The sequence below is a fragment of the Bos javanicus genome, chromosome 7 (genome assembly GCF_032452875.1).
Source record: "Bos javanicus breed banteng chromosome 7, ARS-OSU_banteng_1.0, whole genome shotgun sequence".
Classification (NCBI taxonomy): domain Eukaryota; kingdom Metazoa; phylum Chordata; class Mammalia; order Artiodactyla; family Bovidae; genus Bos; species Bos javanicus.
Window position 1 is genome coordinate 20,297,373 of NC_083874.1, and position 119,278 is coordinate 20,416,650.

Below are 119,278 nucleotides of genomic sequence, written 5' to 3' on the forward strand. Positions count from 1 at the left end.
ATTGGAAAAGACCCTGATACTGGGAAAGGTTAAAGGCAGAAGAAGGGGACAACAGAGGATGAGATGGTTAGATAGCATCATTGATTCAATTCAATGGACATGAGTTTGAGCAAACTCTGGGAGATAGTGGAGGACAGAGGAGGCTGGTGTGCTGCAGTCCATGGGGTTGCAGACTTGGACATGACTGAGTGGCTGAACAACAACATAACCTTAAACACACACATAAACATTTTTAAGAGTGAGAAAGTTACAGTGGGAGATGCCTCTGTGCAGAAAGAGGAGAGACCAACGTGGTTTCACCAGATGCTCTTCCTGTTTTATAGCCTTAAAACACAGACCCTGGAAAGAGATCGATGCCACTGGGGTCCCAGTAGGGGACTGCACTTTTGCCCAAATCATTTGCTGCTGCCCAGGGTTGATGGAGACCTGCGGTCATGTTCTCTGATGCTCAGGGAGCCCACAGAACAGGGTCATCTTCCCAACTGTCCCCTGGGCGTCAGTGGCCTTGCCGCAGCCCTCCTCTCCTCTGCCCTTCCTTCCCCACAGCTTCCCATCACTCTCACAGCATGCAGCAAATGCCCACCAACTCCCCAGGGGCCTCTTGTGCCCCACCTCCTTCCTCTCTCCCCCTCCATCACTGCCCCACCCACACAGGCCCCCTCCTCACTGCTCCTGCAACTCGCCAGGCCTGGTCCTGCCCCAGGGCCTTTGCACGGGCTGTGCACTCTGCTTGGACCACTGTCCTGAATTTCCATATGGCTTAGTCCCTCCTGTCACCCTGATTTCACTCAAAAGCCCGCTCATATCCACCTGGGAGGTTTATTTTTACTCCAGTGGACCGCAGGCCCCAGGGTCTCTGCTTGGCAGCTGCATCTGTATGCCCAGCAGGGCACCTGGCACATGCTGGGGAAATACTGGCTGACTCCACAGTTGAATGAGACTGATCTGCAGTGGCGGGACCAGAGGGCACCTGGGGACAAGGAGGCCACAGGGAGGGGTCATGGATGGAAGCCAGGAGCGCTGAGGGCGATGCATACACCATGCCTTCCATGTGGCAATGGTTCCGTGGGTGTAACATGTGTGCACCTCTCACCGCCTAACATGCCTACGGACAGAAATACTGTTTTCACACGTGGATCTCATTTCCAGAATGCGACCTGGTGTACACCCATGTACACACACCACATACCCAGGGTGGACATGACGGGGAAACACCAGCACATACATAACGGCAGCTGTGTCTGCCTGCCGGTGTTGTTGTGGTTTTCATGTTTTTGGTTATAATGGGCACAGTTTCGTGGAAAAGGAAGAGGAAGTTAACAGCCTGTGTTGAAATAAGGGAAGGGGCTGGCTTTTCCCCTGAAACGTGGGGAGTTTTACCTGAGTTCGAGCTGGAGCCAGAGCCACCTTCCAGCCTCGGGGTAGTGGTGTGGGGGACATGAGGGTCTGAGAAGAGGCGGCAGTGACATTGACCCTGAAGATGGGAGTCACTATGAAGACTTGAGCAGCTGTGGTCAGGCCCACAGAGGTCCAGCCCCTCCTCTGGGTCCAGGGAACCCAGCCCCCTTCTCCCCTCATGTGTTCCCCACCTGGACAAGCATAGCCCCCTGACCTGCTGGGGGTACCCACTCCCAGTCTGCCTTCCCCAAAGCTGCCACCAGAGGGCGCCCGTGAGCACCTGAGTCCAAGCCCTCCTCTGCCCACAGCTCCCCCGAGGCTCCCACCTCCTGGGGTCAAGGATCTCACAGCCCTCTTTCTTGGCTGAAGCCCTGGAGTTCAAGCCACACCCCCTGTACTGCCTACCTCCCCCCCAACCCCCACCAGCTTCCTCTCCCCGTTGCACACGTCTCTGTACTCTGCTCTCTGCTCCCCAAAACCAAAGCCCCTGAGGCAGGAACCCTGACACAAAGGCACAGAACGGTGTGGACAGGCAGAAGCCAACAGGGACAGGCCCCAGATCAGGGGTCCCCCCCAGTGGAGCTCAGGAAGCAGGCAGACCCCTCGGGAGCTCCCAGGCCCAGAGCACGGAGCCCGCTGCTGGAACCCCAGTGTGGAGCTGCACCAGGCACCCCGATGACTGGCCAGGGCCTCCCCAAAGCCTGGGCTGGGGCTGGGGCTGGCCAGTGGGCTTGACCTTCATACAGCCATCACCCTTCCCCCCATATCAGGTTGAATGGTGTCCTTCCAAATTCACAACCATACAGAACTCCAGAACGTGTCCTTATGTGGAAATGGCATCTGCAGGTGGAGTGAGTTGGCACACTGGCTCGAGCAGGATGTGCCCTAAACCCAAAGACGGACGCGTGCTTATGAGACGTCAGAAGAGATGGCCACGCGACCCTGAGGCCAGGAGCCGGGGGACACACAGGACACACGCTGCCTCCAGGGCTGGGGGGTAATGGATCCCAGCTGTATTGTGGTACGCCACCCCCACCATGGTCTATCGGCTCTGAGCTGGCTGCCACCTTCATGTTGCCATGGGGCGGGTGACGGTCCCAGCTACGGGCAGGAGGCACACCGACTCTGCTCTTTATACAGACATGAGGCTCTGCCCCCAACCCTCCCCCAAGAAATGCATATGACCCTCAGGGGGTCTGTCCAGATCCTGAGGCCCCAGCCCCGACAGGACACGCGATGCTGTGGTTTGTTATGGCTTTATTTCTCATCGTCTGGCCGCATCCCACAAGCAGCCTGAGCTCCACCTAGTCAGTGGCCCTGACCATGCCCCCCGGGGAGGAAGGACACTCACTCGGCATCCCCAGCCGGTCCCTGGCTCACACATTCACACCCGGGGAAGGGTGGGCCACCAGCCCCGCATCGCCCTAGAGGGGGCCGGGCACTGGGTAAACAGTTGGGCAGACGGGCCACTGGACAAGGAGGGTCAAGGAACCTGCAGCCCCAACGGCTGCCCCTCCCAGGCCTGCCAAATAGTCACCTGTTCCCTCCAGTGGGTGGTAGGTGGCTTCGGGGGGGAGCCAGTCCCCAGCCCCTTGGAATCAGAAGGCTAGTGAGCGTTCCCTGGTGGCCAGTAGGCCCCTGGAGTCCCTCCTCCTGGACCCTGAGTCCCTCCTCCTGGACCCTGAGTCCCCAGCACTGGACAAGTCACTGATTATATTGCTAATGAATGGTTACACCTGGGTCTCCCTGAGGTCACTCCCAGCCCTGCTCGCCTCCCCCATCTCACCCCTTCCCAAGGGCTCAGGCCTGGACCTGCCCCCTACAGGTCCCAGGAAGAGCTCCCCTGTGGTCACGTCCCCTCGGGGGATATGGGGGAACATGCTCCCCCTGAATGCGACCTCCTCCTTGCAGATGAGGAAACCGAGGCCCCGGGACAGGGGCAGAGGGGCTGCCTCCGCCCCCAGGGCTCCTCAGGAGAACAGGCTGAGCAGGAGCTCCAAGGACTAGGAGAGGTGGGCGGGGCCGGGTGGGCGGGGCTCCCGGGCAGGGGACGGGGCAGAGGAACCCAGAGGCAGGGTGAGAGGGCCGACAGAGAGGGTGCCGGGTGTCCAGAGCGCCAGCTCCCCAGGGGCTTCAGGGAGTCCGGAGGCGGCCCCTTGAGCTGGCTCCCCTCAGCCAGGCTGGGGGGTGTGGAGGCGGTGCACAAGGCTGCGACGGAGGGGCTGGAACCGGAGACCTAGAGGCCCTGCGGCGCACTCTCCAGACAGGAAAGAAGGGAGAGCCCCGGGGGTGGGGGGTGGGGTGGTTGGGAAATGCGAGGGCAGCCTCAAGGTCAGAACAGAGCCAGCATGGTGGAGGGCTAGGGGTTTGGGGGGTGGCCTGGCCCGACTTCCTTGGCCTGCAACTGCCAGGTCCAGGATCAGCGTCTTGGGCGGGGGTGATGCCCAAGGCCACGCTGGGCGCGTTTCCTCTTTCCTGGCCATGGCTTATGCCCCAGGGTCATGGGGCCGACTCCAGGGTGGGGGGCTCATCCACACATTTGTCCCCGAGTCTGTGGCCTGGCCCCAGGCCTCCACCGAGCTCCTCCAGGGGAGCGCAAAGGACAAAAAAGAGAAAGAAGCCCCCAAGTCCTCAAGAGCAACACAGAAAAGCTCTGTAATTCAGAGTTTCGGCCACCGAGGGGGAGGCCCTGCCCTCCAGGTGAGGCGGGGATGGCAGCCTGGTCACTGCGTCTTGGCCTTCAGCAGTCTCTGAACTGTTTTGTATAAGAGGTCGAAGTGCTGGGGGCGGTGGGAGGACTCCAATGAGACCAGGGAAAAAGGGCCACCTGTTGGGCTCCCACAAGGACCCGCCTCCCACCGCCCCCTGCTTACCTGGACTGCCGTGTAGGCCATCCCGAGGTAGGCACCAATGCAGACGGCTAGGAGCAGGTCGAAGATGGCTGGCTTGACCCTGGGGATGGGAGGGGGCGGTGGAGGCGGTCAGCCAGCTGCTCCCAGCTGTCCCGAGGACCCAGGCCCCTGGGCGGTGACAGGGCGCTCACCTGTAGGCATTCATCACCTGCTTCAGCTGGTCGTAGAAGACAAACTCGGGGTCCCTGGCAAGAGAGCACTTGCTCAGCGGGCTCACCCTGACATCAGAGCCACCCGAAGTCCCACTAGCCCAGGAACACAGCAGCGGGGAGGACCCTGGGTATGTGTCTACAGGGGGTTGCCACTGTCTGTCCTAGGGAAGGACGTCCTTTATTCTGAACTAACATCTTTTTTATGGTTTTCTGGGCCAACAATTCTCTAAGAACAAAGTGTGGTGACTGTGGAAATTCTCTGGTCTCGTTTCTATAGAGGGAGAATGATCACAGCTGAGGACTCGCAAGCCCCAGCTCCACAGCTGTGGGTCCACTGTGACCCTCAGTTTCTTCTTCTGTTCAAGAGCTCTGTCTCCCTGGAGTGCCACAAATTGGGAGCAAGATGGAAAGCCAGTGAGTGGCACTGACCTGTCTGTGGAGGAAGAGGGGTGTCTCCTGCTGAGGGTCCCCCAACACCCTTCCTCAGTCCTCATTCATCCCAACCAGGGTACATGGGAGCATCAAACAGAAAGACAAAACCCAGGAGGCCTGCAGTGGGCAGGAGCATTCTGAGGGCAGGAGGGGGCCAGGGGTATGAGTCGCCTGAGGCCCAGGGCACAGAAGGACCACAGAGGGTGGGCAGGGGTACAGGGCTGCCAGATAAAACACGGGGCTTCAGTTCTGTGAGGACTGAAGATAGAGACGACACGGGCTTTCAGGGTAAGTGTGTCCCAGGCCACATGAGAGGTACTTATGCTGGGATAATTCGTCGTTCACCTGGAGCTCAGATTTAATAGGGCGCCTGCACTGCTCACTCATCCTGTTACATTTCGCCCTGAGTTTCCATTTGCTCTGTCTAGTTCCAGGGTGGGCAGGGAGACCCTGGAAGGGCCCTCTGCCAGCTGGGGGCAGGGGCTGCGCCTGGTCTCACCGCTTGTCGGCCTTGACGTGGTGCGGCTTGACCTCCTTCAGGTAGCGACTGAGGTAGTGCTCCAGCGTGCTGAGGAACGTGCCGTCCTTGTCCACTAGCTGGGCGGCCCGTGGCTGGGTGGTCAGCCAGTCCATCACTGAGTCCAGCTGCTCCTGCTGGATCTGCTGTGGGGACGCGGCGGTGGTCACAGGACCCCCCACACACTCCCACCACGCGCCTGAGCCCACCCACCCGCCGGCCAGGCCATTACCATCTGCTCCGTGAAGACTGGCATGTCCGGGGGTGTTCCCTGCAGAGAGAGGCGGGGCGGGGCTGAGTTCAGACCCACTGAGGGGCTCAGGGGGGCGGAGAGGGCGGCTAGAGGGTGGCCGGGGGCTCACCTTCTCTGTCAGGTTGTAGATGACGCGGGTCAGGGCCTCAGCGATGAGCCTCGTGTTTCGGGTAAGGGTTTTCGAGTCAACCCGGGACCTTCGAGGACAAGTTTTTTTAATTTATTTTTACTTTATTTATTTATTTAATTAGAGGCTAATTACTTTACAACAACATGAATCAGCCACAGCTGTACATGTGTCCCCTCCCCCGCCCCATCCTGAACTCCCCTCCCACCTCCCTTAGAGGGCAGATTTTAAAAACATACATATTTGGAAGTGACATCAATCACCCAAAACTAAAAATGATCACATATGTATCTGATGATGAAAAGACAGAAAAAACAACAGCCTTCCCAGCGGATGGTCCCCCACCCCACACCTCGGTCAGGCCCACCCACCAAGGGGCTGCCCCGGGTGCCCAGCTGAGCCCTGAGGATGCTGTGGGCCTCAGTGACCAGACGGCTCTGGGCCCGTGTGCTCCTCCAGAACCTGGGGGTATGGGGGGACTGGTCAGGACATCTGCCTCCGCCGGCTGCTGAGGGCAGAGCTGAGGTAACGCCCCATGGAGGGGCTACGGTGTCCCCCACACCCACGGCCACCCAAACCCCGGGACGGGACCCGAGCTGGCAGCAGGCTGTCCGCAGACACAGACGCGGTCACAGTGGAGCAGGGGGTCCCGAAGTCCACGGCTCTGTCCTCATAAGGAGGGAAGCCTGGACACAGGCATGGGGAGGGGACCCATGACAAGGGAGACAAGGGCAGCAGCTCAGCCACAAGCCCAGGGTCAGCAAGGGCTGAGGCCACACAGGACCGGGAGCCTCAGAGGCGACACATCCTGACCCGAGTGGGCGTGGGGTGCAGGCTGCCGTGGAGGCAGGGTGAGGTGGCGGCCGCTGGCTCTCCCAGCACCCTGCCCAATCAATTCTTCCCTCTCTTCTGCTGGCTCATGCCCTCGGTTCTGGTGCCCCCTCCTCCAGGAAGCCTGACGGGCCCCGGCTGGCTCAGTCTGATGGGGGGGGGCTCACCTCACGTCCATGATGCTGCTGCGCTGGCCGTCGCGGTGGCTCTGCAGGTGGGACAGGGTGAAGGCGGGCAGCCGGCGGACGGCGAAGCGCTCGTGTTCCCAGGCCAGCATGTCCTCGGCCAGGTTGATCTTCTTGTGCACCATGGAGAACCGCACCTCGGGGAACTGGTGGGCGGCCACCTGCGAGTGGAGCCATGAGGCTCTGCCCGGTGCCCGTGCGCCACGCCCTGGCTTCACTGGCCTCTGCAGAGGTGGCCCCTGCCGCCCCACGGATCCCCAGTCCCTCCCCAACCTCCTGCTTCTGGAGCCTGAGGATAAGCCCACCTGCCCACTGGAAACCCAACTGAGGCCCCAGGGTTCACACAGCGGGGGGCGCAGCCCTCACAGGGCGCCTACCGTCTCGAGCTCCCGCAGGAAGGCGTGCTGCAGCGTCCCCTCCCTGGGCGGCCTGGACACATGCAGGTGGAGGCTGTCACCCCGGCCCACAGTGTCCAGGCAGAGGACGAAGGCCACGTTGTCCTGGAGCAGGCTGGAATCTGAAGACAGTGAGGGCTGGTGGGCAGGGGGTGTGGGGGAGTACCGGGGTCCCGAGGCCACCCTGGCCGCGGGGGACGCTCACCTGTGTGGTCCAGGTTGTCTTCCAGCCAGCGCTTGGTGCCCTGGTAGTTAAACTTTCCTCCTCCGGAAGCAAAGAACAGGAGGTTGTACCTGGCAGGGAGGAGTGGGGCCAAAGAGTTGACAGGTGGGAGTCCAGGCTCCCAAAAAGGAGGGGTGGTCTCCCCGCTGAGTACCCAATCCCACCCTGTCCTGGCACTGATGACATCGGGGCATCCTGAGTGCTGCAGGCGCTGGACACATCCCTGGCCCCCACAAGTGAGTGCCAGGAGCCCCCTAGTCCTGACAACCACAGACATCCCAACTTCACCCAGTGTCTCCAGGGTGAGAAGGGAGGCTCCAGAGACCTCTCAGAGTGGAGAGGTGGGCCACTCAGAGTGGTCCACCCACTCAGACTGGGTGGACCAACCAGGAAACAGAAGTGATGGGAACTCAGCACCACCTCCCTGAGCAGGAGTGAAGCCAGCGGGGTGGTGAAGGACCAGGTAACTGGGCCCCGCCCCAGCTGTATCCACCTCACCACAACCACAGCAGTCCTTATAAAAGAGGCACAGCAAGTGTGGCCCTGCCAACACCTTGATCTCAATGCCCACCGCGCTCCCCCCCCCCGCCCCCCACTGGACTGTGAGCACAGTGCTTCTCAAGCCATCTGCCTGAGAGCAGGCGTGGGGCCTGGAGTGTGAAGTTTGGGGAGACCCGCTGGCTACTAGGGCCCTGCTCTCCCAGGGCACCGTGCTGTGTGGACAAGTGCCCCTGCGAGAGACCGCAGTGTCCGGCACCAAGATGGGGAGATGCTCGTCTAAGTGATGACGATTTTGCAGGGGTTTCTGTTTCTTGCATCTGGAAGCAGCCCAGCCCCTGGTGGGATTTCCGGGGAGGGGGTAGGTGAATAGACCTGGAGAGGCGGGGCCTGACTGAACCAACTCTGAGATCACGGGTCGGGCCCGCCTCCAGCCCCGGGCCCTGTCACTCACGCTGCGTGCGTGCGCTTGTAGGTGTACAGCCTGGAGAAGAGGCGGGCGAGCTCCAACAGCACCGAGATACCACTCCCGTTGGAGTCCGCACCGTGCGACAGCCACTGCAGGCAGGGACAAAGGGCACGCTCACCCCACCTCAGCATGCACCACCACCCACCTCCACCCCGGCCTGTGGCCCACTCTGAACCCCACCCCCACAATCTTACCTTAGGTCCTCGTTTCCAGTCCAGCTGGGATTGCTTCCTCTCCCCACTAACCCCCAGCTCTGCCCAAACCTGACTGATGCACCCTTGGCATGGCCCAATCCCTGCACATGTGGGAAGCTCCCCCAACCCTGCTTGCTACCCTGCAGCCTGAAGCCAGACTCCCCAGCTGGGCAGGAGGGGCATGGACATACCGGGGCCACCCCGAAGGCATCGTAGTGGGCCACGATGACAATGGTGGGCAGGTCCTCTCCACCCAGCCCAGTCAGCCGCCCCTGTAGAGACATGGATGTGAAGGGCCCCCCCATAGGAAGCAACAGCCACCCTCACCTCAGGGGGCAGGGTTCCAGGCTCTGCCGGCTACACCGTGGGCACCAGTGGACCAGTGGGCATGGTCACTTTCCAGTAAAACTTTATTTACAGAAACAGGCTGGCCAGACTCTGCTGGGGGCCAAGGTGCCAGCTGTTTCTCCACCTGGAAACCAGGCCTACCCTTCACAGGCTGAGCTCCACTGATGGAGACCCCACCCGTCCGTAAGACCCCGGCCGTAAGGACAGCACAGGAAGAGCCCAAGAGTCAGGGTCCTCTTGTGTAAACCGGCCCTCCGTCAAATCCAACGAGGAGCAGTTGGGAAGACAGCCTGTCCAGAGCACTGCCTAAGGGCATCAGGCGCTAAGGCCCTGCAGCCTTTACTCTCTGGATGGAAAGCTGCCCTGCAAGGAGACAGCGGAGACCTCCTGGTGCGGGGAGTGGGAACAAAACTGCTCAGAGCTTTTTGCTGGGGGGAGCAGTGATAAAACCCCATGTTTGCCCGTGGAGAGAATGGAAGTGGGGGAGGACTTGGGAGCTTGCTCTGGCCTGGACGCCTCCTGATGGGAGATGGGTGTCTGGATTTTTCTGCACTCTGCTTTAATTGCTGCCCTGAGCTCTCCTCTCTGCCAGCTTAGTGAATGTTCCATGAAGGGAAAGGGGTGGCCATTCCAGGAGGCAGGGGTCGGGGAAGCAGGAGGAGCTGGAGGAGCCCCACCTCCCCAGAGGCAGGGACTTGATCCCCTCACCCAAGAAGCAGCCCCTCCAGTGGGGACAGGCAGGTGCCAGGCACTTACCTCCACGCTGGTGATGAGCCAGTCGCTCACGGCCTTGCTCTGGACCCCGCTGGTGACCATCTGGAAGCCGTTGGCAGTGGCAGTGTGGAGCAGCACTGGATACAGGGCCAGGGAGGGTCAGCCTGAGCCCCGTGACTGCCCTGCAGCAGCTGGGGGGGAGGGGGGGTCCCAGACCAGAACCTGGGTCCTCGTCACCCCAGACTCTAAGCATTCAGTCTGAGTAAAAACGGGACTGTTCATATGGACAGAACACAATGTGATAACTGGACATGGGAGCAAATCTGGGCATCCAGGACAAGGGCTGGTGAAAGTCTCTGGTTCCCACACGGAGCCCATGTGCGCCCTCGCTCTGCTCTGTAGGGCCATCAGGGCCCCTTCCTAAATCACAGAGGGGTGCACACTGCCTCTGACCCAGCTTTCCAAGGATCACTTGAGCAGGGATGCCAAAACATGAGTTTCCCATCAGACAGCTCATGACCCTTCAGCCCATCCCCCAAAGTGGAGATGGTGTGAGAACCCAGAGATTCATAAAAATTAAAGTTTTGTTCTCTCCAGAATCAGGAGAGGGTGTGCCCACCTCCCACAGTGTGAGCTAATGGTCCACTTCACCTGGGGGCAGGGGCTGCCTTAAAACGCCCAGGAACTCACCCTGCCTCAAATCCTTCTGTTCTTTACACATTTTAAAACACAACTGTAGGGATTCCCTGGTGGCTCACTGGTAATGAATACACCCGCCAGTGCAAAGGACGAGGGTTCAATCCCTGGTCCGTGAAGATTCCTCCCTGCGGGTGGCGGCTGCAAGATGTGATCTGTGATGCCCGGTGCCCCCACGGTTAAGCATATGTTGGCTTGGAAAGGGGAGCCCCAGAAACAGCACAGCGCAGCCCATCCACGCACCCTCCGCCCTGCAGCAACCCTCACCAGCCCACCTTCGGCGGCGGAGGCGGAGCCCTGGGAGGCGGAGGCAGCCTGTGTCTGCTCATAGATGGACAGCAAGGCATCGTCCTCTACGGCAAAGTACACGGGAACGATGGTCTCCATGGCCAGCATCTCAGGCTCAATCTCCATGAATTGCTGCGAGAGAGGCACGCGTTCGGTTTGCGGTGTGTGTGGGCGAAGGGGACCCGGAGGGAGAGAGGGGACCCCGGGGCGAGGCAGAGCTCACCCGGATGACGTCCTGCGGCACAGCGGCCATGGTTCGCGGCAGGATGATGACCACAGCGCCGGCAGACTGGCGCAGGGCGCGCTGGTAGCGCTCATACGAGAAGTCCAGCAGCCGCACGAGCACGCAGCGCCGGCTCAGCACGTCCGCGTCGATGGTGCGCGCCTCTGTGTTGAGCACCGCGTTCCGCGTGCCTGTGGGGACGGGATCCTGAGTGGGGTTCCGGACCCCCACCGGCCTCCAGCCCGCCGCACACCCACCCCAACCCCGGGGACTCGCGGGGCCTTCCAAGAACCTTCTCCCTGGGCCAACCTCCCCTCCACACCCACATTCCTAGACCACGGCCCTAGCGGCCTTCGCTGCTCTCGCACTCGCCTCTCCGAACTACACCCCTGCTGCAGTCATCCCCCAGAAAGCGATGTCCCTGTCCACTCAGCCACCCTGTGACCACGTGCGGGCTGCCCGCTGGGCCGGGCAACGTGTCCCCACCCCACCCCGTGTCCCTGAAGCAGCTCAGGGGGCTGGTGCCCTCAACCCACCCGACAGAGGCAGCCACCCCCGCCCCCACCCCCAGGCAAGACCCCCAGCCAGAGCACTAGGACCGGAACTCAGTGGTCTTGCTCCCCCAGTCCTTCACCACTGGCTTCCCCAGGGCTCCAGGACCCGCAGGGCTGACAGGCGCCAGCTGAGCAAACCCAGCCCCCAGCCTCCTGCCCTGCCCAGATTGTTCTGAGATGCCCAGCAGTTTCCCCAGCCCCCACACCACTCCAGGGTCCAGACACCAGCAGAGGGAGCCCCCAAGCTAGGAGGCTGCACCTCCCCACCTCCAGGTTGCCAATGTCCTGGGGAAAACCCAAACCCTGCCCTCTTCAGGCCAACCCCCCGCCCCAGCCCCCAGGCAACTAGCCTGGGGTTCCAGGGGCACAAACCTTGTTCATTGCAGTGTGAACCCAGCATCACCTAGCAACTACCAGCCTAGTGCGCTCAGGACATGGAATGAATGAACAAATGCTTGGTCTCCCCAAGGCCCCTCAGGAGGGCAAGCACCAGGGTTTGTGCACCTTCTTCCACAGTCAGGGCCACACTGTAGCCTGTGGGCCATCCTGAGTGCTGTAGGGTATAGGGCAGCCTCCCTGGCCCCCACACCCTTGTTGCCAGGACCCCCCTAGACGTGGTAATCACAGACGACCTCAGACATGGCCCTGTGTCCCCTGGGAGCAGGGCCACCCAGATTTTTCTCAAGAAAGATCCAGAGAATCAGGTAGGAAGTGAGAAGCTGCCTCCTGGAGTGGACCCTGCCTTGCTCACAAGCTTATTCCAGGCAACTGACTCCTTCCCACCAGAGTGGAAGGGGCAGGTTGTAACCAGGATTGTGCAGCCAAAGTGAAAGTCGCTCAGTTGTATTTGACTCTTTTGCGACCCCATGGACTGTAGCCCACCAGGCTCCTCTGTCCATGGGATTTCCCAGGCAAGAATACTGGAGTGGGTTGCCATTTTCTCCTCCAGGGGATCTTCCCAAACCAGGGATTGAACCCAGGTCTCCTGCATCACAGGGAGATTCTTTACTGTCTGAGCCACCAGGGAAGCCCACTGTTCTAAGGCTGGTGGGTCCCCCCACACACAGAGCACCGCTGCCCTGAGAGCTGAAAGGGCAAGAAGCAGTGCAGACATTTGATGCAGCACGTGGACTCCCGTGGTTGCACTGCCTGGGTGCACGGCCCCCAGCAGCCAGCCCTCGGGGCCCTCTATCCTCCCTGGACAGAGTGGGTGGGGAGGTGGGGCTCAGGCAGGCCTCCTCAACTGCCAGGGCCACTAGCACTCAGCAGGATGCTGCCGAAACTCCAGATTCTTAGGTCAGACCTCCCAGATGACAAAGGCACACAGTCCCCAAAACGTCTCAGGCCCCTGCTGAGCTGGGATGAACAAAGCAAGCACACGAATCCTCCGACTCTGGGGGCAGATGTGGCCCCAGGGCCTCCACCCTGAGCCCCTCACAGCAAGTGTCAAGACAACAATGCAGACAAACAGGTCTGTTTCCACACAGGAGCTGGACCATGCTGCCCGGAGGATGAGGCGGCCGGGCGAGGGGACACTGGTGTCCTTGAGGGACATACCAAGCCCCACGAAGCCTCAGGCTCAGACCAGGGGCAGGGTCCCCCCCACTGCTCTGCAGGAATGCACTGGCCAGCAGGAGAAGGGTCGCTTCCTACAGCCTGTCCTGAGGGCCCGTCCGGGGGAGGGGACCAGCAGGACACAGAAGGGACAGTGTCCCAGGTGGGAAAGGGCAGGGCCGTCTTGGGGCAGGGGCCAGTGACCAAGGGGGCCGGGCTGTGCACCCCAGGCAGGGGCCTCCATGCCTCTCCCCACCCCTCTGAGCCCCCACTTCTGCTTTAGGGTGACAGGGGAGCCCCCAAGGGCCTGGTAGGAGAGGGCAGCAGAGACCTTCAGGAGCCCTTGAAACCCTGAAAAGGCGGGTGGGCCCTTCCCCTGTGCCCCACCTGTCCCAGCTGCAGCCTCCCGGGGGTGGCTCAGATGTCACCTCGGGGTGGGGACACACAGGGCCACCTGTGGAGCCTACTGTGACCCACTTTCCAGAAGGAGGATGGCCACAGAGAGGAAGAAGGGGTAAGCGCAGAGTCAGGCTAACGCCAGACCCCCAAGTGCCCCCTCAGAGGCTAAGCACCCCAAGAGCAGAGACTGCCTTGGTTGGTGCGAGGCTGAAGTCTGCAAGGCCTGTTGCCCCTGCGTCATGACGGGCTCTGGACACCTGGACAGCAAGTTGCAGGTCCCCACGGCGGGACCAGATCTGAACGGAGGTCGCAGACTTTTCAATCGAAGGCCAGTCCTCTCTCCCTGCAGTGGCACTAGTCTTACGCAGTGCAAAGCCACTGACTAGGTGTGGCGGAGTGCCAATAAAACTTTATTTACAACCAGGGGTGGAGAGCCCGTCCCGGTGCCCAGCGTGGGTGCCCACGTCCCCGCCTGCCAGAGCCGTTTCTGCAGGGGACCAAGTGGGATGGGCATGAGCGGCCCAGCCCAGGGAGGCCGGAGTCCGTTGTGGGAGGGCAGGGAGGCAGGCCACACCCAGGGCCCAGCTCACACCCCAGCTCAAAGAGCACACGCCTCTCCTGCCGATTTCTCAAGAGGTGTGGAGAGAGGACAGGAAGTTGGGAAATGAGGCTCAAAGCAAGGGCATGTGCGATGCTGGGGACACTGCAATCAGCGATGACCCAGCAGAGCAGCTCTCAGATGCTCCACCACTGGGAGGGAGCTGGGGTTCCTGCTCCACCAAACTATCCCACAGCATCTCCCCAGGCAGTGGCAGGCACCCCACATCCCTGCCAATGTGGACACTAACAGGTGGGACCAGGGTGGGGGTGCAGATGTGTAAGTCGAGATGGGTGGGTGCCCCGCCAGGCCCCTCTGTTCATCCCTGAGCCCACTCAGTGTCTGGCAAAGATGGGGGCCAGGAAGGAGGGCGTGTGGGGTGAGGGAGTCACGGGGTCAGAAAAAAGAATAGGAAGGAATCAAGGACTGGGGGCAAAGGACTCAGAGAGAGGAGGGGAGGAGGACAGGGAGAAAGTATTGAAGGTTCCGAGGGCCCACGTGGAGGACGAGGCAGACATGGCTCTGTGATCAGGGTTGGAGTGTCAAGAAGCGCCCGTCTGGGCAAGGACAGGGGGCCATATCAGCAAGCAGGCCAGCGCTGAGCAGGCAGCAGGAGACACGGGACATCCAGATTACAGCTGCCCAAGGGGCTGGGGCAGAGCTGGGTGTGCTAGGAGAGCTCGCAGCAAGGCTCCCAGTGTGAGACAGGACAAGGGTGTGAATCCCATCCCAACGGGATGGCGGAATCCTCCAGACCAGGACAGAGCCGCCAGTCACACATGGCTATTCAAAATTATGATGATGAAATGCCAAAAGTCATCCCAAAGGGCCACCTGCGACACCCCTGGCATAGACCCTCTTCCCAGGGGGATGCCAACAATACATATAAACTGACCACTCCTTAGGGGCTCCTGGCCCACCACCCCACTGGTGAGGAGCCTGGGGTCTGCAGCCAACACTGTAACCCTGAGTTCTCCCCCTTGGCACTGCTGACAATCTGGCCCAGATAATTTTCGGAGTGAGGTTGTCCCGGGCACAGTGAGGTGTGGGGCAGCACCCCTGGCTGGGCCCCACTGAATGCCAGGAGCCTGTCAATCATGACGACCCAAAGTCATCACTCAGGGACCCGTGAACTGGCAACCACTGCACTAAACAGTAATGCTACAACTCTGGGGTGAGAGGGGCCTGAGGGGGACGTCTCCAGACCCCGGGGCTCCCCAAGGACCTGGCAGCGGCAAGGGGTCCAGGGGACTCAGGTTGGCCCTAATGTTCCAACAAGAGAGGCCAGTCCAAGAGAACCAGGGCTCAGATATGAGGGGACAGGGGCACTGGGGAGGGGAAGCCCTCATGGCATGGACGGGCCTTGCTTGCCAGGGGCCTAAGACACCAAGTTGGGAGCGCAACCAGAGGCCAGAAGGTTCTGGAACACAAGATACTGCAAGGCCGGGAAGAGAGGACACTTTCGAAAGACTTTAACAGATGAGAGGGCAGGGCTGAGGAACAGAAGCTAGGCAGGATCCAGGCCTGGAGGCCTGCAATCCTGGGGAGAAGGAGCAGCAGGGGGGCTTCCAGGAAGCTGAGGGGTGGGTGCGCTCCCAAGCAGGGAGCAGGACATGGGGTCCAATGGATTTCAGGAGCCCAAAGGCAGGAGAATTTCTGAGGAACCGAATTCATTAACTGGGACTAGGGAGTAGGGAGGGCCTCCACATAGTGACAGGCTGGGGTGAGCGATCAGAGCTCTGAGCCCTAAAGCAGAGCAGAATGTGAGCACTAGATAAAGCGCACCCGGGTGCTGAAGGGCTGTGCAGGGTTGGCCAGCTTAGCCTGGAAAAACGGCGCTGAGAGGCTCCACTCCAAATCAAGGAGGCCCAAGGCGGGCGTTCTATTCCAGCTGGGGACTGGAGAGAGAGAGGGGACCCAGGAGGTCTGGAGAAGCGACAGTATGGCCTGAGGCTGGGAGGGAGTTCTGCGTTCTGGAGCAGGTAGCCCTTGTCGGGGACGGGGCCAGAGGGCTGTGGGAGGCAGGCGGTGGGTCCCCGGGACACTGGACAGAGAGAGCTAGGGGCCCAGCAGCGGTCCAGGTATCCAGGCTCGGACTTGCCTGGAGCTCCGGTAAAGGGTCTGGCAGCTCAAGTGAGGTCTGCAAGCTGGACTCCTGCTGGACGTGTGGGAGAGGCAGGTCCTGAAGCCCAGGAAGCAGAGACCGAACCGCGGGAAGGGGCATCCTGGCCGGCAAAGGCTGGGGCCCTAGGGAGGCGGGAGGCTGGGCGGGAGGTCAGGGCCCCAGCGGGGAGGCTGAGCTGGGGGAGACCAAGAGCCCAGGAGAAGAGCTGGGCCCACGGGGGAGGCCAGGGGCCCGGGTCCACGCACCGTAGGGTTGCCCCTGTAGGTCGTACTGCTGCATGCGGTACACGGTGAACTCGTGCGCCGCATCGGCGGCGGGCAGCGGCGGTGCGACGAGCAGCAGCACAGCGGGCAGGAAGACGATGAAGCCGAGAGGCAGGCACGACGCCTTCAGCATATTCTCCAGCACCTCGCCCGCTTCCTCCAGCATCCTGGCCGGCGGCGGGGCCGCGCGGGGCGGCGGCGGGGTCGGAACGGCGGTGGCGGTGGCTCCCGCGGACTCACCTCGGCATGGGTAGGCGCCGGGGTCCTGCGGGCGCCGCGCGGGACAGCCCGCGCCCGCCCCGGGGTCCTGCCGGCACTGCCGAGGGCCGCCTGTCCGCCGCGCTGCCTACTGGGAGTTGTAGTCTTCCCGGCGCGCGGAGCCACATGGGAGTTGAGGGCCCATTCTGTTACTCCCTAATAGAGAAAGCTGTGGTGGACTGTCTGGCTAAAGTTTCGCTTAAACTCCAAGTCAGAAAATACAGAGACTTTAAAACAAACTACTAGCAGTGTAACTTACTGAAACCCTGCCTTTGCTGTGGGAGAAAGGCGAGGGACGGAAGGAAGAGAGGTTGTACAGGAGGTGACCTTGCGACCCGGAAGAAAGTTAGAAATAAGGAAGAGAGGGGCGGACCTGTTGCGCTAGGACTCCTGGGAATTGTGGTCTCGAGCAAGCACAAGGGATCATGGGAGCTGAAGTCTTCCTGGCAGATGTCTGGGGAAAATCACTTAAAACTCCCAAAGAATATAGATGTTAAATTGCCTGAGGGCAAAGACTTGTGTTTGCTTTGTGCACCGATGTATTCCTCAGAACTTGACCCAAGGCCTGGCACACAAGGGGTGGGTTATATAATTTTTGGATAAATGAATGAAAGAAGAATCAAAAAATGACAGGTTCCTAAAAGGGAATGTCGCAATGGATTGTGGGACTTGTAGTCTGCAACCTGGTGTTGTGCTGCGGTTGAGGATATATTATTTATACTTAGGCTTAACTATATTTGGAGCATACTCATAGTAAAAAAGTTACTCGTTGATAATGAGAAATTCAAACTCTACTGAGTGTCTTAAATTAATATTTTCTAATCTGCCCACCCTAAGAACCCAATTGTCCCTGGGTCAGAGGCCTTAAGGGTCATCAGTAACTCATATCCTCTGTACGGATGAGAAGTCTGAGGCCACAGGGTGCGGAACATAATGGCCCTGGCCCCTAGGCTCTGGTACTGTTGCCTAAAGAGTTGAGCTCCACCTCTGTCCCAAGTGAGAGGGCAGTTGTGTTGATTAATAACATGAGTTCAAGTCCCAGCTCCTCCACTTCCCAGCTGTGTGACCTTGGGCAAGTCTCTTCACCTCTCTGAGCCTCTATTTCCTCAACTGCCTGCCGAATACGATAATAAATAATCAAACACTCTTCCCAGGCTCCTCAGGGGTGTTTGAGGATTCAGTAAGATAATTCATGTGAATGCACTTTGAAAGGATGAGGCATACATGAAGCGCTCAATAACTGCGGGTATTACGAGAATGCACCAAGCTCCTGCAGCCTTGGAGCTGCTGCATCTGCTCTTCCTGTAGAATCCTCATGGACCCCTCCTGCTTTCTCATGGGTAGTTCCTCACCGAAAATGACGTTGGACTCTTAGTTTGGTGTTTGTCACCCACGCCAAACTGTGACCTTTGTGCAAGCAGGTGCCAGATTGTTCATAGCTGCAACCCCAGTGCCCAGAATAGAGCCTGACACACAGTGTTAAGTGAATGAGTGAGTGAATAAATGAGTCATGAAAACCCTAACACACCAGCCCATCCCTCCCAGCTATGTCACCTGCTTCTGGCCATCCCCAGGTCTCTCGGGGCGGGGGGGCTGGTCCCAGGCTGGAGAAGTCAGGAGTGGCTTGGCAGGGCAGGGAGAGGGGTAAGAACTCATTCTGGCCCATGTGATCTTCATCAGCAAATATTTATTATCTGCTTTTCCATCTACCCCTGCTCCTCCCAGCCAGGCTATGAACAGGCAACACACACACACACGTACACTCACCCAGAGATAGAGCAATAAAGGGGCCTGAACCTGGCTCAGATAACGAGGCTTGGATCTTAGGGCTGCCTGTGCCACCTCCTCCCCTGAGCCTTGGTTTTTCTGTCTGTAAAATGGGGAGTTTCAACTAATCCTGCTTTGTGGAGGTGAAACCTTGGGGCAGCCCAAAGAATAACTTGGAACATTCATTCTTAGTTTTTCAAAGAGGGAAGGGACTGGTATTCATTCATTCATTCATTCAAGAGGCAGTAACGAACAGGGATCAAGAAGTCACCTGTCTGAGTCTGAATCCCAATTCTGCCTCTTCCCAGCTGTGTGAACTTGTGTGTTACCTAACCTCTCTGGGTCTCAGTTTCTCCATCTGTAACATGAAGTTAATGACAGTATCTGCCTCCTGGAGGTTTTGCAAGGATTAAATAAATTAACACACAGGTGATTAGAACAACACTGAGTGGTCTTTAAGGCTCCGTTGTTATTATTCATTTAACTATGTTACCAAAAGCAAGTTTATTCACAACCAGGACAAACCAAAACCTTGGGAGTTGGAGTAGAGAAAGGTTTGTTGCAGGCCATGCAAGTAAACCAGTGGCTTATGCCTTATAAACTCATACTCCCCAAAGGGTTTCAGCAAAGCAAGGTAAGAGAGGGATGTGGTTGATTGTTGCAGACTTCTTAGTGTTGGAATCCTTTGTTCTTGCAGCTGGCCACGAAGGACAGGATGTTCCTGTAAACCTCCAATGAGACAAATGTTATTCTCTGTTCTGCAACTTTTTACCTCTGTATGAATAGATTCAAGTGTCAGAGCCTTGAGGACAGGCTCTCCTGTATATTTCAGGCTCTAATGCAACATTCTTGTACAAAAGGTGCAGAATCAGCATGACAGGCAACAGGGCACAAAGGTGAAAGAGGAACAGATCTAATACGGAGTCAGATTTGTTCTTCCCTGTTACAAAAACACGCTTCCCAAGTGGTGCAGTGGTAAAGAATCCGCCTGCCGATGCAGGAGACATAGAAGACACAGGTTCAATCCTGGGGTCTGGAAGATCCCCTGGAGGAGGAAACGACAACCTACTCTAGTATTCTTGCCTGGAAAATTCCATGGATAGAGGAGCCTGACGGGCTGCAGTCCATGGGATCACAAAGAGTCAGACACGACTGAGCAACTGAGCACAGCGCATTACACAAACATACCTAGTTTGAGAGCCTTTATATTCCTTGCCTTATCAACATCCCAGGAGGGCAGGAGACATCAATATCTCCATTTTACAGATGAGGAAACTGAAGCCCGTGGTGCATGGCAGAGCTGGGGAACAGCAATGGGTTACAGACACCTGAGCCACCTAAGAGCAGAGGACCGCATTCATGACGGCTCCACCTCAGTTAGGGAGGTGGGGAATAAGGAGGTGAAGAGGTTTCCCTGGAAGGCATGCTGCTGGGACCAGTTACACCAGAGCTCTAGTTCATGGAGCATCTCCTATCTGCTGGGCCCTGTGCTGTGTTTGGGACACAGCAGTGACCCAAACACTGTCACTAACTCCACTCTCATGGAGCTCCAAGTCCAGGGGAGAAGGTGGATGTGTGACCAGGTGTGACTGAAGCTGTGATAGAGATGCACAGGCAGATGTGTGAGCCTGGAAGAGGGCTAAGGAAGAGGAGAAATCAGGGAGATTTCCTGGAGGAGGTGATGCTGAAGCTGAGACCTGAAGGATGCGCAGGCCACTCTAGTGGGGTTAACAAAGACAGGTGCAAAGGTCCCAGATAGGAAGGAGCAGCAAATGGTCCAGTTCAGTCAAAGCAAAGTGTGACACTCACAGGGTGGAGGGGGCCACGGGGCCAACAGGCCCAACTCACACAGGCCTGGGGTTGCAGGTCAAGAGCTTTAAGGCAGCCCGGGCTTCACTCACCCCAAATTCCACCAAGACCCCACCCACCCTGTGACTGTTCCAGATAAACACATGTGGTCAGGAATCTGGAAAATGTAAGTATCCCAGGTTATGAGTTACCCAGGGGGTGCTCTGGGAAGGGAGAACCCCCCCCCCTGCAAATGCCCAATGCAGGAGACACAGGAGACATGGGTTCATTCCCTGGGTCAGGAAGATTCCCTGGAGAAGGGAATGGCAACCCACTGCAGTATTCTTGACTGGAGAATCCCCTGGACAGAGGAACCTGGTGAGCTCTACAGTCCATGGGGTCACAAAGAGTCGGACATGACTGAGTGACTGAGCACGCAAGCACACAATCCTAGCTTATACATGCTTAGAACTTTCCCCTCCCTGTCCCATAGCACTTTCTGTGATGATGGATAGATTCTGTGTCTACATTATCCAAAATAGTAGCCACAAGCCCTCAAAATGGGGTTAGCGTGACCAAATGTCATGGGCTGAATTGTGTCTCCTCCAAAATTCATGTCTCGAAATCCTAATTCCCAACACCTCAGAAGAGGCCCTTATTTGGAAATAGGATTTTTATAGGTTATAGATTTTTATAGTTAACCTGAGTCACACTGGAATAGGGTGGCCCTAATCCAATAGGACTGGTGTCCTTATGAAAAGGGGAGGGATTGCCCTGATGGCCCAGTGGTTAAGAATCCTCCTTCCAGAGAGAGGTCGTATGTCATCGCTTACATGTGGACTCTAAAGAGAAATGATACAAATGAATTTACAAAACAGAAAGAGACTCATAAAGGACAAACTTACGGTTGCTGGTTGGGAAGAATAGGGGGAAGGGATAGTTAGGGAGTTTGGGATTGACATGTACTCACTGCTACACTTAAAATGGATAACAAACAAGGACCTACTGTATAGCACATGGAATCCTGTTCAACCTTATGTGGCAACCTGGATGGGAGGGGAGTTTGGGAGAGAATGGATACATGTAATGGATGGATACATATATGCATGGGTGAGTCTCTTCCTTGTTCAGCTGAAGCTATTGCAAAGTTGCTTGTTATTTGGTTATACCCCAATACAAAATAAAAAGTTGAAAGAATCCACCTTCTAATGCAGGGGACCTGTATTTGATCCCTGGTCAGAGAACTAAGATCTCACATGTTGCAGGACAACTAAGCCAGAAAACTAGAGAAAAGCCCTTGTGCCACAGTGAAGACCCAGAACAGCCAAGAAAAAAAAAAAAAAAAAAAAAGACTTGAGAATTTGGACACAGACGTGCAGGCAAACAGAACCCATGTGAAGATGGAGGCAGAAATGCGGCTGATGTGTCTACAAGCTGAGGGATGCAAGACTGCCAGCAAACCCCCAGGATCCACAAAAGAGGCCTCAGGGGAACCAAGCCTGCTGGCACCTTGACCTCAGACTTGCAGCCTCCAGAGTTGTGAGCAAATACATTTCTGTTATTCAAGCACCCCCTCCCCAGTCTGTGATACTTGGCCACCGAAGCTCTGAGAAATGCACCGAGAAACTGAATTTTTAAAATTCATTTTAATTTTAAGTAGCCACATGTGGCTAATGGCTACTTTATTGGACAGCACAGTCAACATGTCCATTATGCCATCCCCTATCCGGCAGGGGAGAAATGGAGGCTCAGAACAGAGCTGTCCCTTCTGGAGTGGCAGACAGGATGCTGCCCCAAGGACTTGGCAAGACATAGGCAGAAAGACCTGTGGGCGCTGTCTCAGCTGGGCGGATGGAAACAGAGAACTTCCCACTAGCCAAAAGTGGCTACATTCAGAAAGTGTCCCCCTGTAGCACTGTCTGGTACCATTGCTGAGAGTCCTGTGGAGTGCTTAAATTCTAACGCATTCAAAGTTGATTTCTTCAGTCCCATTGACCTCTTATTGAGGGCTCAGTAGCCATGTGGTAGGGAGGGTTCCCATACTGGGAAACACAGATGTAGAACATTTCCACTATCGCCGGATGTTTCTTTGACACACTGATGCCTGCTCGCCACAGCAAAAGCACTGAGCAATCACCGACAGCTCCTGCGGTGAGTTCCGTCTGCCATCAGCCCATTTTACAGATGGGGAAGGGAGAGGCAGTTAGTACTAAAGCATCTCCCTCTCTGTTGGACTCCAGGCTGAGTCCCAAAAGATGCAGAAGCCAGAGGTGGGGGGAGGAGGCTGCCCAGAACCCAAGATGAGAGATAGGGCAGGCAAAGGGGAAGTGAATGGGAAGGGGTGGGTGTCAGTGTCACCGCCCCCACTCCCCCTTCTGGTAGCCTCCCAAAGCTTACACACACCTTCAACAGAGTGGATCGGTCACACACATGTGTGTACAAGCACACACCCTCAGACAAGAGGCCTGCTACACGCAAGGATATCTGCACACCAGCGCACTCTGCTCACCGGCACAGCTTTCTCTGCCCTCAACCTCTCTATCCCTCTCTGTCTAACACACACAGATAGTCTCACCCGCACCAAACCCCTTGCCATCACAACCACACCCCCCAGCACACAGACCCATGTCGCTCCCTGGCCACTGGCCCAGCTCCAGCAGACCCACAACCCTCATGCATTCACCCTGACACCCCCTGTGAATAAAGGACCGCACCATCTCATCCCACCACTGAATTTCCCTGTTCCCAGGGCATCCACCCACTCCCCCCCAGCCCACCCCCAGAGAGGGGCTGGGACTTCCTCTGAGTCACACAGGAGCGGGGTGCACACAGCAAACCCATTGATCTCCAGTCCAGCGTGCTCTCGGTTCCAACCAGCCGTTGCCTCCCACTCCACAACAACCATAGGAAACCCACTTGGTGACAGCAGCCCCAGGAGGCTTCCGGGAGCATGGCGGGGCCCTGGGATGCAGGCCCCTGGTGGCTAACTGGTTCCTTCCTCTTCTTCAGGCCCGACTGCAGCATCCCTGCACGGGGATCGAGGCTGCTGAGCCTCCACCCCGACTGTGCCTTCAGACACTCCGCACGCTAGAGACACTGGTCAGGGGCTCCCGCATCCGGAAGCTGTGCGATCGAGAACCCCGAAAGCTGTCCCTCGGCCTCAGTGAGCTGTCGGTGTTGGAGGCTGCAGAGTGGGCCTCGACGGCCTGAGCCAGGCAGTCCCCAGGCCCTCGAAGCCCTAGCCGGAGACATGCACCGCACAGGAAGCCCACCACGGCCCGGCACACCTCCCGGCTTCGGAAGGAGTAGATGATGGGGTTGACCGCCGAGTTGAGCACGGCCAGTGCCAGGATCCAGTCCATGCCCCTCAGGTACTCCTGCGCCCAGACGTTGGAGCCGAAGATATCGGCCAGCAGCAGGCCGAAAAGCGGGCCCCAGCACACCACGAAGGCCACCAGGATCATAAGTACCGTCTTGAGCAGCCGGCGGGCCTTGCGGCGCGCCGGGGTGCTGGGCGCCTTCTGCCCATTGGCGCGCACCACTCGGAAGATGGCCCCGTAGAGCACCATGATGGTGGCCAGGATGCAAGCGAAGACCACTACGCAGAAGAGGATGTAGTCCTTGGAGTAGAGCGGGAGGAGACTGGAGCAACGTTGGAAGGCGCACACGCAGTTCCAGCCGAGCAGGGGCAGCAGGCCGAGGAGCGCCGCCAGCAGCCAGCACAGCCCGATGAAGCTGCACACGCGGCCCCGCTTGGTGGCCCCGCTCTCGGCCACCGGCCGCACCATGGTGGCGAAACGCTCGCCGGCCGTGAAGAGCAGGCTGAAGGTGGAGGCGGCCAGCGCCATGAAGAGCAGGCCCTCGCGCAGGAACCACTGGGACGGCGCCAGGCGGAAGGTGTGCGCCCCCGACAGCAGCACGTTGGCCAGGTACGCGGCGCCGGTGAGCAGGTCGCTGAGCGTGATGTTCACGAGGCAGTAGTAGACCCAGCGCCGGGAGCGCATGCGGCTGGCAATGGCCACCAGCACCAGCATGTTTTCCAGCACCACCAGGCAGCTCACGGCCACGAACAGCCCTCGAAGCACCCCCAGGCCGACCTCCTCCGCCCCGGCGCGCCCCGCCAGCCGCCCCGAGTGGTTGTAGTGCAGGACGATGAGCCGGCTGTGCCCGCCGGCCGCCAGCAGCTGGCAGGACTCGGGGTCCCCCGTCGGGGTCCCCGTGGCGTTCATTGCGGTCCCCCTCCCCGAGGGCAGACTGAGGCCCCGGGGTGGGGTGGTTCGTTCGCCCCAGGCAGGGTGGAGCCGCGAGCCTTGCCCGGCCTTGGTTTCCTGTTATTTGAAATTTCCTGTTATGTTCAAGGTACCCCCCTGGGTGGGGGTGAGGCTGAGACGGGGAGGGGCATCCAACGGTCGGCTCCCATCCTTACTCCCAGAGGGCAGGGCGCTGCGGTCACCCCCTGTCGCCCCCTTCCGGTCCTCGAAAGCCCATTGAGGGTGGGGTCCCCGCCCCGACCCCCTCACTCCCTCTAGAGGGTGGGTAACCGGTTCCTTTGTGGCACCCAGGCTGGACGACTCTCCCGCCCCCACCAACAACTCCTTGCAGGCCGGACCCACTGTTCCATCACCTGCTCCTCAATCTATCCAGGCCCGCCTGGCACATAGTAGGTGCTTAATAAGTGTGTACCCAGTGGCCGCACACACAGAAGCACTGCCAGCTCCCTCATTGGTGCAGTTGTACCCCCATTTTATCCTCACAATAGGGCCAGGACCAAACAGTTCTGAGGGGAAACTGAGGCCTGGAGAGGGGCAGTCCCTGGGAAACCCTGCAGAAGACAACACAGTGGGGAAGTGAACCCCACGCACCCACGCAGGTCTGGATGGGAGGACCCTCCTTACCCGGGTCTTCTGTTGCTTTCCAGCCCCTGAGCTGACCTTGCTAGCAGCAAAGCTGCAGGGAACCCCTACCCAGGGCGGCGCCTCACCTCTGGAGGGAGAAGGGGCTCACAGAAGTGGGGAGCTCACACCCCAACTGCTCGACCTCCCTCAGACTGACTCAGCCTGAGAAGGTGGAGGACCGAGGTGTGTGGGGACCAGGTGGGGGAGAGGAAGTGGGGGGTGACATGTGAAGTGATGCTGGGGGAGCCTGAGGGGGGAGGCACAGCCCTGGCCAGTGTCTGAGGGGAGTGGCACAGGCATCTGCGGGGCTCCCTAGCCCCCCTGAGTGGAGGATGGGCAGGACGTGGGGCTGGAGGGCAGCCCTGCAGCCCTCCCCTGAGTTCACTGTTCAGCCTGGAGCAGGACAGTTACAGGGAGGGGAGGGGGGCTGCACTGAGAGGCAGCCACATATAATCACTGGAGGTGACCAAGCAGAAACAGATCTGAGGTGGGAAGGGGATGGGAGGAGGGGCTATGCAGGCAGGTCGGGAGAGCGAGGAGGGCAAGAGCAGCGAAGTCTTTGCTCAGGTACTACCCTGTGCAGTAGGACCACCGAGCCCCAGTCCCAGCCTCACAAGGGACCCCTGACCCAGGCACACTCAGAGAGAGACACATGTATAGTCTGAGCCTGGACCCTGGACTGAACCTTGACCCCAGGCTGAATCCTGTCCTTGGTTGAGCCCATGACCATAGGCTGACTCCAGCCCTGACCCCTGACCCTTGCTGAGACTTGACCCTGAACTGAGCCCTGATTGCAAGCTAAGCCCTGATCCTATTGAACCCCAACCCTGACTAAACCCTATCCCCAGGTGAGCCCCTGACCCAGTCTGGAAGAGCAAATTGAGAACTAGACTGAAATGTTATGAGAGAGCAGGATTTGACTAAATTGAGGCCAAGCTGTCCAACTGTGGTGACCTTATGCCATGGATTACCTGCTGCTTAGGTGAAAAGCCATATGTGCATTATAACTTATTTAACCTTACAATTATCCTTATGTTACAGAAGAGCAGTCCTCCTTCAGAAATTAATCCTTAAGACACAGCTCTAACAATACCCAAGTGAATATGGAGACAATTATTAATTGTCATTTGTAAATGCAAAATATTGGAAGCAACCCACATGTCTGTATACAGGACAGAGACTGATGTACTACACTGCACTTCAGAGTGGAGTACTACACAGCCATGAAAAAGAATAAGGTCTATTTCTGTGATGGAATGGGGTGACTTCCAGGACATATTGTTAAGTTGAGGGGGAAGTACAAGAGTATAGGTAATATGTTACCTTTTGTATAATAAAGAAGAGGGAATAAAATATCCACATATCTGCTTGTTTTTGCAAAATGAAAGGTAAAGCAAAGAGCAATCAAATTGGTTACCTACAAGTGTGACTGGGACTGAAATTTAAGAAAGGAGGGGATACCATCGTTTGTATTTTCCTTTTTGTATAATTTTTAAACTGTTTATTGCTTTCTATATTCAACAAAAATTTATATCAACAACAATGGAGGACAAAAACTTTAAGATGGAATATAGAGACATCCCTGGTGATCCAGTGGTTAAGGCTCTGTACTTCCACCGCAGGGAGCATGGGTTTGATCCCTTGTTGGAGAACAAAGATCCCACAGGCATGCAGTGCAGCCAAAAAAAAAAAAAAGGGATATAAGTAGAAAACAAATGAACCGAATGATATTTCAAATGAAAACCATAACCCCAGAAATAGAAAAGAACCAGCTTATGCAACTTGTGGACACGGTACTGATTCTAAAGACAAAAGGAACTGCAAAAAATATTTTAAACTTGGTTCAGTACATTGGTGTGTTCCGGAGTGGCACAGGCATAGTGATTCTGAAACTCTCATGTATATTATGGGACTGAGCAAACTAGCAAGTGTGTTGATATTATTAAGAATCAGGTCTTTCCTGGGGGAGAAAGAAAGTGCAAAGATGAAATGGAAGAATCCCATGGGAACAGAACGAGATTAAAGTATCTGCGTGGACTTGATAGTTAAACAAAAATCTACTTCCTAACTCTGTCCACTGAGACAACCCAATAGGAATGAGTGCACCTAGCACCTAATCTTGGCTTCTAAATATCATCCTCTCAGAAAGGTGGGAAGGGGAATGCAGGACTCTTGGGAGAAATGGCAGAATCCAGGATACAAGCTATATACAAGGTGAGGCTGGAATGTCTTGGTGCATCAAAGAGTAAGGAAGGGCTCCCAGAAGGATGGGACCCATCAGAGAGATACAGGCTGGACAAATCTGGGACAATTGATTGTGAACAAATGTTGTTCAGTCACTAGATCGTGTCACCGTGAACTGAAGCATGCCAGGCTTCCCTGTCCTTCACTATCTCCCAGAATTTGCTCAAATTTGTGTCAATGGAATCAGTGATGCTATCTAACCATCTTATCCTCTGTTGCCCCCTTCTCCTCCTGCCTTCAATCTTTGCCAGCATTGGGGTCTTTTCCAATGAGCCAGCTCTTTGCATCAGGTGGCCAGAGTACTGGAGCTTCAGTTTCAGCATCAGTCCTTCCAACGAATATTCAGGGTTGATTTCCTTTCGGATGGACTGGTTTGTCCTCTGTGCAGTCCAAGGGACATTCAAGAGGCTTCTCTAGCATCACAATGGGAAAGCATCAGTGAATGATCTTAAAATCATATAGACAGAAAATAGGATGGTGGATGCAGGGGCAGGGGAGGGAGAATTCAGATTTAGTGTTTAATGAGAAGAGAGTTTCAATTTTATAAGGTGAAAAGAAAGAGTTCTGCAGATAGAATGTGGTTGTGACATTTGCAAACATTAAGAATGTGTTCATTCAGTCCTATCTCTGAAATGGATGCTCAGCATGGTTCATTTATGTTATGTTTATTTTACCACAATAAAAAACAGTTTTGAAGGGACTTCCCTGGTAGTCTAGTAGCTAGGACCCCACGCTCCCAATGCAGAGGGCCCAGGCTAGATCCTACATGCCACAACTAAGACCCAGTGCAACCAAATAAATAAATATTTTTTAAAAATTAGAAAAAATAAATGATCTTTCCATATGATCCAGCAATTCCACTCCCAGGCGTTCACTCAAAAAGAGTTAGAAAAAAATCACCATTCGATAATTATCCCAGCAGTAATGGACCCAAACAAGATTGATCAGTGGAGGGCTTCCCTGGTGGCTCAGTGGTAAAGAATCTGCCTGCTAGTACAGGAGACACCAGTTTGATCCCTGGTCCGGGAGGATCCCATATACTGAGGAGCAACTAAGCCCGGGCACCACTACTATTGAATTTGGGCTCCAGAGCCAGGGAGCCACAGCTACTGAAGCCCAAGTACCCCAGATCCTGTGCTCCACAATAAGAGAAGTCACTGCAATGAGAAGCCCAGGCACTGCAAGTAGAGAGTACCCCCACTCGCCGCAACTAGAGAAAGCCTGTGCTCAGCAACAAAGACCCAGCACAGTGAAAAATAAATTCATCAGTGGATGTTAAAATGATTGGGTGGAAGTTTGAAGGGGAGAAGTAATCTCAAAGTATGTTCCTACAGATGACTTAGCAATTACAAATGCCTTACTTAGAACCCTAGTGAATAACTTCTTAACCAAGCCATCCAGGTAAACACACTGGGAATGAGGACAAATGGTCTTTGTGGGCCTCCTGATAGGAGGCACCGAGGAGGACACATTGCCTCCTGGATATTCCTGCCAAACACAGACCACCTGCATTTGATCGTGGGAGCCATCAGACAAACCCACACTGAGGGACAAGATCGGAACAGCTATTAAGTGTGTGTGTGTGTGTGTGTGTGTGTGTGTGTGTATGCGTGCGCTAAGTCACTTCAGTCCTGTCTGACTCTTTTGCGACCCCATGGATCATAGCCCACCAGGCTCCTCTCTCCCTGGGATTTCTCAGGCAAGAATACTGGAGTGGGTTGCCATGTCCTCCTCCAGGGGATTTTCCCCACCCAGGAGTCAAACTCACATCTCCTGCATCTCCTGCATTGGAGGTAGATTCTTGACCACTGAGCCACCTGGGAAGCCTGAAAGGTATTAAGAGACAATAACAGCAACAACAAAAAGCCTGAAGCTGACTCAGAAGAAAGGAGATCACAGATACATGAAATTATGTGCAATAAGTGATCCCCAACTGAATATACCACCGGTGGAGAGTGAGGGGTGGGGAGGGGAGCATTGCTATATAAGACAATATTAAAACAACTTGTGACACTTCCATACAGGCTGTATATTAGCTACTATTATTGTATCAGTGCTAGATTTCCTGAATTTGACCATCCTGATTACTTAACAAGACGTGTTTTTTTGTTTTGTGGGTGGGTCTTTGTTTTGTTTTTCCAATGCATGAAAGTGAAAAGTGAAAGTGAAGTTGCTCAGTCGTGTCTGACTCCTAGCGACCCCATGGACTGCAGCCTACCAGGCTCCTCCATCTATGGGATTTTCTAGACAAGAGTACTGGAGTGGCTTGCCATTGCCTTCTCCGTCCTTTAGGATTAACTGGCTTGATTTCATGCATTATTTGTTTTGTTTTTGAGTCAAAGTGCATGATGTCTCCAGCTCACTGTCAAATTATTTCGAAAAGATTAAGAAAAAGAACAAAATTATTTTGTGCGTATTCTTTAGGGAATAGATTATATACTTTTAGATTATGATTATAGAGAAATGTAAAGCAAAAGGTGAACTGTGGGAAGCTCTAGCTCAGGGATGGGCAGACTTCTTCTGCAAAGAGCCAAACAGTAACTATCTTTGGTGTTGAGGGCCAGACAGTCTCTGTCACAGTGATTCTGCTGTCATGGAGAAAGCTGGCCCCCATGATGTGTAAATGAATGGGTGTGGTTATGTGCCAATAAAAATTTATTTACAAAGCAGGCTTAGAGCAGGTAGGGAGCCCTGCTGACCTAGAGGAAGCCTTTATGGGGGTTCATTATCATCATCTTGCAACTTCTGTTGGCCTGAAATATTTTCAAAGTCAAAAGATAAGTGAAGAAAATGTGGATTTCCTAACTTGCGGTCAAGTGATGGTCTCTAAATATCAAGAAGAAGCAGGGGGACTTCCCGGGTGGTCCAGTGGATAAGACTCCATGCTTATCTCAGGGAGCCCAGGCTCAATCCTTGGTCAGGGAACTGGATCCCACGTGCTGCAACTAACTAAGACCCAGTGTAGTCAAATGAACAAAATTAATATGTTAATTAAAAAAAAAAGGAAACAGGGCTCCTTGGGGAAACAACCGGATCCAAGGCTGGGGCTGTGAAGTATGAGATGATCAGAAAGCGTCTCACTATGCCAGGACTATGAGCTCTTAAGACCACTGCGTCACATCACAAGGACTTAGGGGCCAACTTGAAGAGGCTTCCATTGGCTGGAGAAGGAAAATAACAGAGACACCACCTTGCAGAAAAATGTCCATATTGTCAAAAATATAGATTTTCCAGTAGTTATGTATGGATGTGAGAGCTGGACCATAAAGAAGGCTGAGCACCAAAGAATTGATGCTTTAGAACTGTGGTGCTTTAGAAGACTCTTGAGCGTCTTGGACAGCAAGGAAATCAAACCAGTTAATCCTAAAGGACGGAGAAGGCAGTGGCAAGCCACTCCAGTACTCTTGCCCAGAAAATCCCATAGATGGAGGAGCCTGGTAGGCTGCAATCCATGGGGTCGCTAGGAGTCGGACACGACTGAGCAACTTTACTTTCACTTTTTCACTTTCATGCATTGGAAAAGGAAATGGCAACCCACTCCAGTGTTCTTGCCTGGAGAATCCCAGGGACCGGGGAGCCTGGTGGGCTGCCGTCTATGGGGTTGCACAGAGTCGGACACGACTGAAGTGACTTAACAGCAGCAGTAGCAGCAATCCTAAAGGAAATCAACTCTGAATATTCTTTGGAAGGACTGAAGCTGAATCTAAAGCTACAATCCTTTAGCCACCTGATGTGAGGAGCCGACTCATTGGAAAAGACCCTGATACTGGAAAAGATTGAGGGCAGGAGGAGAAGGGGGCAACAGAGGATGAGATGGTTGGATGGCATCACTGACTCAGTAGACATGAGTTTGAGCAAACTCTGGGAGATAGTGAAGGACAGGGAAGCCTGGTGTGTTACAGTCCATGGGGTCGCAAAGAGTCAGACATGACTGAGCGACTGAACAACAAAGGGAAGAATAAGATGTACACTGTGTAGAAACACATCTAATGTTACATCCATGAGTTCATAGTGACACAAAGGAGAAAATAAAACCCTTTGGTGATCTTTTGTGGCTATTAAGGAACTAACTCATTATTATGAAAACTGCTAAAGAAAATCAAGAATCAAGCATTAAACTTTTCTTTCCTGCACAGCTTTTATTTCTGGGTAACCAATTACTTGATAGGGGAAAGATATTTTGATCATACTACATTAAAAATTTTTAATTGTGGTGAAACACATGTGGCGTTAATTATCACTAACCATTTTTAAGTGCCCAGAGTGGCTTTAAGCACATTCACATTGTCTTGCAGCCACCACCACCATCACCTCCAGAGCTTTCTCATCTTCCCAAACAGAAACTCTGTCCCCATGAAATATTGATTCCCCCTCCTGCTCCCCCAGTCTCTGGCCCCACCATCTCCTTCTGTGGATCTGACTCCTCTAGGGTCCTCCTGTGAGTGGAATCAGTGTGTGTCCTTCTGTGTCTGGATTACTTCACTGAGCAGAGCATCCCCAAGGTTCATGCATGTTGTAGTGTGTGCAGGGTCTCCTTCCTCATTGGGGATGAATCACATTTCATTGTATGGATGGACCGTATTTGTTTAACCATCCGTCTCTCAAGGGACATTTGGATTGCTTCCTCCTCTTGGCTATTAGAAATAATGCTGCTGTGAAGATGGGTGTACAAATATCTCTTCAAGACCCTGCTTTCAGTTCTTTTGAGTGAGCTGGGTTGTTGAAAAATTCCAGGCAATAAATGCAGAAGGAATGCAAGTATTCGAAGTCACCATTTTTGCAACCCCGATTGATGTATGTAAGTGATGATCATCAGTGGCCACTAAGATTATTAGTAGAGAGAAATTTCTCATTGGGAAGTTCACAATGGATGAGTCAGACCGATGCCCCCTGAACCCACTGGTCCATTTTAATGAGAAGAGAGAGAGAGACATACACACACACACACAGAACCAACTGGCTGTTGTGTTGTTACATGTTTCATGGAGAGAGATACACGGATACACAGAGAGAGAACCAACTGGATGTTATGTGTCATCTGCTGGAGCTCACACCACCTAGAAAGTCTGTTCATGTATCTAGGCAGATCATTCGCAGGGGTTACAGGGCACAGAGGAGCCCATTGAGCCACAGCTGGAAAGCAATCCACCAGTTAGGAAGCTGAGAAACTCTACCAGACAAGTGATCTCGTTTATTCAATAAATAAATGGCACACACAAAAAAGGTTGGGTGATAGTTATTGGTGAAAAGCTTCTTAAGAGATAGAAAAACCAAGGGGATTCCCAAGTGGTGCAGTGGTAAAGAACCCACCTGCCAGTGCAGGAGATGCAAGAGACATGGGCTCGATCCCTGAGTCAGGAAGATCCCCTGAAGAAGGAAATGGCAACCCACTCCAGTGTTCTTGCCTAGAAAATTTCAAGGACAGAGGAGCCTGGCAGGCTACAGTCTGTGGGGTCCCAATGAGTCGTACATAACTGAGCAACTGAACTGAACAGCAACCAAATGCCACATGTGGGCTTTGTTTGGGTCGTGACTCAAATGAACCAACTGTGGAAAAAAAACACAGGTAGCATTTCATCATCTGTGATGAGGCATTTCCCCACCAGGGCCCCAACCGTCTGAGAGGAACCCTGCGGGACTCTTGCCCAAAATGCATGGCGTTAATCACATTGTGAGCAAACCTCAGACAAACCCAAATTGTGGGACTGTTCTACAAAATAACCAGGCAGAATTCTTTAAACAGGCCATGACAAAGGCTAAGGAACCATCAGCCAGGAAGAAGACGAAGATCAGGAGGTGCAGTGTGGAATCCTGGCCCAGACAGAGGACAGAAGAGGGAAAAACTGGCCAAATTCTATCAAGTCTAGAGGTTAGGTAATAGCAGGATGGTTGATGTGAATTCCCCGGCTTCTATAACCTGGTTTGTAGCATGTTACCTAAGAGGTTCACGTCAGAGGAAGCTGGGTGAAGGGTGTTCTGGAACTCTGCACTATTGCTGCAACTTTTCTGTAAAACTAAAATGATTACAAAATGAAAAGCTTTAGGGAATCCCTTGGTGGTCCAGTGGTTAGAACTCCGAGCTTTCACTACCAAGGGCCCTCATTCAATCCCTGGTGGGGAAACTAAGATCCCACAAGCCATACAGTGGGGCCAAAAAAAAAAAAAAAAAACAACCTTTAGAAAAGATATTTACAAGACACATGGGGAAATGTGAGTACCCAGTGGATATTAAATACACAGGGATCATTGCTAACTTTTTTAGACGTGTTCACGTTGCATTATACTTTTTCTTTTTAGAAGTGAGTTTTGTCTTTTGCTTTTTACAATTCTGATGTGCTTTTAAGCTTTATTGGTATTGTCTTTTTGCTTGTTTTTGGCAGTGCCATGAGAGGCATGTGCGATCTTACTTCCCCTGCAGGGGCTGGAACCTGAGCCCTCTGCATTGGAAGCTGGGAGTCCCTAGAAAAGTCTTTATATTCTAAAAAGATGTGAATGAAATGGTACTATATCAGGGAAAATGAAAGTAACCAAGAGGCAGATTTCTCTGGTGACTTAGACAGTAAAGAATTTGCCTGCAATGCAGGAGATGCAGGACATGAGGGTTCGATCCCTGGGTCAGGAAGATCCCTTGGAGAAGGGAATGGCAACCCACTCAGACTTTCACTTTCAAGAGGCAGAAGGGGCAGGAAGGGAGGATGGAGAGATATGCATGGAACAGGGGTGACGAACTGTCACTCGTGGGATGACGGGGTTTGTGTACTAGGTTCAAAGTCAACTTAGCCTTCAGGCTTAGGGCTCGCAGCACTTTCAGGGGTCCATGGAATGTGTTAATTTTCATTCCCTTTTAAGATCTAAAGAGGAAAATGAATAGGCTAATCATGAATACATAACAACAAACCCAGTCTGGATTTCATCCTTCTGTCTACCTTCTTCTACTTCTACTACTGTCTACCTTCTTCTACTTCTACCTACTTCTACTGAAGATTTCCTTCAGTCTACCAACAGGGTTGTAAAAAATAATTTTAAATATTGTTTTATCAAGGAAGAAGCCTATGAAAACAAAAGTGCCTCAGACTCATGAGAGTCTTAATGGCTAGTCTCCCTGCTTTGGGAGGTTTGATATTTTCCATCTTACAAAGGTTTTATTTTATTTTTAAAAAATTTATTTACTTACTTGTTTACTTATTTGGCTGGACCAGGTCTTGGTTGTGACATGTGGGATTTAGTTCCCTGACCAGGGATTGAACCCAGGCCCCATGCGTTGGAATGCAGAGTCAACCACTGAGAAGTCCCTCCATCTTAGAGAGGTTCTAAAAAGAGTTGGGTGCCTGACTCAGACAGGGAACCAAGGTCATGCTGACAGCAGGTACTCTCACTATAGGGGCTTCCCAGGTGGCGTTAGTGGTAAATAACCTGCCTGCCAATGCAGGATATGTAAGAGATGAGGGTTCAATCCCTGGGTCAGGAAGATCTCCTGGAGGAGGGCATGGCAGCCCACTCCAGTATTCTTGCCTGGAAAATCCCATGGACAGAGAAGCCTGCAGTCTACAAAGAGTCAGACACAACAGAAGTGCCTTAGCACACATGCCTGCACTCTTGCTATAATGGGCCAAAATTTTCTTCACCTCTCTGCTCCCCTGGTCAAAAAATTAAACTTCAGTCTAATCACAAGAAAAAACATTAGACAAAACAACTAAAGGACGTCTGGCCAAACACCTGCTGGGAGACGGCTGAGGTCCTAACCCAGGTATGGTATCTGGGAATACGACCTTCTTTGGAAATAGGATCATTGCAGATACAATCAAGTTAGAATGAGGTCAGGTTCATCTAATTCAGTATGACTGGTGTCTCTGTTGTTGTTCAGTCACTCAATTGTGTCTGACTCTTTGTGACCCCATGGACTGTAGCCCACCAGGCTCCTCTGTCCATGGAATTCTCCAGGCAAGAATACTGCATTGGGTTGCCATTTCCTTCTCCGGATGTCTCTGTAAGAAGAGCAAAATTGGACACAGACACACACAAGAAGAAACAGCCATGTAGGGACAGAGGCAGAGACTGGAGGGATACTGCCACAAGCCAAGGGACACACAGAGCCACCAGAAGCGGGAAGAGACAGGAAGGACCTTCCCCTGGAGCCTCAGTCTCAGACGCTGCCTCCAGAACTCTGAGAGATTACATTTCTGTGGTTTTAAGTCCCTCTGTCTGGGGTACTTCATTACTGGAGCCCTGGACAAGCCACAGAGCTGACCAGCACTCTTCAAAATGGTCAAGGTCATCAAAGACAAGGAGAGTCTGAGAAACCATCCCAGCACAGAGGACCTTAAAGAGATGCGATGACAAAATGTCATGAGGGATCCTGGATGGTGTCCCAGGACAGAAAAAGGGCATTAGGGGAAAACAGGAAATCAGAATATAGAGTAGACTTCAGTTAATAATGTTTCAATGTTTGTGTGTGTTAATCACTCGTGACCCCATGGACTGTAGCCTGCCAGGCTCCTCTGTCCATGGGATTCTCCAGGTAAGAATACTTGAGTGGCTTGCCATTCTCTTCTCTAGGGGATCTTCCTGACCGGGAGATTGAACCCATGTCTCCGGCATTGCAGGTAGATTCTTTACCATCTAAGCCACCATACCATATTAATATATTAATAATATGGGAAATCAGATGTGGTTTTATAAGGCAACTCTGTATTCACAATTTTTCTATAAACCTAAGACTATTTTTTAAAAAATAGTTAATTAAAAAAAATTAAAAAACAACAGACTTCCTTGGTGGTCCATTGGTTAAGATTCTGGGCATTCACTGCAGAGAGCACGGGTTCAATCCCTGGTTGGGGACCTAAGATCACCCACACTGCACGATGCAGGAAAAAATTTTTAAAAAGAAACCACAAAACTGTTGAATGAATAATAGAGTCTTGGCTCAGCCATCTTCAGGTGTGTAGCCTTAGTCAAATTATTCAGTTTCTCATGTGCCTCAGTTTCCTCATCTGTAAAATGGGGGCAATGAGATTTGTGCCACATGGGGCTGCCCTGAGACCAGGATATGGTGAGTAGAGTCATCATTGTCTCCATCAGAGATGGCTGGTGGCTGCTGCTGGAATTTTGGGTGAGTAGCAACAGAGGGCCCGCTAATACGACCCCATGGTCACACAGAGAGGCTAGACTTCACTTCCTGGCTTAAAGTGCACACAGTCCCGCACAGCTCTGTGTTCCGTGCCCTGCACAGCGGATGGACAAGTAGAACTTTTTCCTTCCTTTGCCATGTTGCTACCCTGTCCGGGACAGGAGACTTGCGATAGGACAGTGGGGGGTGGGGTGTTAAACAGGACGCCCCTAAGAAACCAAAGGTCTCCAGAATGTCATTTCTTTAATGTCCACCCTGCAAGGGGCCATGCAGAAGGTGAGGGAATAAATACAGAAGGTTGTAAGATGCAGTGCTCCCGGCTTCCAGCCTGGGAAGGAAGGCGGATGCCTGTGGACCTCGGTTTCCTTCATCTGCAAACCGAGGCAAGACACACTTTGAGCCAAGAGGCTCTGAAAGGGTGTCTCTTTCTCCTAAGAAAACGGAAGTCCCTGAGTTCCCCAGACCTCAGGCTGGGATGTCGGTTCCTGTCCGCTAGGGGGAGCCAGATCCCGCGTCCCCGGCATGAAGGACCACTCCCCTCATCCCGGGACTGGCACAGAAGCCCCAAAGGGTCTCTGCCTGAGAGGACATGCCTATAGGTGGGGGTCCTGAGAGAGCCCCACCCACCCAAGTCCTGGATCCCTTGCTCTTTTCACCCTTTCCTGCACCTTGTCCTCCTAAACGGCCACTGTGTTTTCTCTCCGAGGAGGTAAACTGAGTCAAGGGACAGGGGATCCAGAGGCTGTCCTGACGAGGGGCGGAGAAGGAAGGGGATAGCGACCGGCCTTCCACGCCGGCTCACTCGTGGTCCTTCCTCTACCTGGGTCTGGGGCTGGAGCGACATGGGGCATCTGGGCTAGCTGAGCGCCGGCCCACCCCGCGCCCACTGCCCGCAGGTTCCACCTGCCCCTCGCGGGTCCGAGTTCGGAGCGGCGGGCCTGGGTCAGAGCAGGTTAATCTCGTCCAGGTAGCGGGCCAGGACCGAGTCCCGTACGTCCTTGAAAACCTTGCGGATGTTCTGGGTGTCCGTGGCGCACGTGTAGTGGCTGAAGAGGCGGCGGGAGCGCGGGCCCTTCCTTCCCCCGTCGGCACCGTCCACGCAGCCGGCATACATGCGGGTGTACATGTCCAGAATGAACTTCTTGGCTGCCTCCGCGTCCTGCTTGGGGCCTGGGGACAAGGGTGGGCAGTCAGAGCACGCGGCTCGTGTGGCAGGTGAGAGTCCCTCCCTCCTGGGACCAAGGTAGACTCTGGACAACATCGGGGCTGCAGGAACCATCCGGCAGGGTGCCTGCCAGCCTCCACCATCTTTTGTGTTTCTAGCCATTCACAAGACTGAGGCCCAGCCAGTAGAATCCTCAGGGGTAGGCTCATTTGGGTCACATGGCCTGGAATGGACCAATGAGGCTGGTGTCTGAGACTGCACAGAACCGTGTTAAAGACCCTCTCTCTTAGCTGGGCTTGGAGCCTGGAGGTCCAGAGAAAGACATCCTGGGGAGATGAAAGAGAAGGGCAGGGATGGCTGCCCTGGTGAGGCACACATGGGATTTCCACCCCCTCCCCATCTCATTCATATACGTATGTGTATAAATATACGTATAAGTATGTGTATAAAGCTGATAAGAGGCTTCAGTCGTGTCGGACTCTGTGTGTGTGTGTATACATATATACATATACACACGGACACACATATATATGAAATACATATATATATATATATATATATAGAGAGAGAGAGAGAGAGAGAGAGAGAGAGAGTGAGTCAAGGGCTTCTGGAACCCCCCAAGACCCGCCTCCACTACTTACAAGATGGGTTACCTTATCTGTTAATCCACCTAATCTCTGAGAGTCTGTTTCCTCATTTGTTTAAAACAGGGATCATAACTGTCCTAGGCCTCCCTAAAGTGTTGTGAAGACTCAACACAATCATGTCGAAGGCTCAGTGTTCAATCAGAGAAGCTTTCAGGAGTCTGTACTATCATCATTCTGTCCTAAAGGCAGGTTCCCATAGTGGTTACGACCTGCCAGCTTTGGATCCAGGAAACTTGGGTGGGAATCCTGCCTCTGCCAGTCACTAGCTGTGTGACTTTTGGCAAATAACTATATCTCTCTGTGTGCTTCAGTTTCCCCATCTCTATAGTGGTGAGAGACATGAGTGCTACTGAACAGCGATTTTTAATAAGCATTTTTAACAAGTCAGTACACGAGGGTGCTTCCATCAGTGTTAGATGTATTAGCTGTTATTGGCTTATTATTATTGTCATGAATATTATTTAGTAGAGAGGAGAGAAGACCGTGAGTCAGAAGTTAACAAAGGGTGCTCCAGCCTCTGTGGCTGGCAGAAAAGGATGAGTTATGGGGGTTCCCTGCGACATGAAGGAAAACAAACCATCCTCAAAACGATCTATTTTATCCCTGTATCCAAACTCTCCAAGCCATGGTCCCACTTCCGAACTGCCCAGGGGATGCTCGGGGAAGAGGGAGAAGAGTGTCCAGGCCACCTTCCTGGAACAAGCTGACATCTGTCACCCAGACCTCAAGTCTTGTGGGTAAGATTGGGTGAGACTGGCCACACAGGCTCTGACAGACCAGTGGTCACACCTGTGGCTGCTGCTGCTGCTGCTGCTAAGACACTTCAGTCGTGTCCGACTCTGTGCGACCCCATAGACGGCAGCCCACCAGGCTCCCCTGTCCCTGGGATTCTCCAGGCAAGAACAGTGGAGTGGGTTGCCATTTCCTTCTCCAATGCATAAAAGTGAAAAGTGAAAGTGAAGTCGTGTTCGACTCTTAGATACCCCATGGACTGCAGCCTACCAGGTTCCTCCATCCATGGGATTTTCCAGGCAAGAGTACTGGAGTGGGGTGCCATTGCCTTCCCTGCACACCTGTGGTGACATCATCAAGACTTACACACCAAGCTCATGCTAAGGGTTTCACTTACTGTGGTTGATTGTGTATTAGGATGAATACACAAAACTCACAATTTGGTGATACACCAAATCCATGTCCACTCAGAATCTCAGAATATGACCTTATTTACACATAGTGGGTTTTGGACGTGCGTTTTAAGCTAAAATGAGATCACACTAGGTTAGGTCATGTCCTAAACCCAATGACTGGTGTCCTTGTAAGAAGAGAAGAAATGGGGACTTCTTTGGTGGCACAGTGAATAAGAATCTGCCTGCCGGTGCAGGGGGACATGGGTTCGATCCCTGGTCTGGGAAGATTCCACTTGCCGCAGGGCATCTAAGCCTGAGCTCTAGGGCCCATAAGCCACAACTACTGAAGCCCATGCACCTATAGCCTATGCTTCACAACGAGAGAAGCCACCACAATAAGAAGCCTGTGCACCACAACGAAGAATAGCCCCCACTCCCCACAACGAGAGAAAGCCCACATGCAGCGACAAAGACCCAGCACAGCCAAGAACAAAGAAAGAAGAGAAGAGACAACCAGAGACAGAGAGTCACGTGGTAACAGAGGTAGAGATTGGAGACATGCAACTACAAGTCACGGAATGCTAAGGATTACAGGTGACCGCCAGAAATTAGGAGGGAGGCCTGATTCAGACTTCTGGCCTCCTAAACGATGAGGGGGAAATTTCTGCTGCTTTCAGCACCCAGTGTTAAGGCTTCTGTTACCGTCTCCCCATTCAACGGAGGTGGAAGCTGAGACTCAGAGGTCTCCGGCAGAGATCAGAGATGAGTCTGGAACTCAGGTCTGTCTGACTGCACTTGGAACCCCAGTGACTCCAGGCTGAGGTGTGGCCTGAACCACTGTCTCTCTTGGGAGCTGCTTTTGGAAAGTGAAGGGTATAGAAAGTTCTAGAACCACTCACCCCGGAAACTGGGGAAGTAGGTAGCCAGGTGAGATGTGGGGATCTTCTCCTCCAGTATGTCGGTTTTGTTGAGGAAGAGGATGACGGAAGTGCTTTTGAACCAGGGCAGTTCCAGGATGGTCCCAAACAGGGCCAGACTCTCCTTCATTCGGTTCTGGGTTGGGAGGCACAGGCTGGTCATGGATCCAGATGGATGCTCGGCCTGAACAGGAGCCCTCCCCGCAGGTGGAGATGGGGCTGGCAGCCCACCATCCAGCAGCTTGAGGCTCCCCAGTTCCCGCCAGGCTGGGACTCAGGGCAGTGGGGCCGGCTGCCTGTGTATGCCCAAGATTGTTTTGTGCCTGTACGTTGGGCTAGTGTACCCCACCCCCAAACTCATGTCCACCTGGAAATTCAGAATGAGACCTGATTTGGAAATAGGGTCTTTGAAGATGTAATTAGTTAAGAATCGGTCACACTGGAGTAGGATGGGCTCTGACTCCAATGTCCTTATAAAAAGGGGAAATCAAAGGACTTCCCTGGTGGCCCAGTGGTTAAGACTCTGTGTTTACAATGCAGGGGGCAAGGGTTCCATCCCTGGTTGGGGAACTAAGATCTCACATGCCATGCAGCATAGCCAAAAAAGTTTTAAAATTATTTTTTAAAATAGGACTCAGGGAGATGGCCATGTGAAGATGGAGGCATAAATGGTGTGGTGTCTTCTCCAGTCAAGGGATCCCAAAGATTGTCAGCACACCAGAAGTTGGAAGAGCCTGGAACAGATTCTCTTTCACAGGGTCAGAAGGAAACAGCCCCACTGACACCTTGACCTCAGATTTCTGGCCTCCAGGACCATGAGACAATAAATTTCTGTTGTTTCAGTTCCACCACCCACTCCCCATGCACCAGCCCTACCTCCCAGTTTGTGGGACTTCATCACAGCAGCCCAAGCAAAGTGGGACATCATGTGTGGCTCAGTTCAAGCAAGATCTGTGTCAGAATGACCTCAAATTGATTCTATCTGACTCAGTTTGATTCTATCTGACTTAACCCGAAAGTACAAATTATAACACCTGACCCTTGGATCCTGAAACTGTCTATGTGAAACTTTAACTCTGAAAAGTGCACATGTCAGAGATAATAGTGTGCCCAACCTTCACCGTGGTCAGTCGCTTTGGTCGTGTCTGACTCTTTGTGACCCCATGGACTGTAGCCCGCCAGGCTCTTCTGTCCATGGGATCTCCCAGGCAAGGATACTGGAGTGGGTTGCCATTTCCTCCTCCAGGGGATCTTCCCGAACCAGGAATTCAACCCGCATCTCCTGCATCTCTTGCATTGCAAGTGGATTCTTTACCGCTGAGCCACTAGGGAAGCTAAATTAGGAGAAGAATTCATGAAAAGGAGAAGAATCCTGAATAAAAACAGGACATAGCCCCATTCCCACAGTATGACCCATACTCCCAGGACACACACACTGTGCTGCAGGGTGTGGGAATAGGGTGGTGTGCCTTGAAGCTTGAGTATCCAACTGTGTGTGTGTGTGTGTGTGTGTGTCCCCAGGGTCCTTGTCTCACAAATACTTGTGGATCTGTGCATTGGGGTTCAATGGTCTGGCCACAAAAGAGTGGACGGTGAAGCTCAAAGCCACGCCAGACACACAAAGACTCCCTCAAGAGTGGCGGTAGGCTTTCCTGCTCAGTTGAGGGTCCCTGGGCCAAGGAGTGAGTAAGAGGGTAGGGGAGACAGCACCCCCACATCCCCAGTGGCAGCTCACCTCCTGGTTGTTTTCCTCCAAACACTGGTCATATTCACTCAGTGAGGCCAGGTAGATGAGGGCAATCACGTTCTCAAAGCAGTGGATCCACTTCTTGCGTTCTGACTTCTGGCCCCCGACGTCCACGATCCTGCGGGGAAACCATCTCCTGTCAGAGTTCAGACCCAATCAGGGACCCTGAGACATGGCACCCCAGACCCCAGTCATGGCTGGGACATGCCACAATCAACATTAATAGCAGCAAGAATAGATGCTAGCCACCTGTGTGTGACTGCCTTTCACCCCATGGGGTAGGCATCACTATTATACCCATTTTACAGATGAGAAAACTATAAGTACAGAGAGGAGAGGGGACTATCCTGAACTTCTGTTGCACTGGGCTGCCTTCTACCCCACAGTAGAGGACAGCTGATTGGACACATCCTCAGCCTGCCCTGTTGACTGATGACCCAGGGGAAGTTGCAAAATGTCTCCAGAACTCAGTTTTCCCTTGGCTGTGTTCTGGGTGACCATGGGAGCTTCCAGCAGCCACACTGATGGACAAGAGCCATCCCCTTTGTTTGCGTCCCAGGACGAGTGTTTGCCTCCACCCCCAGACACACCACAACAAAAACCTGAGCCCTCCCGCCTTCCTGTTGTCTCTTCTAAGAAATATGGGTCGCTGATAACAAACCCTGCGTCATTTACCCGGGGATACGACCATTACTCAGGCAGCAGGCAGGAAATGCCAGAAGCCTCAGAGCAAGAAAAGACTTGCCCTGATGTACAGGAGGAGAATCCAGACTGGTGCCTGAGGCTCCTGAGTCCCAAAACCGGCCTTTCTGGTGATCCCCAGATTCCCTCAGACCCTGTGTCCAGGGTCATATGGGGGAGGCAGTGGCTTCAAATGGGGCTCCAGGGGCTGAGACAGCTGTGGGGTTCACTTACTCTCCAGCCTCCCAGCTCAGAGACTCCCTTTCCTCTGAGCCCTCACCTTTGCCTTGAGAATGGACTTAAGTTTCCCCTTCTGAAAATTCCCCTCCTCCACCCAGTCTTTCCTCTGAACTTCCCCAACCACTACTTCTACTCCTAAACTTTCACCAACTCACCCATCCACCTGTTCATCCATCCACCCACCTCCTCATTTATCCATCTTTCCACCCACCCATCTAGTCACCCATCTGTCCACATATTTACCCAACCATTCATGCATTCATCCATCTATATATCCATCTATCCACTCATACAGCCACCCATTGATCCATCTATCCACCTACCTATCCATCTATCCATTCACCAACCCAACAATCCACTCATCCATTCACTCATCCCTTCATCCATCCAACCTTCCATCCATCTATCCACTCATCTATCTACCCATCCATCCACCCATCCATTCTTCTATCTTTCCAACCATACACTCATATATACAAACTTGCACTCTGACATTCAGTTGATTATCACTAGAGAAGCGATGGCTTCCCCAATGGCTCAATAGTCAAGAATACACCTGCAATGCAGGAGACAAAGGAGACGTGGATTGAATCCCTGGATTGGAAAGATCACCTAGAGGAGGGCATGGCAACACACTCCTGTATTCTTGTCAGAAAAATCCCATGGACAGAGGAGCCTGGAGGTCTACAGTTCAGGGAGTCGCAAAGAGTTGGACACGACTGAAGCGACTGAGCACACACACTCACTCAATATCACATAATATATCAATCAGAGAAGCAGTAGAATCAGTCTCAAGCTGTAACTTCAAGGGGCTCTCCATCTAGTGGAGGAGACCCAAATGCAAACAGTAAATTATGAACCTTCTTGTTTCAAAAGCATGGAGCCAAGAGGGAGGGCCATTCAAGGAAACAAGAGGTCAACATGAGTGGGTTGAACACTGGAGGTTCTCAGGCACACCTGCACAGCTCTCTGTCACCATCTTGCTAAGGTCGTTGAAGATTCTCTAAAGGCCAATTCCAGAAGTTGCTCGTCTCTTTGACCTTTTCTTGGTCTTTGACACTGGTCATGGCTCTGCATGGACCATTCTTGGCTGCACGGGACCCCCACACTTCTCTGTCTTCCAGCTCAGGCCTGTTTGCACCCAGCCATCTCCCAGATGTCCCAGACTCCTCAGACCCAACCTGCCCCCAGATAACTCCATTGGCTTTTCTAACACCTCCCTCTCTACCACCACCACAGTGGTTTTTACCATCTACACCATCATCTTGATGGGAAACTCACAGCAAGTCATTTTTGACTGCCTGCTCTAATTCCCACACTCACCCATTCTACATCAGAAACATTTCTTGCACCATTCCATCATTTCCATGCTCGTGGCCACTGCCCAGACCTTTCCCAACCCTGTCTGCCTGAACCATGGCTCCTGCCTCCTCCTGGGTCTCCTGACGCCCAGCCTGAACCCCTCATTGATCACTAGAGGGATCACCCCCTGAGCTTCCCCAGCTCCAAATCAATCCCTCTGATCTAGCCCTGACCGCACAGTCTCTGTCTCCTCCTTCCCATCACCCCATAGCTCTAGTGAACTCCTAATCATTCTTCAATGCCCTAAGACCAATGCCTCCTCCTCCAGAAAGACTTCCCCTCCCAGAACTCTGGGGGCTATGTGTGGGCCCTTCCAGGTCCCAGTCCTGACTCCATGGGGGGATGGAGATGTCTATACCCAGCTTTGCCTCCTCCAGCCTGACAGGCCCTTTGTGGGCTGGGACAGACAACTCCTACTCAGCCCTCAGCGCTGCAGCTCCTTTGGCCCTCCTACAAGAGCTTCCAAGCTCTGTGCTCACCTCAGGTTGGTTTTCTGCACGGAGAAGCAGTACTCGTTGATCCCGGTGGTAGGCATGCGGCTGCGGAGCACGTCCTGTGCGGTAGGTATGTAGCCCTCTTCCGTGATACGGTCCAGATTTGACAAGTAGCTGTGGAACCGGAAGACCTGAGTGATGGCCTTGCAACCTCCCTTTACTTCTCAGATTTCTCCTGACCCAGGGCCCCATGAGGACCCTGCTGGGGGAGGAGAGCCCCCAGAGAGAGGCCAGCATTTCTGTGGGTCCCAGGTGGCTGAGGAGCACAGCCTGAGGCCACAGGAGCCTCAGGGAGAAGCAGCTTCACCCTCAGGGCAGTGTGTCTCTCTGGGGAGGGTGTCACCCCAGGTGTGTCACTGCCACAAGAGCAGTGATACCCTTGAGGACTAGAAGCCAGTGTTGAGCCCAGGACAACATCACCCAGAAATGGTCTCATGCCAGAAACGGTGTCACCCCAGGGCAATGTCATCCTAGAATAGTCACCTTCGAGGTGCCATCACCCCAGAAACGGTGTCACCCCAGGAGCTGTGTCACCCTAGTAACAGTGCACCCCAGGAACTGAGTCACCTGTGAGCAACGTCACCCCAGGAACACCCTCACCTGGGAGTCAAGACCACCCACAGCACCCCCGCAGTGGAAGCCGACCAGCCTTGGGGCCGCTCTGCCTGCTTGGCTCCCTGGGAATGGGTCTCCTCAGACTGTCCAGGCACAGCCTCCCGCCCCAGACTTTGGTCCTTTACCCGGCCCGCGGACCCCAGACTCACTACACAGCCGAGTCAAGCAGGTGGAACTCTCGCCGGCGCTCATAGCAGGCGCGGATGCCGGTGTCCTCCCACAGCCACTGCATGGCCACAGCGTGGCGCTTCTCGAATTTGGTCACCTTGTAGGGGTCCTGGCTCATGATCACACTGGCGTGGTGCTGGGAAGGGACGGACGGGGCGGGTCAGAGCAGCAGGACAGGGCGGCGGGGGGCGGGGCTGCCCTCCTGCCGTCTCTGCCCCCTTGGCGCGCGTGTCTGCAGGCCGCAGGGGCAGCAGGGGCGCACGCTCAAGGAGCGCCAGTTCGGGTGACCCTGCACGGGACAGCAACCTCTGCTCCATCTGTCCGCTTTTCTTTGCACCGGAAGCAGGCGCTCTTGTTTATGTTTGAATTATCTTTTTATAGAGGTAATTAAGCTACCAGGAGGTCATGAAGGTGGCCCTAGTCCGGAGTGCCCTTATAAGAAGAGATTGGGACACAAACACAACCGAAGGATGGCCATGTGAGGATACAGAGGACAGCCATCTGCAAGCTAAGGAGAGAAGACTCATAGTGAACCAACCCTGAGGCCTTAGGGGTCAGGAGCTGTGTATGCTGCTGGGGAGAACGTAAACTGGTACAGCCACTGTGGAAAACAGTTTGGAAGTTCCCCCCAAATTAAAAATAGAGCCACCAGGAATTCCCTGGCAGCCCAGTGGTTAATATTCCACACTTTTACTGCCGAGGGTCCAGATTCAATTTCTGGTCAGGGAACTAAGATCTCACAGGCTGTGTGCAGCAGCCAAAAAACTAAATAAGCAAATAATTTGTTTTTTAAACATAGAGCTACCATATGATCCAGCAATTCCACTCCTGGGTATGAAATCAGGATCTTGAAAAGATATCTGCACTTTCAGGCTCATCCCAGCGTTACTGACAGTAGCCAAGATGTGGAAAGAACCTAAATGCCCATCGATGGATGAATGAATAAGGATGTAGATATAGGGACTCCTATGCAGCCTTTAAAGAGAAGTAAATTCTGCAACAGAGGACAAGGCGGATAAACCTTGAGAACATTATTTTAAGTGAGATAAGCCAGTCATAGGACAGATCCTGCCTGATTCTACTTACACAAAGAATCTGGAAGCAGCAAGTGCACGGACACAGGGAATGGAATGGGCTGAGGGGACGGGTTGGGGGTTGATATAAATAAAGTTTCTCTTAGTCAAGGGGAACGCCTTCTAGAATTCTTTCTTTATGACATTGTATCTGCAGTTACTGATACTGTATTGTGCACTTAAAATTTGCTAAGAGAGTAGATTTCATGTGGAATGTTCTTCATACAATAAAATCTTTAAAAAGAAGGGTGGAGACTTCCCTAGTGTTCCAGTGGTTAAGACTCCCTGCTTCCAATGCAGGAGGTGCAAGTTTGATCCCTGGTCAGGGAACTAAGATCCCACACGCGGTCTGGTAAGGCCAAAAATAAAATAAAATGAAATATAAAAAGAGGGGTGATGTGACACATGGTCTGCATAGCACTGTTCCCTCAGCAGGGTGGGGCAGGGCTCAGGAACCAGTCCACCATAATAATACTTCTAGAACAAAACATATGCCCACTCAGGACTCCTACCAGGCATCATAAGGTCCGAGGGAGAGATGATTGAGCCTTGGGGGTCCACGGGGGAACCCTTGAGGTGGGGGCACATGCTGGTGCTGAAATTGAAACTGTTTAGCCTCTCAGCCCTGTCCAGCTCTTTGCAACCCCATGGACTGTAACTCACCAGGCGCCTTTGGCTGTGGGATTTCCCAGGCAAGAATACTGGAGTGGGTTGCCGTGCCCTTCTCCGGGGGAATCTTCGTGACCAAGGGATCGAACCCAGGTCTCCTGCATTGCAGGCGGATTCTTTACCTACTGAGCCACCAGCTGGTGCTAAGCTGCCTTACATGCACACCAGGATCCCAAGAAACCTTGGAGGAGGCGGTTCTTAAGAACTTAGGCGATCTGAGGGGATGCGGTCCCACCTGGATGCCCTAAGGGAGCCCCCTCCCCACAGGGCTCACCTTGCTCTCGGGCCAGCTGAAGGGGATCTGTAGCCGTTCCATAGCTTCGATCATGCTCCTCATGGATATGAAGATGTTCTGGTAGACTAGGGGCCGGAAGTTCTTGCGGTCCTCCTCCGAGTAGCCCGCCCCATGGATGATACGCATCTGTTTGATAAACGTGCTCTTTCCACTCTCCCCGGGACCTGGGGAAACGGCCACCATGGTCAGCTCAGCCCCCGGGGGGCTCCCGCCACCTGGCACCCGCCACCCCTGGGCAATGGGGCTCACATCCCGGCTCCATGACCCTGGGTGAGCACCTTCACGGCCCTGGTGTTTGTGTCTCCACCTGTAAAACGTGGTTTGCTGGGTGGCGTGAGGGTTAAACTGGTTCATGAAAACGTAGTCCTGGAGGGTCAACAAACCACTGGCCCTCAGACAAACCTTGTCAGTGCCTGTTTTTGTTTCATTTTTGTTTGATTTGATTTGATTTTCTGTTTCATGATTATTATTTATTTGGCTATGTTGGGTCTTCTTGGCAGCATGGCGGATCTAGTTCCCCGACCAGAAGTCAAACTGAGGTCCCCTACATTGTGAGGTTGATGTCTTACCCACTAGACTCCCCTGGGGAAGTCCCTGTTTTTGGTGTTGTTTGCATTTTGTTTTTGGCTGAGCTGCATGGCTTGTGGGATCTCAGTTCCCCAACCAAGGATTGAACCAGGCCCTCGACAGTCAAAGTGTGGAGTCCTAACCACTGGACCTCCAGGGAATTCCTGACAGCCACCTGTTTTTGCGTGGCCAGCAAATTGTTACAGTGTGCATGGTTTTTACATTTCTAATTATTTTCACGATTACAATTTTTACAGTTTTTAAATGGTTAGTTTTTGCATTTTTTACATGGCTGAGAGGAATCTAGACGCTGTTTGATGACACCTGAAAATTACATGAAATTCAGGTTTCAGAGTCAGTAAATAAAGTTCTGGGCTTCCCTGGTAGCTCAGCTGGTAAAGAATCCACTTGAAATTCAGGAGACCCCGTTTGACTTCTGGGTAGGGAAGATCCCCTGGAGAAGGGATAGGCTACCCATTCCAGTATTCATGAGCTTTCCTGGTGGCTCAGATGGTAAAGAATCCTCCTGCATTGCGGGAGACCTGGGTTTGATCCCTGGGTCAGGAAGATGCCCCCGGAGAAGGGCATGGCAACCCACTCCAGTATTCTTGCCTGGAGAATCCCCATGGACAGAGAAGCCTGGTGCGTTACGGTCCATGGGGTCTCAAAGAGTTGAACACGACTAAGCACAGCAAATAAAGTTTTAATTGGCACATGGCCACACCTGGTTGTATATAAATTATCTACAGCTGGTTTCTTGGGACAGCAGCACAGTTGAGCAGTCAGAGACCCTCCAGCTTGCAAAGCTGGAAAGATTTACTGTGCCGTGCTGTTTAGTCACTAAGTCTTGTCTCTTTAGAGACCCCATGGACTGTGGCTCATCACGTTCCTCTGTCCATGGGATTCTCCCAGCAAGAATACTGGAGCCGGTTGCCATTTCCTTCTCTAAAGGATCCTCCTGACCCAGGGATTGAAGCCAAGTCTCCCACATGGCAGGAAGATTCTTTACCACTGAGCCACCTGGGAAGCCCAAAACGATTTTATATCTGGCCCTTTACAGAAAAAGTCTGTGGACCCCTGGCTTAGAATGCACTTTGATATAGTAAGAGTTACATTCCTGTTCACTACTATTAGCAGTAGTAGTCTTTACCATAATTATAATTACTGTTATCATTATTTGCTATAATTATTTCAGGTAGAGAAAGTTTTATGAAGGAAATACAACAGGATAAATAGAGTGATTAAGTGACTACTGCTAAGTGCATGGAACACTTCTCAGTGGAGGTAACATTGGGGTTGAGATCTGAAGGCTGAGAAGGTTGCTCCCATGTCAAGGTGTGGGGAAAGGGAGCACCAGGCAGCGGACAGAGCATGTGCAAAGACCCTGTGGCAGGACGGTGCCTGATGTGTTTGACAAACAGATGGGAGATTCGTGTGGCTGGAGCAGAGTGAGCAAGGGGGAGGGAGGAGGGGAGGGCAGGGAGGGGATGGGGCTGGTCATGCAGAGGCTTGTGGGCTACAGGAGAACTTGGGCTTTTACCCTCAGGGAGGTGGAAGCCTGGAAGGCTGTGGGCAGAGGAGGGGCAGGGCCTGACGCAGGTGCTCACAGGTGCTCTCTGGTTACTACAGGGAGGGTTTCCCACCAGCCAGATGGTTCAGGCTGACCCAGGTGGCCAAGTGGAGTGAGACCGAAGGGGACATTCACATGAGATACTTGGGAGACAGAACCCACACAACCTCACAGTGAAACAGAGTGGGATGAGGCTCCTTGCAGGCTCATCTACAGAATTTCCAGGGCCAAGTGCAGGATGAACCCTCAGGGCCCTTCTGAGTGCAGGGTTGCATGGCCCAAAAGCCAGGAGTGGGTCTGTGATATTAACACTAGAACCTTCCAGAGCCCAGGACCAGGAGCTCAAAGAGAAAGGCCTGGCTCGCTGCTCTCTGAGCCCCAGTATCTCCCTCTTGGAGCCTCTGTTTTCTCATCTGGGAAATGGGCTTGACAGCCAGGTGAGAGGTACATGGCCAGGAGGCCTCCTCCCACACCTCCATCACCCTGCCAGCCCCTGGGGGACCCTGGCGTGGGGTCCCTCCAAGGGCGGGGGACACTCGTGCAGGAGGAACTGAGACCAGCTGCAGAAAGGGAAGGGGTAGCCTGGCTGGAGCCAGAAAGAGGAACCGGGAGCAGTGGGAACATAGTGGGGAGGAGGCAGGGAGTGTGGGAAGTGGCGGAAGAGAGAGTGATCCCCCGTATCACCCATGGCGGGGCCCAGTCCCTCCCTGCCCCCGCACATTTGAGTGCAGTGAGGGCTGGGCTGGTGACACTACTGCACTTGAGATCCAAGAAGAAGAGTCACTTTTCTGTTACCCCAAAGGACATTCATGGGGAGACTGGAAACACTGGTGGGACGTGATGGAGACAAGACTGTATCACATGCGTCAGCCGCTCATCATCGTCCTGGGGGTCTTTGCCTTTTAGTGGGACCCAAACCCACAGAAGTATTTGGAGGATAAACAGGTGAAAAGTAATTATCCTCCAATTAAAAATAAATAAAAATTTAAAAAACGATCAGGGCTGAAACTGTACTCACAAATGGATCAAAAAACAATGAATATATCCGTATTAAATATATAAATGTATAGCAAAGTGGGACTTCTCTGGTGGTCCAATGGCTAAGACTCTGCACTCATAATGCAGGGGTCCTGGGTTCAATCCCTGGTCAGGGAACTAGATCCCACATGCCGAAACTAAATAATCTGATACTGCAACTAAAGATTCTATATGCTGCAACTAAGACCCAGAGCAGCCAAATAAATAAATATTTTTAAATGCAATTGCATTTAAAAAAATAAATATATAGCAAGTAAGCTATAGACATACATCATGTAAATTACAAATATATACACACACATATATATAGTGTATATGTGTATGTGTATGGAGAGGGAATAAAGGGCATGAGATAAAATATTAACATTTTCAGGAGAATCCAGTACAACTTTTCTGAAACTCTGAAAGCATTTCAAAATGTAAAGTTAAGAAAGTGGGGGGAAAACCCCTCAAATGCCAGGTGAGATACTGCATTGGAGGCTGAAATGAGAAAAGGGTATTTGTGGAAAAACCAGTGATATCTAAAGTTTGGAGTTGAGTTCACAGAAACTTAAGGGTACAGTTCCCACGTTAATATCTCAGCTATGACAGCCCAGGGCACTTATGTAAGAAGTCATCATAGAGGAAGCTGTTCAGAAGTTGGGAATTCTCTGTGCAGTCTTTGCCACGTTTTTGTCCATTGAAAGTGATTCCAAAATAAAAAGTTTCCAGGACTTTCCTGGTGGTCCGGTGGTTAAGATTCTGTGCTTCCAATGCAGGGGGCATGGGTTCGATCCCTGGATGAAGAACTAAGATCCCGCATGCCATGCAGCATGGCCAACGATTAAATAAGTTAAATGTTTACTATAAACAAATTAACAACAAACAGACACCACCCCTTCAGTCAGGAGCCACCTGTCTCAGATTCTGAAATTCCTTGGGTTTCAGGACAGAGATACATCAAACTCACTAAATATTCCTGCAGTGGGATATCTGACTATCACAGTCGGTGAGATAAACCCACAACCTCACCTCCCACTGGGAAACCTGGAGAGGTGGGCTGGTCTCTGCTTTTTAACAGCTCTATTTATTTGGCATATCACGTGGCATGTGGGACTTAGTTCTCCAACCAGGCATTGACCCTACTTCCCCTGCAATGGAAGCGAGGAGTCCTAACCACTGTACTACCTGGGTAGTCTGGTGGGGGGGTCCATGCCCCAGCTCCCCCAAGCCCACAAGAACAATGGCCCTTGGCTCCACTTTTCAGGTGGAAGAACTGAGTCCCAGATTGGTGGGGTCCTGCAGTTGGTGAGTGGCCAGATTGGGACTAAAACACAGTTTTGAGTCCAGAGTTCTTGGGCTCTTTCATGATCATTCTGGGAAATTCCCCAGGTGCTGCATGAATCATTGTCATCATTCGTGTCTTCCCAGCAACAAAGATTTAAGTCTTAGCATCTGCCAAGCCCTGAGCCCAGGTCCTCTCTGACTGACCTTGGTGGATCCTCACAAACATTCCCGCTGTGTTCCCATTCACAGTGGAGACATGGGGGCTCAGAGAGGTGCAGTGACTTTCCCAAGGTCACACAGCTAATGGAGAAGCAGAGGAGTAAAAACAAACCCTTGTGGATCCTTCACCAACAAAACAGGATGTGGATGGTAGGCTGAGTCAGGCATCATCAAAATATCAGTTAATAGGATTTTTCTCCACACACTCCGAAGCTCATCGGCTTCTCTGGGTGCTGCCAAAATGGCAGTGAGACCTACGGCCGGGGACTACATTCTTTGACCTTCCTCTGGGCTGCTCCTCTGCGAGCACAAACAGAGATCTCACCAAGCAACAGTTAATTTTGTTGGGATGCACTGTTTCGTTAAAGAAAAAAAAAAAAAGCCTGGTTGCCACCCAGAACTTGGGTTTCATGACTCACGTGTGAGTCCCAACCTGAAGTCTGAAACACTTCACCTTTGCAGCCATTACTCCTAGAATCACTGAGGATTCAGGAGCCTCTCGTGGTATGGTTCAGGAAGCTCCCCAAATGACGCCGAAAGACGTAGGAGAGCTGTCTCCACCTGGCACAGCCTCGAAGCCCAGACGGGAAGTGGCCGCTTCCTCCTGGGCACGGGGGAGGAAGTGGAAATGCAGAGGCCAGGAGCTGCGCCAAGTCCCAGGCATCACAAGACACTGGGTGGCTCCTTCCATGGGAAACTGCAGCCCCCACCCCACCATCCACTCCTGGAAGACGGGGCTCCTGGGGCCAAGGGGGTCAGGCCCGGGCAGCTGGAGACCACACAGCTCAGCTTCCATGCCCAGCTCTGCCTCCAAACCGGCTGCAGACTCCAGACCCAATCCTGCCACCTCCCTGGGCCTCAGTTTCCCCATCTGACAGGGCAGTCAACAGCGTGGACTTTGGAACTGGAATTCTAGGCTCCAGTCCTGGCTCTGTGACTTTGGACAAGTTGCTTCACCTCTCTGGGCCTTGGTTTCCCCATCTGGGGATAGGAATGGTTCCCACCTCACATAGGACAGACATAGCTGGCTTCTTTATTATTATTATTATTATTATTATTATTATTGGAGGGGACACACTGCATGGCATGTAAGATCTTAGTTCCACAAAAAGGGATCAAACCTGCACTCCCTGCCATGGAAGCTTGGAGTCTTAACCACTGGACCACCAGGGAAGTCCCAGAGATGGCTACTTTAATTGTTTGCTTCAGACTCCTCCCCCTTCTCAATGTGGTGACTACTTCCTGCCAGGGACAGACCCCTGGTCCCTTGGGCTTCTTCCTCAAAAGGATCAACTATCTCCCAGAAAAAAATCAAAAACTTTTAAATTCAATTCCTGTTTTTAAGAAGGAGGGCAGGTGTGGAGGCAGCCCTTGGGGCTTGGATGGGGGTGGTTGAAACCACAGTCCAGCAGGCTGTCCACAGGGCTACATCAGTGCTTGGACATGTGAACAATCTCCCTTCTCCCCTCCCCCCTGACCACGAGCAGAAGTGGCTTCCTGATTTGGGGCTGGCTGTCCAGTAGTCAGTGGAGCAAAGGACTCTACCAGCTCTAGGAAGATACAGTATAACTCTGGGGAAAATCACCCCGGAAACTGGATTCATTCATTCATTCACTCATTTATAAAGCATGCCCTCATGACCAGGCCACTGTACTCCTGAAAAATGCTGAGGACAAAGGAGTGAATAAGATGGACATGGTCTCTACCTCTGTGTTGTTTGCTGTGTCACTGGAGAGACAGACGGTGAAAAAGGAAACAGGAAAATACCAGAGAGAGTGTCACGAAGTGAGTGCTATGAAGAAAAACTGGGCAGAGGAAGAAGGATGGGTCTGACTTTGAAGCCAGGGAAATCAGGGAAGACGTCTCTGAGGAGGTGGCACTTGAGCTGAGACCCACCGGCCAGGCAAAGGCTTGTAGGGATGCTGAGAGCCCTTGGCAGGGAGAACAGCAAGTGCAGAGGTCCTGAGGCACGGTTAGAGAAACCTGAGATGTGCAAGGAAGGATCGCTAACACTGACAAACCCCTAGCCCAACTGAGCTCCTGCTGCTGCTGCTGCTGCTGCTAAGTCACTTCAGTCGTGTCCAACTCTGTGTGACCCCATAGACGGCAGCCCACCAGGCTCCCCGTCCCTGGGATTCTCCAGGCAAGAACTCTGGAGTGGGTTGTCATTTCCTTCTCCAATGCATGAAAGTTAAAAGTGAAAGTGAAGTCGCTCAGTCGTGTCCAACTCCTAGCGACCCCCATGGACTGCAGCCCACCAGGCCTCTCCGTCCATGGGATTTTCCAGGCAAGAGTACTGGAGTGGGGTGCCATTGCCTTCTCCAAACTGAGCTCTTAGCTTCCCCAAAAGGAAGAGAAGACAAAGAATGAAAAAAGAGACATCACTACAAATCCTACAGACATGAAAGGATAACAAAGGAGTGTTAGAAAAAATTGTACACCTGTATACTTGAAAACTTCAAGGAAACAGACAAATTATTTGGAAGATACCAATAACCAGAGCTCACAAAAGAATAGCCAATGTAGCTCTATTTATTAAAAAATAGTAAATACCATATAATATATAAAAGCCTAGTTATTTCAGAAAGTGAATAGAGATAGCTATTAAAGTCTTAATTAAAACTTTCCTGTGACTTCCAAAGGAAGACTCAAAGGAATACCCTAAGATTCCACATCAGGGACCATGGGTTCGATCCCTGGCCAGAGAACTAAGAGCCCATATGCCATATAGGGCGAGGTCAAAAAACCAAAACAAAATAAAAACCCCTTCCAGGCTCAGATGGCTTCACTGGGGGGCTGTGCCCCACTTTCTCTTCTCTTTCCATCGCTGAGGGCTGCCCCTTCCCACTGAGCAGGAGAAGAGATAGGGCGGCTATCCAGATGACCAAGCCCTGCCCTTTGTCCCAGTGCAGGCAGGTGGGAATTTGGGACCTCAGGGCCTTCCCCAGCCCTCGTCCAGGGCTCAGGCATTCCCAGGAGACCCTCCAAGGTTGGGGTCCCTGGGCTTAGGCCTGTGGGGCCACACACAGGGCAAAGTGGCTGGGGGAGTGGACACATGTGGACCATAAGACGTGAGGTCTCAGAGGTCACAACTTCAGAGCCTTCCAATCCGTCACACCCGAATCACCCCAGCTCCCTCACAGGGTTTTGTTTACCTCCTCTTCTTGCTGCCGGAAATTATTTTATCTACTTGTTAGTTTACGGGCTCACGGTCTGGCTCCGTCACCAGAAGCTGAGGTCCCTAAAGTCAGGGACACACAACGCTCCATCTCCCCTGCTGTTGTACCCCACCTCTAGGAATTATGCAGTACATCTTGAATGAATGAACCGATCCATCAATTAATCAATCCATTAAAGGTGCTTGGCCATGCTTTGACCATGGGACTTGTCCTAATGAACCACCAGAACAAACCTAGGTCAAGCCCTCAGGGGGACGGAAGGGTCCTGGACTCTCCACGGTCACAGGGCTAGGCTGGAGGTCCCGGCGCTGGGCAGCTCATTCCCTTCTCATGACTCAGGAGCCCGTAGGGCAGGCTGGGCCAGCCAGGCCAGAGTCGGGCCACCCAACTGAGCCACCTCCATCCCTGCAGATGCCCAGGAGGTGGCTGGGCCAAGGGAACGGGCCCACAGCTCCCTCCCTGGGAGGAGGAACCGAGCCTCAGTTGATTCATCCTGAAAGTGGGCTCCCAGGCTGCCCCGCCCTGGGTGGCCTCCGACTCACCCAGAAGCAGCAGTTTCAGCTCCCCTCGGTCGCGCTTCTTCTGCTCCAGGAGGATCTTGTTGATTTCCTGGTCGATCCGGGCCGCCGACTTCTCGTCCTCCGTCAGACACCAGGGGCAGCAGCGCCAGGTGAGCGAGCGAGCCATGACAGGGTCTCAGCGGGCACGAGGCGGCATCGCCCCCGCCCCCGCCCTGGGAGGAACCCCAGCCCAGCCGCTCTGGGGAGGGCTCCTGGCACCGGTGGGAAGGGCCTCCCTTGTCGTGGGGGTCGCCCCCCGAGGGACCCCCTGGCTTCCCGGCCTGGGTTACCGGCTGGCCCAGCTTCTCTAGGCCTGTGTGCCAGCCCCGGGGTGGAGGAGGAGAAAAGATGCTGGCTCAGGGCTCCCCGCCCATCCTCAGACCTGCCTGGCCCGGCCCGACAGGTTGACGGCAGAAGAGCTCAGAGATGAGGTGGGCGCCTCGGGGGAGGGCGGGCCGGGGAGGAAAGGCCAGCCGCCTGGGTGCACGCTGGGCCTCCTTCCTCATTCTGGAGAAGGGGTGGACCCAGTTCTCCGTCCTCCCTGAGCCTCTGACGCCCTCCCTGGCCCACGCCCCTCTTCCCTTCCTCTGGGCCAATTAGACGCAATCCTCAGAATACCTGTCACCATCTTTAATATTTATTTTTTTTTATAACTTTTTGGCCATCCTGAGAAACATGTGGAATTTTAGTTCCCCCACCAAGGATCAAACCAGCGCCCCCTGCATTAGAAGCCTGGCATCTTAACCACTGGACTGCTAAGGGAAGTCCCCCATCCTGATATTTTTTTTAAAAGAACATCCAAGGCCCAGGGGCACATACTGCTTTAAGCACTTCTGTGTATTACGGGAGGTGGGTTTCATGCAGACAGCGCCCCAAGTTCATTCCAGCCCCCTGCACAGATGGGGACATGGAGGCACAACCAGGCCTGACTCCTGGGGGAGGCTGTCCCACCCGTGGGGCCCCAGGGTTTCAATGCAGAATCGGCAGCTTTAGAGCCAGGGCCATTCATTCTCCCTGCAAACTTGTATGCGGTGCCTCCTATGTGGCAGGCAGTCTACGCAAAGATGGGACTGAAACGTCAAACGCCCCCCTACCTCCCTGTGGGATACCCTTGACAGACAAAGAAATATCCTAAATATATGTATATCCAAGCCTATCAGATGGTGATAAAGTGTGTGTGAGAGGAAAATAAAGCCCAGGGAGGGGATGGGAGATGTAGCGGGGCTCATCTGTGGCTTGAAACGTGGGGCAGGGGGAGCCAAAGAAGGTTACTCTGACGAGAGGACCTTTGGGACCAGGACGAGAAACTGGACAGGGAGCCTGGCCATAGAATCTCAGGAGTGGAAGCTGCTCCCAAAAAAGCCAAGAAGTCACCATGCCCAGGTCTCCAGAAGTAGAGGGGGACCAGAGGGTGAATTGTGGCTGGTCCCCCACTGATTGCCTCCAATCCAGTAAGAACTTTGCTGTGTTTGGGAGCAGAACGCTCTGGGAGAGGTTCTAGACACTTCTAGAAAGTTCCCAAACACCCCTCTCCCCAGAGAAACACAGAATCCTGCAGCCTCCGGGCCCCTCCCAAAGGTGCTGGTGAGACCCAGAGAGGGTGTGTGTTGCACTTGGGACACACAGCCGCAACCGTCTCCCTCTACCACGCCCTAGCCGCGACCGGTGTGGTTTTCTTGCTGTTGATTCATAACGACTGGCAGATGGGAAGTTCGATAGGGGCCCCCTTGGGTCACTGGGGCCCGGCAGGCGCTGCCCTGCCCACCCCTGTTCCCGCCCCCGGACCGGATGGCCGTGGGGAGGGGATGCTCCCCGGGGCCCCGAGGTCTGGGTAACTTCCCGCTCCCAGGCAGGTGAAGAAAAACAGAAATAAGTCTGGGCCGTGCAGAGCTGGGTGGAGAGAACAGAGATGACCAGCTTGGCAAAATTGAGAAGCCAGGCTGAGTCACGGGATGGAGAGCAGATGGTGGGGCGAGGCGGGGAGTCCCTGGGGCCACCCGGCTGACTATTTCCCAAAGGATACCGGGCCTTCAGCACGTGACATGGGGCTAGCGCGGTAGGCACTGATCTGATGCCTTCCTTGGCTCCCGCTGACCTGAGAAAAAACAAGCAGTGCCTTGGTTCCTTTTGCTCCAGGGCCCAGACTCTGTGAATTTCTCTAGCCTCACAGCAAATCTTCTCAGTTCCCCAAACAGGAAAGGGTTGCTTCCTCCCTTCCAGCCGGGACGCCTGTCACCTATTAGTTGATGCAGGAAAAACAGGGTGAGCTCTATGCATACACACAAATATGGACTTCCCTGGTGGTTCAGTGGTTAAGACTCCACATTTCCAAAGCAGAGAATGGTGGGTTTTGGACCCCGGTTAGGGAACTAAGATACCACGGGGCTGCCAAATAATATTAATATAAATAATAATAATTCTTTAAATGCAAACACACATGGAAAACACAGAAAACATCAACATATATTAATCTAATTATTTCTTGTGAAACCAACACCCATGTGATCCCCACCCCGGCCAAGATTCAGGGTGTCATCAGCCCCACGAGGGCCCCCACATGCTCTTTCAAACATGAACAACCTCCCACCCCCTCCTCTGGCCAGGTAATCAGCACTACAGCGATTTCTATGGTACTTCTGTGTTTGGGGGGTACCTTTTGGTTACAAGATTTATTTTGTTTTTCATTTTTTCAATTTATGTGGCTTGGTAGGCACTTTCTTTGGTGCAGGGTTCTAAGTTTTAACAAATGTACAGTTGACAGAACATGGTTCTGCTACCTGAAGAACCTCCTCCAGATACTGCTTTGTAGCCAGACCCTCACCCAAGCCCTCACCCCTGGAAACCGTGGATCTGCTTTTTTGTTGCTATGGTTTTTTGAACCTTTCAATTTATTTTTATTTATTTGGCTGTACCAGGGTCATAGTTACAGAATGTGGGATCTACTCCCCTGACCAGGGATCAAACCCAGGCCCCCTGCATTGGGAGCGCATCTTAGCCATTGGACCACCAGGGAAGTCCCCGTTTTTGTAAAAATCTTTTTGAGAATGTCATACAAACAGAAACATACATTGTGTAGCTTTTGAGATTAGCTTCTTTCACTTAGCATCTGAGACCTGTCCATGCCTTTGGCTGTGTCAGGAGCCCCTCCCTTTGGACTGTCCAGTACTGTTCCTTTGCGTGGGCTCATCACCCTTTATCCATTCACCTGTACAGGGCCATCTGAGTTGCTCCCAGTTCAGGGCGATAATGAACAGTGTTGCTATAAACATATTATATAAATATCATCAGTGTTTATTTCTCTAGGATAAATTCTTAGAAGCAGGCTGCTTGAGTTACAGGGTAATTGTACATGTAACTTTGTAAGAAATGGCTGGTTTTCCAACGTGGCTATGCTGTTTTTCATCCCCACCGCCAACACCTGAGAGTTCCTGTTTTTCCACATCTTCATCAGCACTGGGTATTGTCCTATTTTTTTTTTTTTTAATTTTAGCCATTCTAAGATGCTTTATTTTCTTGGACTCCAAAATTACTGCAGATAGTGACTGCAGCCACAAAATTAAAAGACCCTTGCTCCTTGGAAGAAAAGCTATGACCAACCTCAACAGCATATTAAAAAGCAGAGATATTACTTTGCCAACAAAGGTCCATATAGTCAAAGCTATGGTTTTTCCACTAGTCATGTATGGATGTGAGAGTTGGACCATAAAGAAAGCTGAATGCCAAAGAATTGATGCTTTTGAGCTGTGTGTGGTGTTGGAGTAGACTCTTGAGAGTCTCCCTGCGAGGAGATCAAACCAGTCAATCCTAAAGGAAATCAATCCTGAGTATTCATTAGAAGTATTGACGCTGAAACTGAAGCTCCAATATTTTGGCCACCTGATGCGAAGAGCCGACTCATTAGAAAAGACCTTGATGCTGGGAAAGATTGAAGGCAGGAGGAGAAGGGGAAGACAGAGGATCAGATGGTTGAATGGCATCACCGATTCAATGGACCTGAGTTTGAGGAAGCTCTGGGAGACCGTGAAGAACAGGGAAGCCTGGCATGCTGAAGTCCACAGAGTCACGAAGAGTCGGACACGACTGAGCAACTGAACAACAGCAAAGATGCATGTAATGGTACCTCATTGTGGATTTTAATCTGTGTCTCCCTGATCAGCTAACAATGTTGCACATCTTTGCATGTATTCATGTACCGTCCATGAATCTTTTTTGGTGAAGCGTCTGTTCAAATATTTTGCCATTTCTTTTAGTGGGCTTTTCTCCCTATTATTATGTCTTGAGAATTCTTTATATATTCTGGATACAAGTCATTTTATGGGGTATGGGATTTGAAATTGTTTTTTTCAGCTTGTGGGTTGGCTTTTCATTCACTTAGCTGTGTCCTTGGTGCTTCACTTTGATGATGCTCAGTTTATCAGTTTTTCCCCCCTTCATAGGTCATGTGCTGTCATGAAGAACCCTTTGCCAGACCTAAGGCCACAGAGAAGTTCTCTATTGTGTGTGTGTGTGTTTAGTCGCTCAGTCGTGTCTGAAACAGGGGCCCTATTATTTCTTTTTTTTTTAATTAATTTATTTTATTTTTTAACTTTACAATATTGTATTGGTTTTGCCATATATCAACATGACTCCTCCACAGGTATACACGTGTTCCTTTATTTGTGTATTCGGCTGTGGTGGGCCTTAGCTGCGCACACTGAATCTGTTTTTAGCTGTGGCATGTGAACTCTTAGTGGTAGCACATGGAATCAGTTCCCTGACTAGGGCTTGAACCTGGGCGCCCTGCACTGGGAGCACAGAGTCTTAGCCAGTGGACCACCAGGGGAGTCCCAAAAAGTTCTCTGTTTTCTTCTAGAGTTTTATTGTTTTACATTTCACATTTAGACCTATGATCCATCTTGTGTTCCTTTTTGTTTAGGTAGAGGGTTTTTTTTAATTTGTTTTGTTTGTTTCTGCATAGGATATCCCATTTTTCCAGCACCATTTGCTGAAAAGACAGTCCTTTCTCTGTTGAACTGCCTTTGTATCTTTGTCCCAAATCATTTCACCATATTTTTGTGTCTGGTTGGTGGTATTGTTTAGATCTCTATTCTTGCTAATATCTTGTCTGCTTATTTTGCCGATCACCAAGAGATGACTGTAGAAGTTTTGAAGTGTAACTGTGACTTTCTCTGCTTTTCCTTTCAGCCATATCATATTTTGCTTCATCTATTTCATGCAGACACATTTAGGATTACTATGTCCTATTGCTGAGCTGATTGTCTTGTGATTCCCTTTTGTAATGTCCCTCTATACTTCTTTGCTTTCTTTATTTACAATCGTATTAAGCGACTCTAAAAATTGTGTTCTTTTTCTGTCATTTTTGAACATTCTGCAAATTATCTATCACTCAACACTTTGTTTGTGTCATAAATCATATGATTACCTGTGGTTGAAATTCACTAATTCTCACTTCTATAGACTATACCATTGGGTGAACATCCCATCATCCATGTATATATCCTTTTAGTCAGCATTTTCTATATATATATATATTTTTTAAAGCGAGCTATAATTGATATATAACATATGCACTTCAGCTGTACAACATAATTATTCTGCATTTGTATATATTGTGAAATGGTTACCACAGTAACTCTAGTTAGCATTCATTGGCACATGGAGTGGTTATTTTTCTTGTGATGAGAACTTTAAAAAATATATATATTTATTCATTTATTTGGCTGCACCAGGTCTTAGCTGCAGCATGTGGGATCTAGTTCCCTGACCAGGGATCAAACCTGGGCCCCCTGCATTGGGAGCTGAGAGTCTTAACCACTGGACCAGCAGGGAAGTCCTGTGATGAGAACTTTTAAGACCGACTCTCTCAGCCATTTTCAAAGTACAATACAGTTTTGTGTGGGTTTTTGGCCACCCTGTCGTGTGGCACATGGGATCTAGTTCCCAGACTAGGGACTGAACACATGCTCCCTGCATTGGGAGCTCAGAGTCTTAACCACTGGACTCCCAGGGGAGTCCCAATACAGTGTTATTAACTGTTATCACCATGCTGGGCTAGTCATCTATTCGTGTCGAGCTAAGACCTGGTGCAGCCAAATAAATGAATAAATATATATATTTTTAAAGTTCTCATCACATTTGGGGCTGTAATGAGAGGGGTGGCTGTGGCCATTGGGGTGTGCCTTTCTGAAGACCTATGTATGACTCTCTGTAAATAAATGCCCAATTGTGGACCTGCCAGCTTACACCTGGCTTACATTCCCAGATATGACTTCTCTCGCCAAAGTGCATGCACCAATGTACACCCCCGCTCCCTCTGGTGAGTTTTTCTAGATCTAAATGTATCCCACCCAAAATCTCTCCTTTCTTTTTTTTTCTAGGTGACTTTTTATTTTCATAGAATACTCTGACAAATGAATACTTTATCTCAGCATTGTTAGGTCTTTATAAAGCTATCTATTCAAATCATCATAGTGACCAATAAGAGTTTCCATTTGCTTTAAGTATCATGGAAGAATTGTAGATGTATGGGGATCAATAATACTAATAATACTGTGTACTAATAACAGAGACATTACTTTGCCAACAAAGGTCCATCTAGTCAATGCTATAGTTTTTCCAGTAGTCATGTATGGATGTGAGAGTTGGACTGTGAAGAAAGCTGAGCGCTGAAGAATTGATGCTTTTGAACTGTGGTGTTGGAGAAGACTCTTGAGAGTCCCTTGGACTTCAAGGAGATCCAAGCAGTCCATTCTAAAGGAGATCAGCCCTGGGTGTTCTTTGGAAGGAATGATGCTAAAGCTGCAACACCAGTACTTTGGCCACCTCATGCAAAGAGTTGACTCACTGGAAAAGATTCTGATGCTGGGAGGGATTGGGGGCAGGAGGAGAAGGGGACGACAGAGGATGAGATGACTGGATGGCATCACCGACTCGATGGACGTGAGTTTGAGTGAACTCTACGAGTTGGTGATGGACAGGGAGGCCTGGCGTGCTGCAATTCATGGGGTCTCAAAGAGTCGGACACGACTGAGCAACTGAACTGAACTGAACTGAATGCTATAAATGCATAGTCTCTCCTTTCTTTAGAAACAAACCACTCCCTTCAAGTGCTGTTCGTTTAATATTAAAAATGTCCTCTAGAAGTCCAGTGGTCAAGATTTTGCGTTCCAGTGGAGGGGGTGCAGGTTTGATCCTTGGCCGGGGAGCTAAGATCCTATGTGCCTCCTGGCCAAAAAACAAAAAACAGAAGCAGTATTGTAACAAATCCTATGAAGATTCTTTATTAAAAACATCTTAAAAACAAGTCCTTTTTGTTTAATGAGGATGTTCACATAGCTTCAAAGTACCTGGCGCTCCTCAGATGATGAGAGACCACAGCAGGGTCCCTCCCTGGCCATTGCGTTGGCCACACACACCCCCCAACCAGGGTTATCCCAAGCCTGGGCTACAAAGCCCCGCCCTCTCCCTTTATTAGCTGATGAATCACAGATTTGATTCCACTTCTGCGATGTATCCAGAGCAGGGTCTGCACCAGGTCCTTCTTACCCAAGTCCACCGCAGCAGGATTCACCACAGCCAAAAGAAGAAAGCACCCGAAACCCCTCCCTGGCCACCTGCGTAGGTGGGTGGTCCAAAGGTTTTCCGTCTTGAAAGCCTCCTGGTTTTGTAAGGACCCTGCGTTTTCACTTTGCTAGTGCCCGGGCCCGGGGGCACCGCCTGCCGTCAGGGCAAGGGCCCAGCTGCTCAGTTTCCCTGTTGGAACGGGGATGTGGAGAGGACATTCCCCGCAGGTGCGCGTTGGAGCCCGCAGGTGGCGGGCTGGCAGGCGCGGAAAGCCGGCGAGCGGCACCTGCCGGCGGAGGAAGGCATGACAGCCAGGTGCGCCGGCAGCGTCTGCGGGCCCCCTCTCGGCCCCCACGTCCCAAATCCCACTCCTTTCCTCTGCCTCCATCATGTCCTGCCTGGTCTAGAGAGGTCCCCTCCATCCAAGTTCCGGGTTCCGCCCTCATCCCCTCAGTCTCTCCTCCGCGCAATAGCCACCAGAGGGCGCGCCTGAGCACTAAATCAGGCCCCTCCCCTCCTCTGCCCGCAGCCCTCCAGGGTCCCACCTCCCTCGGGGTAAGAGACCAGTTCCTCCCTTGGCCCACGAGCCCCTGCACGAGCTGCCTGTGCCCTCCCTGCCTTCCCTTCCTCCTTCTGTTTCCCTCCTTACTCTGCTGCAAGCAGGCCTCCTCGCTGTTCTTCCAGCAGTCAGGCACAGTCCTGCCCCAGGGCCTTTGCACTGGGCTGTGCCTTTTGCCTGGAAAGTCCTTCACTGGGACTTCCCAGGTAGCTCCGCTGGTAAAGAATCCGCCTGCAATGCAGGAGACCCCGGTTTGATTCCTGAGTCAGGAAGTTCCCCTGAAGAAGGACATGCATCCCACTCCAGTATTCTTGCCTGGAGAATTCCCATGGACAGAGAAGACTAGAGGGTTACAGTCCATGGACTCGCAGAGTTGGACACACTGAGCAACTAAGCACAAACACAGATCCCTTCACATCTCCCAGCATATTATTCATAGGCCACCTTCTCAGAAAGGCCTTTCCTGAACAGCCTGTCTGAAGTGGCCCCTGTTGCTCCCCATGCCTCTTTTCCTGGCTGTCAGTTCACAGAGTGAGTCGTGGTGATAAACACTCTTCTCCTCCCTGTATACACAGTGCCCAGGACAGTGCCTGGCACACACAGGTCTTCTAGGCATTTCCATTCCGCTGATGAGTGAGTAAATAAAACTGGAGGACGATGTGGAGAAGTGGGAATCGGGTGAACGGCTGGTGGGAACATGAAAATAAGGTAGCTGCTGTGAAAACAGTCCGGTGGTTCCTCAAATGGTTGACTAGCATCACGGTGTGACCCAGCAGTTCCACTTCTCTTTACACCCAGTAAGATGGAAAGCCGTCTCAAAGAGGCACCTGCACACTGGTGTTCACAGAGGCATGATTCATGGCAGTCAGAGGCGGAATATGCCTAGTGTCCACCAACAGACAGATGATGGATAAACACGGTGTGGCCCACCATTGGAATGACTCAGCCTTAAAGAGGAAGGAGGTTCTGACACCTGCTACACCATGGATGAACCTGGAGGACATGATGTGCAGTGAGAGAAGCTACACACAGAAGGACAAACTCCGATTCCACTCACAGGAGATCCCTATAGACTCCATAGAAAATACGGTGGCGGGGGCTGGGGAAGAGGTGGGGAGTTATTGCTTAACAAGAAAGGAGTTTCTGTTTGAAGTGATAAAAAGGTTTTGGAGACCGTTAGTGCTGCTAGTTGCACAACATTATGAATGAAATTAATGTCACTGAATTGCACATTTAAAAATGGTGAAGAGAGGCTTCCCAGGTAGCTTGGTAGTAAAGAATCTGCCTGCCAATACAGGAGATGCAGGTTCAATCCTTGGGTCGGGAAGATCCCCTAAAGGAGGAAATGGCAACCCACTCCAGTATTCTTGCCTGGAAAATCCCATGGACAGAGGAGCCTGGTGGGCTATAGTCCATAGGCTTGCAGAGTCAAGCACACTAGGCATGCATGCACGACCTGATCTCATAACATGACCTATTGCTAATGACCCATTGGAACACAAATAAAATCTGATTTTAAAAATTGTAAAGATGGTAAGTTATATGTGTATTTACCACAATATATGTATTTTTAAAATTTTTAAAGCAAAAAAGACTGAGAGATGGGAAGGAGATTACTGGCCCAACATCTTGGTTTACACAACTGGGTTAGGGGAGGGGCACATACGTCCAAGAGCATCCGTGACAGTGAATGGCCAGCTGGGCCCAGGGAAGGAGGCACACCCCAGGCAGCCGGGCTGTGGTTCCCGAGCTGAGACCCCAACCTGAAGGTGACAAGACCCCTCCCAGCCGCACGGGAATCCAGTGACACCCTGGGGGCCTCAGGGTTCCTCTGCTGTACCTCCCCGCACCCCGCCCCCAGCCAGCAACAGAAAATAAGCCAGAGGGGGGCCACGTGTTTAGGAACAAAATTTATTCCAATTTAAAACAGAATTCATTTCAGGAGAAAGGTATGAAAAGTCAATTTCCACCAGCTTTCTCTGGATTAAGGGGTGTGGGCCCCAATGCGGACGCACTGCCTGAACATGGGCGGCTCCAGCAGCCCCCAGAGGCCGGCACTGAGCTGACCACCCGCCCCTCAGCCCGCACGGAAGATACATGCATCTCAAATGACAAAAGGTTTAAAAACAGCATCTTTATATAATATTCTTTTTTAAATAGATTAAGATTTAAATTGTCTGAAATCAGGATTGTTTAATATACAAGCAGGTGAAGTTGCCCCCGCCGGCTGCAGGGCTCCTCACGCCACTGGGGCGTTGGCACTCAGAGGGCAGTTCTGCTGGGTGATGTGACATGGGGGTGGGGGCTGGCACTCAAGGATGCGCCGCAGAGGTGAAGTTCATACTGGGGGCAAGGAGGGCCTGAAACCTGCCACCCCATTCTCCCGGCGCGGAGGTGGGGCCAAGTTGGTGGGGTGCCAGTGGGCCGGATGGGGAGGTTTGGCACTGCGGGGCCAGGCCTGCCCTGGGATATTGGCACGCTGACCTCTCGGGAAGTTAATACTCTGGGTGCACGTCGCCCACCCCGCCTCCCCCTCAAGAGCCCAATCCAGTTCCCTGTGTGATGTGGGACCGCGGGAGCCCACAGCCAGCGGCACCACCTGTCCCCCACCCCCACCCCACCCCTCGGTACACATCAGGGTTAGGGTACAAACCCCACACGTGGACACATGGCACAAAAGAGGGCCCTTCCGGTGAAGACACCAGGGTAGAACAGGCCAGGAAGTGTACCCCCACCCCACCCCGGGCCCCGCCTATCAGGAGTGCAGGGGTGGGGTGGGGGTGGGCTGCCACGGTGGGGCTGGACCAGGACCCGGCTGGGCAGAGCTGGTTTGCTTTCTCCCATCATTCATTCCTCTGCAGGGATCCAGGGCCGCCCAAGTGCTCAGGTTTAGGGCTCAGGTGTGCTGGGCAGGTGCGAGCCCCACCAGTGGGCCACTCTCCGCACCTTGGTGCAAGAAGTCAAGCACACAAAACCAACCACCGCAGCCCCTGGTCCATGCCTTTCCCCAGAAACCGACCCTCAGGCCCTCTGGGAGGCGCCTCTGTGCCTGGCCATGGCCGTGGCTGTGACCAGGCCGAGGGCCCACCTCCGGCTGCCACGAGCCCAAGGTTTTGGTTCTGGGCAATGCACAGGGCAGTGGGCACCGCCCTGATGGCCATGGACCTGCCAGGGCGACCCTCCCTCTCTCTCTGCTTCCCGGGGACAGACCTGAGAAGATTCTGAAAAAGTCCCCACCGCACCCCCACTGTTTCCGAAATGGCCACAAAATACAACAAAATAAAGAGCGACTCTGGGTCCCTGTGGGCCCCTCGGTGTTGGGATTGGCACTGGAGCCCAGGAGTGCTCCCAGGGGGAGCACAGGTGCTGGAAGCCCCCCACCCCCACCCTGACCAGAGAACCCAACGCACCTGGGCTCCCACCCCCGGGCTCCCACCAAAGGCAGGACTGCCAGAGGCCCTGGGCTGCAGTTTTGTTTCTTCAAAAAAAAAAGAAAGAAAAAAAACGGTTAGGCACTTCCCAGGGCGGGCAGCGGGGGGCGCCACCCACCCCCACTTCTTGGAGTCCGGCGCAGAAACAGGGCGACTGTGGTGAGGGTGTCAATAACTTAACACGGGAAGAAAGAGAAGCCCAGCCACTGCGTCTCCGCGGCTCCGAGATCAAGGGGAAACCGGCCGTGTCCTGTGACCCGGCGCCGCTGGTGCCGGGTCTCCTCTCTCTCTGCCTGTCTGCTGTGGGTTCTTTTTTTTTTTCTGTTTTTTTTTGTGTTTTTTTTTTTTTTTAGAAAAAAGCAAGCCACAAGTCAAGGCCAGAAAAAGGCGGCCTCTGCCACTGACAAAGACGAGAAGGTGCACGAGGTGTGTAGGAAGAGAGGTGTACGTCCCCTGATAACTGTGAAATAAAAACCATTTGTTTAAAAATATGAAACCCCGACTCGTGGGGCGACTGGCGACCGGCAGGCGGCTGGCGGGAGTCCCGGTCACACCAGGTTGTACTCCTTCAGGTTGAGCTGCAGGATGGTGTCCTTGACAGCAGCGAAGACGAAACGGATGTTCTCTGTGTCGGTGGCGCAGGTGAAGTGCGAGTAGATGATCTTGTCGCTGTCGGGGTTTAGGTCCACGAACATCTTCAGGATGAACTCCCGGGCAGCCTGCGCGTCCCGCTGGGGGCCTGGGAGGGGTGGGGCAGGGCGGGGTGAGCCGGGGTGGGGGAGGCTCTGGGAAGAGGTCCCTGTCCTGGCCTGGGGTCAGCCCCCCTCACCTAACCCCTCACTCATCACCCACCTCCTCTCCCCACCTCCCTCACTCCTGCCTCACCTCTGTGGATTCGGCCCACAGCACACCCCACACTAGGGCACGTGTCAATAACGCACCTCCAGCTACATCCCTGGCCCCCACCCCCTAGAGCCTCCTGTGCTCACCCACCACCCACCCCAGCCCACAGCCCACATTTCTGGCCCCACCCGGCCTCCTGGCTCCATAGGCAGCACCTTGGGGGACATGTCCTGGAACATCTGTGATGCTCCTTCCTTCCCTGCCACCAGCCAAGGTGGGAGTGGTGGAGCTCTGACCACTCCCCAGACCTCCAGGGATCCCCAAGGATCCCCAGGTGGGAGGTGGGGATGGTCCCAGGTCCACCTGCATCTCTAGTGCCCCCCACCTCCCAGTGCCCAAGCCTGGGGAGGCAGGGGACAAACCAGCGAGCAGTGACCGCAGGGCACCCCCTCCCACAGACACTCCCCTGGGGGACACCAAGGTCTCCCACCCTCTAGGGTCCCAGGAGGCACCCGCGAAGCTTAGCCACACTAACTGTGCTGCGGCCTCTCTACAGCCTCTGGAAGGACCCGCCCTGCGCCACAGACCAGGACACCAAGGCCCAGAGAGGGTAAGGGATGGCTGGCAGGGCGCCTCACCGTCGAACTCCGGGAAGTAGTCCACCAGGTGGGAGTGGAGGATCTTGTCCTCCAGCAGGTCCTTCTTGTTGAGGAAGAGGATGACGGATGAGTTCTGGAACCAGGGGTAGGTGACGATGGTCCGGAACAGCGCCTTGCTCTCCTCCATGCGGTTCTGCGGGGAGGGTGGTAAGTTGGCATCAGGCCCCCCAAAAGGGCCTGTGGCCCACATCCCCAGGTTCAGCACGGGCCTCACCTCGTTGTCCGATTCCACCAGCACTTGGTCGTACTCACTAAGGGCCACAAGGAACATGATGGACGTCACGTTCTCAAAGCAGTGAATCCACTTCCTCCGCTCGGACCTCTGGCCCCCCACATCCACCATCCTGCACAGCGGGGCACACAGGTTCAGTACTGGGTTGCAGAAGACACTGCCCCTGCAGCAAACCCAGCCTCCCTCAGGACAGCTGCATTGGCCAGAGCCACGAAGACCCCCTGATGGCATCGGAGTCTGTCCCTCAGTCATCTGTCACAGGCAGCAGAGACCATCAAACACTGGAATTCCTGGCCACAGCAAGAGCTAGCCCGCTACTTCTCTGCAGAGGCTCAGGGACACTGATGCTGATACCGGCGAGGTGAGGAGACGGGGACATGCTGTGACCAGTGAGAGGTCTCTCTTCCTACTTGTGAGTTTCCTAAGTTTTCTATGATGAGGAAACACTACTTTTAAAGCAGACAGTTAGAAGGACAGCGGCCTGAGAAGGTGGGGAAGGGCCAGGGAGCAGCTCCAGACAAAGGGCACAGCAGGTACGAGGTGGGGGCCAAAATGAGGCGGTGTGATGAATACCCGGGATGTGGGGTTTGGGAGGAGGCTCGCCACAGGCCCCGTCTGTGCCCTGCGGGCCTCTGCCATCCCAGACTCTATCAAAAATCTGAAAGAGACCAAAATGCTGAACTCTCACCAGAAAATGTACCCTCAGGCATGGGTGGGGTGATGCCTGCAACTTCTGAGGGCCTGAGGGAATCATCAGGGGCTCTTATGGGTGAAAAAGGGCGAAGGGGGCAGGCAGGGGGACCCGAGGCTCTCTCTCTGTCCCAGGAGCCTTAGCCTGAGCAGTAGGGTCCCAGGGGGCAGAGTTGGGTCTCCAGCCAGAGGGCACCTCAAGGTTAACCTGACTGAGTTGGCTGGCACTTCCAGATGCAGGTTAGCACCTGCCAGCAGCATTATCTCTGGGCCCCCACCTGGGGTGGGCTCGCCCAGCAGAGGGGACCCTGTGAGGCGGTGGCAGGGAGGGAGGGCTCGCAGCCAGAGCAGACTCCCCTCGCCCGGAGCCTGGGCCCTGGTTGCAGTTGTACAGCCTCATTTGGGAGCGGGGTCCCTGCAGGCATCACCATTAGGACACAGTCACCCCAGAGCAGGGCCCTGAACCCAGACACTGGCGGTGTCACCCTAAGAGGGAAATATGGGTACAGACATGGGAAGGAACCACATGATAACGACAGGGAGACAGAGCGATGTGGCTATGAGCCAGGGAATGCCAGCACCACCAGAGCCAGGAGGGATGGGACAGATGACTCCCACGCCCTTGGGGGTCCCAGCCCTGCTGCCACCTTGACCCCAGACAGCTGGTCTGCAGAGCTGGGAGAGGACACATTTCTATGGTTTAAGTTGCCCATCTGTGGTCATCTGTTATGGATGTCCCAGGAGACACACTTGGCTTTGCCACTTGGCAGCTCTGGACAAGCTATGATCTCATGGAGTGGCAGAGCCTGTCCTTGGGGACAGCCCTGAGTCCACTCTGGCCACACAGCCTGCAGGACAGGGTTACTGAGGGGCCTTCAGGTCGTTCCACTGCCCAGAGCACCCCTGCTCTGGCCGGGACTCCAGACCCCCCACCCACCTGCAGGAACCCGCATCCTCCTCCGTCTGAAGCCATGCTCCCCAGGCCGCCTCCGTTTAGCCCCTGAACGCCATGAGGCCCTGGCTCCCTGGGAAACCTGGGGACAGGCCCAGATAACAACCCCTCGCTGGCGCCCCCCCGGGGCCCAGGCACCTGAAGATGATGTTCTCCAGGTCGAAGGGGTATTCGATGATGCCCGTGGTGGGCACGCGCACCCGCAGCACATCCTGCTGGGTGGGCAGGTAGCCTGAGGTGGCAATGCGGTCCACGTCCGTCAGGTAGCTGCAACACAGTGGGGGGTGGGCTCAGGCAGGCTTCGAGGGGCCTCCCGCCACCCCTGGGGTCTCCTTCGACTGCCCTGGGCCCTTGAGTGGCTGGGAGGGGCCGAAGCAGCCCAAGTACTTGGGACAGAACGGACAGGGACAAAATGAGGCTGCAGGGAAGGCGTGGGATGAGCCCCGTCGGCTCTGGGGGCCAGCTATCAGGGCTGGGGATGGAGCAGGAGTTCCAAGAGAGACTGTAGGCTGGAGGGGTAGCTTTTCAAAACCAGGCCCACTCCTTTGGAACAGTTTTAGCTACACAGAAAAGGGGCAGAGACAACAGAAACCCCCGCAGATGCCCGCCTCCCTGGGTGACTTGTCCACGTCCCAGCTGAAGAGCAGCGTGCAGATGGCATCACCCAACACCTTGTCCACTCCCCTCCGCTGGCCCCAGGCACTGCCCTAGCCCCACTCACTACTTGGTGAGGTCCAAGAGCTGGTACTCACACCCCCCACCCATCCACACCCCCACATCCCCTTTCCCAGCCTTCAGCACGCCCCGGCCCCACTCACTACTTGGCGGAGTCCGAGAGCTGGTACTCGCGCCGGCGGTCATAGCACTCCTGGATGCCGGGGTCATTCCACAGGGTCTTGATGGCGCTCACGTACCGGTGCTCGAAGGTCGTCACCTTTTCCACATCCACCTCCCGGATCAGGAGTGCGTTGGCCTGCAGGGGGAGAGGTAGGCAGGGGGGACACACGGCGCCAGTGGCCGACTCAGAACCATCAACTTCCATTTCCCATGAACACAAATCACAGCAAAGTGACAGGCAGTGACCGTTCCCCAGGCCCGGATCCCCAAAGCAAAACTCAGGACAGAAGCGCCTCCCAGGAGCAGGAATGCCACATGCCTCAGTGCCCCAAAGGAGGGGACAGTAGGCTCTGAACAGGACGGAGGAACAAACACTGCAGAGCTCCCACATTCCCAGGTCACAGGAGAGGAAACCAAAGCACAGAGAGCTGCTCTGACCTGGGAAGAATCTGCCCCGTTTCTGGGCATATGGCTCTGGAAACCCTCAGGGTCTCTGAAGGGCTAGGTACTCTGTGTGCAGCTGGGACGGGGCTGGGGGCCAGAGCCACCTACCACGGAGTGGAGGCTGGGTTCATCGGAGTGGCCCGATGACTCACGCCTCCAGGATGGAGCCTCCACAGACCCTGGAGTACAGGGCTTAAGAGACCTGCTCCTCAAGAACTGCTGCCCAGAGAGCCACACATGTGTGCACATATACACATGTACACACTGGTGTGCACACACACACAACATGGGGCAGAGGGCTCTCAGGAGACCCCCCTTCCCCTTCAGCCCTGTGCTCAGGGTGGTCCAGTCACAGTCAGCTGAGTGACTGGGGAGGAGACACAGTGGGGTGGACCCCAAACAGGGAGTGAGGGGGCCCCAGCCTGGGCTCTGGAACCCAAACCCTTGCCCTCCCAGTTGTGGCACCCAGCCTCCAGTTTCCCCTACAGCCAATCCTTCAGCCCCTCCCACTTCTCAGCTTAGGCCTGGAGAAGCAACTCCAGCCCCAGAAAACCTGCCTGACTGTGGATGCACGGAGATCAGGGACCAGAGGTCTGTTCCTACAGCCACACTGTCCCTGCCATGAATGACAGGTAAGCGAGCAGGCGTGGCCTGTGCCGAGAAAGCTGCCATTTAGAGACAGGCCTCTATCCGCTGATCCCTGTTCCACACTCTGCTGGATTTCATGACCAAAGGTGGACTTGGAGGGGCCTCGAGTGGAAGTGATCTTACAAATCAGACGGCGAGAGGCTCCAGCAGGCCCCCACACTTGACCCCACAGCCAGGCCGGCCAGGCCCCCAACTCATCACTGGGCTTCTAGGGTCCCTGATAACAGCGGGCATCAAGGCAGGAAGATGCCAACATCTGGTGAACTGGCTGTCTGAAGCCTCAAAGTGAAGGGATTAATGTAAATAAACCCTATGGGACATATGTGGACTCTGGTGCCACTGTCAGCCTGGGCAACTCCTGGGGTTGAATGAGGAGCCCCTGAAAACAGATCCACAAAAGGAAAGCCAAGGGAGGAGGCCAGCAAGAGACGGCTGTGACGCACAAGTAGGAGAACACCGCTCGGCCAGCAGGGGGCAGCCGCTCCAGAGGGCAGACCAACAGGGACCCTGGACTCCACACTCCACTGCCGGGGACACACCCAGGAGAACGAGGATGCGCACACAACAGAAACTTGCACACGAACGTCCCAGTGGCGTGTCCGCAAGAGCCAGAAAGTAGAGACAACCTCATGTCCCTCGACAGATGATGATAAACAACTGTGGTCCATCCACACACAGAGCATGACTCAGCCACAGAGAGAAGCCCTGACACTCGCTACCGTGTGGACGGACCCCGAAAACATGACGCTCAGTGAGAAAAGCAGACACACAACGACACACAGGGTGTGACGCCACCAATGGGAAACGTCCACAACAGGCCAATCCACAGACAAAGAGGGGGGTTCCTGGTTGTCAGGGGCTGGGGCAGGAGGCTGGAGGGGGTGGGGGGTGATGGGTGACTGCTGATGGGGACACGGTTTCTTTCTGGTATGATAAGAATGTTTTGGAAATAGAGATAATGGTTGCACAATGCCGTGAATATGTTAAAAATGAGTGAAATGCACACTTTAAGTGGATGACCTCATATGTAAATGTTCTCAATAAAGCTGTTACAAAAGAAAGTAAGAGGAAATGCCACTCTCTGGGGTCCCAAAGGTCCGACTCCGCACGCGGAAGGCCTGCAGGACAGGCTGTGAACTGCTGCAGGACGCGAGCAGCACCGCCTCACCTTGTTCTGCTCGTACTTGTAGAGGATCTTCAGCGTTTCCATGGCGCGGATCATGGCCTGCATGGCGGTGAAGATGTTCTGGTACACCAGTTTGGTGAAGCCCCGCTTGTCCTCCTCTGAGTAGCCCGCCCCGTGGATGATGCGCATCTGCTTGATGAACGTGCTCTTCCCGCTCTCGCCCGTGCCTGCAAACGGCCCAGTGAGACCCCAGCCCTGTGTTCCCTGTGCCCGCCCATAGGGAGCCCCACCCACGTGGGGGCGAGGCGGGGACATGCCTGGCCCGGCCTGCTGCTGCCCCTAGAATCAGGCATCCTCCCCTGCACACCCACATCTACGCGGGGAGCCAGGGAACGGAGCCTCTTAGGAGGTCAGGACGATGATGTGGGCAGGGACAGGAGGGGAGCGGCAGCTGCACCTGCAGCGACTGGGGTCTGAATTAACTCTGGCCGCAGCCAAGGAACCAAAGGCTGCAACAGTGAAGTGTCTCCCAGATGCCACCACCTGCTTAACTGCAGGTGGCTGCAGGTTCACTCCTAGGTCCCAAGCACCCTTGTATGGCAGCGTCCCACCAATCCCTAGCTGCTCCTCTTCCATGACTTCCAACCAGAACAGCTTTCCTTCGGGGCATGAGTTTGGCATCTGTGCACCTCAGGGAGGGGAGCACAGAGGCTCTACCTCCTGAGAGCTGGGGATCAGAGTCAGCTGCAACCCCCCTGAGAGGGACCCCGGGGGCCTCTTCATCCTCCGCTTCTTTAACCAGTGCACAGCGTGCCAGCGCCAGCCCCACCCGGCCCCACGGGCACCAGTGCTCCCCAGGCCTCTCCTGCTTCAGCCCCTCACTGCCCTGTCACCTCTAAGTGTCAAACCCATTTCCCCACTTTCATTCACCCCCAAGTATAGCCACACCAATTTTACATTTCAATGTGTCCAGGCGTCTCTGTGACACCTCCCTTGCAGAACCGGAGCCTGATCCCCCTTCCCAATCCAGAGAGCCAGACCAAGGACAGCCTGGCACTGCAAGACAGTCCCAGAAGGCACTGGGCTCCCTGGTCTCTCTGGGACCCTCAGGGGCTAGGGGATAGCTCCGCAGGGGCCCACATAGACAGGAGCCATGTGAGGGGCCATGCCAGAACCCTCTCCTCAGAACCTGCCTATGGTTTTCAGCTACTAAGTTACAGGGTGACTTTACTGCACAGCAGGAGAGAACTCTACATCCTAAGGATGCACCGCCTCAATCCCTACTTGATAACAAATGCAGGTCCCACTCACCCATGGACCGAAGGCCCAGGGCCCCCTTTTGGGGACTTAGAATCCCCCTGACTCACCCCAGCCCACCTGCCCAGGCTCATCCTCCTCACCCTGAGTGGCCTGTATCCCCAACCCCGACTCGGGGGCCTGGGCTGCATGCTCTCCACACACTGTGGGGCTCACGGCCACCGGTGACATGGGCAGGGGGCAGGAGCCCCCCTGCACTGGGACCTATCACCATGCCTGCGGGGGTCTCTCTCAGGTATCTGCTGCCCGCCTCCTTGTTCAGGGGGGTTCCTGGAGAAGAGACAGGTTCTGAGTGCCCCGCAATGACCACGTTGTCCTGCAGCAGGAGACCCTCCACCTGCGTCTGAATAACTGACTGCAGGCGGTCCCCTGGGGAGACCCAAGTCTCAAGCTGGACAAAGCAGGAGCCTCATGCAGCCGCCCCTTCTAGGATATCCATAAAGGCCCTCAGTCCTTGGGTTTGTAATAAACAAACCCAACTCTGGTTCTGTCTCCAAGTGGTGACTACCCCTATGCCACCTCTCCCCTTCCTATCTCTGCACAGCATCAACCAGGGCCAGTTGCCCACTCCCACGAAGGCACCCCAGTTCTGGAGCAGGAGAGGATGACCCCACACCTCCCCAAGAGATCCACGAACACTCATTGCACGGGGTAGGGTGGGGGTGGGCAGGAGGGGGTGGCACACAGGAGTACCATGTCCAGCGCGGTCACCTCTGGACCAGGGTCCTCCCAACACTGCTGCTATGGGGCTCATCGCAGGTTCTATGGGCTGTGAAGCAGTCTCCTTGCCCCCACCCTCTTGATGCCCCTATCCTCAGTGAAACAACCATGGATGTTCCCCGACAGGGCCCACGGTCCTCTGGGGGCAGGATCGCCAGGGTAAGAATCACTGGTTTTGATAAAATTCTACTGTAAAGAGATCCATGCCCTGCTGGTCATCTGGAAGGGTTTCTCACTGGAAACACCAGACGGTGGCCACTCAAGCCCAAGCCCCTGCAGGCCGCAGGTCAGCCAAGGTGGAGAGGGCGGCCCCTTGTGTTGAGCCCCCTCAACTGCAGGACAGGCAAGGGAGCCACGTGAGTGCAAGGGCACCAGGAGACCAAAGAAAGCTGCCTCTGAGGCAGACATAGCCAGCATCTTCAGAACCAGCACCAAAGGGGTGAGCAGCCCCAACAGCGCCCCTCAAGGGCAGTGCCAAGCACCAAGGGTCACACACACCAGCACATGGCCTGCACCCACAGCCAGGGACCACGGGCAGGGAGTTACCACTAAGGAGCCGTGAATGCAGGCCAGAGAGCGGCCGAGGACAACGGGGATGGCCGAGGGCCCACCCAGACACCACCAGTGGGACACGCCGCCCCAACCGAGAAACGGAAGATGGACCCCAAGGAAGCTGGAAATACGATCAACCCTGGAGACACGGGGGTCCTGGACAAGGCACGTGGCCCAAACCCTGCCAGCGCAGAGAAGCCGCTGTGAAGACAGAGCCGTGATCCAGGCCAGGAGCAAAAGGCACTGGTGAGGTGACAGGGCGAGATGGCCTTGACTGGAGATCATGTCATAATGCCTGTTCCAAGTCCTACACAGCTCAGGGAGCAACTCAATTTAACAGGTGTAAAAGGGACACGGCGGGCCCAGAGTGGGACGTGGCAGTGTCACTTTGCCAGGAAGAACAGAGAAAGGCAAGGGGGTGGGGGGAGGTGGTGGCCACAGAGGCCAGGCCCCCAGGGACAGCCCCACCAGTTAAGGGTTGTGTCAGCCGTGCTCGGGGCCAGGCCCTGTGGAGCCTCCGCAGCAAGGCAGCAGCGCAAGGGACAGGAGTCCACAGGCCTGAGCTTGGCCACAACTGTGCCCGGGAGGGAGAGGGAGGAAACAGTCTGGCCGTCCCCTCCAGATGCCCGTCTCCTGGGCCAACTCAGCCCACGTGCTGCCAACAGCCAGGCCCCAGTGCACCCGACCCAACGTCTATCTGCGCAGAGAAGTCTCTGGGCGCAAGGCCCGCCTGGCCCTCACAGCTGGACCCGTATGCTGTGGCTGATGCCCAGGTGTCCCAGGCAGCTCCAGCTCACCCCAGCTCTTCGTCAGTCCCTCCAGAAGATCTGGTCACTTGTGCCCTTCAGCTCAAAACCCTTCAACAGTTGCCTGCAGGGGGAAGAGCGAGGCCTCACAAGCAAGACCGTGGAGAACCTGTGCTGGCCTCGTTCCAGCCCTACACCTGCAGAGGGGACGCACAGGGCACCCACGCCACAGCCCTCCCCTTCTGGCCATGCTCAGACCCAGGCTTGCATCTGTGGGTCCCTGGCCCCCGCCAACAGGACAGGCCCAACGTTACATGAGGACTCAACCACCCATCGGGCCCTCCCCCATCCAAACACTGACCCAAATCTCTGCACAGAAACCCCTATTCATGTTTTCCAAGAAGCACTCCAGCACCCCCAACATCCCACCAGCTGAAGCCGGCTCCCTGAAGGCGAGGGTCTGCCTGCAGCCCCGCACCCCAGCCCAGGCTTGGCCCACAGAAGGCACCACACAAATTTTCCCTGAATGAACCAAAAGAACTTGGCCCCACCCGTGGTCTCGGCTCTGTCACACGCCCCCCATCCCCTCACCCCCACCCCGGGCCCTCTGCATCCCCAGTGGCTACCCCAAGACCAGGTCAGCACAGGCGAGGGAGGTCCTGGCTGTGGGACCTGGCAGGGTCAGCCTGACGCAGCGGGCCCAGAGCCTGCAGGACGCCCTCTGGGCACTCAGCGGCATCACCAGCCGCCCAGTGGAGAGTGCCTGGAGAAGAGGAAGAAGAGCAGCCTGTCTTATGAGGGAGGGAGAAAGCCACAGCCTGCCTGCCAGGTCGGCCAAGATCTAAGACCTCGGATTAGGAGGAAGTGGGTCTGAGCCCGCAGCCGCCACTCTGATATGGGAAAGCTGGGGGCAGGGCCAGGGCTTGGAGGGCAGAAGGGAGGCGCTGGGCTGACCTCATCCCCGGGGCCTCTTGTGTGCAGCAGGTGGCCACCATCCAGCAAGAGAACATCAGCGTCAGAAGCTGGGGTTCGGGGCTGCCGCCTGGCTGTCCCTAACCCCTGTGAAGCCAGGAAGCCCAGGAGCCCAGGAGCCCTGGCGAGAACACCACCGGATATCTGGGCTCCTGAAGACACAGCCAGAAATCCTGTGTCAACAGGTCTAAGATCAAAGAAGGACTCCAACCTCATGCCAGGACAAAGAAAGCGCAGACTCCTCACATATGTAGTCGAGGACAGCGCCTGCACGCACCCCCTTGTCCCCACTGGCCTATTCATTCATTCATTCATCATTCATTCATTCACTGGTAAGTCTACCACCCCACCTCCCATTGGACAGGTGAGCAGGCTGAGGCACAGAGAGGTCCCGCAGCTTCACTGAGGTCACACAGCTGGTAACTGTCAGACCTCAACAGGCTCAGAGCTTCCGGCTTCATGTCAGTCCGTCTCCCCGTGGTCTGTGTGTCAGCCACCCAGGGAAGTGAGAGAGTGCAGGAGCACCAGGGGGACAGTCGCAGGGCCTTGAAGACACCACAGCAGTGGGTTCCAGGCAGACAATGGCCAGAGGGAGGGCGTGGGAGGGGCCTTGGGACTCACCCCTTTATTTGACCTCCACACAGTGGCTGCTAAGCCGGCAGGGCCTCGTTCTGCCCAGGTGGCTCCAGGTGCAGGACACCAGACCCCTCCGGGCCAGCCCTACTCATCCCCACATGCTGGGTCCCAGTGCAGCCCTCCCTGAATCCTGACTCTCAGGAGTCAGGAGACCTGCTGTGAGTCCCCCCACCCCGCCTACCCACTGAGGCTCAGGAGAGATGGGACAACTCACCTCCCATTCAAACTTCCCCCTCCTCGGCCTCCGTGAGGGCTCTGACCTTCCAGCTCTGGGCCTGATCAAGGTCCATGAGCAAACCTCCATGGTAGGGGCTGGGATCAGAACAGGGCCTGGCTCTGAGGGCCAAGCTCCAGAGACCTCCTTGAGGGACAGGGAGGCCTGCACAACAGCAGCGGGACACCGGCCAGTGCAACGCTGTGAATGGAAATGGGTGCAGAGGGTGTTTCCCATCTGACATATCACTCCACCTGACCCCCCCATAGCCCTGCAATCAGTGGGACACTGTCCTTTCACAGAAGAGAAACCAAGGCTCAGGAGGCACCGGGGACCAAAACCCCCTCCCAGGGGCACTTGGGCAAAGCGTCAGGTAAGGAGGAGATAGCGCCTAGCACTGGCTCAGCACCTCGCAGGTATCACAGTCTTAAACCCCAACAGACAGACATGGCAGGAGGCCCTCCACGCCCGCTTGCGGGAGGCCTCAGGCAGGTAGGAACCGTGGGCTGTCCTGAGTCACCGTCTATCCATGCCCCGGAGCAGAGGGCCACCAGCAGTGGCAACGGGCCTCTGAACAGGAAGCCTCACATACAGGAGAGATGTGAGGACGCCCAAGCCGGGGCACCCAGGCATCCCCATTCCACCTGCCTGGAGGAACTGTGTTCAACTGAGCAGAGTCACCCAGAAAACATCTCAGAGGCCTGCAGGGCTCTGTGCTGGCTGAGGGGTGGCAGCGCCTAGTGGGGGCACGTCGTGAGGGGAACAATGGGGACACCTTGGCAGCAACTGGCCAGGTGCCCTGCTGAGGAGAGACCACGGCCACCTGGGAGACAGAGGGGCTGGGGCATGGGGGCACAAACTCCTGTAGCCGGCAAGCCTGAGGCCAGGGTCCCAGTGCTGAGAAGCTGGAGTTCCACCAAAAAAATACCCCTGCACATGGGCACCCCCAAAGCCCACGGAGACGCCCTGGACACCATGGTGTCCCACCATGGACACCAGGCCAACAGGCCCATGGCTCCCTGTCCTGATAGGAGAGGAGCCCTGCGGGGACCAAAGACGCCACTGCTCTGGGCTCCCGCACCCAGGCTCAGCCCAGGCCAGACCCGCCCACGTAGGGCTGGACTTTGCCCCCAAGACCCTGTTGGGCAGAGGAGGGATAAGTGGGCTCCCCTCCCTCCTGCCAGGGGTCCCCACTGCAGCCGCTTCCAAATGCCCAGCCCCCAGCTCCGGAGCAGCAGTGACCACGGGGAGCAGCAGGGAGCAGGGCTCCACCACAAAAATCAGAAAGTGAAACCTCCTGTGGTTAAACATCCGAGCGGAGCACTTCCTCGGGGCTCTCAGCAGCTCAGCCGAGGCTCCTGGAGGCTGGGACTCGTCTGTGTACAGGAGTCCTGGCCCAGGGACAAGCCTGGAGACAGCTTGGGGGCCCTGGGAAGGGAGAGTCCCGCCCTCCCACGCAGCACACAGGGCACAGAGAGGCGTCCTGAAAGTGGGTCCAGGCTCCCGCACCTCCAGGGACGGCGCCTACTTAGCTCTTAAGTCCCTAAGACACACTCTGGGGTGGGCTGAGAGGGGTGACTGCAAGGAGTGGCTCAGAGGCCCAAGGGGCGTCCAGCTCTCGGGGTCCATGGAGGACACACAAGGCCACCGCCAATAGCCACGGCCACGTTCCACTCGTGCCTCAAAGCGGGGCAGGCACACCCTTCCCGCTGGGGCCACCACACCCCGGGCCGGATTCCGGGCCTTTCCACCGCTGCGGGCCGGACAGGAAGCCTGTGGAACTGACCGCCCTGCTTTATTTAGAAATCCCGGAGCCGCTCTGTTGCTCAGCTCCCAGAGCGACGCTTCCCGCGGCAGGCCTCAGCTCTCTAGGGAAACCTGCTCTGAGGAGCAGAAACCCGCCCTAAGGGGTCTCCTCCATGGGTCTCCGCACTTGCCCCAAGAAGGATCCCAGGAAGTGAAAGCCGGCCAGCCTGCCAGGGACACCCGCGAGGAGCTTCTACCTGGGCCTGGGGTCTCTCTTGCAAAGCGGGAGAGTGAGGCTGAGCCACGGGGACCTCAGTCTACCCTCTGCAGTGCCCCCCCACACCTCAGGGTCGCCTGTTCCCCACCACAGACAACTGTCCACAAGGACTCGGCCAGGAGTAACAAGACCAACCAAACCGAATCATCACCCACATTCGCAGACATACTGAGTGTTGAGTACAAGCACATATGTGGCTTTGGACCATACAAACAAGAACAGTCCCTTTTTAAGCATCCAGACACATGACAAAACAACCTACACCTATCACCACCAGCCCTGTCACACACATTGAGCTCTGTGTACTGACACAGTGCAGAGCTGATTCCAATAACACAAACGGGGGTGACCCTGCTCTCAGGGGACCCGGGGCCAATGTCCAGGGACACCTGTGGTTGTCAGGACCTGGGGCTTCTGGTGTCGAGTGGGCGAGGCTGCTGTTCAGCATCACCACCCCCCACCCCACCCTCGCAGCAGATTCCCTGGACTTCTGCCCCACATTTACAGCCGCCCTCCTGGGGTCATTAACCTTCACCTTGGACCTGCAGGCGCTCATCCTCCTATCTGCCCCCGTGCCTAGGACTTAACAGCTTCCTGGGCGGGTGCAGACGCCCCGTCCTGACCCTGGACACACTCTGATCTGCTGCAAGACTCCTCGGCCCAGGTCCAGCGAGGGCGCAGGAGTATAGGCCGCCAACCCACATCCTGGAACCCCAGGTCAGTTCAGAGCCTGGGTGTACTCAGGGCAGGCGGAAGCGCACGCAGCCCCCAAGTAAGGCCCTCGGCCTGGTAACATTAACGTGCCATAACTTCCAAACACACCTTGGAATAAAGTCTAGCTCTACTGGCAAAAGCCAGCCTGCACCACGCTGTCCTCGAAGGTGCCACTTCTTACCTTTGACTGCAGAGGTAAGTCCTCCAACAGCCCTTATTTGGGGTGACAACACTGTGTCAACCACCAGGCCGACCAGGTCCCTGCAACAGGTGTGCCACGGGGAGACGGAGACTGGGAGAGGGGTCTCCCTCAGGATGGGGAGGAGGACCTAGGCTCCCACTAGGACTAAGGAGAGGGGTCAAGGAGTTGGCCAGTTCTGAAAAGCTGCCCAGGTTCCTTCAGGGGCTCCACCCACCCCGGCCCCAGAAAGAGAGGAAAGGCTGTCTTCTCCCCTATGGGCTATACTCCACTGGGAAAGGAAGGGACACAGGTCTTCCCCGCAGAGGAAAGGGAGGTGGGGACCCACCTGAGGGGAAGGGGGGCGATGGTGGTGTGGTGTGTGGAGGAGGACAGGCCCTGTGTGCAGGGAACAGGGCTCCACCTGGTGGGAAGAGTCGAGAAGGGATCCCAGGAAGCAAGGGTGCGTCTGATGGATTACAGCCCAAAGGTCTGGTCCCAAACAGATGCTAGGGTCAGCAAGGGGGCACACCTGGCGGGGTAGGGACAGGGGCCAGCCCAGTGCAGGGAGGGGGCTGGTCTCATGAGAAGGGGCAGACCCTCGAGGGTTCTGGGGGCCAGACCTGGAAGCAGAAGCTGTCCCTGCAGGGATCGGAGGTGAACAGCCAAGACAAAACTGATCCCAAAGGGCCAAAAGGACCCCAGCTGGGTAGTTGAGGCAGGGGCTGGCCCTGCAGGGACTGGGGACCTGCCATGGGCAGCACTGGCACAGGCACACCCAGAGGGTCCAGGGCGTTGATGTGGACAAGAGAGGCAGAGGCAGGCCCCTCTGACGTCTGGGGCTCAACTAGACAGCACATGCGGAAGGGATGGGCTGGCCCAGAGACGGACAGCACAGGTAAGTAGGGTCTGACCCCAGACTCGGGCCCTGCACAGGTGGGTAGGCGCTGACGCCAGACCCGGACCAGCAGCAGAAAGCACAGGTGGGTAGGCACTGACCCCAGACCCGGCCCATAGCAGACAGCACAGGTGAGTAGGCGCTGACCCCAGATCCGGGATCGCAGCGGACAGCACAGGTGGCCAGGCGCTGACCCCAGACCCGGGCCCGCAGAAGAAAGCACAGGTGGGCAGGCGCTGACCACAGACCTGGGCCCGCAGCGGACAGCACAGGTGGGTAGGCGCTGACCCCCCGGGGGTCGACCCCGCCCTAGACAGCACGCAGGGCTGCCCAGCCCGCCCGTCAGCCGGCACGCGCATCGCTGGCCGGGACCCCGCAGGCCCCGGCCCCACTCACCGAGCAGCAGCAGCTTGAGCTCGCGCCGGGCGTCGCGCTTGTCCCGCCGCAGCTGCTTCTCGATCTCGGCGTTGATCCGCTTGGACTCCTTCACCTCATCGCTCAGGCAACACGCCATCATGGACTCCAGAGTCATCGTCCCGGCCCCGGCCGCTCGCCGGCCGCCCCCGCCGCCGCCCCCCGGCCGGCCCGGCCCTGGTCCCGAGCCGCCCCGGCCGCGCCCGCCCGGCCCTCGGCGCTCGGCCCCCGGGCCGGCGGTCCGCCTCGGCCGCCTCCGAGCGCCGGTCCCCTTCGGCCGCTGGTCCCGCCCGGGCGCCCTCCACCCGCACCGCCACCGCCACTACCGCCGCCGCCGCCGCCGCCAACCGCAGCCGCCGCGACCGAGCGACAGCACCTCACAACCTAACCCGCGAGCGGACAGCGCCGACGGGCGGCCGCTGCGGCCAATGGGAGTGGGCGGCGGCCCGCGCGCCCGCCGCGGGGGTGGGACTAGCGGTCGGGCTGGGCGGGGCGTCACGCGGGCGGGGAGGGGCGGGGCGCGGCGGGCGCGCCCGCGGGTTAGGTTGCGCCGACGTGGGAAGGGGGACGCGCAGCCGGGAGCTGGGCGGGGCCGCCCGGGATTCTGGGAATGTGGCGGACTCGGCTGGGCCGACTCGGGTGGCCGGCTCGGCTGCGCTCGGCTCCGCTCGGCCCCGCTCCGACCGGCGGCCCACTTGGCCCAGGAGCAGGGGGCTTCGACCGGTCGCTGCGGTCGCAGAGCTGAGCGACCCAGGCCCCACGTGAGACTCTCGGATACCAGCCCTCAGGGCCTCCCGGGGCGCCCTGGCACTGCCTGACTGAAAACAAAACTTCCTCTCATCCGTTCTTGGAACAAGCATTAATGGAACGCCTCCTGTATACCAGGCTTGGGCTTAACATTAATACAGAACCTGCTAATATGCCAGGTATGGAGCAAGCATTAATGGAGTACCCGCTGTATACCAGACATTTACCAGCCATTTATGCAGTACCTACTGTATACCAGGCATGGACCAGCTTTTCACGTAGTGTCTACTGTGTAGCTAGTTGCAGTCCATGGGGTCGTAAAAAGCCAGACACAACTGAACAGCAACTGTCTAAGGATTACAAGGCGGAAAACAGTGTGATGCCTACTGTAAGCTAGGCACACACCATGCATTAATGCAACACTTGCTGTATATCAGGAATTAGTTGCCTGCTGTATTCCAGGCAGGGAGCAAGCATTAATGAAGCACCTACTGTAAACCAAGTACTGCAGGGTTGATTTTTATGGGAGCATTGCCACACCCATTCATTACGGAGGTTGGCCGCTCTCACCCTGCACCAGGGCAGAGTTGAGTTTTTGCAGCGTCACTAAAATATTTACTATCTGGCATCTTCGGAAAAGAGACCTAGGACGGGGTCTAAACACACAGTAGGTGCTCAATCCATGTTTTTTTTAGCTTATTTATTCTCATTTATTGAACATCTACTATATATCAGGCTAATAGGTAATTAGAAAAAAAGGATGTGAATAAATCGAAAAATAAAATAATGAAATTCAAAATAAATATGACATTGCCGTCAGCAACAGAGATCTGGAAATCACGAAAATGGGAAAGACATAGTTACAGCATCAGATAGAAAAATTCATTCTTGGAATTGTTTTAAAAAAATTCGTAAAAAAAAATTCATGAAAATACTATAAATAAAGACACTGGCAGCTCTCACATGTTTTTTATCTGACAGAGTTTCTTTTTTTCTTAACAATATTCAGCAAACAATTGGCATTCAGTTAGGACTACTAACTGATCAATGCAGATGAACTCCCTCAAGACTGGGTGCTGCACTGCAACCACTTTTCAAACGCTGCCTTTAAGGTGTCCGTGCCGATGTGCCTGACCCTCCTGAAGGGTTTCGTTTGTTTGGCTGCTGTGGGTCTTAGTTGCAGCAGGTGAGATGTTCAGTTTTTATCGAAGCATGCGGGTTTTTTAGTTGCAGTGTGCAGGATCTTCTCCGTTTTTTTTTTTTTTTTTAGTTGAGGCATGCAAACTCTTAGTTGTAGCATGTGGGATCTAGTTCCCTGACCAGGGATCAAAATCACAACCCCCTGCATTGGAAGCTCAGAACCTTAGTAACTTGAGCATCAGGAAAGTCCTTCTAGAGGTTTTTAAGTTTAGTTTCAAAAAGGGACATATTTTCACTGCCATATATGCATATTAGGATATGCCTTTTTGTAAACTTTGTTCTTATTTGGTTTCACCCTGTAACCCCTTTGGGCTTCCCTGGAGGCTCAGGCGGTAAAGAATTCACCTGCAATGCAGGAGACCCAGGTTTGATCCCTGGGTTGGGAAGATCCCCTGGAGAAGGGAAGGGCTACCCACTCCAGTATTCTTGCCTGGGAAATCCCATGGACACGGGAACCTGGACGGCCATCCCATTGCATATCATAATGTAATTTAAAATCTTATATATTTTTGATCCATGTGTTTTGAATGATGGAAAAGGGGACGGGGAGACGTCTGAAGTGGAGACCCATCTCACAGATGAGGAACCCAAGGTGCCCTTCTGCATGGTTCCTTGATGAGGACACCTGTCCCAGCCCTGACCTGGTCAGAACCCCGACTCTCTCCCCACCTGGCCCTACCCAGATCCCATCACACACCTTCCAAGCTGTACCTTGACACACTGGGCTCGCCTGTCTTGAGATAATGGGAGAGACAAAGGTCAAAGTCTCCATTTATTAGTTGATTGGGACTGAGGAAAGGTTGATTCTTTGAGATGTTCATCTTGGGGGCACCCCTGCTGGACACACAGCCAGGGTAGGGGCCCCCAGGGCCTCCCCCCGCCCCCACAAGAGAGGAAAGCTCCACTTGAACAAAGACCCAACAACCAGAGAACCCGAACAAAAACTTGGTTCCAGGCGCCTTGGCTCCATTGTCCCCTCCTCCAGGGAAGGCAGTCGGGCCAGGCCTTCCCGATCACACTTTCCTATGACACCCCCACCCCAGCACCATCCTGCTGGGCTCCCCAGAGCCCTTCTCCCAGGTGAAATCACCTTTTCTCTTCCTTTCCTCTCCTCTTCCCACCATACTATAGGGCGTGTCTGCTTTGATCACTGCTGCTTCTAGACCCAAACCTGGTACACAGTAGGTGCTCAGTAAGTATTGATGGGAGGAATAGTTGGGGTCTTTTCTGTTTTTTGACCGCACCATGCAGAGTGTGGAATCTTAGTTCCCCGACCAAGAATTGAACCCATGCCCCCTGTTCACTGTCTTGATTGTGCCGATGGTTACATGGGAGTGGACGTATAACAAAACTCATCAAGATGTACATTTTAAACACACGTGGTTCGTGGCATGTAAATTACACCTTCATAAAACTTCCAAAAATAAGAGGTGTCCAAGGAGGTGGTAGCCATATAGTACACATGTATGCTTGCTCATTCACTCAGTTGTGTCCAACTCTTTGGGACCCTATGGACTGTGGCCTGCCAGGCTCCTCTGTCCATGGGAGTCTCCAGGCAAGAATACTGGAGTAGGTTGCCATTTCCTCCTCCAAGGGATCTTCCTAACCCAGAGATCAAACCCATGTCTCCTGCACCTCCTACACTGGCAGGCAGATTATTTACCACTGTGCCACCTGGGAAGGCCTGTAAAGTACACAGTAGGTACTTAATAAGTGCTTAAATGTCTTAAAGGATACTGAAACGGAGCAGAATCCACAGCGGGTGGCTTGTCATTCTCAGCCATTCACTTAGCATCTTCCTTGTGCCAGACCTGGGTGGGGACCAGGTGGGGAAACGATGGGGAAGGGAGGCCCACGGAGGAGGGATGGTTAGCTGGTCCCAGGGCCCAGCTGGTGGCTAATTACTAACTCTGGCTGCTCCACCCAGAGGCCCAGAGAGACAAAGTCCAGGGCTGCACGCCTTGATGGCTCAGAGGCCCCATCCTCCTGTCCCCACTGCCTCTTCCGCTCCTCCATCATTGGAAGTTGGTCTGCCATGCCCTGAGGGGTTCAATTTTATGAGGGGGTCCAGGGGCCAGGGAGCAAGGCCATTTCTTGGCACAGAGCTGAGAACAGGAGCAAAGGTGAATATGGCCAGGCTGGGGGCACACAGGGCAGGGATCAGAGGAGGGGGGGCCAGGGTAGGGGGGAATCAGAGGCCAGAGCACAGCCCTGGAATCGGGGGCAGATTCCACTGTATACAAGTCCCTGCCCTTCTCCAGTCCTCACAGCTGAAAATAGGGTGTTCATCACCCATGTCTCATGGACACTCAGCATCAGAGGAACCAGAAGGGGGTTGCATCATTATCCTGCCTTACACCCCAACCTGCAATCCCAGAGGGTCTCTATTTGTTCTTTTTTCCTTTTTCTTGCCACCCAAAAAGGTCAGAGTGAGGAGTCAGTGTCTGTCTGACCTGGCCTGGCCTATAGCAAACACGCAATGAATGTTTGTGTTTTTTTTCTTCTCTTTTTTATTTTTTATTGGACTATAATTGCTTTAAAATATTGTGTTAGTTTCTGCTGTACAGCAAAACGAATCAGCTATATGAACATATATATCCCCTCTTTTTGGATTTACTTCCCATTTAGGTCAACACAGAGCATTGGGTAGAATTCCCTGTGTTTTACAGTAGATACTCATAATATCAGGGCTTCCTCAGTGGCTCAGCAGTAAAGAATCCACCTGCAATGCAGGAAACGCGGGTTCGATCCCTGGGTCAGGAAGATGCCCTGGAGGAGGAAATGGCAACCCACCCCAGTGTTCTTACCTGGAAAATTTCATGGACAGAGGAGCTTGCTGTGCTAGAGCCCATGGTGTCACAGAGAGTACGACACAACTGCGAGACTGAGCACACACAACGCACGCTCACCGTTATCAATAGAGCACATGCACGCACGCTCACAGTATCAGTCGTGTGTCGGTCCCAACCTCACAATCCAGCCAACTCCCCTCTCCCTGCTCCATATCCATAGGTGTGTTCTCTACATCTGTGTCTCTATTTCTGCTTTGTAGATAAGATCATCTATACCAATTTTTTCAGATTCCACACATATGTGTTAATATATGGTGTCTGTTTTTTCTAACTTCATTCTGTATGACCGTCTCTAGGTCCATCTATGTCCCTACAAATGACCCCATTTTGTTCCTTTTTATGGATGAGTAATAACCCACAACCAACTCAAAGAATATGAATTTGAGCAAACTCTGGGAGATAGTGAAGACAGGGAAGCCCAGCATGCTACAGTCCATGAGGTTGCAAAGAGTCGGACATGACTTAACAACTAAACAACAGCAACAGCATTCCATTGTACATATGTACATGCGTATATATCTATGCATTTCTCTGTTGATGGACATCTAGGTTGCTTCCATGTCCTACCTAGCAATGCATGTTTATTGCACAGCTCCATAAATATTAGCTTTTACTCTAACAACAGCAACAAAATGCATGCAGGTGGTCAATAAGAATGTTAGGAAAAAGTCCAGGAAGACCTCAGTGAGATGCCACCCACCAGAGTGGCTAAGATGGGAAAGTCTGAGCATAGTAAGTGCTGATGAGAAGAGGGCAACTGGGATTCTCATCCACAATGGCTGGTGGGAGAGCAAAATGGGGCAACCTCTGCTGAAAGCAGTGTGGTGGGTTCTCAAAAAGTTCTTAAAATCATACACCTATCAGGGGGTCTAGCCATTCCACCCCTGGGTATTTACCAAACCGAAACAAAAGCATACAAAGATTTGTACATGGATGCTCACAGCAGTCTCATTTTAAGCTAGTAGGTAAGAATCAGACTGTCTGATCTCCATCCTCCACCCACACACACCCCTGCAGGCTATGTGTCTTTCAAGAAGTGGCCAGCCTTCTATGAGCTTCCATTTCTTCATCTGTTAAAACGAAGGTGATGATATGAATTTCCAGGTAACCACTAAGCACATGAAAAGATGCTCTGCACATAATAGACACTCAAGGACTGTTGGTTTGTGTGAATTAAAAAAAAAAAGTTCAATATCATTAGTCATCAGGGAAATGAAAATCAGAACCACAGTGGGACTCGGGGAGGACTCTGGGCTTTTACCAAAGAGGAGGTGGGAACCTGTAGGACTATGGGCAGAGGAGTGGCGAGGTCTGACTTAGGTGCTCACGGGCGCCCTCTGCTGACTGCTCCCAGGAGGACCGACTGGCGGCAAGGGTGGGAGTCGGGTACAAAATACAGGTGACTGTGCTGCAGGTCAGGAAGCAACAGTTAGAACTGGACATGGAACAACAGACTGGTTCCAAATAGGAAAAGGAGTACGTCAAGGCTGAATACTGTCACCCTGCTTATTTAACTTATATGCGGAGTACATCATGAGAAACGCTTGGCTGGAAGAAGCACAAGCTGGAATCAAGATTGCTGGGAGAAATATCAATAACCTTAGATATGCAGATGACACCACCCTTATGGCAGAAAGTGAAGAGGAACTAAAAAGTCTCTTGATGAAAGTGAAAGAGGAGAGTGAAAAAGTTGGCTTAAAGCTCAACATTCAGAAAACGAAGATCATGGCATCTGGTCTTATCATTTCATGGGAAATAGCTGGGGAAACAGTAGAAACAGTGTCAGACTTTGTTTTTGGGGGCCCCAAAATCACTGCAGATGGTGATTGCAACCATGAAATTAAAAGAACACTTACTCCTTGGAAGGAAAGTTATGACCAACCTAGATAGCATATTGAAAAGCAGAGACATTACTTTGCCAACAAAGGTCTGTCTAGTCAAGGCTATGGTTTTTCCAGTGGTCATGTATGGATGTGAGAGTTGGACGGTGAAGAAAGCTGAGCACCGAAGAATTGATGCTTTTGAACTGTGATGTTGGAGAAGACTCTTGAGAGTCCCTTGGATTGCAAGGAGATCCAACCAGTCCATCCTAAAGGAGATCAGTCCTGGGTGTTCATTGGAAGGACTGATGCTGAAGCTGAAACTCCAATACTTTGGCCACCTCATGCAAAGAGCTGACTCATTGGAAAAGACCCTGATGCTGGGAGGGATTGGGGGCAGGAGGAGAAGGGGATGACAGAGGATGAGATGGCTGGATGGCATCACCGACTCAATGAACATGAGTTTGGGTGAACTCCGGGAGTTGGTGATGGACAGGGAGGCCTGGTGTGCTGCAATTCATAGGGTCGCAAAGAGTCAGACACGACTGAGCGGCTGAACTGAACTGTGCTGGTCCAGGTGAGCGATGAGGAGGGATGGACCCGGATGGAGGTAGAGCTGAAATGTTGTCTAGTCTCCTAAGCGGAGGAGGGCGGCGACGGGCCTCACGGATCAAGTACATGTGTGTCAGATGAGCTTCGTTCAGCTGTGAGTTACAGCCCTGTGTGCTGTGAGCTCAGTGTTAATGAATCAACAGCTCTTATTAAATAAGGTGTCTCTAAGCCGAAACACACATGGCAGAAGGCTATGTGTTGATCAGTTGACAAAAGTGCAGTGACCAGAGGCTCACAAAAGCCTAACCCCGCGTATCCCCAGGAGCAGCGATGCAGTGCTCACTAATTCAGCATTTGCAGCAGATGTAGCACAGAACTTCTGTGAATAAGAAGCAGGGACCCTACATTTACCCTGCCTCACTCTAGAACCTAGAGTCTAGATCACAACCCCAAACAACTGTTCAATAAGCTTCCACCACCATATACATTAAAATCAAAACTTGGGATTTCCCTGGCAGTTCAGTGGTTAAGACTGCACACTTCCACTGCAGGGGGCACGGGTTCAATCCCTGCTCAAGGCACTGGGATCCCATATGCTCTTTGGTGCTGCAAAATAAATAAAATCAAAACCGCCTTTTTAGGGACTCCCTTGGTGGTCCAGTGGTTAAGAATCTGCCTGCCAGTGCAGAGGATGCAGGTTTGATCCCTGGTTAGGAACTAGAGGACCCAACACAGCCAAAATAAACAAAACAAACAAAAAACTTAAAACACAAAAACACAAACAAAACCATCAGCGTGGAACAATCAGTGCCATGAGGCATGCCTTTAGGAAATGTCCCCACCCTTAACTTCAGAGATGGAACTTGAGGTTCAGGGGGTGAGCTTGGTCCAGAGTCTTGCCCCAGCCAACCTGATGGCACAAGGAGCTTTGACCCAAGTGGCTGCAGAGGCTTTCGGTTCTGAGTTTTATTTGGAACTCTTCCCATCTCGATTCCCTTATTGCCCCTTATCTGTGTCCAGTAATAAAAATCGTCAAGGCTCCCCAGCAGGCAGGGGCGAGAGCAGATAACAGCAGACACGTGGGCAGTGTGAGCCGGCCGACTGCCCTGTGCCCGGGAGGGAGGAACAGCTAACCATTTCTGAACACTCTCTTCCTGCCAGGCTTTGTGCTTAGCAGTTTCATGTCTAAACACATTTACACAGGAAGGGGGTACAATTCTTTGATGCGTCTCCTTAAAGCCTAGAATCCCAGGAGAGTGGGCACAACCAGTGGGCACATACCCAATGTCATATCCAGGGCTTCCCAGATGGCTCAGTGGTAAAGAATCTGCCTGCCAACGCAGGAGATGCAGTTTGAAGAACTACCAGACTTTTCCACAGACTTTTCCACAGCAGCTGCACCACTTTCCATTCCTACCAGCCAAAAATGATGGTTCTGATTTCTCCACATCCTCGCCAACATTGGTTACTTTCTAGGTTTTATGATTTTTTTTTAAGTTTTGCTTTTTTTTTTTTTTTTCATTGACATCCTAATGGGTGTGAAGTGGTATCTCCTTGTGGTTTTGATTTGCATTTCCCTGATGACTAATGATGTTAAACATCCTTTTCATGTGCTTCTTGGCCATTTGTGTATCTTCTTTGTAGAAAAGCCTACTCAAGTCCTTTGTCCATGTCTTTACTGAGTTAGTGTGACCTGCTCTTGAACTTCATATATGTGCAGCTGGGCTACTAGCTCTTCATGCCTGCCCTCCAGCCACGTTGTGTCTGCCAGATGTGTCGAGGTCGTGAAAGTAGCCATTGACCATTTTCAGTGCAGTGATCCTAGCATAAGAATATCTTACTTGAGGTCCACAGGCTTTACGATCTGGGTTCCTGACTTGTGTCTTTCCCAGCTTGGACTCTAATCATTGTTTTTGGCCATCTGCAGGTCAAGAAATCAATTTAGTGGGTCGTGACCCACATTTTTATTTTCAGTGATACAGAATAAGAAGTATAATGCATCGTGCTGGGCAAGAAGTATTATCTTGGACAACTTTTATTGGGGTGCTGTATGTATTTAAATATGTGTCCTGGGACTTCCCTGGTGGTCCAGTGGCTAAGACTCCGACTCCCAACGCAGGGGGCCAAGGTTCGATTCCTGGTCAGAGAACTAGATCCCATATACCACAACTAAGACGCAGTGCAGCCAAATAAATAATTTTTTTTAATACTTTAAAAATATCTGTCCTGAGCATGTATATAAATATTTTCTAATTAATTAATTTAGTTTTGCTGAGTGAAGATGTCATGGTCAAAAGAAGTTCAAAGTCCTTCCCCAATCCTTATAGACTGCATCTTTTTTGTTCATGTCCTTATTTTACTGTTTTTTTTTTTTTTTTTTTTTGATGTACCACGCAGCTTGTGGGATGCTCCCCGAGCAGGTATTGAACCTGGGCTGCAACGCTGAAAGCCTAAAATCCCGACCACTAGGCTACCAGAGAACACCCTAGACTCTTAGTTCATAATTTAAATGTTGATGTGTGTGGGACATCCTCGGTGGTCCACTGGCTAGGACTCTGCACTCCCAGTGCAGGGGGCCCCAGTTTGATCCCAGTTTGGGAACTAGATCCCACATGCTGCAAAAAGAGTTCCCACATTGCAACTAAAAAAAAAAAAGATTAAAACAAGATCCTGAGAGCCACAGCTAAGACCTGGTGCAGTCAAACAAATAAATAAGTATTTAAAAAATGTATTGATGTGTGTGCTGAGTCCATTCACTGGAATGGTGATTCCCAGTGGGGGGTAATTTTGCCCCACTGAGAGATGGCCAGCAATGTCAGGGACATTTCTGATGGTCACAACTGGGGGTGATTCTGTGGTCCTCCACAGAGAATTATCTAGACCAAGTGTCCTAGATGGGGGGAAGGGATTCTGTGTTAATTACTTGATGGAAAAATAAATTTGATCCCTCCCTCACTTTAGACACCAGAATAAATTCCCAGTGGTCAGATGGTGTAAACCAGGGTGCCCCCCAGCAGGGGTGAGTCCTCTCCCCTCCCTCCCACTAGGGTGTGTATTTAAATGTGAGCAGTGTCTTGGGCGTCCCTGGTGGTGCAGTGGATAAGAATCTGCCTTCCAATGCAGAGGACTTGGGTTTGATCCCTAGTCCAGGAAGATTCCACACGGCAGAGCAATTAAGCCCACAGGCCACAACCACTGAGCCTGTGTGCTGCAGCTACTGAAGCCCATAAATCCTAGAGCCTGAGCTCCGCAACAAGAGAAGCCACTGCAATGAGAGAAGGGGGAGCATGGCAATGAAACCCAGCAAAGCCAATAAAATAAAATAAATAATAAAATAATAATAAAAATAAATGTGTGCATCATCCCAGGACCTCAGAGGTCAGATGGCCATGGGACCCAGTCTCCTGGGGGGGTCATGGAATCCCCTAGTCCAGGGGATCCTCTCGGGGCAGTTCTGCCCCCCAGGGGACACTGGGGAGTAACTGGACATCTGTGGTCATTACGACTGGGGGGCTCCTGGCATTGCCTGGGTGGGGTCATGGGTGCTGCTCCACACCCCATAGTGCCCAGGATAGTCTCGGCACCAGTTTCCAAGCGCAGAGGGGTAACCTGGACTAGGTTGTGTGGTGTGCAGCGCCGTGTTCAGCACAGAGCCTGGCTCACGGTGGACGCTCCCCAAACACGTGCAAGCCGATGGCTGCCAGAGCCCAGCTCTGCCTCCGCCCCAGGCGCGGGTCCTGGGACACGCTGCCCCCCTGTGGACAGCCGTGGAATAGCAGCCTCCACGCCCTAGTCATGGGGCTGGAGCGCGCTGGCAGCCTGGCCCGACTTTGAGGAGGGTCTCACGCGACGCTGCCCACCAGCACTTTCCGTCCAGGACGGCAGTATTCAAATTTGGTGTTGCCCGGCATGCTCGTCGCTGTGGCCACTGAGCCCCTGAGATGTAACCAGGGCAACTGGGGACATGGCGTCTTTCACCTCATTTCCATCAATTTCAGTGTAAAAGTATATAACCGTGTAAGATTAGGGGCTTGTGGTGGCTCAGATGGTAAAGAATCCGCCTGCAATGCGGGAGACTTGGGTTCGATCCCTGGGTCAGGAAAATCCCTTGGAGAAGGAAATGGCAACCCACTCCAGTATTCTTGCCTGGGAAATCCCATGGGTGGAGGAACCTGGCAGGCTACAGTCCATGGGGTCACAAAGGGTCGGACACGACTGAGTGACTTCACTTCACTTTATAGCAGGAGATGCTGTTTCCATCCCCGGGTGGGGAAGGTCCTCTGGAGTAGGAAATGGCAACCCATTCCAGTATTCTTGCCTGGAAAATTCCATGGACAGAGAAGCCTAGTGGGCTATAGTACACGGGCATGCAAAGAGTCAGACATGACTGAGCACAACACTCAACACCAGGTCTGGTCCATGGCGGCTGTCCTCTGCATTGTAGGGTGTGAGCAGTAGTCTTGGCTGGGGGATGGGGATGGAGATTTTTGCCTTTCCTCCAAGCTCCCAGGGGATGCCGGTCTGGGGACCTGTTTGAGATTCATTGCCCTATCCCAGGGTCCCTCCAGAACTGCTGACATGGGGTCTGGGTCATTCCCTGTTGGGGACTGTCCTGGGCCATGTGGGGTGTGGAGCAGCCTCTCTGCTCCCCTCACACTTGATGCCAGGATCCCCTCAATTCTTGACAACCACAAATGTCTCCAGACATCACCCAGTGTCCCCTAGGGACAGAATCACCCCCAGATGAAAACCACTGCTTTTGAACATTCCATCCTGCTTTTGAACGCTCTCCGTAGAATGTCCCACCATGGTGATTGATGACAGCCACCTGTACTTTCCCGTGTGGTGGCCACCAGCCCCCAGTGATGAGGACCTGAGGTGTGGCCTGTGCAAATGAGGGACTCAATTTTAAAATTTCCTTTCAATTAATTTACATTTAATGCAAAAAGGCATGGGAGCTCTGTGCTGACCAAGGTGGGCAGTCCAGTTGGTAGAGAAAGGAGCTACTTATCCACTCATCCCTGAGCAGATGGAGTCCCGGTGTGTGTGAGTATGTGTGTCTGTGCGTGTTGTGTGTCTCCACATTGGTGAACTGGTGAACGTGTTTGAATTTATGAACTTTTAAAAGAAATTATTGGGACTTCCCTAGTGGTCCAGTGATTAAGAATCCACCTTCCAAAAAAAAAAAAAGAATCCACCTTCCAATGCAAGGGACATGAGGTTTGATCCCTGGTTGGGGAACTAAGATCCCACATGCCGCCAGGCAGCTAAACCCACACAGGGAGCCCATGTCCTACAAGGAAAACCCACTGCATACCAAAGAAAAAACTTATTGTCTATCAAGCGCTCAGTGGAACCAGAAGCCTGGCATATACTGTAGTCCATGGGGCTGCAAAGAGTCAGACACAACTTATTGACTGAACAACAACATGAAAGTTTAGGGAGACATATGTGGGACTGAAAACTAGCCAGACTAGAGTTGTAATCTCATCTCTGTCGGTGGATTCCTGGCTGTGTGACCTTAGAGGTGTGTCTTGCTCTCTCTGAGCCTCTGGGTCTCCTTGGCTATAACCATTTCCTCCTGGGATTATTCTGGGGATTAAATTATGTAACTCATTGTCTTAGTCTGCTTGGGGTACTATAGCATAGACTGAATGACTTAAACAATTGAAATTTATTTTCTCACCATTCTGGAGACTGGAAGTCTAAGATCAAGGTGACAGAACGGTCAGAGTCTGGTGATAGCTCTCTCCTTGGATAGCAGATAGACACCTCTTGCTGTGTTCTCACAGCAGAGAGAGAGAGCTCTGGTCTCCTCTTTTTGGCGGGGCGGGGGGGGAGGGGGGAGCAGTTTGTGGGAGGCTTAGTTCCCCAACCAAAGATTGAACCTGGGCCCTCAGGAATGAAAGCACGGACCCCTAACCACTGGACTGTCAGGGAATTCACCCCTCCTCCTCTTCTTGGAAGGGCATTAATCCCACCATGAAGGCCCCACCTTCAAGACCTCATCTAACCTGAACCCCCTCCCAGAGACCCCACCTCCAAATACTCTCCCACTGAGGGTCAGGGCTTCATCGCAAGCCTGTGATGTGGCAGGGGGTGGGAGGACACCATTTATTCCACAGCACTCATGCAAAACACTAAAAGTGTTGCCCATATTCAGTATCACGTCAGGAAATATTTGCTGGTAGTCTTAGAATGGTGAAGCGAAAGTGTTAGTCACTCAGTCATGTCTGACTCTTTGCGACCCCATGGACTATAACCTACCAGGCTCCTCTGTCCACGGGATTTCCTAGGCAAGAATACTGGCGTGGGTTGCCATTCCCTTCTCCAGGGGGTCTTCCCAACCCAGGGATCGAAGCTGGGTCTCTTGCATTGCAGGCAAATTCTTTACCATCTGAGCCACCAAAGAAGCCTAGGATGGTGACTGAGGTTCAAATCCTGGCTGTTCCATTCACAGGCTGTGTGCTCCTGGGTCTGTTTCTCAAATTCTTTGGGCCTCACTTTCCTCAGCAGTCAAGTGGGAGTGATCATCCTGCCCACCTCAAGGGCTCAGAACAGCACTGGAGTTATGCGAGAGCTTGGTAGACCCTGGCCTCTTCCAATGAAGGGGCCACTGATTTTGTTAAGGGGAGGGTGGAAGGCTCTAGGCACCAGGGAGCGAGGACAGCAGTACAGGTCCTGTGGGGTCTGCACTATACCCTCAACCATGACATAGATGGGAAAGCAGAGGCCCAGAGAGGGATAGAGAGTTGCCCAGAGTCACACAGCCCACCGGCTGCAAAGCAGCTGCTGGCACTTAGCCATTAGGTGTCTCAGGAGAGGCTGTGGGGCCCTCTGAAGGGCAGGCCAGGTGGGCAGCCACACCTCCCTGCTCCCCATAATCCCCAAATGTCCCCAGGTGTCCCCAGAGACACACCCATTGGGGGTAGCCCCTAATCTCAGCACCTAATTACTACCCAGCCCCGGGGAAAGGCTGCGAAAGACCTTTTAAAGGTCTTTAAACACCCCAACAGCCGCTCCCGGACCTGCCAACGCCAGGCTCCCAAGGGTGCAACCAGAAGCTCCAGGGAGAAGGAAAAGCACAGAAACAAAACACACTCATTGTCAAGCTGGGCCCTGGGGATGCGGTGTCAAGGCCTAGAGGCCCGGGTTCCCAGCCTCTGCCAGGCTGAGTGACCTCCAGATGGGCCGCAGTCTCACTGAGTCTCTCTTGTCCCCATTTGCAAAATGGGTTACTAGTAAACAAACGAACATGCGAAGACTTAGATAGGTTTCCAGCCTTCAGGAGGCCTGGGCCATCCACAGCATCAGTACTGTTGTCTGTTTTTCTTTCCCGGGTTTTATGAGTTGTGGACAGAACATGCTCTCTGCAGGGCTGGACTCGCGAGACAGGAGTGAGGGATTTATCTCCTTCAAAAGTTACATTCGGGACCTCCCTGCTGGTCCAGTGATTAAGAATCCGCCTGCAAATGCAGGGGACATGGGTTCGATCCCTGGTCTGGGAAGATCCCACATGCCACGGGGTGACTAAGTCCGTGTGCCACAGCTTCTGAGCCCGAGTACTCTAGAGCCAGTGCTCCACTACAAGAGAAGCAATCCCAGTGAGAAGCCCAAACACCGCAACTAGAGAGTAGCCACAACGCGTTGCAACTAGAGAAAGCCCACGTGCAACAGTGAAGACCCAGTGCAGCCAAAAATAAAATCAATAAATAAGCCATTTCATTTTTTGTTCTTTTTTGGTCACTTGCACTCAGAACTGAGGGAAATGATGTTGACAGCTGAAGAATCTGAAGGAGGAAATGGCAGCTGACTCCAGTACTCTTGCCTGGACAATTTCATGGACAGAAGAGCCTGGGGGGGTTGCAGTCCCTGGGGTAACAAAGAGTCGGACGTGAGCACGCACGCATGCATGAACATTACAGTGCAAAGCACATAAACACGGAAGGAAGGTCGGTCTGACCACAGAGCCTTTGCACTTGCTGCTCCCTCTGCCTAGAATGCCCTTCCCGAGATCTTCCCATGGACTCATTCCTTTTTGTCAGCTTGAACAGCCGTTCCTCAGAGAGGCCTTCCCTGTCAAGTTCCACGGGAGCTATATAATAAAGAATAAAGTCATCTTTTTTGTTGTTGTTGGCCTGATCAATGTCAGTTTATTCCCTACCCTTTTCTCACAGCAAATAGGAGATATTTGTTAAACAAAGGAAGGTGGGAGAAGGAAAACGGTAATTCGTAATAATAATCACTCATTTCCTCTTTTAATGGATTTGGAAAAGTCATGTGAAGTAAATCTGGCCAATCAGAGCATCTATTCACACAATAAATATTGAATTATGGTAATCATGTGACCCACGCCTGGTCAATCAGAGGATTCTATCAGGCCATAAACCTTAAGTCCCAGACGTCATGTATCAGCCATGAGTGCTAAATGCTTTCTGGGACCTATCTTATTTAATCTTCCCAACAACCCAGTGGATCATAACAACACACACCTTCATCATATTTTCAGTATTTACAGTGAGCCAGTCACTGTTCTATGAGCTGGAGGTACAACTATATCTGCGGCAGACAAAAATTTCTTTTTTCTGAGAGAAAGATGGGAAGTTTGGTATAAGCAGATGCAAATTATCATATATAAGATGGATAAACAACAAGTCCTACTGCATAGCACAGGGAACTATATTCACATCCTGTGATATACCATAATGAAAAAGAATTAAAATATATATATATATATATATATAACATTTACTTTTCTGTACAATAGAAATTGGGGCTTCCCAGGTGGCGTTAGTGGTAAAGAACCCACCTGCCAATGCAGGAGATGGAGGAGACACAGGTTCCATCTCTGGGCTGGAAAGATCCCCTGGAAAAGAAAATGACAACCCACTCTAGTATCCTTGCCTGGAGAATCCCACGGACAGAGGAGCCTGGTGGGCTACAGTCCATATGGTCGCAAAGAGTCGGACTCGACTCAAGTGACTTAACAGGCTGGCACAACAGAAATTAACACAACGTTGGGAATCAACTACAATAACTACATTTTTAAAATCCCTCCCTTCTGAAACTAACATTCTAGTGGTGGAGAAAACCAACAAATAAATACATAAAGACATCATATATCAAATGATGGTAAGTCATATGCAGTAAAGAAAGCATTGACCTCAGGACTTCCCTGGCAGTCCAGTGGCTAGGACTCCGAGCTTCCATTGCAGGAGGCATGGGTTTGATCCCTGGTTGGGGAACAAAGATCCTGCATGCTGCATGGGGAGGAGAGGGGGAACATTAAACTCATTACTGGATTAGAAGGATGAAGGACAAGCAGCAGCTGCCACAGGGCTGGGAAGAGGGAATCAAGTAAAGTGGGTGATAGGCAAGTGCAGAGCTGGATCCAGTTTGTATTTTTAAAAATATTATATTTATTTGTCTGCTCCAGGTCTTGGTTGCAGCACACGGGATCTTTAGTGGTGGCGTGTGGGTTCTAGTTCCCTGACCAGGGACTGAGCCCAGGCCCCCTGCATTAGGAGTGGAGACTCTTAGTCACTGGACCACCAGGGAAGTCCCTGCATCCTGTTTTTATTTAAAATTTTGAAATTTTATTCATCATGGAAATATTGTCATTTACTTTTGATTTGTTCAAATATTGCCTTATGCAAATCACAACCACATTGAGATATAACTTCACATCTCCTAGAATGGGTGGATAAAACACATATATATTATAAAATATGTATTTATATATATTTTAAAGGACAATAACAGTTATTAGCAAAGATGTGGAGAAACTAGAATCCTTGTACATTGCAATTGGGAATGTAAAATGGTACAGCCCCTGTAGAAAATAGTTTGGCGATTTCTCAAAAATTAAACATAAGCTTACCCTCTGACTCAGCAATTACATTTCTGGGTATACACCCAAGGGAAATAAAATAATACCTTCACATGGTGGCTCATGCACAGTCGGGTCCGACTCTTTGCCACCCCGTGGACTGTAGCCCTCCAGGCTCCTCTGTCCAGGGGATTTACAAGGCAAAAATACTGGAGTGGGTTGCCATTCCCTTCTCCAGAGGATGTTCCCAACCCAGGGGTTGAACTCAGGTCTCTTGCATTGCAGGCATATTCTTTACCCCTGAGCCACCGGGAAGCCTAATCTTATGTGTGTTTTACCACAATTTTAAAACTGTACTAAGCGCATTAAAATAGTACGTTTCTTGTTGACTGAGATTTGGTGCCTTCTTAAGTTTTATGCCTGAAGAAAGTGTCTCCCTACGCATCCTCTGCCAGCCCTACCAGAATTAAACAGGAAAGTCACAACACAGCCCCATTGAGAAGGTGACATTTAAGTCAAGATTGGAAGGAGACAAAGGAATTAGCCAAAGTGGGATGCGGGGATGAGCTTTTCAGATAGGGCCAGTCAGTGTAAAGGCCCTGGGCGGGACCGTGCCTGGCATGTTGGAGGAACACTGAGGAGGAGGAGGAGGCCTGAGTGTCTGGACCAGTGTGAGCAAGGAGGAGAGAGGGAGGAGGGGAGGGCGGGGAGGGGACTGGGCAGGTCAAGTGGGGCCTTGTGGGCTGGAGAGAGGTCTTGGCTTTTATCCCAAGGGAGGTGGGAGCCCTGGAGGGCTGTGGGCAGAGGAGGGGCGGGACCTGAGTCAAGTTTTTAAAGCCCGTCTGCTCTGCAAGGGAAAGGATTTTTGTCCTCCTTAATCGCTGCTGTAAACCTCCACTCACAACCATGCTAGGCACACAGGAGGTGCGATCGATGTTGATGATGTGACTGAGGGAATGAATGAATAACAGCTTCATTTGGGGAGGGGGGACTAGGGCACAGAGCAGTAAAGTTATACTGTCCCAGGGTCACCTAGCCAGGTTACTGCAGCCAGGATCTCAAGCCTAGGCCAGACAGCTGAGGCCCCCGCTCCACCAGGCCTATCACAGGGAGGTCCCCCGTGCCTGCCCGGCGGCCACCTGTTTCCTCCCCCGCCTCTGATTAATGGCCCCGCAGCCCCATCCATCAAAGGCCAGCCAGCGCCTGGCTCTGCCCTGAGGCCTCGGGGCCCAGTGCTCATTTGTAAGCAGGCCGAGAGGCTAGTCTCAGGCTGTTGGATATACGAGACAGATCCCCGCCCCAACTTGGCCCCAGATGTGGCCAGAGAACCCCAGGGAGGGGAAAGGAGCTGGGGATGGGTAGGAGCTGAGGGGTGTGGATGACAGCTATCAGACAGTAAGGTCTTCAAAAGCCCCAGTTTCCCCCCCTCCCCAAATTAATTATATGATGAAGACTGTTCCCTCTCTGCTGCAGCCTTCTGCCCTGTCTTTCTCCCACCCACTGGCATAGTTCTTTTTTTTTTTTTTTTAACTATTTATTTATTTGGCTGCGTGGGGTCTTAGCTGCGGCACAAGGGATCTAGCTGCTGATCAGGGATGGAACCTGGGCCCCCTGCATTGGGAACGTAGAGTCTTATCCATTGGGCCACCAAGGAAGTCCCCCTGCTTCTTCTTGACATTTAGAGACCAGCATCTGACCATAAAGTTAGGAAATCCACATTTTTTTCACTCATCTTTTGACTTTGAAAATATTTCAGGCCTACAGAAGTTGTAAGACGATGACAATGAACCCCCATAGTTGCTTTTTCTAGGTCGAGACTCACTACTAGATCGAACCTGGGCCTTCTGGATTGGAAATGTAGAATCTTAGCCTTTGGACCACCAGGGAAGTCCCTAGCATTCTGTTCTTTCTACCCCCAAAGCTCCTCCGGACAGCGGGCCTGGGCCAGCCTGGGCCTCTCCTGAACCTTAGTTTAGGTATCCGCTGTGGTCTCCTGGCTTCCTGACTTGCCTATATCCATTCCCACTACCGGCAAGCGTCTTCTGCCACCAGCCGTGGTGGTCTCTCTCTGCTGCTTTATGTCAGTGCTCCTCAGCTGGGGGCAATTTTGCCCCAGGGAATTTGGGGCTGGGGGGCTCCTGGCATTGAATAGGTGAGGGCCAGGGATGCTGCTCCACAACCCACAGGGCCCAGGACAGCCAACCCCAGAGAATGATCGAGGCCAGAATGTTAAGAGTGGTACTGAAAAACCCTGTTCTGAAGTCTTCCACGGCTCCCAAGTGCCCTCCAGGTACTACCACAACTCCTCAGATCAGAACGCGGGGTCCTTCATCATCTAGAGTCCTGGCCCTCTCCAGTTAGTCTCCCTGCCATGCTTTGCCTTTATGCCCCACCTAAAAAGGCCTTTTCATACTGTCCATGAGGTTCTTCGGGAGAAGACAATGGCACCCCACTCCAGTACTCTTGCCTGGAAAATCTCATGGACGGAGGAGCCTGCAGTCCATGGGGTCGCGAAGAATCAGACACGACTGAATGACTTCACTTTCACTTTTCACTTTCATGCGTTGGAGAAGGAAATGGCAACCCATTCCAGTGTTCTTGCCTGGAGAATCCCAGGGATGGGGGAGCCTGGTGGGCTGCTGTCTATGGGGTCGCACAGAGTAGGACACGACTGAAGCTACTTAGCAGCAGCAGCAGCATGAGGTTCTTCTGAGCACCAAAGAATTGATGCTTTTGAATTGTATTGTTGGAGAAGACTCTTGAGAGTCCCTTGGACAGCAAGAAGATCAAACCAGTCAATCCTAAAGGATATCAATCCTGAACACCCATTGAAAAGACTGATGCCGAAGCTGAAGCTCCAATATTTTGGCCACCTGATGCTAAGAGCTGACTCATTGGAAAAGACCCTGATGCTGGGAAAGATTAAGGGCAGAAGGAGAAGAGGGTGACAGAAGTTGAGGTGGTTGGATGGCATCACCAACTCAATGGACATGAGTTTGAGCAAACTGCAGGAGATAGTGAAGGACAGGGAAGCCTGGCGTGCTGTAGTCCATGGGGTCACGAAGAGTCTGACATGACTTAGCAACTGAACAATGAACAGAGGGTCAGGATCACATAGACATCAAGGGCCCAAGGACCTGCGTTGACCTCCTGGCACTGCCACCCACCATCTATGTGATTTTGCCCAAGTCTCTTAACCTCTTGGTGCCATTTCTTCATTCTTAAAATGGGTATAATGGCAGGGTTAAAATGCTAAAACAGAGACTGGTAAAAACGTAAAACAGGTGGGTTGGTTTATTCATAGTCTGGGTTACAGTTCTGGGCCTCTCTACATGCTGAAAGGCCCAGCCTTTATCCCACTGTACTGAGGCACCCGAATACAGGGAACTGCCTGCCTGGATGCAGGTGGTCTCCCAGGAGAAAGGGCATCTGGTCCCCATGGCAGGTGGGGAGGACTGGCAGTAAGGCTGGTTTCTTGGGCCTGTGACTCAGGCAGCCCTACAGGACTCTGTCTTCAAAGGAAGGCCTGGGACTTCCCTGGTGGTTCAGGGGTTAAGAATCTGCCTTGCAATACAGGGGACTAGGGTTCAATCCCTGGTTGGGGAACTAAGCTCCTACATGCCTCGGGGCACCCACATGACCAGCCCAACGAATGCAGCCAAATCAAACCCTTTAAAAAAAAAAAAAAAAGGAAAGGACTTGCCCTTAGCTTGATGCTCTGTAGTCACCATCCTGAAATTCCTGATCTTTTCTGAATCAGAGGCCCTGTGTGTTCATTTTGCCCAGGGCCATGAAAACTCTGTAGCCCATTCCCACCTAGGATTCCAATACAATTTGTGGGGTACACATATTCCAGGACAGTTAGCAACAGAAAACTTTCTATAACTATTTTTTGTTTGTGGTCCATGCCACTCGCTTCCCCAACCAAAGCAGTGGAAGCAACGAGTCCTAACCACTGGACTGCCAGGGTTACTAGTCCAGGAACAGTAAACTTACTAAAAATTTGCGACTTTCCTCTTCCAGCAACGGAATTAAGGAAACCCCACATTTTACTAATTCATCTCTGGTCCCATTGGATCCTACCTTATTTAATATATTGATATTTTTTCATGGTGAATTTTTTGGCATTAATTTTTATTTAAAAAAATATGGTGTTATGGGCTTTCACTGACGTGACCCAGGTTCAATCCCTGGTCAGACAACTGAGATCCCACAAGCTCCATGGTATAGCCAGGGAAAAAACAAAAAGAACTAAACTAAAAAAGGTTGGTGATGCATAGGGAAGCCTGGCGTGCTACAGTCCATGGGGTCGCAAAGAGTCAGACATGACTGAGCGACTCAGTTGAACTGAAAACTAAGGAAAGAAATTAAAAATATGATGCTGGGAAAGCTTGAAGGCAGGAGAAGGGGACGACAGAGTATGAGATGGTTGGGTGGCATCAACGACTCGATGGACATGAGTCTGAGCAAATTCCAGGAGCTGGTGATGAACAGGAAAGCCTGGTGTGCTGCAGTTCATGGGGTTGCAAAGAATTGGACACAACTGAGCAACTGAACTGAACTGAAAAGATATGGTGTTAAAATGCTGTTTTATCTTCAGGTGCTTTGGGGGCAGAAGAGGCTTCAGTTTTGCTTATTCATCTCCACCTAGTCCTAACCCCTCATCTGCCCAGGAAAGGTGACAAGGGTCCTAACTCCATTTTAGATGGGAAAATTCAAGGCCCAAAGAAGTCAAACTCATCCAGGAGGTAGGTGCACAGTTGATGATGCTGGTGATGGTGATTATTAAAAGCTTGTGTATTTTAGCACTTGCACTGGGTTCACCGTGCATTATTTCCACAGCTTCTTCCAGGCCTGAGTCAGGCCTGGCCCCACCTCTGCCCACAGCCCTCCAGGGCTCCCACCACTCTTCAGAGTAAAAGCCCACGTCCTCCCCACCGCCCACCAGGCCCTGCAGCATCTGTCCCTCCCTATCACCAGCTACAGAGCTGCGGGGCTCAATGCAAAACTAAACTGTGAGGACCCCTGTTCAAAAATTATTTAGGAATTTCCAGAGACCACAAGGGCAGATCGTTAACCAGAGCACAGCCCTTCTGGGAGCTAGGGCCCTGTGTGAATGCATGAAGTTGCTGGCCCTGCCTCCCTGCCCTCATTTCCTCCCAAGAACTCCACCTCCACCCCGTGCCAGGCAGTGCTGCCTCAGTACCTTTGCGCTGGCTGTCTCTGCCTCCTTGACTAAGCCACTACCCCCATAGCCTGCCAGCTCCTTCTCTCACCTTTGGGTCCTCTTAGAGGCCAAGGAGGCCCTCTGACCCCCTTTGTTTAAAATCGCACCTTCCGGCCCTCCCTCCTGGTTTGTTTTCTCCATAGCTGTTACCACTGTCTGACCTGCTAGGGATGTGGTTCATGGATTTGTCTCTACGTCTCATGTCATCTCCACCAGGGCCACCAGGGCCTGGACTTTGTATCCCCTCCCACCCCGACATCGTGGAGCGAGGCTTGGCACACAGTAGGCCCTCCATAAATGTGTGTGGAAGCCATGGCTCCCAGAAACTCGGTGGTTATCACCACCTCCTTTCTACAGAAGAGGAAATCGAGGCTCAGAAAACATCCCGTGAGCCAAGGTTACAGAGCATGTCCATGGCACGCGTCTGGGTCGCGCCATGACTGCGCCGGAGGTTTCGATGGGAGCAGCCGGGCCCCCCGGCTCTGACACATGGGGAAACCGAGGCCCAGGCGCTGCCGTCCAGGCCACCAGGCCAGCAGGGGCCCCGGCGCGGCGGGGGCGCGCCGGGCCCAAGGTCACCGCGCCGGCCTGCCCGGGGGAGGCGGATGGGTGGGGATCCGCGGGCCTCCCCGGGCGCGCGCCACCCCCCCTCGGCGGCGCGCACGGGGCCCGGGAAGCAGAAGCGGCGGCGGCGGCAGCAGCAGCAGGTGGAGCCGGAGCCTCCGCGCAGCCGAGGCCGCGGCCACTGCCGGCGTCGCCGCCATTAGACAATAGGAGCGGCGGCCGGGCGTGCGGGGAGGCGGACGGCGGGGAGGGGCGGGGAGGGGCGCCGGGCGCGCAGGAAGCGGGGCCCGGGGCGCGCCGGGGCCGGGCGCGCGGGGAGGGGGCGCAGGAAGCGGGCGAGGCCGGGCGCGGGAGGCGGCGGCGGCGGCCCCGGGAGCTGCCGATCGGCGCCGGGACAAAGGCGCGGCCGCCGGCGCCCCGAGCAGCCCGAGCCGGGGCGCACAGCCGGGGCGCAGCCCGCGCCCCCCGCCGCGACTGACATGATGTTTCCACAAAGCAGGCATTCGGTAAGCGGGGCCCGCCGGCCCGGCACCCACCCCATCCGGGTCCGGCACCCCCCAGTTCCTGGCCGGGCCATCCCCCAAGCTCTGGGCCTTGCGTCCCCCCAGGTCCCGGCCCGGTCCCCCCAGTTCCCAGCCGAACCATTCCCTCCCCCAGGTTCGGGCCCTGCCCCCCCCCCTCAGGTCCAAACTCAGCGCCCCTCTCCAGGTCCAAGCCCTGCGCCCCCAGCTCCAGATCCCAGCCGGGCCACCCCCACCCCCCAGCTCGGCATCTTCCCCCCAACTCCTGGGCCCAGTCCCCTCTAGCTCTGGGCCCAGCGCTACTCCCCACCCCCGCCGCCAGCTCCCGGACTCCCTCCCATCCCCCGTAGCTCCTGGCCCCCCTCCCGGCTTCCGGGACCAGAGTACCCCGCTAGGTTCCAAGCCAGGTCCCCTCCAGCTCCCCGCTTAGATCCCTCCACCCCGCGCCAGCCCGGGCCCTGCCCCCTACCCCCCAAGCCAGGCTGGGCCTCGGCGGCCTTGGCCTCAGGCCTAGGGCGCCCCGGAAGCCCCACCAGGCACCTCTAAGGCTGGGGGTGCTTTCGGGGTCCGGGAGTGGGGGAGAGACCCAAGGCGCACCCCTCCCGGAAGAGCGCGGCCTGGAGGAAGGGTGCTCAGAATCAGGGGTGCCCCCACTCGGAAATTTCAGATGGTGAGAGAGGCCCCTCCCCCAAGGGGACTAGGCTAGGAAACCTCATTCCCCCCCAACTTGGGGGGGTCTCTTTAGGACGCGTTACCCTCCCCCCAGAGGCAACTGGACGCTCAGAGTGCACCCCCTCCCGGCGCTTTGGAGGCGCGGTAGAGGGCGCACCCTGCCCCCCTCCAAGGGCGGGCCTTCAGACGCACCCCCACAGCCTGGGGGTGGCGGGGGACGAGCGACTCCGGGCGCACCCACCCCCCTCGGCTTCGCTGGGAGAGGCGGGGGCAGGAAGCGAGGGCGGGGGCCGCGCCAGGAGCTGTAAACACGGGCCCGGGAAGTGGGGCAGGGGTAGGGGGGGGCGCTGCAGCTGCGCCTGCCGCCTTGGGGCCTCTGTGGCGGGGGAGAGGTGGATGTCCGCCCTGTGGGGTCCTGACCCGGGCCGCCGCCCCCTCCCCACAGGGCTCGTCGCACCTCCCCCAGCAACTCAAATTCACTACTTCGGACTCCTGCGATCGCATCAAAGATGAGTTTCAACTGCTGCAGGCTCAGTACCACAGGTGAGCTGGGGGCTGGTGGTCCCCGACTCGGGAGAAGGTGGAGCCCCTTGCTCAGATGGAGCCCCTTGCTTCAGACTGAGGCCTGGAGCGGAGATTGTGGCCTCTGCTTTATATACAGACTCCAAAAAATAGAGGCCTTGAAGGTCTTAGGTGGCAGGCGCTGTCTTTACCACTTCAGGGATATGACATTCATTCATTTAGTCTTTAAAACAGTCCCATTTTGTAGATGAGAAATCTGAGGCATCAAAAATGTCAATAATTTGCCCAGACTCAGTTGTCTGGTTTTAGAGCCCCTCTCCCCACCCCAACACCAATGGATAAAAGACTCCCCCAGCATCTAGAATTGGTGATTGATTCTCCACCTCCCCAAAGCCCTCCACCACCATCCCCAAATCTGTAGCCTGGTTTTGGAGAAAGGGTTCCTGCCACCCAGCAGTAAGGTGATTCTCCCTCCAGAATTGAATCTGACATTGCTAAAGGATTTTGCCATGTGCCTGATCTAAAGAGAAGGGAACTATTTATTTTTCATTTTACACTTGGAAAAACTTAAGCCCAGAGATTTTCTGAGGTTCCACAGCAAGAAAGTAGCAAGATTTATATCCCATCTCTGGATTGAAGGAAGCAGATCCTCAAGGCTCTGCTACAGAGGGGGGCTTTGCCTGGAAATCAGATGGGGAGTCTATATACCAGTGGGGTTTGGGGCCTCCCTGGATCTGTTTACCCACACAGAAGTATTTTTTGAAGGATCCTGGGATTTCTCCAAGAAGAAATTGGAAAGAGTGATATATTTGTTCTTTAGGGGGTACTGCCCCTTCTCCCCATTTGCTGAAGAATGAACATACTTCCTTTTGTTTCGTCTTCCCTGCTGTCTTATCATTGTGCCCATTTCAAAGATGAGGAATCAGAGGTATAGATGATTGAAGGGCAGGCCTAGGGACTTTGTTCTGATCCTGTGATATGGAGGGTTTAGGGGCTTCACCCAACAGATCTGGCCTTTCTGAGCCTCTCCAGGGGGTCCCCTCTCCCTGCCTGGCCCATGCCCACATCACGGTGACCACTGGAGCCTATCCAGTTCTAGAGATGTTGCCAGAGCGCTGTGTGACCTCAGATAGGTCACACCCCCTCTCTGAGCTTCACAGTCTCCGTTCACTGGGCTTAGGCTTCCTGGTGTACACTGAGGGCTTCCACCGTGTTGGGGCTGTCACAATATCTACCAGTCCCTCAGGAAAGGCCAGAAATGCCGAATTTGGAATGAAATTGCCTGAGTTTATTTTTAACGGTGGTCACACGTGGACATTTTTAAAGAGAATTAGATTAAGTGTGGCTCACCTGTGAACTGAGGTATACAAGTCGTGATCAGTCTGGCGGAACAAAACGCTAAGTCCCCTGGGGTGACCACAAGATCAACAAAGTATTTATTGGGTACTTACTGTATGCCAGCATTAAGAACATTTCTGGTCTTAATTCATCTTGTCCTCACCACCCCACCCTGGGAGGCTGGAGCTCAGCAGACTCAGCAACCAAGGCCTAGAGAGGTAGAGGCGTTTGCCCAGAGTCACACAGCATCAGAGTGGCGGGGCTGAACTTTGGACCCAGTCTATCTAGTTGAGTTTGTGACCTCAGCTCTCTGTCACCCTGACACCCCCTTGGGGGCCTTTGAGAAGTATCCAAAGCTCATCCTTGCTGGGGCAACCCAAGACAGGAGAGGGATCACCAACTCTATTACCCAGTGATAGAAATTTATACCCCTCCCCCCAACCAGGGAAATCAGAGGTCACAAGAGAGGCTGGGTGCCTTTGAAGATTCCTTACTGAATTCAGTCCAGAGCCCTGCCAGTGGGCTCTGGGCCCTTGTAACCTCTCAGCAATGTCTGTCTATTCCTTCTTTGCTGGAGAGTTTTGCCCAGTGGGTGGGAGTATGGCCTTTGAAGCCCACTTCCTGGCTGTGTGACCTTGAGCCTGTTCACTCAACCTCTCTGAGCATCCATTGCATCATCTTTATAAAGGAGACTGACGTTAACAGCCCTGACCTCGTTGGATTTCACGATAGGAAAAAGTTTCTTTGAATCCCTGTCTGACCTACAGTCAGGGTATTTGCTCTGACTTCTGTTTTTATTATTTTCATTGCTTTCTCCACCCCCACATCTTCAAGGTGGGTTTCATCATCCCCAGTTTCCAGCTAAGGCACCTGTGGCTCCCCTTCCCTCTTCTTTTCTCTGACCCCCACCAAAGTTTGGGGCTCCCTTGCACAATGGGGGGGACCTCATCCCAGCCCCAGCCCTCCCCCTCTTTTTCCTCAGTCTGAAACTCGAATGTGACAAGCTGGCCAGCGAGAAGTCAGAAATGCAGCGTCATTACGTGATGGTAAGCCAGCCCGGGGTCTGGTGGGCAGGGCCAGAGGACCCCAGGTCCCCCTCCAGCACTGGCAGCTGCTGTCTGAACCCTGGCCATCTCCTCTGGGATGTGCAAGGAGTCAGGGTCTGCTCTCCGCTCAGCCAGCCCCTGGCCGGGCTGAGTTAATCTTGTTGGCCTGGCTGCCGGCCCGGGCAGTGGCCGAGGTGCCAAGCCACCGGGTTGCGGCCTGGGCCTGCCAGGTCCCTGGCTGTCCTTGGCAGCGGAGGAGCCAGTGGCTGTGAAAGCCAGGAACTGGGCGGGGAGGTTGTTGATCCCTCCCCTCCCCACCCCCATGGTCTGAGCATCCCAGGCTTAACCCCTCCTAGTCCGAGCTTTGGAGGAGGACTCCTGGAGGGCCCCCCTCCCCAGGCAGGAGGCTGACACTCTTTTGAGGAGGGTGGGTGGAAGGGAGGGAGGGGGCGGCACTGCCTTCTTGGGCCTGACATTGGAGACCCTGCCCCTGCATACTGCCGGAATCACTTGCTTTGCTTCATATTCACTAGGTGTGGTGATTTCTGCATCAAAACCCTGCCTAAGTCCAGCCCAGAGCCCACTTCCCCCAGGCCATGGGGGCAGAGCTGGACAAGGAACCTCTGGATTCAGAGGGATGGGGCTGGGGAACTCCAGAAGGGTGTGCTCCCGTTTGGAGAAAGACTGCATGGAGAAGGAGGCATTGCAGCTGGGGTCCTGATGAATGGATAGGAGCCAGCTGGGCAGAGAAGGAGAGGCCGCACAAACCTGGCTTTCTCCCCCTATCTTCCCTTGGGGGTGATGGGGAGTCATAGGAGGGTTTAGAGCAGGGGAGGGGCAGGGTCAGATGTGGGGCGTGAGGGGGGTGCCGCTGGCCCCAGAGGCAGACCCAACAGGATTTGTTTATCCTCGATTATTTATACCCAGGAAGACAAACTTCCCTGGAGTCCGGGGCCACCCGCAGACAAGACACATAAAGATAAAAGATTAGGAGCCTTGGAATGTGTGTGTGCCTGTGTGTGTGTGTGTGTGTGTGTGTGTGTGTGGAGGGGGTGAGGTCATTATTCCAGAAATGGGGCACTGAGTGCCCCACTGGCGTCCCTAGCATCCTCACCAGGCACCTGGGCTCCAGGTCCAGGTGTGGGTGTCTCCCCGTTTCCGCCTCCATCTCTCTTGCCTGCCCTCCCCTCCTCCCACCTCTCCCTTTCTCCCCCTCTTTGTCTCTGTCACTTCCCCTGTGTCTTTTGTCTCTGGAGCTCCACATCCTTCACCCGCCCCCATTTCTGTCTCCCCCCTACACAGTACTACGAGATGTCGTATGGCTTGAACATCGAGATGCACAAGCAGGTATGCCCCCTTCCCCCTCCTCCCCCTTCCCCGCTCCGGCCCAGGCAGGTAGGAACCCGCCACCCCTTGGCTGAGCACCAAGTCTGCCTTGGTATCCTGTTACCTCCAGAGCCCCCCCTCCCCACTTCTGTTCTTTCTCAGGCCTCCCTGGGAGGTTTTTCTCCCTGAGGGGGAGGGGCAGAGGCTTTCCTAGGACCTGCCACCCCCACCCCATTGTCTCTCTTTTGTGACAGTCCTGGGGGAGCAGGGTGATGTGACATGCCAACCCACCCTCCAAACCCTATCTCAGGTTAGAGAATTCTGATGCCAGCTGCCCCCACCTCTTCCTCCCTCCCACGGAATGCTCACTACCTACGAGGCATCAGGCATCTTTCCAGGGCCACCCAGACCCCAAGCCACTGGGCCTGGATTTCGCTCTGTCCTGGGCTCTTAACTACCCTCAGAGACTCAGCCCCCGGGGCCACTTTTGCTGCTGATCGGGTGCCCATGGGCCTGATGAGTTGATATGATCCTGGGACAAGCCGGCCTCCTCTTGGATTAGACAGAACCACTGGGCCTCCCAGGGCTGGTCTGCACCTGCCCTGGCTGGCTGCTGCCCAGGGCTGAAGTGTCTGTCTGTTCCAGGCTGAAATCGTCAAGAGGCTAAATGGGATATGTGCCCAGGTCCTGCCCTACCTGTCCCAAGAGGTGAGTTGAGCCCCTGGGGGTCTGCTGGGAGGAGATAGACCCTGAACTTCCCTCAGCCCCACCCCTCTGTAGCCATCTGCGTGCCCCAGGGCACACGCCTGCCTTCTCTGGACCTCCCAGCCATCAGCCAGTCTGTGCAGGAGAAACCCCAGGGGTGAAGGGAAGGACCTCACCCTGCTGTGGAATTCCCAGTCTGCGTGAGTCATTGCACCGTAAAAATGTCAGCTACACTGCTGAACACTGCACCAAGAATTTTGTTTCTGCCTTTCACCTTCCTGAGATTCATCTGCCTGGTCCTGCTGGCCGCCGGGTGTACAGGAAGACACTCCACACACACAGGCAGACATACAAACAGACACAGATGCAACAGACATACGCACAGATGCAAAACACAGACACACAGCACATGGACACACAAAGGGACTATGTACCCAAGTCTTTTCTGTTTCCTGGGATTCTCAGTCTGAAGCCCACTGTACGCGCACACACACACATCTGGGTCACCTAAGGCCCCTCTGCTCTCTGCCAGATTTACTGCTGATAGTTCATCATTTTCTTTTTAAATTCTGCTGGTACCTTGGGGTCCCACAGGGGATGATGCCCAGGGACAATTCAAGAGGACACCATGGAAGCCCCAGAGAGGGGGATTCTTAGGACCCTGAAGATCTAGCTTTTGGTTTCCTTTCATAGCAGGGGCTCCCTGGTAGCCAAGGCACAAAGGAGCTTGGCAGATTTTAGCATCTGATAGCCAGAGAGACAAATTTTCAGTGAAAGCTGGGGGATTGCCCCAAACCTTGACTCACACCCCAGCCCTGCCAGAATTCACTGGGCCTTCCCAGCTGTGGAGGAAGAGGAGCTTAGGTTAGCAGACCTCAGATTTCTTCCATTAGCAGTCCTGTTCTGAGCTCTTACACGTTTTGACTTCTTTGCATGTGGCATCGGTCATAGTCCACAGTTTCCTAAGATTCTGGTACGAAGCCCTTTGGGTCTTCTGTGTGTCTGTATGTATCCCATTTTCCAGATGAAGAGACTGAGGCTTGGTGAAAGGAATCAACTGGAGAGAGGGGCGTTTCCTGAGGGGAGAGATGGGAAATCATAGAGAGGGAGGGCTCGAACAGTAGAGATGGGAGTGGGGCTTCTTCTGGGCTCCGTGCCACAAATCCCAACAAGATGGGGTGAATCATCTGACACCTCTCCATCCCCCACCCCCCCCCACTTTCCAGCACCAGCAGCAGGTCTTGGGAGCCATTGAGAGGGCTAAGCAGGTCACTGCTCCTGAGCTGAACTCCATCATCCGAGTACGTCTGGGGTCTTGTGGGAGGATGGGGGAGGGACAGGTGGGCTCAAGGGGGCTAATGCTCCCCTGTTTGTGTACTGCAGCAGCAGCTCCAAGCCCACCAGCTGTCTCAGCTGCAGGCTCTGGCCCTGCCCCTGACCCCCCTGCCTGTGGGGCTGCAGCCCCCTTCTCTGCCGGCGGTCAGCGCAGGTACCGGCCTCCTCTCGCTGTCGGCGCTGGGCTCCCAGGCCCACCTCTCCAAGGAAGACAAAAACGGGCATGATGGTGACACCCACCAGGAGGACGACGGCGAGAAGTCGGATTAGTGGGCGGCTGTGATGGGGAGGGTGGGGGGTGGGACAGAGGGGAGACAAACACTGAGAGAGGAAGGTTCAGCACACGAGACACAGTAATAGCTTGGGATTGGCCAAACTCTGGTAGTATTTATGGTAGCTGCCTACTGGGGCTGTCGCCCTGCTTCTGTGCCCTACCCTGGCTTGGCTCCTACCCCCAATTTCTGGCCTCCCTCCTCCTCCCCTGTAGCCTGAATGGGTCAGTACCCACTCATACCACAGATGAGGCAAGCTGAGGCCTGGAGACAGGTGGGAGGCCAGGTCCTAAGGGAGCAAAACCTCAAGAGGTCCAACACCCCCTGCATTTCCCTGATTCACACACATGTAACTGACACTCTGCCCGCCAGGGGGGGGCCCCACCCCAGGGGTCACCCAGCCTCCCATTCTGGCACTGCATGCAAACACAATGCTAGCTGCCCCTCCCCACCCTGGGCACCCCATGTCTGCCCCTCCCACCCACTCACCCTCCATGAGTTCCTGATGCCTGCACCCACAAAAGAAAGAGGGGCCACCGACAGCGAGCTTAGCCCCAGGGCAACAGAGTGGGGCCAGCAACTCAGAATTCCCTTTCTCCCCTTCCTGAATAAAGATGAGGGTACTCAAGTTGTCTTGGTTTTTATTTTCCCCCCCTTTTCCAGTATACTAGCTTGTCTTTTAAGAAAAGGGATATTAAAAAAAGGAAAAAGACAAAAATGTAAAAAAAAAAAAAAAGCAACACCCACACCTGTGTCTGTATATAGCCTTTTAGACTGTCAGCTTTTGTTGTGTTCAGTCGTTTGATCTCTACGGAGAGAAGTGAAAATGCTGTATCGAGGGTGGGCTTAGCTGTGCCTTTCAAATAAAGACGTGAGAAGGTTGGTTGCTGTGTTTCTGCCTCTGTGTTGTGGGCTGCCCTGCGGTGACCCCCTTCCCAGGGGAGGAGGGGGGCCTCCTTCAAGCCTGAGCCCCCTCTTCTGTTATGGGACTGGATATGAAAAGTCCTGAGTCCAGCTTGTAAATATAATTTAGCTCCTGAACGCAGTCTCTAGCCCAGAGATGGTCAGATGGAGGCTCGAGGTCACACAGCAAAGCCTAGGTATTTGAGGTCTGGTCAGCTGTTTTGACAGGTAGGCAAAAGGACTCAAAAAAGCTAAGGGGTCACTGAGCATAAGTGGTGGGACTGGTTTCTGAGCCTCAGGCCAGATGGTTCCTAAGTGAAATTCTTTACCCTTAAGAGACATGTTAAGACCACAAGCAGTCACTGCACGCACACACACATGGCTTCTTCCAAATCAGGGAACTGATTCCTGGCTGGACCTCAACTCTCCAAGGACCACTTGGAGCCTGCCTTCATGCCCCTGCATCCAAGCTGGACCACCTGGGGAGGGGGAGCCAGGAGGAAAGGTGGTTCCCTGGGGCACCTGGCACTTCAAGAGAACATCAGTCTCCCCAGCCAGGATATGGGGCTGAGGGCAGGGAGCCGGTTGGAGAGTGAGAGCTGTCATTTTGACTGCAATATCTTCCATCTTGCAAGATCTTGTCAGGGCTTCTTGGCATAGAGCTCTCACTCTCAAGGGACTGGGAGCATGAGGAGACCAAGGAATTCTCAACTATCTGCCTGATCCAGTGGCTTTCCAGGCAGCCAAGGGCACAGGGAACGAGGGAAGGGGTGGTGATGGACAGCCAACTTCAGAGAAAATGTCTTCTGTCCCTCAGGAGAGAAAGAAGGTGTAGAGGGGACAGGGGGACCCTCCTTCTGTACCCCACCTCCTCCCCCACTACAGTGAAATCACGTGCAAAAATCAATGTAATGAGACCACTCACTCCCTGGTTAACACGTATCCTCATAGCCACTCACTCCCTGGTTAACACGTATCCTCATAGCCACTCACTCCCTGGTTAACATGTATCCTCATATGTTAATGCAGGGACTTCCCCAGTCATCCAGTGGTTAAGACTCTATGTTCCCAATGCAGGGGGCCAGGGTTCAATCCTTGGTCGGGAAACTGTATCCCACATGCTGCAACAACAACAGCAGAAAAACCCAAAACTCATCTCTGTGACTTGGAGAATATAAACTGTTAACATCTGCCTCCAAAAGACTGCTTAGCACCCAACAATCCCCCTGGATTTCAATGTTAGATCCATGCAACAGACATGCCACCAGAGTGTTTAGAGCAGCTGTAACAAATCATTATTGCCCCAAACTGGAAACCACCAGCTGTCCATCAAAGGGCAGAAGGGTACTTTGTGACGCCAGCTGCCCATGGAATACTATGCAGTCAGAAAAAGAACCAGAAACCACCTCACTCAACACCTGCAGCACACACACACAACACTGAAGGAGCCAAGTACAAAAGAGAGATGCTATGTGATTCCATTTATATAAAGAACAGCCCCAAGTGACCTATATAGTTGCACATGTCATGGGGCTACCCAAGCAGACTCTACCCACTATGCAAGCTTGGGGGCTGATTACACAAGTGTATTCATTTTGTGATAAGTGATCAAATGATAATCTGGGCATTTATAATCTGGGCACTCTTCTGTGTGTTCTACTTCACAATTTTTATCTTTTTGCCATGTGGCAGGCAGGATCTAGTTCCCAGGCAGTGGGATGGAACCCCTGCATTAGGAGTATGGAGTCTTAACCACTGGACTGCCAGGTAAATCCCAGCAGGGGGCTATCTTTTTTTTGTTTTTTTCCTCAAAATTTTAAAAAATGTTTTAAAGAATAGATTATCTTTGGCCTCTGTGACCCTAGGGATAAATTCTAGGCCCAGGACACCCTGAGGATCTGCTACCCACCATTCTAATTATTCCTCCTCAGCAGGCTGGAGCCAGGTTGAAACATTTTGCCTTTCCTTGAATAGAGACCATTGCACATGCTGTTCTGGAACAGTGATTATTTTTCCCCCCTCCCCTGGGTTCTAATCCCCCAAAACCTCCAGAAGTCATTTTTCTGACCTTCCCTCACAAAGCAAGTTTCCCTGGTACTATGAAAATTTCAATTGGGATGGGAAAAGCAGCTGTTACTAATACATCCCATAATGGTTCTGGACAGAGAGTCTCCAGCCTGGGCTTCCTCTCACAGCAAGGTGATTCGAGCAAGCAAGCAGCTTCACTGCTCTGGGTCTTGGTTTTCCCTATCTGTGAAATGGGTATAATCACACGGCTGTCATGAAGATCCTATCATGGACTCCGGAGAAAGTGCTTTAGCACAGCCTCACCCATTCATTCATTCTTCCTTTAAAAAAAAAACAAACATATTGAGCTCCTACTCTGAGCCCTGTGGACAGCAGGGAAGGAAAAGCAAAGACTTAAGTCCCCACCCTTGTGGCCAGATAGACACATGTGTTGGGAAAATACAAAATGGGTCAGTGGGTGTGTGGATAGAAACCGAGGCAGGGAGGAAAGTGAAGTCACTTGTCTGATCTGCTTCTGGGAAATTGTTCCGAGGATTAGCAGAAAGCTTGCAAGGGCTCAAGAGAAGTCAGCTGATATTATTAGTACTATTACTGATGTTGCTGGCAGATGAAGGGCGTTTTTTTGGGGGGGGAGGGTCTGCTCCAAAGAAAAAGGGGCCTTGCCCAGTCACGGACACCACGGTTGTGACCTGGGGTGTCCCTCTGGGCCTTGAAGCTCCCCCATCCCGCCCATAGGGCTGGGAACGGTAAAGCGAGGGCCCTGGAGTCTTCTGTGGGGCGCGTGACCAGAGGGTCTTGGGGCGGGAGAGGAGAGGCAATCGCAGCCGGGAAGCCGGGGCGGACGGAGGTGCGGTCTCCAGGGCCCCCTCCCCGCCGCGGCCTCCCGCGCTTAACGACCGCGCCGCCGGCGACCTCGGCTAATTGATCTGCTAATGGGCCCCGCGCCGCGGCCGCGCCTAATGAGGCGGGAGGAAGGGGAGGAGGGGGCGGTGGGGAGGGTGGAGGGGAGGAGGGGGAAAGGAGGGAGGAAGGAAGGCGGGGAGGGCGGGGGGAGGGAGGATGAAGAGAGGGAGGGGGGAAGGGGAGAGAAAGGAGAGGCAGGAGGAAGGAGGGGGGTTAGGGAAAGGAGGGAGAAGGAAAGAAGGGGGGATGTGGGGGAGGGGAGGAAGGCGGGGAGTGAAGGAGCATCAGAAGAGGGGGAGGGAGGCAAGGGGGAGGGGCAGAGAGACCCCAGAGGGGGCTGCGGGGGCACAAGTCTTGGTAAACCCAACTGTTCTGACTACCCCACCCCACCCCCAGACCCTAGGCCCTTCTGGGACTCCCCTTTTCTACCCTCTCCCCCTTTTTAAGGGTCTTTCCAGCAGCGAGGATCCCTGTGCTTCAAGGTATGCAAGTCCCTGACTCTGTCTAAACCATGATGTTCCTGTGCATACAATCATGTCCTCCCACAGGCCCCAGTAACAAGAGGCTGACCCAGCACCCTCCTGCACCCCAGTCCCCCAGAGCCAGGCTCACCTCCTCCTCCTGATTTGGCCTCCCAGGCTGAGGAGGGGTCAAGGGCTAACAGATTTTCCAGCCAGCCCAGGAAAAAAAGCATCCTGTAAATGAGGATGTGACATTAAACATTCACATTCCAGGCTGGCCAGGTACATCTGCTGCCTGAAATATTTACGTGGCCTTCTTCCTTCCAGAGTCTGGAGTTTGCACCTTGAACTTAGATTAGACTTGGGGGAGAAACAAAAAGCACCTGCAGTGATGTGGAATCAGGGACCTGGGCATGACCACCCCACACGCTCACCCCATTGTACAGACAGGAAAACTGATGCCTGAGGAAGGGCAGGAAGTTGTCAAAAGTCACAAGACAAGACAGGGCCACAGCCGGTCTCCTGCCCTTTGCTGGCTGGCTGGCAGAGCTCTCGGCCCCACTAGGCAGTACCAGAAAGAATTGGGAAAGCAATGCAGATCATAAGGATAACAGAAATCATGGATGGCTGCCATCCACTGAACATCTATTATGCTCTGACCTTGGCTCAGGGCTTCAGCTGCAGTTCTCAAACAATTCTTGAACATGCCCGGTGAAGGAAGGACCATTTTACAGATAAAGAAACTGAGGCCGGAGGCATCAAGTGACACCCCTACTGAGGCGTCAAGTAGGGGCACATAGCAGAGAACCAGGATGCTGAAAGACACACATCTTAGCCTGGACCCAGCACAGGTGGGCAGAGCTCTGGCCCTTCCCCTTGCTCGGGGCCTTCATTCTAATCGGCATCGTTTTCCAGTCTGAGGGTGACTGAGCCCGGTGCCACCTCTGGGCAACCCTCTGCATGGTGGGACACACTGTCCCCACAGCCACTGCACTCCGGCCATCACCACCACCCCCTCTCTCCTGCTCGCTGGCTTTATCTTTACAGCACTGATCGCTGTG

General features: G+C 53.6%; 5 protein-coding genes and 1 non-coding gene across 10 annotated transcripts; 2 read left to right on the plus strand and 4 right to left on the minus strand.

Moving 5' to 3' along the window:
* Nucleotides 1-2,638: 2,638 nt before the first annotated feature.
* On the minus strand, nt 2,639-16,921 carry NCLN (nicalin). Of its 2 annotated transcripts, none has more exons than XM_061422702.1 (15): nt 16,331-16,921; nt 10,856-11,046; nt 10,620-10,764; nt 9,691-9,785; nt 8,778-8,858; nt 8,378-8,481; nt 7,408-7,496; nt 7,185-7,324; nt 6,790-6,968; nt 5,774-5,861; nt 5,644-5,682; nt 5,394-5,557; nt 4,442-4,495; nt 4,272-4,350; nt 2,639-4,178 (listed from the first exon to the last, which is right to left on the minus strand). In XM_061422702.1, exons 1-15 carry the CDS (start codon nt 16,512-16,514, stop codon nt 4,122-4,124), a joined length of 1,689 nt encoding a protein of 562 aa, XP_061278686.1. In that variant the 5' UTR covers nt 16,515-16,921; the 3' UTR covers nt 2,639-4,121. The 2 variants fall into 2 exon arrangements, with proteins under 2 accessions (XP_061278686.1, XP_061278687.1); XM_061422703.1 differs by having other exon boundaries at nt 5,394-5,554; nt 16,331-16,920.
* A 4,867-nt stretch (nt 16,922-21,788) lies between these two features.
* Nucleotides 21,789-32,386, minus strand: S1PR4 (sphingosine-1-phosphate receptor 4). The gene has a single exon (XM_061422714.1). It carries the CDS (start codon nt 24,388-24,390, stop codon nt 23,233-23,235), a length of 1,158 nt encoding a protein of 385 aa, XP_061278698.1. The 5' UTR covers nt 24,391-32,386; the 3' UTR covers nt 21,789-23,232.
* A 4,267-nt stretch (nt 32,387-36,653) lies between these two features.
* On the minus strand, nt 36,654-56,556 carry GNA15 (G protein subunit alpha 15). 3 transcript variants are annotated; one of them, XM_061422715.1, is made up of 7 exons: nt 56,009-56,555; nt 47,607-47,791; nt 45,572-45,726; nt 44,793-44,921; nt 42,019-42,148; nt 40,266-40,419; nt 36,654-37,597 (listed from the first exon to the last, which is right to left on the minus strand). In XM_061422715.1, the coding sequence occupies exons 1-7, from the start codon at nt 56,151-56,153 to the stop codon at nt 37,371-37,373; spliced, it is 1,125 nt and encodes a 374-aa protein (XP_061278699.1). In that variant the 5' UTR covers nt 56,154-56,555; the 3' UTR covers nt 36,654-37,370. The 3 variants fall into 3 exon arrangements, with proteins under 3 accessions (XP_061278699.1, XP_061278701.1, XP_061278700.1); XM_061422717.1 differs by lacking the exon at nt 56,009-56,555 and adding an exon at nt 52,400-55,990; XM_061422716.1 differs by lacking the exon at nt 36,654-37,597 and adding an exon at nt 37,604-37,918 and having other exon boundaries at nt 56,009-56,556.
* Nucleotides 50,847-50,919, plus strand: TRNAM-CAU (transfer RNA methionine (anticodon CAU)). The gene has a single exon. It is a non-coding gene; the product is annotated as a tRNA-Met (tRNA).
* A 9,487-nt stretch (nt 56,557-66,043) lies between the features above and the next one.
* On the minus strand, nt 66,044-83,565 carry GNA11 (G protein subunit alpha 11). The gene is made up of 7 exons (XM_061422718.1): nt 83,377-83,565; nt 74,053-74,237; nt 71,774-71,928; nt 71,094-71,222; nt 69,296-69,425; nt 69,061-69,214; nt 66,044-68,318 (listed from the first exon to the last, which is right to left on the minus strand). The coding sequence occupies exons 1-7, from the start codon at nt 83,510-83,512 to the stop codon at nt 68,128-68,130; spliced, it is 1,080 nt and encodes a 359-aa protein (XP_061278702.1). The 5' UTR covers nt 83,513-83,565; the 3' UTR covers nt 66,044-68,127.
* A 22,962-nt stretch (nt 83,566-106,527) lies between these two features.
* Nucleotides 106,528-114,805, plus strand: TLE5 (TLE family member 5, transcriptional modulator). 2 transcript variants are annotated; one of them, XM_061422746.1, is made up of 7 exons: nt 106,528-106,691; nt 107,824-107,921; nt 110,221-110,284; nt 111,587-111,631; nt 112,256-112,318; nt 113,542-113,616; nt 113,699-114,805. In XM_061422746.1, exons 1-7 carry the CDS (start codon nt 106,665-106,667, stop codon nt 113,918-113,920), a joined length of 594 nt encoding a protein of 197 aa, XP_061278730.1. In that variant the 5' UTR covers nt 106,528-106,664; the 3' UTR covers nt 113,921-114,805. The 2 variants fall into 2 exon arrangements, with proteins under 2 accessions (XP_061278730.1, XP_061278731.1); XM_061422747.1 differs by lacking the exon at nt 106,528-106,691 and adding an exon at nt 107,218-107,376.
* Nucleotides 114,806-119,278: the final 4,473 nt, after the last annotated feature.

Excerpts from the sequence above, each read along its gene's own strand:
- NCLN (XM_061422702.1), bottom strand. The coding sequence starts at position 16,514 with ATGCTGGAGGAAGCGGGCGAGGTGCTGGAGAATATGCTGAAGGCGTCG. Across the intron at positions 4,496-5,393 it reads CACGTCAAGGCCGACAAGCG|GGACCCCGAGTTTGTCTTCT; the intron begins GTGAGACCAGGC and ends CTCTCTTGCCAG. Across the intron at positions 4,351-4,441 it reads CAGGTGATGAATGCCTACAG|GGTCAAGCCAGCCATCTTCG; the intron begins GTGAGCGCCCTG and ends TCCCATCCCCAG.
- TLE5 (XM_061422746.1), top strand. The coding sequence starts at position 106,665 with ATGATGTTTCCACAAAGCAGGCATTCG. Across the intron at positions 111,632-112,255 it reads ACATCGAGATGCACAAGCAG|GCTGAAATCGTCAAGAGGCT; the intron begins GTATGCCCCCTT and ends TGTCTGTTCCAG. Across the intron at positions 112,319-113,541 it reads TGCCCTACCTGTCCCAAGAG|CACCAGCAGCAGGTCTTGGG; the intron begins GTGAGTTGAGCC and ends CCCACTTTCCAG.
- GNA11 (XM_061422718.1), bottom strand. The coding sequence starts at position 83,512 with ATGACTCTGGAGTCCATGATGGCGTGTTGCCTGAGCGATGAGGTGAAG. Across the intron at positions 74,238-83,376 it reads GCTCAAGCTGCTGCTGCTCG|GCACGGGCGAGAGCGGGAAG; the intron begins GTGAGTGGGGCC and ends GGCCGTTTGCAG. Across the intron at positions 71,929-74,052 it reads ACAAGTACGAGCAGAACAAG|GCCAACGCACTCCTGATCCG; the intron begins GTGAGGCGGTGC and ends CTCCCCCTGCAG.
- GNA15 (XM_061422715.1), bottom strand. The coding sequence starts at position 56,153 with ATGGCTCGCTCGCTCACCTGGCGCTGCTGCCCCTGGTGTCTGACGGAG. Across the intron at positions 44,922-45,571 it reads CTGCTTGACTCGGCTGTGTA|CTACTTGTCAAATCTGGACC; the intron begins GTGAGTCTGGGG and ends CCGGTTCCACAG. Across the intron at positions 42,149-44,792 it reads GTGCAGAAAACCAACCTGAG|GATCGTGGACGTCGGGGGCC; the intron begins GTGAGCACAGAG and ends GTTTCCCCGCAG.
- S1PR4 (XM_061422714.1), bottom strand. The coding sequence starts at position 24,390 with ATGAACGCCACGGGGACCCCGACGGGGGACCCCGAGTCCTGCCAGCTG.